Below are 144,179 nucleotides of genomic sequence, written 5' to 3' on the forward strand. Positions count from 1 at the left end.
GTGTCATCAGGCGTCCTCAGACTGCGTTCGTAAGAAATATAGTCCAAGTGAACTCACTTGCAGCTCTTCATTCTGTTTCAGCTCGAGCGCGAGGTGAGCTTGAAGTTTTTCATCGGAAGCTTTGTTACGAACTGCATTTTGCACTTCCCCAGTGTGATTGACCAACATAGTGCTGTTTCCTATTAAAAAAATAAACTTTTGGGACTGGTGAGGGCATGGATTCCAAAAGGCCACAAGGAGTTAGCAACAGTTTCATTGGAACATGCCAGGTAAGGGGTAAAAAGGAAATACATTTGCCATGAGGCTCAACTTGACAATAAGAGCCTTTCTCTGATCATAAGCACTAACTATCACAAACACACCATAGACGCCACCTGTTGTGCGTTAGAAGTAGGCATTGAAGAAGAATTAATGGAAAGGAAGTCTGTCAAGGGCGAATGGCACAAATTTGCATCATTAAAATATGTTGATATGTGGTACTCAATGCCACCATGCAGGACTTAAGTAGGATGAAAAAACTGGGGGGGTCTCTCAAAGGGGCGTGGCCAATGTAATTAAGGGCGTGGCTTAAAAACATCTAAGCTAAAAATCTGTGCTTAGCATAGTGTGCCGTCCGACTTGTATTTTGCTGTTTCTGTCATTGCATCCAGGTATATGATACAAGTAACATCATACCTCCAACAAGTCAAGACTATTGGCTTTGCCCTGTGTCGTGTCCTGAGCCCCACAACACTCGGGAGGCAGGTAAGGATCTTTAATGCTTTATTCGTATGTATTACACTGCACTGTGCCCACACACGTCTGCCCACGCGTCCTCTTGTCCCGCAAATACCCCCTCCCACACCCTTGACTGGATGTGGTGTCCGGTTCCCTCAGTGTCCACCTAGTCTCTTGCAGGGTCCTAGTGCCCTGCCCCCAGTTCACTACATCTCCCCTCTTTGTCACAAAGAAGTGACGAGAAAAGTGAAACACAGAGATGTGTAGATAGAGATAGATGCAAGTCTGCCCTGGTACAGGTCGGTGTGCCTCCCATCATCACATTTCTTCTAGTAATTCGTTTTGGACGTCTGCATGCCCTTCTCGGGCCGGCATCCGTCTGGTGCTCTTCTGCTGGTCCCTCATCATTGTCTCCTTCCTTCTTGTTATGCTCCTGCTCTTCTTGTTCTGCTGTTTCCTTATCCGGGTCTTCCATTTTCTTCTCTTTTAGTTCTTTGAAATGTGAACTGTTCCGTGTTATCTTCTGATGTTCTGACTCTGCCGTGACCATTGGTCCCTTCAGTTTGGTAACTATTAGCGGATCTTTGGAGAACATGCTGTCAGATTTCCTTTGTTGTCGTTGACGCACTATCACCGTGTCTCCTTCCTTTAGATCTGACGAGCTGGCGTGCCGCTTGGCATCTGCATATCTTTTCATTTTTTCTTCCTCCTCTCTGTCTTTTGCTGCAATGCTGCTGTGATCTGGTGCCATTGTTGCTTCTATGTGTGGAAGCCTCGTTCTGCTTGTTCTTCCCAGTACTAACTCTGCTGGGCACCTTCCAGTTGAGTTGTGGGGGGTGTTTCTGTAGTCATGTAGTACTTGGCACAGAGCTTGGCTAAGTGATATCTGTGCTAGCTTCGCCCTTTGAACTGCCTTTTTGATGTTCCCCATGAACCTCTTCACCATTCCATTCGCCTGAGGCCACAACGGAGTTATCTTCTTGTGGTTTATCCCAGATAAACCATGAATCTGCGGAATTCCTCTCCTGAGAATGGAGGACCATTGTCTGTTTTTAGTGTTTCTGGTGAAGCCCAGGCTGCAAATATGTCATCTAGCATCGGTAATGTTGCTGTTGCCGATGTCGATGGGACCTGTCGTACTATTGGAAATCGTGAACATTCATCAATGACCGCCAGCAGGTAGTTGCCTGTTTCTAGTGGTCCAAAGAAGTCAGCTGCTAGTGTTGTCCACACTGCTCGTGGAAGTTCTGACATATTTAGTGGTTCGTGCCTAACCGGTGGTCCTATCACTTGACAGAGGTGGCATGTCGTTATGGTGTCTTCTACCATGCAATCTAGCCCAGGGAACCATACTTTCTCTCCTAGCATTTTTTCCGTTGCTACTACGCCTCGGTGCGACTCATGAGCCAGATTTATCAGTTGCCCCCTGAGTGAGCTTGGTATCACTATTCGTGTCCCTCTCATCAGTATTCCTGTGTCTGTCTCCGACAGTTCTTCGTGTACCTTCTTTAGAGCTAGCACTTCTTCCTTGCATACGCCTGCTCCCCAGGTGCAATTATTGTTAATGTGTCTCCATCTCTGTCTTCTCATTACCTCCATGGCCACTTGCAGTGTGGCATCTTCCTTTGTTTCTCTTGCTAGCTCCGCGAGTGTTATCGGTGCTAGGATGTTTTGTTTAGTATGAAGTTGACGTATTCCTCTGCCATCGATGTTGTTTCTTGTGCTTGTGGTAATGGGTGTCTCGACATGTAGTCTGCCGGGTTGTGCTCTTTCCCCGGCTTGTGCACAATGGTGAAGTCATAGTCCATCAACCTTATGCCCCAGCGTTCAATCCTGGGTGGCATTTTGGCTGACGGGCTGCCATAGATCATCACTAGCGCCTGGTGATCAGTTATAATGGTGAATGACTTCCCGTAGATAAACATATGGTAGTGTTCACATGCCCATACTACTGCTAGGCTCTCCTTTTCTGGTTGCGAGTATGTCTTTTCAATGTCTATTAAGCTTTTGCTTGCATTCGCGACAATTTTCCGTTGTGAATCTCTTCCTGGCAGGTGCTGAGCTAGTATTGCCCCTAGTCCTACTGGACTGGCATCGACTGTCAGTTCAGTGCAGAGCAGGGGGTCAAAGTAGGCCAAATGTTCCACAGTCACCACTGCTTGTCTTATTTCCTCAAATGCCTTGTTGCATTCCTGAGACCAGATGAACTTCTGTCCTTGTTTGGTCAGTTCTCGTAGTGGTGTGCTCACTGTGGCAAGGTCCTGTATGTACCGCGCACAGTAGCTGGCGAGCCCCAGAAATGATCTTACTTCTGCAACATCAGTCGGGGTATTTGCGTTCTTCAGTGTTTCAACTTTGCTGGGGTCTGGCCTCATCCCTTGTTTGGAGAAGATGTGTCAGAAGAACAGTAGTTCCCTTCTCCCCAGCTCGCATTTTTCTCCATTCAGTGTTAGGCCCGCTCGCTCCAGTTGTGTGCACACTTGACGCAAAGCAGTGTCATGTTCTTAGTCTGTTTTCCCAAATACCAAAATGTCATCACTATAGTTTAGACTGTTATGTACCGGCCTTATCACTTACCATATTGTTTCCTGGAATATCTCCGCAGCGGATGAGATTGAAACTCAGTCGCTTGTATCTAAATAGACGCAGGTGTGTGGAGAATGTCGTGATGTACCTGGACTGGTGGTCCAGTTCTAATTGATGGTACCCCTTGCACAAGTCCAGCTTCGAGAATCTGAAGGCTCCAGTTAGGCAGGTGATCATGTCATTTAGGTGTGGCTCCGGGTGACGTTCTCTTGCAATTGCGGTGTTTGGGGTCCTCATGTCCATGCAGATGCAGATTTTTGATGTGTTCTTCTTTGGAACTGCCACAATCAGAGACACCCAAGGTGTTGGCCCTTCGGCAGGTTCAATTATATCTTGCGCTAGTAGGCTAGTTATTTCCTCTTCTACTTGTGGTTGTAGGTGAATTGGTACTCGTCTATGATGTTGTGCCACCGGCTTGATTGCTTCATTGATGTGTAATGTTATCTGTTTTCCTTTCAGCTTACCAAGACCTTTCATTATGGCTGGGTACTCTTGTAGGATGTTCTCAGTTTCCAACATGTGGTATGTCATTGCCAGCAGCCCCATCACCTGTGCCGTCACATTGCTTAGCAGGCATGACTCTGGGATGTCACCCTTGAGCAAACGTATTTCTTCTCGGTAGGACCTGCCTTTGTATGTGAAAGTTTCTGTGAACTTTCCCATATTTTCTACCAGGCTTTTGGAGCCCCATGTGAATACATCTACGGTCGACATTGATAGCTGTGGTTTCACTCTCATTTTCTTGTGTTCTGACATGCACACGATGTTGCATGTCGCTCCACTGTCAAGCACACATTTTGCTTGGTGGTCCCCTACGCCAATGTCCACAGTGGCTGTTTTCTTTATTTGTTGTTTCTCCACTAGATGAACGTGCTCTGTCCCATTGGCTTCTCTTGGGCCTCTGACATTAGATATAGTCTCGCCTCCCTCACAGGTGCTGCCGTTTCTTCTGCTTCGTCAAAGGAACTACGATTAGCCATTTCCATGTGTCGGGCGTACCTGTTGCTAGTTATCCGTGGTCTCATTGTTCTGCCCCTCTCATTTCTAAATTGTCTGGTCATGCACGTACTTGAAAAATGATTGTCCCTATTGCACTTCCTGCACTTCTCGCCTATTGCTGGGCAAGCACCGACGTGCGGGAATTCGTGGCCACATCGGTAGCATGTTTGTGCGCCCTTCTTTGGTGGGACTGGCGCCTGAAATTCTTTCTTTTTGAAGTTCCCAGTGACGCGATGTGCTTGAGCCACTCTCTTCTCCTTTCCTATCTCCATCTGCTTGGCGTGTTCTGTAGTCCGTGCTTCTGTGCAAGCCATCGTCAATATCTTTTCCAGCGTCGTTGGTTCCTTCAGAATGCATGCTCGGAACTCCACTGATTGACAACCTTCGATGATGCACAGTCTTATAGCTTGCTCATTGTCAAATTTGTCAAACTCACAGTATGTGACCAGTTTTCTCAGTCTCGTTGCAAAATCATCTAGGCTCTCTTCTCCTTGCTGGCATGCCGTGTTAAATGTGTATCTTTCAAAATCAACGTTTCGTTGGGGGTCAAATTTCTGTGTGAGACATTGTATCACTCCCTTATAATACTCTGTTTGATCTGCGGGGAATGTTAATGACAGATCTTCTATTTCATCCCCTGCGAGATTGAGAAGCAGGTGCAGTTGCTTGCTATCCGGGACGTCTGTGGCACTCATGTAACGCTCAAATTTTCTGATCCATCTTTCCCACCGGATGCCTGCTTGTGGCTCCGATAGGCTGAACGGTAGTGGCCTGCGGAAGACTGCATGCGTGCTCTGCTTTTCATCATCACTCAGTTTCTTTCTCTGACACTCTTCTATTCTTCTTCCTCTTTATTTTCTTAATTTCTTTGTTTGTCCCTTTATTGTTCTCCTTATCCTGCTTTATTCCACTGTTTTCCTCTTATTTTCAGTCTTTTTTACACTGTTTTCCAGTTTCCCTATATATTTCAACGGACACCTGACTTCAAAATGGCCGCCACTTGGTTCTGCCTTCTGATTGGCTTATTTGCCTGACTTCAAGATGGCCGCCACTCTCGCAATACTTAGTTTAACTAAACGCGCGTATTTTCTCCAGTTTCCTTCAAGCACTCTCGCCTGCTCTTCTGCTTGCTGGCAGATGCCTTCTTTATTTCTCCATGCGCACAGCCTCACAGCGCTCTTACCGCAATTTTCGGCGGCCGGGGTGGGCTCTCACGTCGCTGTTGTCTAGCTGCACGACTCGGACCAGGGTGGGCTCCTGGCTCTGCTTCTTCTTCCGCAGCATCACGCCACTTGCCACGATGCTCCTTGTGTTGGTCAGCGGTCCAGGGCGGGCTCCTGGTTGTGTCGCGTTTTCGGGGACGATATATGATCCACTTCTGCTGCTCTTCTGATCCCGCCTTCGTTCACCAGTTGTCGTGTCCTGAGCCCCACAACACTCGGGAGGCAGGTAAGGATTTTTAATGCTTTATTCATATGTATTACACTGCGCTGGGCCCACCCACGTCTACCCACGTGTCCTTTCGTCCTGCAAATGCTCCCTCCCACACCCTTGACCGGAGGTGGTGTCCGGTTCCCTGAGTGTCCACCTAGTCTCCTGCAGGGTCCTAGTGCCATGGCCCCGGGTCACTACATCCTGTTGACACAACGACATTGTTGCTTCCCCCCGCGTTTCAAAAAGGAAAATCCAGAGAGAAAATGACTCTCTTTAAAGGATTTTCCTTCCCTACAAAGCTCACCTGGCATGACGTCATGCTGTAACCTCCACTAGTGAGAAGTGAAGGCGTGAGCACGCACACATCGATGTGCCTGCTGTCACTGCAGTCCCGAAAACACAAACCGCCTGTGCCAGGGCACAAAACAGAGCCAGATAGAGACCGTTTCAAGGCCCCCTTTAAAAAACTGCCAGTGCTTAGTACCGATGAGACCCAGCCCACTTAAAGCCCTACCACCATGGTAATACGTGAGTGTGTCTATGGGTTTTGTTCCTACTTAGCTTCCTAGAATCGCACTCATGTGGTACCGTCTCTGAGCCTATATGCTTTGACATCAGAGAATGTTATAGCTACAAGCTTGATTGCTCTGCAGATGATAGATCCCGGTGGAGTGCCACATTAGTGGTTGGTATTTCTGTTGATAAAGCATTAACCCAGCCCCAAATGGCAAAGAATAAACTCACCACAAATAAAAATCGCTATCAAAATAGCATCAAATATTTAGAGTGTTTTAGTCACACTGTATAATAGATTTGATTGAGTCATTCATATTTGAAATTGAATGTGCCAGTAAAATAAAATAATGCCACCTATCGGACTTCTTATAACAGGCCCGATATAGGCCTGTCCAGATTCATAGCTAGAGGGTAGACGTTTGTTACATTTTGTAAAATACCTTGGGAAAGGTTTTGGAACAAATATAATGTAAAAAAGCGTTGTAGTTTTTTCCCCCGTTGGCTCCGCCAGAGCTGGACAAAATGTGCACAAATGCGTGCCGTGGTCAATGTTTATAGCTGCATTTTTTATTTTGGTTACTAAACTACATGACGGCTCATCAGAGCTGCTACTGCTGCTGATCTCTAGTTCCTTTTACATCATTAGCCTAGCCTTCTTTCTTTCATTGTCCGTTTGCTGTCACCTATTTCTTTTTCTATTTCTCTCCCCTGTCATCTACTTCCTCTATTACTGCTTCCTGTTTTGGTCGCAGGAAAAAGTAGAATAAGCAGAAAACATACTATTTTATCTTTAAACTCTCAGATTACTTTTCTGTTTTATGTCGTCATGCTTCTTTGTAATTTGTTTTTCTTCAAACTTCCACTTTCTGGTGTTAGCCAAGACCTGTTGATCTTGCTAACATGATAATGTATAACATACTTACTTAAAAGGACTTTCAGCCACCTCTCATCATTAATTGATCTTTTGCTGTCATTCACATTTTGTTTATGCCCACTACAGCATACAGCCTGGGGCCATGGGTAAGCCTACCTTACCCACTGGTTACCTTCACGTTTACTGCATTTTGCTCTTTTACAACGAGCACGTACCCATATCTGTTAGTTATCTTTATTGCTAGTGCTTTTGTTAGATCAAGTCTACAGCACTTGCACTGCATGATGAACTGTTGTATGTAATTTGTGGAGTTTGACTCCTCCTATCACTTTGAATTGGTCTAGTTGGTTGTCTTGCAAGAAATCTTGCTTGCTATTGGTTACTTTGGCTTCTTGTTGCCTCATTTTTTCCAAGTTGTTCGCTCTCCAGAGTACTGCCCCAGGACATGTGGGCTTCCGGTATTTTTTATTTGACTTTCTGTCCAGGAACTATTTTTTAAATTCAAAAGATCGCTTTATCTTTCACATGCTCTCTTTTCTCCCCCTACTCTCTCGGGCTCCCCTGATACAGCTGCTTGCTCCCTCTCCTGGGCTGCAGCTGCCTCCTTCTCCCAACAGTTCCTGGGTCCAGAGTCAACATTTTGTTTAGAGGAATTTTTTTACATTATTTTTGCATTTTGTCCCTCAGAAACGCACCAAGATGCCATCCCTGTCACAACCCAGTGTAAAATGAACTATGTCAACTCCCCCACCAAGCTACAGTCATGGGTCACTCCCACCGTGATCGTATGGGATAAGTACTTTATTATGTAGTTTCATAGCAAATTGATTACTCACCGCGGTTCTCTTGCAAGGAAAATGCATTTCTTTTTCTACACTGTAGCAAATGCATATTATAACTCGCCAATTCAGCAAATGTATTTTAACACTGCCTGTTTGTCTGGGGCGTGTTTTCCAGTCTTTGTTTATTGATGCAGTGAGTCGTTTTCTGTTACAGCAGTCATTTAGTTTTACATTATTCTATTCATACTTATTTCAGCCATATCCCTTTGCTCTTCCCAACAGCACGCATGCTGGGGAGTGAGGTGTTCATACCCATGTGCTCTCCGGAATGTGGCTCCTGAGAAAACAAGTCCCACGAGGAGCCCGGGTCCCTGCCAACCCTCACTCTGGAGGAGATCCGTTCATGGTGGGAAGTACCAACTATCGCACACTTTTGCGCCATTTAGCCTGTCGAACTTTGAGGTAAAGGTGAGACCAATGGTGCAGTTTTGAGCATCAACGAATGGAGGAGGGAGTCTGTAGATGCCTTGAGTGGTTACAAACCTGTGTTTGTGTCCCACCATGTAGAGTGGATGAATCTCGCCCACCTTGTGCTACCTTCGTGGGATAAATTAATGACACAAGTGAGACAAAGAACCTCAATACTTTTTCAGTGGAAGATTTACAAGTTCCAGTATGTGAGTGAAAAGTGGCTTGCAAGTGGCTGTTTCGTACTCTAAGTGCACATTCCTGTTTTGTGGATACAGCCCAGATCAGCTGTTTATTTGAGCACCTTGTGCTTCACTTGATGAAAACACCACCACTTTCCTTGTTGTACATGCTACTTTGGATCGGCCTGGCCTGTCTTCTGAAAACGAACAGCTGTGTTTGTTTGGGACATTTCCATACATGTGGTTCAGGCACATTATATAAACAAAGCTCCTATTGTAGCAGTCCCCCCACACATTTCTTTTCACAGCACTGTCTGTTACTCAGATTGTTGTAGTGTGGGTTGCTTGGCCCTACCTGAAACTAGAATGACATAACGTATATAAAAAGGGCTCTTATTTTAGCACCGTCCTTCCATTTCCGTTTCACAGCACTGTCCATTACTCAGATTGGTGCAGTGTGGGTTGGTTGATCTTACCTGAAACTAGTAGGACATAGCGTAAGCCATGCTTAATAAGCCCTACGTTACATAGTATACAGCATACGGTCTCTGGGAAGTGTACAGGCTATGGTTGTATCACAGCTGATTTTTACACCATTTGTTTAATTTTTCAGCAGCATTCTGCTTTTTTCCACATTTAAAAATGCTTAAATAGTGTAGCTCATTTCACAGGTCTGCATGTGTTGTGTGGCTTTAGTCAGAAGATACAGCTCAGAAAAAGTATACATTAATATATATATATATATATATATATATATATATATATACATATTACCTACTGGCGGTCGCCAGTAGGTAGTTATAGTTAGGACCCTCTTACCATAGGTAAACCGCAACATTCTATTTTGAATAACTTTGGCGCCGGTTGACGAATCCTCGCGAAATTTTCAAAATAGGTGGGGCGCTACGCTCCGCTCCTACCCTGAAAGTCTCGGGGGGATTCGTCAAGCGGGGGCTGAGATAAAAGGGGGGTCCCAAAACGCGTTTTTCCCATGCATTTTTCCATAGGACCTTTAGACACAGCTACAGCCCGAACGGCTGAACAGAGTTAAATGAAATTTGGCAGAGAGGTAGTCCTCAGGTCAAGGAAGTGCCTTTTGTAGGTTTGGTGTAAATCTGTTCAGTAGATTCTGAGAAAATAGCCTTTAAATCAATATATATATCTGAGCCAGCTTACGGTGCGCTTACGGTGCGCTTACCGTGCGCTTACCGTACGCGTACGGTGACGTGCGCGAGCGCGATTCTGATTGGCTGTTCGATCTAAGTAAACATTCGAATCGGTCGAAACCAGGAAGCGGCGGCCGCCATTTTCTCTCTCGCATTCTGAGGGGGGCTGCAAAAACCAAGATAAAAAACATCTACAGGGGGAGTATATTCAGTTCTTAAACACCCAGCATCCATATATGTGTCCCCAAACACCCCCCAAGGCCAAAAAAACAAATTTATTTTTTTTCGAAAAATCGGCGATTACGCTTACCGTACGCGTACGGTAAAACATTTTTAAAAAAAAAAAGTTATCCACACTTTCCCCACCCCGTGTGCAAATGGTGCCCGGAGGGCACCATTTGTGCATGGTATATAATTAGCAATGGAAAGTTCAAATGAATAACGTTCACAACGAAGCGCATAATATGTCCCCCATGTGCGCACGGTGCGCGAAGCGCATCGTGTGTACATGGCCCATCCCGCGTAACGTGGGCACGCGGTGCGCGCAGCGCACTGCGTGACCGCCGTGCGTGCACGGCACTAACTGCGTAAAGTGGGCGCGCGGTGCGCGAAGCGCACCGCGTGCTCACTGTGCGCGCACGGTGCGCGCACGGAATGAACTGCGTTAACTGGGCGCGCACGCCACGAATGGCGTAAAGTAACTTAGCATTTAAAAAACCGTACAAATTCACTGAAAAAACCATAGGTTTCACACACGTTATAGTTAGGAATTAGCATTTAAAAAACCTTGCAAATTCACTGAAAAAACCATAGGTTTCACACAAGTTATAGTTAGCTGTACATTTCACTCGTAAAAAAACAATGAAATTCCCCCGTTATAGTTAGTGCAGGCAACTATAACTCACGCAACCGCAATCCTCTGCTGATGACATATGTGTCTTTATGAAAAAAAAATATTTGTAATATATGTATAGCTAAAATTTAATGGAAGAAGACATGGGCAAATAAGTGTCTAAATACAGTATTAGCATCAGCAGAGGATTGCGGTCGCGTGAGTTATAGTTGCCTGCACTAACTATAACGGGGGAATTGCATTGGTTTTTTACGAGTGAAATGTACAGCTAACTATAACTTGTGTGAAACCTATGGTTTTTTCAGTGAATATATATATATATATATATATATATATATATATATATATAAATATATATATATATACACACATTCACTGGATGATGTCATCAGTGATGTCATTTGAGATGTCATCAGTGATGTCATGAGTGATGTCACTGACCATGTCATGAGTGATGTAATATGTGACGTCATCACCAGTGCATTGCGGGTGCACGAGTTATAGTTAGCTCAACTAACTATAACGGGCGATTTTCTCTGGTTTTATATGAGTCAAATATCCAAGTAACTATAATGTCCCTGAAACCTATGGTAATTTCAGTGAATTTCTTAAGATTTTTTAAATGCAAATTTCTAACTATAACGTGCCTGAAACCTATGGTTTTTTCAGTGAATATATATATATATCCATCCAAATTGCCCCGCAAAACAAGCCTAGACCTTGAAGGGCGGTCGGTGCCAACAGTGCGAGGCTTCTGGTAAAAATCCAAACAAAACCTCCTTCTCACATCAAAGGAGGCACACCGACATTGGTTAGGTTCCAATTCACGTAGTTTTAATTGTGAAACAACACGAAGGTAAGAGGCTCCCAAATCCCAACGTTTCTGCTCTGGGCGAGCCTTGATCACGGGAGGCAGTCTCTGATTTCAAAAGGAGGATTTTTACCCGAAGCCTCGCACTGTTGGCACCGACCGCCCTTCAAGGTCTAGGCTTGTTTTGCAGGGCAATTTGGATGGATTTATTGTTGGAGCCTGACCTGCACGCCCCCTGGGAATGCTTTCACAGTGTGTTGGCGAGTTGGGAGCAGAAGGAGTTTCTCCGTTATTGCAGGTTAGAGTGACTTTCCACAAGTAATGGTGAAATTGAAAAATGAACTGTGTCAGAGACTTACCAGGCATCATGTGCTCAGGGAAATTGTTATTTAAAGAAGTGGTTTGCGCAGCATGTCATTCACACAATTGAAACGACGGCGCAATTCACCTGTGATATGCTGAAATTTCCCCTGTGCGCACTCTGCATGATAATACGGCCCACTTAGATAAGAAGGGAAACCACGTGGGCCCTTTTGAAATCAGAGACTGCCTCCCGTGATCAAGGCTCGCCCAGAGCAGAAACGTTGGGATTTGGGAGCCTCTTACCTTCATGTTGTTTCACAATTAAAACTACGTGAATTGGAACCTAACCAGTGTCGGTGTGCCTCCTTTGATGTGAGAAGGAGATTTTGTTTGGATTTTTACCAGAAGCCTCGCACTGTTGGCACCGACCGCCCTTCAAGGTCTAGGCTTGTTTTGCGGGGCAATTTGGATGGATTTATTGTTGGAGCCTGACCTGCACCCCCCCTGGGAATGCTTTCACAGTGTGTTGGCGAGTTGGGAGGAGAAGGAGTTTCTCCGTTATTGCAGGTTAGAGTGACTTTCCACAAGTAATGGTGAAATTGAAAAACGAACTGTGTCAGAGACTTACCAGGCATCATGTGCTCAGGGAAATTGTTATTTAAAGAAGTGGTTTGCGCAGCATGTCATTCACACAATTGAAACGACGGCGCAATTCACCTGTGATATGCTGAAATTTTCCCTGTGCGCACTCTGCATGATAATACGGCCCACTTAGATAGGAAGGGAAACCACGTGGGCCCTTTTGAAATCAGAGACTGCCTCCCGTGATCAAGGCTCGCCCAGAGCAGAAACGTTGGGATTTGGGAGCCTCTTACCTTCGTGTTGTTTCACAATTAAAACTACGTGAATTGGAACCTAACCAGTGTCGGTATGCCTCCTTTGATGTGAGAAGGAGGTTTTGTTTGGATATATATATATATATATATACATTCACTGAAAAAAGGGACGTTATAGTTAGAAATTAGCATTTAAAAAACCTAAGAAATTAACTGAAAAAACCACAGGTTTCAGGGATTTCACTGGCACAAAACCAGAGAAATTTGTCCGTTATAGTTCGTTTAGCTAACTATAACTTACGCCCCAGCAATGCACTGTTGAAGACATCACATATTACATCACTCATGACATGGTCAGTGACATCACTGCTGACATCTCAAATGACATCACTGATGACATCATCCAGACCCTGAGTGGTTTTTAAAGGTATAAGAAAATCAATTATAGATACGCCAAGGTGTATTGAAGAATGAGTGGGTGTATGAGTTTCTGAATGGATGATTTAGTGGGTGCATGTCTGAGTGTTTAAGTGAGAGATTAAATGTGTCTTAGTGAATGGATGGGTGAATGCCTAATCTGTGTGACTGTCTGTTTCAGTCTGTCAGTTGGTGTGTAAGTGGCTCCATGGGTTGGTAAGTAGCTACATGAGTGTCTATATGGGTTAATGATTGGCTGTCTGTATGGGTGCCTTAGTGTGTGGGTGGGTGGGGGGTGTGTGACCCTCTCCATGGATGTGTGAGTAGGTGATTCCATGCATGTATGAGTTCATGAGTGCATCTGCAAGGGGCTGTATGGGTGAGTGAGTGTGCGTATGGCTATATTGGTGACTGAATGAATGTCTCAGTGGTAAATGTGTGAGTAACTACATATGTGAAAGGCAGTATATGTGAATGTTGGAGTATATAAGTGACTATATGTGAGAGTGGGTGATTGTGAGAGTGGCTGCATGGATGAGTGTGTGCTTGTGTCGGTGATTGTATACGAGAATAAGTATGTGTTAGTATCTGTATGAATAAGTGAGGTGGTGTGTGTGTAACTGTATTGGTGAGTAAATGGCAGTGTTATTGAGTCTTTGGGTGACTGACTAGTTGTGTGAGTATCTCTGTGGATGAGTGGCAGTATGTGAGTGTCTGTATGGGTGTATGAGTGCAGAGGTAGGTACCTTTGACCAAATAGGGACCCTTGATTCTAGTCAGGGTAAGGGGGAAACCCACTCTAGATAAGCCCTGCTCACCCCCTTGGTAGCTTGGCACGAGCAGACAGGCTTATCTTCAAGGCAATGTGTAAAGTATTTGTACCAACACTCACAGTAACACAGTGATAACACCACAAATGGACACCACACAGGTTTAGAAAAATAAAATCTTTTTATCTAACTTGGCAAGACCAACATGACAAAAATCCAGCATACACAATTAAAGCTATTCTTTGAAATATTCTTTGTAAGGTTCTGTTTTGCACAGATGTTACCCCAAAAAATAAATGAACTGGTATACCTATAGGCAAATATGATGGGATCAAAAACAGTCTAAAAAAAATAAGTCACTTGCAGAGACTGTATTTCCTCTCTTTAGTAAATGCTTTGTTAATAGTGCACATCACGCGGCACCGGGGCATGATGCTGGCGGCATTGAACCCTTCAGGGCTTCCCCACAGCTGACTCCGCGGCCAGCGATATTGACAGTATGCCCCCAAATGCTCACAACCATATCAGGTGACAGAAAAGGGGCCCTGGTACCGCAACTCCAGTTATGCCGGTACGGGCCATTATCAGGGCAAGAGCGCGCAACAGTTCCCAGTGGCACCCCAGGTGGTGGGTCGAGTGCGCAACTCTGTGCATTACCTGGGAGACGAGAAACACACCGGCTCACGGCTCCTCAGGACTCTGTCTCATCGGTCCTCTTTCCACTGCACGGGGGTAGCTTCTTCCAGGTGGGAATGCAGCCATGCTCATTTGCCAGGGAAGTTGATGTCTTGCTGGGTGGCTGAGTGTCGGAGGTGTCTCTGTTGCTAGGAGACACCTCGCAGCTGATCACGCTCCAGTCCAGCTTCTTCCACTTTGGCGATTACGATCCTGCAGACGACTCGGGCCAGCGGCGGTGACTGCCTCTCAGGGGATTGTGGCTTCCCCCTTCCTCAGATGGTTACAATCTTGTTGACAACTCGGGCCAGCGGCGGTGACGGCTTCTCAGTTGATTGTGGCTTCCCTCTGTGCACTGACACATGCACAGCATCGTGGACACAATCACGATGCAGGCTTCACAATAGGTACACGCTGTGCCCCGACAAACTCACACAGCGTTTGTAGAGATCTTTGGAAACTTTGCTGTTCCTGAGTTTCCACAACAGGAGGCCAGCTCTCCTCAGGCCCTTGGAGATTTTCCTTTCATGCAGGGGACACAACACACAGCAAAGTCCTCTTCCTTCCTTTGGCAGAACAGTAACTGCTGGTCAGCCCCAGAACAAAGGGCAGTCTTTCTTCTCAGTCTCTTCTGCTCTTCTCCTCAGCAAAGGTTTCTTCTTAAATTGAGGATGATCTCAAATGCAGGGGTTTCAGCTCAAATATTTATATCCCAAATGTCTTTGGTCTCTAGGTGTAAGGGGTCCTGAACCCAGTCCAAACCAGTTCTGGGTGCACTCTGCCAGTGCACAACTTCTTCCTTTGTCAGTGTGGGCTAGGGTCTTCAGACGCACCGCAGGAGGTGGAGCCAATCTTTTGGGGAAGGCAGGCACAGCCCGAGTCAGGGACAGGTGCTACTCCTCCAATCACTCCAAATGCAGATTGACCTATTCAGCCCAGGCCGACTCACCCAGACTCTTGGAGGCCCCCCAGCCCCTGTCACTCCAAAGCCAGACAGTCAATCCACAACCAGGCAGAGGCACACAGAAAGGTTGAACAAGAAAATAGCCACCTTCTAAAAGTGCTATTAACAAACACAGAATTTGTGTTATTAAATTCTAAGTTCAGGAATACCAGACTCCAATTTTCTATCTCACTCCTATGGGAAGATATTCTTGTAAAATGTTACACAGCATTCCCCATTCTGTCCAATGGGCAAGATCGCCTTTCAATAGTGAAAAACTAAATTGCTAGTATTTCACTATCAGGACATGGTACACACACCAGTACATGTCCCACCTTTTACATACACTGCACCCTGCCCAGGGGGGTACCTTGGGCCTACCATAGGGGTGTCCTATATGTAAGAAATGGGAAGGGTAAGGCCTGGCCAGTGGGTACACTGGCCAGGTCAAAATGCAGTTAGCAAACTGCGTGCAGGCACTGCGGTGGCAGGCCTGAGACACCTTTTTAGGGCTACTCATGTGGGTGGCACAATCAGTGCTGCAGGTCCACTAGTAACATTTGATTTACCAGCACTGGCACGGGTAGTGCACTTACTAGGGACCTACTGGTAAACAAATATGCCAATCAGGGAGAACCAATCACAATATCAATTTATACAGGGAGCACTTGCACTTTGACACTGATCAGCGGTGGCCAAGTGCCCAAAGCAACTAAGCCAGAAAAAACTAAATCCAGCACAGCATCAAAAACACAGAAGGTAGAGGCGAAAAGTCAGGGGAAATCACACCAAGGATGCCAGGTCTAACAGAGGTTGTATTGATGAGTGACTGCATGTATGAGTGACTGTATCAGTGCATGAGTGGATGTGTGTAGATCTATGAATCAGTGAGTGAGTATGTACCAACTGGTATTGGTGTGTCTATGGTTTCGAGAATGGTTATATTAGGGTGTGAGGAGGTGCGTCAAATATTAAGTGGATGATGTCATCAGTGATGTCATCTGTGATGTCATTTGAGATGTCATCAGTGATGTCACTAACCATGTTATGAGTGATGTAATATGTGACGTCATCAGCAGTGCATTGTGGGGGCACGAGTTATAGTTAGCTCAACTAACTATAACACACAAATTTCTTTGGTTTTGTATGAGTGAAATGTCCAACTAACTATAACATCCCTGAAACCTGTGGTTTTTCCAATCAATTTCTAAGGTTTTTATAAATGCTAATTCCTAACTATAAATCCAGACCCCCCATGATATAGCGGCATGGATTAGCAAATTTAGCGGCACAAATATGGAAATTTAGTGGCACAAATATGGACATTTAGCGGCAATTTTGCGGCATTTTATTTGGCAGTTTTTCCTACACAGATATCTTCGTTTTTGAGTTATGTAACAACGTGAAGCTATGTATATTTGGTTTATTTACAATGTAGACACTTTGTGGCTACATATAGGACATAAACCTGTTAATGAATAAATGCCCACGAAACCTGTATGCTTGACGTGTTAATCTTGCAGTTCTTCTGAGCAGTCCAAATCTAGCCCAATATTGTGCTGCTGATTATAATGCAAAAACAATAATGCCCGTATAGATTGCTCTGAGAGGGACCGTCGTCTAGCTGACAAAATAATTTTGTAGATGCTGTTGCACCTTTCAGCATCTGCAGAACTGGTCACACTGCAAGCTGTGAAAGGACTGGAATGCGGTCAGCCATCCCACGCCAAAAGAGGTCAGTGTCAATCACCCCAGAAACAGATGCCTGTACTGCTTCTGGGCCTACATGTTCAAAGTAGAGGCAAAGCTCCTGTTCGGGAACTTCACTAAAACCAGGGATGGCAGAATATGCACTCTTGTCCTTAGGCAGGATGCAGAGTCGTGCAGGATTGAACAGGCGCACTTGCTTCAAGAACCCAATGCCTGGTTGGGCCTCCCCCATGTATTTGCCCGCCTTTTCCAGAGAATTTTCAAAAGGTTCATGAAGCTGGGCTGTTATCTTTTTTTCTGTGTCAGAGTTAATTTAGCCCCTGCAGTGGTCTGTAGAAATGGTTGTAGTGACTCCAGAGTGAGGACTGAATTGTTTGTTAGGTCCATGTGAAGGTCCTCCAAATAATCATACACCATCATTGTCACTGGTGTCTGACTCCGGAATAAGTCCATCAGATGTAAAATGTTTTGGCATTTTTCGGCCACAATGTCCAATTGCACTTTAATGCAGTTTCTTTGGTCGCTGTTCAAAATCCTTTGCAGATTTTCAAGGGAATCTGTGGGAGACTTGCTGAGTTGCATCTCAGACTCAACAAACCCAGCATAGGCCTCAAAATGCTTGGAATGGTACTGGAGAGCAGCAAACCAAGAATTCCACTGGGTACTGCAAGGGTCAGGTGCCATCCGTTGTTTCATCCCATGGTTCTCAGCAAGATGGTGCAGGTACCTTCTCTTTCTGCACCGGCCATGTAAAAGATGCGTGAGAAGTACAGAAGGAAAGCATTTAGCTCCACAAAAGGCTTCCTAAATGACTCTCCAATAAGGTTCATTATGTGTGCCAAGCAGGTGATATGTACGGAGTTTGTGTACAGATTTCTCAAAACAGTGTTGTATGCCTTGAGCATGTATGTCGCATTGTCAGTGTTAAAGGAAATAACGTCCTGAAAGGCTATGCTGTACTCTGTGAGCACCTTCATAACTGCTTGCACGACAGTCCCATGGATGCACTGTGAGAGGAACACTGTGTCTGCTAGGTGGGTGTGGATCTTACGGCGACCCTGCGCAGAGACCACTGCAAATAACACATTCAATATACAACGCCCTTCTACATCAGGTGTTTCATCAAATATAACACTGATCTTCTGATCTTGCAAGTGTTCTTTCAGCTCGTTCTTTGCTACTATATATCTCTCTGGGAGATAACATTCTTGAAGCTGATGACTTCCAGGTATTGCTCCACCATTTCGTACTCGCTCATGGAGAAACTTGCGCAACACAGGGTGGTCGGTTTTGCTCAGCGGAATGTTCAGTGCTGTGCAGACATTGACCCACTCACTTATAATTTCCTGGTTTGAGGCACCGGCAGCTGTACTCTTTGTGAAAAGTGAGTTCACAGTCATCTGAAGGGCACGTTTTGGTGAAGAGTGAGGGTCTGGATCATCTGAACAGCGATTCAAGTGTTTTTGGGACCTCACATGCATATCAACTGTGTGTTTCCGGATGTGGTCCACCGCCACATTGCACACACTGCAAAACAGCACCCCACCATCAGCATGCATCACAGCGCTGTACTCTTTGGACCGATCTGCTATGGTTAAATGGGTAGGTAGATGTGATTGGTGCTTCCCAGTCTTCATAGGCTGCAGAAACTTCTCCATCGTGCTTTTGTTGTGGTGGCATGTTGCTCTCTTGGAATCCAAAAATTCTCAGGCTTGTGGTGCACTCACGTAACTCACCTACAAATATATTTGGTGTTACTAGATGTGTTACAAAGGGGAAAAGGACATTGCAATTGTTGGATGGAAAGTTAAGAAAACGAAGCTTAAACGTAATTAAAAATGCATGTAACTCTGAAGCAAAGTTGCATACATTGCGCATTAACATACAGGTAGGCAGAAGTCCTTCGAAGGGAAATGGCACACTTGTGTGGTCCCGCTAGGCAACTTTGAGTCATCTGTGGAGGGCAGTGGGGGTGCGAGGTAAACATAAAAAACATAAGGCAAAAGTGTTTCCCCCAAAAAAACAACCGTGCCCCAAAGTGCATGCAAAGAAAAAATCACATTTGGGCAAAAACGGGAAGAAGGGGAAGGATGAGCCACCTGCAAAGAAAGTGAAACCTAACCGCTCAAAACAAATTTGTACAAGTGTACTTTGTAGGAGCACATAAGCCCGGCATTTACACTCGGGGGCGGGGGCCAACAGTGCTTAACGGGTCGGGTGTCTAGGAAAAACCCCAAGACAGCCCCAAACCAGCCCCAAGAAATACAAAAAACAAAATTACAATTACAATTACATGATCACGCAAAATCCCATCACCAAACCATGCACAGCGCTCCCAACCATCGCAAGTAGGGCTTCACAAATATGGGTGGCGACCTCAAGCTTCTGCGCTTTAGCATATGTGGTATTCATCTCCCTGGAAGTATACAGAAACCAAAACGTACCCGTTCTGTGCAGCAGAAAGCATATATTAGTTGCCAGACGGCCCAATGGCTCTTCAACCAGCAGATTCTTTCCTCCAGGACTCTACAAAAAGAAGAAAAAAGAGTTACAGCAGGCTTGGCTAGCCCTTCCCATGGCACCTGTCCCACATCACTGCCACCTCTCCCACTACGCCGCTTTAAAAGACACAGTACCCCCATGTGCCCCCTGGGCCCGCATGACCAGCTGACCCCAAAAGAATGACACCTGGACCCGCCGCACACCGGACACGCAGCAGGGACAAAACTTACCTGTGCTCTGCACCGGCTCTTCAACCAGCAGATTCTTTCCTCCGGGACTCAACAAAAAGAAGAAAAAGAGTTACAGCAGGCTTGGCTAGCCCTTCCCATGGCACCTGTCCCACATCACTGCCACCTCCTCCACTACGCCGCTTTAAAAACCAGTGCATCCCCATGGGCCCCCTGGGCCTGCATGACCAGCTGGCCCCAAAAGAATGCCCCCCTGGGCCCGCCGCACACCAGGCACGCGGCGGGGACAAAACGTACCTGTGCTCTGCACCGGCTCTTCAACCAGCAGATTCTTTCCTCCGGGGCTCTACAAAAAGAAGAAAAATTAGTTACAACAGGCTTGGCTAGCCCTTCCCATGGCACCTGTCCCACATCACTGCCACCTCCCCCACTACACCGCTTTAAAAACTACAGCACCCCCATGTGCCCCCTGGGCCCGCATGACCAGCTGGCCCCAAAGGAATGACACCTGGACCCGCCGCACACCAGGCAGGAGGTGGTGCCAACATTTAATTATTAACAAAAAATTGCCCCCAGGGCCCGCCGCGTGTCTGTGTGCGGCGGGCCCAAAGAATGCCACCTGGGTCTTCTGCACACCGTTTATGCGGCGGGCCCAACATTTAATTTGTTTTTTTAAAATTGCCCCCGGGGCCCGCCGCGTGCCTGTGTGCGGCAGGCCCAAAGAATTCCACCTGGGCCTGCCGCACACCCGGCACGTGGCGGGCCCAACATTTACATATTTTTAAGAAAATTGCCCCCAGGGCCTGCCGCGTGCCCCTGTGTGGCGGGCCCAAAGAATGCCACCTGGGCCCGCTGCACACCGGGCACGCGGCGGGCCCAACATTTAATTATTTTTAAAAACTTGCCCCCCAGGGCCCACCGCGTGCCCCGTGTGTGACGGGCCCAAAGAATGTCACCTGGGACCATCGCACACCGGGCACGCGGCGGGCCCAACATTTAATTATTTTTAAAAATTGCCCCCAGGGCCCGCCGTGTGCCCCTGTGTGGCTGGCCCAAAGAATGCCACCTGGGCCCGCCGCACACCGGTCACGCGGCGGGCCCAACAACAAGAAGGAAGCACAGGTCAGGAGACCTACCTGGGAACCCCTCAATGCCAGCCAGAAGATGAAGAAGGAAGCAGCAGCAGGGCAGGTGAGGGGTGGAGGGGTGTAAATAAGCACTCCACCTCGCCTGTCTGCTGTGAGGACTCGAGGACCCGTCCTTCTATTGGCTCCATGGCGAGAGCCACTGGGCCAATAGAAGGGGTCGGATTTTGCGGGCAGTTTTGTAAAAATCGCTGCATTTTTACAAAACTGCCGATTTCACAATTATTTTGCAAATCGCGAAATCCTGGAGGGTCTGTATAATGTCCCTGAAACCTTTGGTTTTTTAGTGAATTTCTAAGGCTTTTTTCAATGCTAATTTCTAAATATGCCTACATAGGTAGAACATGTGCAGAAAGATGAAGAAAGGTGCAGAAAGAAGCAAGAGAAGTGCAGAAAGAGGCAACAGAACTCCAGAAAGAGGAAGAAAAGTACAGAAAGAAGCAAGAGAAGTACAGAAAGAAGCAACAGAGGTGCAAAAAGGGGGAACAGGGGTGGAGAAAGTGGCAAGAGGGGTACAGAAAGAAGCAAGAGAGTTGCAGAAAGAAACAAAAGAAGAGCAGAAAGAAAGAGCAGAGGTGCAGAAAGGGTCAAGAGGGGAGCAGAAAGAGGGAAGAGGGGTGCAGAAAGGAGCATGAGTATTGCAGAAAGAAGCAAGAGTAGTGCAGAAAGAAGTAACAGAGGTGAAGAAAGAGGCAAGAGATGTGCATAAAGAAAGAAGAGGGGTGCAGAACGAGGCACGAGGGGTGCAGATAGAAGCAAGAGATGTGCAGCAAGAACCAAAGAAGTGCAGAAAGAAGGGACAGAGGTGCACAACGAGGCAAAAGGGTTCAGAAAGAAACAAAAGAAGTACAGAAAGAAGCAACAGCGGTGCAGAAAGATGCAAGAGGAGTGCAAAAAGTGGGAAAGGGGTACAGAAAGAGGCATGAGGAGTGCAGAAAGAAGCAACAGAGGTGCAGAAAGAGGCATGAGGAGTGAGGAGTGCAAAAAGAGGGAAGAGGGGTGAAGATAGAGGGAAGAGGGGTGGAGAAAGAGGCAAGGGGGTACAGGAAGAAGCAAGAGAGCTGCAGAAAGAAACAAAAGAAGTGCAGAAAGAAGGATCAGAGGTGCACAACGAGGCAAAAGGGTTCAGAAAGAAACAAAAGAAGTACAGAAAGAAGCAACAGCGGTGCAGAAAGATGCAAGAGGAGTGCAAAAAGTGGGAAAGGGGTGCAGAAAGAGGCATGAGGAGTGCAGAAAGAAGGAACAGAGGTGCAGAAAGAAGCAAGAGGGGTGTAGAAAGAGGGAGGTGGGTGTGAAAGAGGTCCAAGGGTTGCAGAAAGAAGCAAGAGGTGCAGAAAGAAACAAAAGAAGTACAGAAAGAAGCAATGGAGGTGCAGAAAGAGGCAAGAGGAGTGCAGAAAGAGGGAAGAGGGGTGCAGAAAGAGGCATGAGGAGTACAGAAAGAAGCAGGAGAAGTGCAGAAAGAAGGAACAGAAGTGCAGAAAGAGGCAAGAGGGGTGCAGAAAGAGGGAAGTGGGTGTGAAAGAGGGCCAAGGGTTGCAGAAAGAAGCAAGAGATGCAGAAAGAAACAAAAGAAGTGCAGAAAGAAGCAAAAGAGGTGCAGAAAGAGGCATGAGGAGTGAGGAGTACAAAAAGAGGGAAGAGGGGTGTAGAAAGAGGCATGAGGAGTGCAGAAAGAAGCAACAGGGGTGAAGAAAGAGGAAAGAGGGGTGGAGAAAGAGGCAAGACAGCTGTAGAAAGAAACAAAAGAAGAGCAGAAAGAAGGAATAGGGGTGCAGAATGAGGCAAGAGGGATGCAGAAATAGACAAGAGGGGTGCAGAAATAAACAAAAGAAGTGCAGAAAGAAACAAAAGAGATGCAGGAAGAGGCAAGAGGAGTGCAGAAAGAGGGAAGAGGGTACAGAAAGAGGCATGAGGGGTGCATAAAGAAGCAAAAGAGGTGCAGAAAGAAGCAGGGGAAGTGCAGAAAGAAGGGACAGAGGTGCAGAAAGGGGGGAGTGGGGTGGAGAAAGAGGCAAGAGGAATACAGTAAAAACAAGAGGGGTGCAGAAAGAAACAAAAGAATTGCAGAAAGAAGGAACAGAGGTACAGAAAGAGGCTAGAGGGGTGCAGAAAGAGGGAAGAGGGTGTGAAAGAGGCCCAAGGGTTGCAGAAAGAAGCGATAGAGGTGCAGAAAGAAGCAAAAGGATTGCAGAAAGAAGCAACAGACGTACAGAAAGAAGGATGAGGTTAGAGAAAGAGGCAAAAGAAGTGGAGATAGAAGCACCAGAGATGCAAAATGGGGGAACAGGGGTGAAGAAGGTTGCAAGAGGGAGGCAGAAAAAAGCAAGAGAGGTGCAGAAAGAATGAACAGAGGTGCAAAAAGATGTAAGAGGGGTGCAGAAAGAGGGAAGAGTTGTGGAGAAAGAAGCTCAAGTGGTGCAGAATGAAACAAGAGAGATGTAGAAAGAAGCAAGAGGAGTGCATTAAGAAGCAACAGAGGTGCGGAAAGAAGCAACAGAGGTACAGAAAGAGGCAAGAGCGGTGTAAAAAAGGGAAGAGGGGTGCAGAAAGAGGCATGAGGGGTGCAGAAAGAAGCAAGAGACATGCAGAAAGAAACAAAAGATGTACAGAAAGAAGGAACAGAGGTGCAGAAAGAGGCAAGAGGGGTGCAGAAAGAGGGAAGTGGGGTATAGAAAGAAACAACAGAGGTGCAGAAACAAGCACGAGAGGTGCAGAAATAAGCAAGAGAAGTGCAGAAAGAAGCAACATAAGTGCAGAAAGACAGATGAGGGGTGAAGAATGAGGCAAGCGAAGTGTAGAAAGAAGCAACAGAGATAAAAAAAGGGGGAAATGGGGTGAAGAAAGAGGAAGAGGGGTTCAGAAATAATCAAGAGAGGTGCAGACAGAAAGAAGCAACAGAGGTGCAGAAAGAGGCAAGAGGAGTGCAGAAAGAGAGAAGAGGGGTGCAGAAAGAGGCAAGAGGGGTGCAGAAAGAGGGAAGTGGGGTGTAGAAAGAAACAACAGAGGTGCAGAAACAAGCACGAGAGGTGCAGAAATAAGCAAGAGAAGTGCAGAAAGAAGCAACATAAGTGCAGAAAGACAGATGAGGGGTGGAGAAAGAGGCAAGCGAAGTGTAGAAAGAAGCAACAGAGATAAAATAAGGAGGAAATGGGGTGAATAAAGAGGAAGAGGGGTTCAGAAAGAATCAAGAGAGGTGCAGACAGAAAGAAGAAACAGAGGTGCAGAAAGAGCCAAGAGGAGTGCAGAAAGAGAGAAGAGGGGTGCAGAAAGAGGCATGAGGGGTGCAGAAAGAAGCAAGAGAAGTGCATAAAGAAGCAACAGAGATGCAGAAAGGGGGAAGAGGGGTAGAAAAAGAGGCAAGAGGGATACAGAAAGAAGCAAGAGAGTTACAGAAAAAACAAAAGAAGTACTGAAAGAAGGAACAGAGGTACAGAAAAAGCAAGAGGGGTGCCAAAAGAGGGAAAAGGGGTGCAGAAAGAGGCACGAGGGGTACAGAAAGAAGCTAGAGACATGCAGAAAGAAACAAAAAAGTACAGAAAGAAGGAACATAGGTACAGAAAGAGGCAAGAGTGGTGTAGAAAGAGGGAAGAGGGGTGTAGAAAGAGGGAAGTGGGTGTGAAAGAGGGCCAAGGGTTGCAGAAAGAAGCAAGAGGTGTGCATTAAGAAGCAACAGAGGTGCGAAAAGAAGCAACAGAGGTACAGAAAGAGGCAAGAGTGGTGCAAAAAAGGGAAGAGGGGTGCAGAAAGAGGCACGAGGGGTGCAGAAAGAAGCAAGAGACGTGCAGAAAGAAACAAAAGATGTACAGAAAGAAGGAACAGAGGTGCAGAAAGAGGCAAGAGGGGTGCAGAAAGAGGGAAGTGGGGTATAGAAAGAAACAACAGAGGTGCAGAAACAAGCACGAGAGGTGCAGAAATAAGCAAGAGAAGTGCAGAAAGAAGCAACATAAGTGCAGAAAGACAGAAGAGGGGTGAAGAAAGAGGCAAGCGAAGTGTAGAAAGAAGCAACAGAGACAAAAAAAGGGGGAAATGGGGTGAAGAAAGAGGAAGAGGGGTTCAGAAAGAATCAAGAGAGGTGCAGACAGAAAGAAGCAACAGAGGTGCAGAAAGAGGCAAGAGGAGTGCAGAAAGAGAGAAGAGGGGTGCAGAAAGAGGCAAGAGGGGTGCAGAAAGAGGGAAGTGGGGTGTAGAAAGAAACAACAGAGGTGCAGAAACAAGCACGAGAGGTGCAGAAATAAGCAAGAGAAGTGCAGAAAGAAGCAACATAAGTGCAGAAAGACAGATGAGGGGTGGAGAAAGAGGCAAGCGAAGTGTAGAAAGAAGCAACAGAGATAAAATAAGGAGGAAATGGGGTGAAGAAAGAGGAAGAGGGGTTCAGAAAGAATCAAGAGAGGTGCAGACAGAAAGAAGAAACAGAGGTGCAGAAAGAGCCAAGAGGAGTGCAGAAAGAGAGAAGAGGGGTGCAGAAAGAGGCATGAGGGGTGCAGAAAGAAGCAAGAGAAGTGCATAAAGAAGCAACAGAGATGCAGAAAGGGGAAGAGGGGTAGAAAAAGAGGCAAGAGGGATACAGAAAGAAGCAAGAGAGTTACAGAAAAAACAAAAGAAGTACTGAAAGAAGGAACAGAGGTACAGTAAAAGCAAGAGGGGTGCCAAAAGAGGGAAAAGGGGTGCAGAAAGAGGCACGAGGGGTGCAGAAAGAAGCTAGAGACATGCAGAAAGAAACAAAAAAGTACAGAAAGAAGGAACATAGGTACAGAAAGAGGCAAGAGTGGTGTAGAAAGAGGGAAGAGGGGTGTAGAAAGAGGGAAGTGGGTGTGAAATAGGGCCAAGGGTTGCAGAAAGAAGCAAGAGGTGCGGAAAGAAACAAAAGAAGTCCAGAAAGAAGCAACAGAGGTGCAGAAAGAGGCATGAGGAGTGCAGAAAGAGGGAAGAGGGGTGCAGAAAGAGGCATGAGGAGTGCAGAAAGAAGCAAAAGAGGTGTAGAAAGAAGCAAGAGAAGTGCAGAAAGAAGGAACAGAGGGGCAGAAAGAAGCAACAGGGGTGAAGAAAGAGGAAAGAGGGGTGGAGAAAGAGGCAAGACAGCAGTAGAAAGAAACAAAAGAAGAGTAGAAAGAAGAAATAGAGGTGCAGAAAGAGGCAAGAGGGATGCAGAAAGAGGCAAAGGGGTACAGAAAGAAACAAAAGAAGTGCAGAAAGAAGGAACAGAAGTGCAGAAATAGACAAGAGGGGTGCAGAAATAAACAAAAGAAGTGCAGAAAGAAGCAACAGAGATGCAGGAAGAGGCAAGAGGTGTGCAGAAAGAGGGAAGAGGGTACAGAAAGAGGCATGAGGGGTGCATAAAAAGCAACAGAGGTGCAGAAAGAAGCAGGGGAAGTGCAGAAAGAAGCAACAGAGATGGAGAAAGGGGGGAGTGGGGTGGAGAAAGAGGCAAGAGGAATACAGCAAAAACAAGAGGGGTGCAGAAAGAAAAAAAAAGATTGGAAAAAGAAGGAACAGAGGTACAGAAAGAGGCAAGTGGGGTGCAGAAAGAGGGAAGTGAGTGTGAAAGAGGCCCAAGGGTTGCAGAAAGAAGCGACAGAGGTGCGGAAAGAAGCAAGAGGATTGCAGAAAGAAGCAACAGACGTACAGAAAGAAGGATGAGGTTAGAGAAAGAGGCAAAAGAAGTGGAGATAGAAGCAACAGAGATGCAAAAGGGGGAAACAGGGGTGAAGAAGGTTGCAAGAGGGAGGCAGAAAAAAGCAAGAGAGGTGCAGAAAGAATGAACAGAGGTGCAAAAAGATGTAAGAGGGGTGCAGAAAGAGGGAAGAGTTATGCAGAAAGAAGCTCAAGTGGTGCAGAATGAAACAAGAGAGGTGTAGAAAGAAGCAAGAGGAGTGCATTAAGTAGCAACAGAGGTGCGGAAAGAAGCAACAGAGGTACAGAAAGAGGCAAGAGTGGTGCAGAAAAAGGGAAGAGGGGTGCAGAAAGAGGCACAAGGGGTGCAGAAAGAAGCAAGAGATGTGCAGAAAGAAACAAAAGATGTACAGAAAGAAGGAACAGAGGTGCAGAAAGAGGCAAGAGGGGTGCAGAAAGAGGGAAGTGGGGTGTAGAAAGTAACAACAGAGGTGCAGAAACAAGCACGAAAGGTGCAGAAATAAACAAGAGAAGTGCAGAAAGAAGCAACATAAGTGCAGAAAGACAGATGAGGGGTGGAGAAAGAGGCAAGCGAAGTGTAGAAAGAAGCAACAGAGATGAAAAAAGGAGTAAGAGGGGTGGAGAAAGAGGCACGAGGGGTACAAAAAGAAGCAAGAGAGGTGCAGAAAGAAACAAAAGAAGTGCAGAAAGAAGCAACAGAGGTGCAGAAAGAGGCAAGTGGAATGCCGAAAGAGGGAAGAGGGGTGCCGAAAGAGGCACAAGGGTTGCAGAAAGAAGGGACAGAGTAGCAGAAAGAAGCAAGAAAAGTGCAGAACGTATCAACAGAGGTGCAGAAAGAGAGATGAAGGGTGGAGAAAGAGGTAAGAGATGTGCAGAAAGAAGCAACAGAAATGCAAAAGGGGGAACAGGGGTGGAGATAGTTGCAAGAGGGGTACAGAAAGAAGCAAGAGAGGAGCAGAAAGAAACAAAAGAAGTGCAGGAAGAAGCAAGAGGGGTGCAGAAATATAGAAGAGGGGTGCAGAAAGAAGCATGAGTGGTTCAGAAAGAAGTAAGAGAGATGTAGAAAGAAGCAAGAGGAGTGCAGAAAGAAGCAACATAGGTACAGAGAGAGGCAAGAGGGGTGCCAAAAGAGGAAATAGGGTTGCAGAAAGAGGCACAAGGGGTGCAGAAAGAAGCAAGAGACATGCAGAAAGAAACAAAAGAAGTACAGAAAGAAGGAACAGAGGTGCAGAAAGAGGGAAGAGGGGTGTAGAAAGAACCACCAGGGGTGCAGAAACAAGCAAGAGAGGTGCAGAAATAAGCAAGAGAAGTGCATAAAAAAGCAGAAGAGGTGCAGAAAGATGGATGAGGGGCGCATAAAGAGGCAAGCAAAGTGCAGAAAGAAGCAACAGGGATTAGAAAAGAGGCAAGAGGGGTCAAGAAAGAGGCACGAGGGGTGCATTAAGAAGCAAGAGAGGTACAGAAAGAAACAAAAGAAGTGGAGAAGGAAGCAACAGAGGTACAGAAAGAGGCAAGAGTGGTGCAAAAAAGGGAAGAGGGGTGCAGAAAGAGGCACGAGGGGTGCAGAAAGAAGCAAGAGACGTGCAGAAAGAAACAAAAGATGTACAGAAAGAAGGAACAGAGGTGCAGAAAGAGGCAAGAGGGGTGCAGAAAGAGGGAAGTGGGGTATAGAAAGAAACAACAGAGGTGCAGAAACAAGCACGAGAGGTGCAGAAATAAGCAAGAGAAGTGCAGAAAGAAGCAACATAAGTGCAGAAAGACAGAAGAGGGGTGAAGAAAGAGGCAAGCGAAGTGTAGAAAGAAGCAACAGAGACAAAAAAAGGGGGAAATGGGGTGAAGAAAGAGGAAGAGGGGTTCAGAAAGAATCAAGAGAGGTGCAGACAGAAAGAAGCAACAGAGGTGCAGAAAGAGGCAAGAGGAGTGCAGAAAGAGAGAAGAGGGGTGCAGAAAGAGGCAAGAGGGGTGCAGAAAGAGGGAAGTGGGGTGTAGAAAGAAACAACAGAGGTGCAGAAACAAGCACGAGAGGTGCAGAAATAAGCAAGAGAAGTGCAGAAAGAAGCAACATAAGTGCAGAAAGACAGATGAGGGGTGGAGAAAGAGGCAAGCGAAGTGTAGAAAGAAGCAACAGAGATAAAATAAGGAGGAAATGGGGTGAAGAAAGAGGAAGAGGGGTTCAGAAAGAATCAAGAGAGGTGCAGACAGAAAGAAGAAACAGAGGTGCAGAAAGAGCCAAGAGGAGTGCAGAAAGAGAGAAGAGGGGTGCAGAAAGAGGCATGAGGGGTGCATAAAGAAGCAACAGAGATGCAGAAAGGGGAAGAGGGGTAGAAAAAGAGGCAAGAGGGATACAGAAAGAAGCAAGAGAGTTACAGAAAAAACAAAAGAAGTACTGAAAGAAGGAACAGAGGTACAGTAAAAGCAAGAGGGGTGCCAAAAGAGGGAAAAGGGGTGCAGAAAGAGGCACGAGGGGTGCAGAAAGAAGCTAGAGACATGCAGAAAGAAACAAAAAAGTACAGAAAGAAGGAACATAGGTACAGAAAGAGGCAAGAGTGGTGTAGAAAGAGGGAAGAGGGGTGTAGAAAGAGGGAAGTGGGTGTGAAATAGGGCCAAGGGTTGCAGAAAGAAGCAAGAGGTGCGGAAAGAAACAAAAGAAGTCCAGAAAGAAGCAACAGAGGTGCAGAAAGAGGCATGAGGAGTGCAGAAAGAGGGAAGAGGGGTGCAGAAAGAGGCATGAGGAGTGCAGAAAGAAGCAAAAGAGGTGTAGAAAGAAGCAAGAGAAGTGCAGAAAGAAGGAACAGAGGGGCAGAAAGAAGCAACAGGGGTGAAGAAAGAGGAAAGAGGGGTGGAGAAAGAGGCAAGACAGCAGTAGAAAGAAACAAAAGAAGAGTAGAAAGAAGAAATAGAGGTGCAGAAAGAGGCAAGAGGGATGCAGAAAGAGGCAAAGGGGTACAGAAAGAAACAAAAGAAGTGCAGAAAGAAGGAACAGAAGTGCAGAAATAGACAAGAGGGGTGCAGAAATAAACAAAAGAAGTGCAGAAAGAAGCAACAGAGATGCAGGAAGAGGCAAGAGGTGTGCAGAAAGAGGGAAGAGGGTACAGAAAGAGGCATGAGGGGTGCATAAAGAAGCAACAGAGGTGCAGAAAGAAGCAGGGGAAGTGCAGAAAGAAGCAACAGAGATGGAGAAAGGGGGGAGTGGGGTGGAGAAAGAGGCAAGAGGAATACAGCAAAAACAAGAGGGGTGCAGAAAGAAAAAAAAAGATTGGAAAAAGAAGGAACAGAGGTACAGAAAGAGGCAAGTGGGGTGCAGAAAGAGGGAAGTGGGTGTGAAAGAGGCCCAAGGGTTGCAGAAAGAAGCGACAGAGGTGCGGAAAGAAGCAAGAGGATTGCAGAAAGAAGCAACAGACGTACAGAAAGAAGGATGAGGTTAGAGAAAGAGGCAAAAGAAGTGGAGATAGAAGCAACAGAGATGCAAAAGGGGGAAACAGGGGTGAAGAAGGTTGCAAGAGGGAGGCAGAAAAAAGCAAGAGAGGTGCAGAAAGAATGAACAGAGGTGCAAAAAGATGTAAGAGGGGTGCAGAAAGAGGGAAGAGTTATGCAGAAAGAAGCTCAAGTGGTGCAGAATGAAACAAGAGAGGTGTAGAAAGAAGCAAGAGGAGTGCATTAAGTAGCAACAGAGGTGCGGAAAGAAGCAACAGAGGTACAGAAAGAGGCAAGAGTGGTGCAGAAAAAGGGAAGAGGGGTGCAGAAAGAGGCACAAGGGGTGCAGAAAGAAGCAAGAGATGTGCAGAAAGAAACAAAAGATGTACAGAAAGAAGGAACAGAGGTGCAGAAAGAGGCAAGAGGGGTGCAGAAAGAGGGAAGTGGGGTGTAGAAAGTAACAACAGAGGTGCAGAAACAAGCACGAAAGGTGCAGAAATAAACAAGAGAAGTGCAGAAAGAAGCAACATAAGTGCAGAAAGACAGATGAGGGGTGGAGAAAGAGGCAAGCGAAGTGTAGAAAGAAGCAACAGAGATGAAAAAAGGAGTAAGAGGGGTGGAGAAAGAGGCACGAGGGGTACAAAAAGAAGCAAGAGAGGTGCAGAAAGAAACAAAAGAAGTGCAGAAAGAAGCAACAGAGGTGCAGAAAGAGGCAAGTGGAATGCCGAAAGAGGGAAGAGGGGTGCCGAAAGAGGCACAAGGGTTGCAGAAAGAAGGGACAGAGTAGCAGAAAGAAGCAAGAAAAGTGCAGAACGTATCAACAGAGGTGCAGAAAGAGAGATGAAGGGTGGAGAAAGAGGTAAGAGATGTGCAGAAAGAAGCAACAGAAATGCAAAAGGGGGAACAGGGGTGGAGATAGTTGCAAGAGGGGTACAGAAAGAAGCAAGAGAGGAGCAGAAAGAAACAAAAGAAGTGCAGGAAGAAGCAAGAGGGGTGCAGAAATATAGAAGAGGGGTGCAGAAAGAAGCATGAGTGGTTCAGAAAGAAGTAAGAGAGATGTAGAAAGAAGCAAGAGGAGTGCAGAAAGAAGCAACATAGGTACAGAGAGAGGCAAGAGGGGTGCCAAAAGAGGAAATAGGGTTGCAGAAAGAGGCACAAGGGGTGCAGAAAGAAGCAAGAGACATGCAGAAAGAAACAAAAGAAGTACAGAAAGAAGGAACAGAGGTGCAGAAAGAGGGAAGAGGGGTGTAGAAAGAACCACGAGGGGTGCAGAAACAAGCAAGAGAGGTGCAGAAATAAGCAAGAGAAGTGCATAAAAAAGCAGAAGAGGTGCAGAAAGATGGATGAGGGGCGCATAAAGAGGCAAGCAAAGTGCAGAAAGAAGCAACAGGGATTAGAAAAGAGGCAAGAGGGGTCAAGAAAGAGGCACGAGGGGTGCATTAAGAAGCAAGAGAGGTACAGAAAGAAACAAAAGAAGTGGAGAAGGAAGCAACAGAGGTACAGAAAGAGGCAAGAGGGGTGCAGAAAGAGGAAAGAGGGGTGTAGAAAGAAGCATGAGGGGTGCAGAAACAAGCAAGAGAGGGGTAGAAATAAGCAAGAGAAGTACAAAAAGAAGCAAAAGAGGTGCAGAAAGATGGATGAGAGGTGGAGAAAGAGGCAAGAGAAGTGCATAAAGAAGCACCAGAGATGCAAAAAGGGAGAAGTGGGGTGGAGAAAGAGGCAAGAGGGATACAGAAAGAAACAAGAGAGTTGCAGAAAAAACAAAAGAAGTACTGAAAGAAGGAACAGAGGTACAGAAAAAGCAAGAGGGGTGCCAAAAGATAGAAGAGGGGTGCAGAAAGAGGCATGAGGGGTACAGAAAGAAGCAAGAGACATGCAGAAAGAAACAAAAAAGTACTAAAAGAAGGAACAAAGGTGCAGAAAGAGGCAAGAATGGAGCAGAAAGAGGGAAAAGGTGGCAGAAAGAGGGACAAGGGTTGCAGAAAGAAGGGACACAGGTGCAGAAAGAAGCAAGAGAAGTGCAGAAAGAAGCAGCAGAGGTGCAGAAAGAGGCAAGAGGGGTGCAGAAAGAGGGAAGAGATGTGCAGAGAGAAGCACATGTGGTGCAGAAAGAAGCAAGAGAGGTGCAGAAAGAACAAGATAAGTGCAGAAAGAAGCAAGAGAGGTGCAGAAGAGGCAACAGGGGTGAAGAAAGAGGGAAGAGGGGTGCAGAAAGAGGCAAGAGGGATGCAGAAAGAGGCAAAGGGGTGCAGAAAGAAACAAAAGAAGTGCAGAAAGAAGGAACAGAAGTGCAGAAATAGACAAGAGGGGTGCAGAAATAAACAAAAGAAGAACAGAAAGAAGAAACAGAGATGCAGGAAGAGGCTAGAGGAGTGCAGAAAGAGGGAAGAGGGTACAGAAAGAGGCATGAGGGGTACATAAAGAAGCAAAAGAAGTGCAGAAAGAAGCAGGGGAAGTGCAGAAAGAAGCAACAGAGATGGTGAAAGGGGGGGAGTGGGGTGGAGAAAGAGGCAAGAGGAATACAGTAAAAACAAGAGGGGTGCAGAAAGAAACAAAAGAATTGCAGAAAGAAGGAACAGAGGTACAGAAAGAGGCAAGAGGGGTGCAGAAAGAGGGAAGTGGGTGTGAAAGAGGCCCAAGGGTTGCAGAAAGAAGCGACAGAGGTGCAGAAAGAAGCAAGAGGATTGCAGAAAGAAGCAACAAAGGTACAGAAAGAAGGATGAGGTTAGAGAAAGAGGCAAAAGAAGTGGAGATAGAAGCAACAGAGATGCAAAAGGGGGGAACAGGGGTGAAGAAGGTTGCAAGAGGGAGGCAGAAAAAAGCAAGAGAGGTGCAGAAAGAATGAACAGAGGTGCAGAAAGATGTAAGAGGGGTGCAGAAAGAGGGAAGAGTTGTGCAGAAAGAAGCTCAAGTGGTGCAGAATGAAACAAGAGAGGTGTATAAAGAAGCAAGAGGAGTGCATGAAGAAGCAACAGAGGTGCGGTAAGAAGCAACAGAGGTGCAGAAAGAGGCAAGAGTGGTGAAAAAAGGAAGAGAGGTGCAGAAAGAGGCACGAGGGGTGCAGAAAGAAGCAAGAGATGTGCAGAAAGAAACAAAAGATGTACAGAAAGAAGGAACAGAGGTGCAGAAAGAGGCAAGAGGGGTACAGAAAGAGGTAAGTGGGGTGTAGAAAGAAACAACAGAGGTGCAGAAAGAAGCACGAGAGGTGCAGAAATAAGCAAGAGAAGTATAGAAAGAAGCAAAAGAGGTGCAGAAAGACAGATGAGGGGCAGAGAAAGAGGCAAGCAAAGTGCAGAAAGAAGCAACAGAGATGAAAAAATGAGTAAGAGGGGTGGAGAAAGAGGCACGAGGGGTACAGAAAGAAGCAAGAGAGGTGCAGAAAGAAACAAAAAAGTACTAAAAGAAGGAACAAAGGTGCAGAAAGAGGCAAGAATGGAGCAGAAAGAGGGAAAAGGTGGCAGAAAGAGGGACAAGGGTTGCAGAAAGAAGAGACACAGGTGCAGAAAGAAGCAAGAGAAGTGCAGAAAGAAGCAGCAGAGGTGCAGAAAGAGACAAGAGGGGTGCAGAAAGAGGGAAGAGATGTGCAGAAAGAATCACATGTGGTGCAGAAAGAAGCAAGAGAGGTGCAGAAAGAACAAGATAAGTGCAGAAAGAAGCAAGAGGGGTGCAGAAGAGGCAACAGGGGTGAAGAAAGAGGGAAGAGGGGTGCAGAAAGAGGCAAGAGGGATGCAGAAAGAGGCAAAGGGGTGCAGAAAGAAACAAAAGAAGTGCAGAAAAAAGGAACAGAAGTGCAGAAATAGACAAGAGGGGTGCAGAAATAAACAAAAGAAGAACAGAAAGAAGAAACAGAGATGCAGGAAGAGGCAAGAGGAGTGCAGAAAGAGGGAAGAGGGTACAGAAAGAGGCATGAGGGGTACATAAAGAAGCAAAAGAGGTACAGAAAGAAGCAGGGGAAGTGCAGAAAGAAGCAACAGAGATGGTGAAAGGGGGGGAGTGGGGTGGAGAAAGAGGCAAGAGGGATATACAGTAAAAACAAGAGGGGTGCAAAAAGAAACAAAAGAATTGCAGAAAGAAGGAACAGAGGTACAGAAAGAGGCAAGAGGGGTGCAGAAAGAGGGAAGTGGGTGTGAAAGAGGCCCAAGGGTTGCAGAAAGAAGCGACAGAGGTGCAGAAAGAAGCAAGAAGATTGCAGAAAGAAGCAACAAAGGTACAGACAGAAGGATGAGGTTAGAGAAAGAGGCAAAAGAAGTGGAGATAGAAGCAACAGAGATGCAAAAGGGGGGAACAGGGGTGAAGAAGGTTGCAAGAGGGAGGCAGAAAAAAGCAAGAGAGGTGCAGAAAGAATGAACAGAGGTGCAGAAAGATGTAACAGAGGTGCAGAAAGATGTAAGAGGAGTGCAGAAAGAAGCAACATAGGTACAGAGAGAGGCAAGAGGGGTGCCAAAAGAGGAAATAGGGGTGCAGAAAGAGGCACAAGGGGTGCGGAAAGAAGCAAGAGACATGCAGAAAGAAACAAAAGAAGTACAGAAAGAAGGAACAGAGGTGCAGAAAGAGGGAAGAGGGGTGTAGAAAGAAGCACAAGGGGTGCAGAAACAAGCAAGAGAGGGGCAGAAATAAGCAAGAGAAGTGCATAAAAAAGCAGAAGAGGTGCAGAAAGATGAATGAGGGGCACAGAAAGAGGCAAGCAAAGTGCAGAAAGAAGCAACAAAGATTAGAAAAGAGGCAAGAGGGGTCGAGAAAGAGGCACGAGGGGTGCATTAAGAAGCAAGAGAGGTGCAGAAAGAAACAAAAGAAGAGGAGAAAGAAGCAACAGAGGTGCAGAAAGAGGCTAGAGGGGTGCAGTAAGAGGAAAGAGGGGTGTAGAAAGAAGCATGAGGGGTGCAGAAACAAGCAAGAGAGGGGCAGAAATAAGCAAGAGAAGTGCAAAAAGAAGCAAAAGAGGTGCAGAAAGATGGATGAGAGGTGGAGAAAGAGGCAAGAGAAGTGCATAAAGAAGCAACCGAGATGCAAAAAGGGAGAAGTGGGGTGGAGAAAGAGGCAAGAGGAATACAGAAAGAAGCAAGAGAGTTGCAGAAAAAACAAAAGAAGTACTGAAAGAAGGAACAGAGGTACAGAAAAAGCAAGAGGGGTGCCAAAAGATGGAAGAGGGGTGCAGAAAGGGGCATGAGGGGTACAGAAAGAAGCAAGAGACATGCAGAAAGAAACAAAAAAGTACTAAAAGAAGGAACAAAGGTGCAGAAAGAGGCAAGAATGGAGCAGAAAGAGGGAAAAGGTGGCAGAAAGAGGGACAAGGGTTGCAGAAAGAAGGGACAGAGGTGCAGAAAGAAGCAAGAGAAGTGCAGAAAGAAGCAGCAGAGGTGCAGAAAGAGGCAAGAGGGGTGCAGAAAGAGGGAAGAGATGTGCAGAAAGAAGCACATGTGGGGCAGAAAGAAGCAAGAGAGGTGCAGAAAGAACAAGATAAGTGCAGAAAGAAGCAAGAGAGGTGCAGAAGAGGCAACAGGGGTGAAGAAAGAGGGAAGAGGGGTGGAGAAAGAGGCAAGAGAGCTGCAGAAAGAAACAAAAGAAGAGCAGAAAGAAGGAATAGAGGAGCAGAAAGAGGCAAGAGGGATGCAGAAAGAAACAAAAGAAGTGCAGAAAGAAGGAACAGAGGTTCCGAAAGAGGCAAAAGAGGTGCAGAAAGAGGCATGCACAAAGAAGCAAGTGAGGTGCAGAAAGAGGCAACAGATGTGCAGAAAGAGGCAACATAGGTGCAGCAAGTAGAAAAGATTTGCAGAAGGGTAAGAGAAGTGCAGAAAAAGAAAGAAAGGTGCAGAAAGAAGCAACAGAAAAAGAGATAGATGCAAGAAAGGTGCAGAAAGAAGCAGAAGTGGCTTGCACACCATTAGTACCAATTCAACACCCATGTGTTGCAATAAGTAACAGGTGGCAATTCTAGGTTTGCAAAGGCCCTTCCACCAGGCTATTTAACTCGTTGCAGCATTTTTGGTAATGTGTGAGCTAGAAACAAGGCTTTTTTTGTTAAAATCTGCAGATTAGGCAGCAGATGATGGATTATATGGCTAATGAAGAAAATATATAATTGTGCTAAATGTCGGTGCAGGCAAATAGTCGCATTATTCCAGTGGCCCTGCTCATACCTCTGACTAGGTCCAGAACTGCTCCTCAGTGATGCCTTCTTTTTTTGTCTCAATGAGTTCATAGTTTAGCTTCTATGGAAATGAGGAAAACTAAACCTGACGTTACCACTCCACAAGACAGACTACCATACCACATAATTACTCTCCATAACACATAATCCCACTCTACATAATTCCTATACACTTAATACCACATACTTTCTATCCACATAATTTCTCTGCACAACATACTACATAAGTCCACTACACACAATGTACAGCCATTCCACTCCCAAAAACATTAGTAAAAAATGTTTACCTTTACAATGCCAATAGCTCAAACTCTTGCAAATGCGAGACTTATTACAATACAAATGCTTCTTTAACTGGTAGTCCATTTACAGAGTGGTGGAGAAAGGGGGCTGGGCCTCCAACCAGCGTTCAGGAATTCTGCTGCGTAGGACTTACCGGAGGTACCAGGGGGGCTTCTTGGCCCCCAAAGTCCCTCAAGAGTAAAGTGAACTTCATCCCCCAATGAGTACTGTGCCAGGAGGTGCGTTTGCCGAGTGGTGGAGAAAGGGGGGCCATGGACTCTGAAGACCTCTTAGCAATCCCAATGTGCGAGACTTAGTGGAGGTCAGAGGACCCTTCCTAGTACCTCCAGTAAGTCCCACACAGCAGCATTGCTAAGTTCTGCGCCTGGACGCCCCTTAGCTGGGGCAGCAGTGCGCATTACAAATGTATGTAACATAACATAACATAACAGTTCTCGTAGCAGGCCACGCCAGTTTCCCCACCACCCTGCAAACGCGCTCCCTGGCACACTGTTGGATGGGGATTAAAGTCCCCTTCACTGCTGGGGTCCTTAGGGGCCAAATATCCTACCTGATACCTCCAGTATGCCTCATATAGTGGGAAGGCTGACAGGTGGACATAGGCCATGCTCCCTTTGTCCACCACTCTGCAAACACACCTCCAGGCGCGCTCTTGGTTGGGGGATGGAGTCCCCTTGCTTCCTAATGGTCCCTGGGGCCAACTAGCCCACCAGGTACCTCCAGTAAGCTGCACACAGTTGGATTACTGAGAGTGGATCAGGGCCACACCCCCTTTTTATATCACTCTGCAAACACACCTCCTGGGGCACTGCTGCTCGGGATGAAGTCCTCTTCAGTCCTGAGGTCCTCAGGACACATGAGCACCTCAACAAACAAGCATTAGAATGGGAAGGAAGAAGTTGCCAGCACTGTAAGGACAAACAACGAGAATATTTTTTTTAGGTTAATTCTTTTTTAATAGGCTAGTTCAGTTGTACATAATTTCTTCTTGGTTACATATAAGATAACAGAAATACTTCTAACACTTTTTTATTATAACTTTACAACAGCAGCCACATTGCTCTACAACATAGTTTAAAGACATTGGTAAAGCTCTGGCTAAACACTTATAGGATCCTTTTAGACTTAGCATCTTTGGCATGGATTCTCCTGACTTTTTGCCTCTTCCTCCAGTATTTTTGATGCTGTGCTGGATTTTTTTTTTGCTGGCTCGGATGCTTTGGGAACTTTGCCACTGATCAGGGTCAGTGTCAAAGTGCAAGTGCTCCCTGTGTTATTACAATGGGTTTTATCTCATTGGCATATTTGATTTACTGGTAAGTCCCTAGTGAAGTGCACTGAGTGTGCCAGGACCTGTAAATCAAATGCAACTAGTGGGCCTGCAGCACTGATTCACTACCCACATGGGTAGCCCTGAAAAGGTATCTTAGACCTGCCACTGTAGTGTCTGCGTGCAGTTTTAAACTGCCATGTCAACCTGGCAAGTGCACCCACCTTCCCTTTTTCTTACATTCAACACACCCCTGTGGTAGGCCCAAGGTACCCACATGAGCAGGGTGCAGTGTATGTGAAAGATAGGACATGGACTGGTCTGTGTGACATGTCCTGATGCTGAAATACTGCCAATTTCACTATTGAAAGGCTATTTTTCCCATGGGATTGAATGGGAGGTACTTTGTAACATCTTTAAAGTATAACTTTCCATTGGGATAAGATAGAGAAATAAAGTTTAGGCTCTCTGAACTCAGAATTTAAAAACACATCTTTCAGTAAATCTTCTTTTTAAATTATGTGTTTGAAAATGCCACTTTTAGAAAGCCTAACTGCAACAAATGATGGACAGGATGCGGAATGATTCAAACAATCTCCCCCAGTCAAGAGATCTGGATTAAATCCATCATTATTTTGACCACCACACCACCCAAATCTGTTGACTGGGGGTGAATGTTTTAATTTGTTCTGCATTCCGTCCATCATTTGTGTGTCTCTTGCTCTATCGCCCTAAGTGTGCCAGGTATGCCCAGACGTGGGTCCCAGGCTCACTGTGCCACTGGATTCAAGCTAGCCTGGCTGCTGAGGGGTGAAACCCCGAAACCATTCCTAGTAGGATTGTTTCTGGTCCAGGAAGGACCTGGTTTAGCAGTTTGGTCTGGCCTGTTCCCACGAGGCCCAAAGTCAAGAATGATTTGCATATGGCTGGGTCTAAAATGGAATGGCATGGTGAGCAAAAGAACAATGGATTTAACCCAGATCTGTTGACTGGAGTGAATGTTTTGATTTCTTTTGCATTCTGTCCATCATTTGCTTGTCTTTTACTTTTAGAAGTAGGCATTTTCCTGTTTAACCATTCTGTGTGCCTCTGCCTGTTTATTGATTGGCTGTCTGGTTTTGGAGTGACAGGGGCTATGGATGTGAATTCACTGTAGAAAGCCATTGTGGGGGTTGAGGTGTGCCTGGCCCTTCCTGGATGGCTCAGAGCTGAGCTGAATGGGGCTTGGCTGCATTTAGAGTAGTTGGAAGAGATTTCCTTTCACCTGAAGAGGGCTTGTCTCCCTTGCACAAAGCTGTCTCCAACCCCTGTGGTCATGCTGCACAAGTGAGGACAGATCTGGTTTGGACTGGGCTTAGAGACCTTTGCACAAAGAGATTAAATGCAAAATGGTATATAAGAAGTAGACCTTAAACCCCATAACTTTAGCTCACTTGTGGACTCAAGAGGAACCTTTACCAAGGAGAAGAGCTAAAGAAGTGAGAGGAGGAGTACTGCCCCTTTGCTGTGTGCTGTGTGGGGATGGCCTGCAGTTGGTGTGTCTGCCAAGGAAAGGACAAAGACTAGAATGTTGCTATGAACCTGCTTGTAGAATCTCCAAGGACCTGAGTGTGCTGGCCTCCTGTTCTGAAGTCTAAGGGACACAAAGACTTTACCCTCAGATCCCCTGAACTCTGCTCCTTAGAGTTCTGACCTGCTAGGAGGTACCTACTCCAGTATTGGGCCTCTGGAGGTTGTTCCTGTTAGTGGGAGCTGGAAGAAATTGATCAGAAGTATTAAAACCTGTCTCCGACACCGTCAGCGATGCCTTGACCTGCACCCAGGTCAGGGGCACCACTCGTTAAGTGAACGACGCACCACCCAGACTGCACCACAGCTCCAACGCCCTTCAATGCCTGTATTTATGGGCATTTCCCAATGCCATCGCTCGCACCGACTCCGTCATTGCCAGTGCCTGCATCCTTTTATTGCGGCTCAGATTACCGCTGAGGGTAACTCCACAAACTCGCTGACTTGACATGGTTACCGGAACCGATGCCTCAACACCGATGCAGCCGCCTGCCTTCCCCTGTCTTGGACCCGACTCGTCACCCATTGCAAGTACAATGCCGCGCCTCCCCCGTTGTAGCAAGGGAGCTGGCCTCGACCTCTGCACCGACCCCTCACCTCCACAATGTTGTGCATCATCATGGACTTTGTTTCCAAGGTACTGTTTGGTTGGGGGTCCGTGTGACTCCATGCCTGACCCCACGCTCCTCGCGGTCGGCAGCGACTTTAGATTTATTGCTGTCATGACGTTGCAATTGCCCCAGGTGGAGCTATTTGTTTTCTACAACTTTTATTTTTGCAATAACTGTTCTAAAGTCATATCTTATTATCTATATGCTGGATTTTTGCCGTTTTGGTTTTGTTGAGTTTATATACAGATACTTTTTTTTCTAAACTGGTGTTGTGGCCTTTTGTGGTGTTATCACCGTATTACTGTGTGTTTTGAGTACAAATACTTTACCTATTGCCCATTGGATAAGCCTATCTGCTCGTGCCAAGCTACGCAGGGGGTGAGCAGGGGTTATCTAAAGTGTGTGTCCCCTATACCCTGACTAGAAGCAAGGATCCCTATATGGACAAAAGTACCTACCTCTTCCAATTAGAGACCCCCATTTCTAACAGGTTCCAAAAGCAAAACCTATTGGCATTGCCAATGCTTGCTTTTACTTTACAATTACTTAGTGTTGCCTTTGTGTTAGAGCCCCAGTTTAAAGAAGGACTGCTCTATCAGATGTGAGCACAGACCACATTCCACGCTTTATCAGCTCTCATCAATGCTGTTGCAAATTCCTTTTGAAGTGCCCTTTGTTTATTTGACTGCTAGTATTTCACAGCACAACAGTTTGCATCCATTTGAAACTGCTCTGTATTAATCTATTCTTATTTTACTAGGCATGCAGTACACAAACTGAAAGCTTCAATATTATACTTGTGAATTCAGAAACTGACAATTCTTCAGAATAACATTTATTCTGAACTCAAGTTCACCAATGGTTCCTTAATAAACTTTGCCCTGGAAGAACATTAGCCTTTCTGTTGTTTTCATTGTAGAACTTGATCCACTTATTTTGTTCTTCCTTTGTTTGTTTGTTTGTTTCTTTCTTTCTTTTTTATTTCTGTTTCTTTCTTTGTTTCATTCTTTGTTTCTTTGTTTTTTGTTTCTTCTCTTTTTCTCTTCTTTTCTTCTTCTCTTCATCTCTTTGTTCCCTCTTTCTTTATTTACTGATTTCTTTCTTGCCTTCATTCTTTCTTTCCTTCTTTCTCAAAAGCAGGAGGCTGGCAGCCAATGGCAAAATAATTGGCTTTTTTAGGTCTGTGTTAGCCAAGACCTTTTGATTTTACTAAAGGTATGTGTATGATGTAGTTACTTATAGGGGTTTTCAGCCCCACTTCATCCACTTTTCTGTGGTTGTGACAGTCACATTTTTTCCCAAACCACTCAAGCATGCATCAAGGGGCAATGAGTCAGCTCACTTCAGCCATTGACTGACTTCCCTTTACAGCATTCTGTCCTTACACAATGAGCACATCCTCACACAAAGTAGTTCTCTTCAGTGCCAGGGATTACTATGGAAATGTGTGCTTTTTTTTAGACCACATTTTTTTTTGCCTTTAGTCAATGTATTTTTTTTTTTAGATTGACAAAAACCCGGCAGCTTCAAAAACTATAAATGTTTGCAAAAACGAAGACAAACTGAACCAAAAAAATTACTGCAAGGGGGACTGAAAACGCCATACTTATTGTATTTGCCAGTGCTTGTTTAGGTATTGCAAGAAGCATTCAAGTTACTTTAAAAAACACACATTTGATTAAATAACGGATATGTTAATTTTTACTGCCCCTTTTTCACCAGTGTAGTCGCTGCTAAAAATGGCTTTTTGTTTTTGTTTCGTCTGATTTGTTCACCAAGTTTTATTAGAGATCTTCCTAGAAAGATGCTGAATGCAGAGGGCATTCCAAGTAACTTCCACATCTGTCTGTCTTAAACGAGGTAACTTTGTTTTTACTCTGATATTTGATCACTGATATTTGAAAGAAAAACACTAGCTTCAGCAAATTCTCATACTGTTCTAATGAGTTAATTCGCTTAGTTGGGAGCTGAACTCAAGCATGGTATTGTCAGAGTCCGAAATGTGATATGTCCTTAAGTAAAGTTCTGTCCTTGGCAAAATAGTCCAGATTTACTGAATTACATTTCAGGGAAACTTTTCTAGGGATGACTGGCATTAAAGTCATCATACTCTTTTATTTTATGTTCTTCGATAAATAAATGATTTCACTGTTTACAGAGTTGGCAATGAAAATAAGATATGTTCCATAAAAAATGAATAGAAGATAGAAAGGAATAAAGAAAATTGAGAGACAAAGTTATGGGTGTTTTATTTGGTATATGAGCTCACGATACTGCTTGATGGAATGGGAGTTTGATTTACAGTGGCTTAAAGTACAATTTCTGGTTGAAATTCACAAATTCTTGGATACAGGATTTGCATAATTGTCCCACTGCAAATTACAGCTGCTACTGTGTGGAATCTTGGAAGTTGACCCACATTTTGCAAAGTGTTAAGTTGAGTATAGGACAGCAAGGAGCACAGTTCCAGGGTTAATGGCCACTGAGAGTACTGGGGAAAACCACAAAGGTATTTATTGGTGGGTATCCACAAACATTTACAAGGACTTTCGCAACTCTGCTAGGACATCTAACTTAAGTTATGTAACGTGTTGGGATAAATGTGCAAATAGATTGTAAAGTGTAAAAAATGCTCATAAATGTTCTCGCCATAGAAATGTTTTTACGGTGGCGAAAGGAAAAAGGGAAAGATGGAAAAGCAAATTAAGTTTGGAGGGATGGTGATTGCTAGATAGGTACAGCTGGACAGATTTAATTTCTGGGGCTCATTCATTGGGATCTTGTCAATGCTCTAGAATGTGAAAACCTACACGCTTTTATTTGCAGAAACTCACAATGTATGGATTTTGAATTTCCGTGGTTAATCAGGCACATTTTATATGTAGATAGGAACAAGTTAGCCTGATCAACATGTCTGTTCATGTTTCTGATCATATCACTTATGATCAGTCATGCCACAAATGAAAATTCCTCTGGTTTCGTGACATCAGTAACTATAAAAAAACGTACACTTGGAAAAACCGAGGTTTACAAGGAAGAAAGAAAGGTGAATCTATGAAACAAAATTGCAAGATCCCATTTGAAATATATATTATACTAAATCATAATCTTAAAAGAGAAACAACATATCACCATCAACCCTGCAACTTGATTTTGAGCTGCAGCGACGCAATACAATACTATTGATTAAACTTGGAAGTGAAAGGCAAGATATAAATCTCATGCATTGAAGTGACACGCCAAATACATGAAACACAGGCTGAATGAAAAGTGACTATAATTCATCTAGAAGAGTTCCAACTCTGACAGATAAAGTTATTGATGAAAACTGAGAAAAAAGTGGCCGCACAGACATATTAGCGCTCCTCCAGTGATTACTTTCCAAGTAAAATGATCCTTTGAAGAGATTGTAATCAAGGAAATGTAAACTATTGGAATCACAATTGAAACTCAGTTGGAGTGCTGAGATGTTTCAGTAGGGCTGGTGGCGAAGTCTCCCAAAGAAATCAGGGGCCTTATGCAGGAGAGACCTACACCGAGGGCATGGACCAAGATGAAGGAGAACTTCCAAGAGATATTCACAAGACGGAGGCTTGAAAAGGCCCCACCAGTGCCGGTGCATGCCACAACCTCGACACCCATGAGAGAGGTGTACCATTCGCTCGGCTGGGTTGATTGGCTCTTCTAGTTCTAGCCCCGGGAATCTGGGCAGAAAGGCCAAGTTGAGGTAATTGCAAACCGAGGCCCTGTCATGGTTTACCTATGTGAGAAACCCTGAATGGCGTAATATTTGGAAACAAAATGTCAGAGTCCAATTTGAAGTTAAAAATAGCATTTTAATCCTACGAGACAGACACATCTGACAAAAAAATGAATTTTGAGTTTAGTTTAGTTTCAAGGTAATAATCTTCAATAGAACATTGGGGTCCCTAATATTGATTCTGATGTATGCTATTAGAGACCCCTGTTGTGGTAATTAGTTTCACTGTGACAGAAGAACTGACATTGCTTGCCCTCAACTCAATGACGGCGCTACCACCTACCCTCTTTTACCCCTCTGAGCCATTGGCAAGGGCATATCGCCATGTGACCACTATAGTATTCTAGGAAAGAGGCTGCACAGTTTTAACATTGCACGTTTGTAATGTATTGCACACAATTCCAATTTCAAGCCAGAAATATGAATTGGGTTGCCCAGAACATCTAGATATGCTTGTTAAGTGTCAAAGCCTGCATGACAACACCAGAACCCAGGAACCTAAGATCAAGAACCTGCCCTTAGACCACACCTCTGCCGCTTGTCCAACCCGTGAAAGGTTTGTCAGCCCCTACTAGGAAGTCTGTGTGGTGCTTGCTTTGTGCAAATATAGGGGCATATTATCAAGGACGGCGTTAAAATCATCGCCGGTTTAGCGGCAGTCAACTGCCGCTAAAGCGGCGATAATGGGCTTGATAATATGCCCTGGAGAATTCCAATAGAAGCCCATGTTCACACCAGAACATGGACTTCTATTGGAATTCTCAAGGGCATATTATCAAGCCCATTATCGCCGCTTTAGCGGCAGTTTGATGCCGCTAAACCGGCGATCATTTTTAACGGGGTCCTTGAGAATATGCGCCATAGTGAGTTATTATATTATGCGTTTAGATCGCTTTTTCTCTTGGAAAATTTGATACACTGCCATGGCTTCATTATACGACGAAATGTTGCAGTAGCTAGACTGTGGACCAGTGACTGGCACAGCAATATTTAAAGGGATTTAGTCAGACTCCATATTAGAGGTACACGTCTCATTTTCAACGACAGGAGACGTTAAAAAAGGGATTAAGCATAACAGGAACTCAAGCCGCTTATGGCCAGATCCCATGAATTCCAGGAATACCTGACAAATTTTCATTATGATCCAGTCTTGAACCAACGTATAAACTGGCATTTTTCGCCCTGGTCAATGGGTGCAAATAATGTTTCTATATTGTTCATCAGTGCCCTGTAAAGTTGCTATTCACCAAGATGTCCTAAATCCAGTGCAAAGTTTCCAAATATCGGTGCTATTTAAACTGAATGGCACAGTATTTCCAAGGGAGGTTTATGTTATATTGTACCTTTTTATTTGATGGTCATTGTTGTTCTTTACTTAACCACACTTCGTGATTGGGAGCCTGCTCTAGTCGAGACAGAATTTCCTGACTTCATGTCAGTGCAGCCCAGCTCCACCGGCAGTATCATGTGGAAGTATTTCATGACTAACCTGTCTGCCAGTTTCTGTAACTCCTGGTGCTCAAAGTCCCAGATGTTTTCTATTGTTCATAAAGTTAAATATCGTAGTAAATCTTGTCTCATCCCACAGGAACTAGACATAGTGTCCTCTCCCCAGGCTTACAATCTTATTTTGCAATCCATGGAGACATGAATAAAGTGGCAGGTGTTGTAAATCAGCCAATAGGACCAGCCTTCAGATTCAGATTATGAAAAGGAAGAAATGTGAAGAATTACTACAGTCAAAACAAGTGATATTTGACCTGGCTTTGCTATTTTTATTCTTTTTTCTGAAATTGAGATTTTGAAGACTTTGTGGATATTTTTCATATTTAAACTCTGGGTATGAAAAATAAACACTGTGATTTCAAGACAGATGCCATTTCTTTATTGCTTCTTAAAATTATGGTTAATGGAAAATACAAGAATGTCATCCTCCAGGGTAAGTTTCCTTTGGCTGCTTCTTACAATGGCTTGCATATGTGCGAGTCCAAAGGAACATTCAATTAAACTGTAGCATTTTTTGAAAGCCATTTATATAAATGAGATTTTGCTGTACTGTTTTCTCACAGTTATTACATTTTTGACAGCTATGAATATTTGCTCTCAGTTGCATCTGTATGTTTATTGCATCGTTCTGTTGACATACAGGAGTATTCAATGATAAAACCAAAGGTTAAAGTAACGTTACATTTAGCCCGTTGCATGCGTGCGTCGGCCAACGACCGTCGTGAGCACTACCTCGCTAGTGCTGCGCACGTGCGTTGGCCGACGCAGCCCGGCCCACTCAATAAAACTCCCGCACCGCGGCGGAATTTTAAGCTAACATTTCAGTGACAATGTAATATTTTGAACTGAAAAAATACACTGGAAATTCACGTTATAGTTATCTTATAGAACTATAACTCATGCAGTAAGGTAGCGATAACTCACATTCCTACCATGCAAAGTTTTCTCATCAATAATTTGATTGCAAATGTTGCAGTAATATTATCAAATATGTCATAGAAAATGTCATGAGTGATGTAATATGTGGGGTAATTAGCAGTGCATGGTGAGGGCTTGAGTTGGCCGGCACTGATCGGAGGTAGAGGGGCAGGAGGGGGGTGGGATGCATGAGGTAGGGGGAAGGATATGGGGGGAAGGATGTGGGGGAAGCACTAAGAAAAAATGAAAATAAAAATGTACCTTTTCACCGCTTCCTCGCCCGTCTCTCCTCCATTGTCCTCCCTCGCTTAAAGTCACCTCAGGAAGCACACCCAGGCTCCCAGTCAGCCAACCACAACGCTGCCTTAGCAGCATTGTGATTGGTCTGAGCACCGTTTTTTGGCGCTCAGACGCTGACTGGAGGCCTGAGCATGTTCTCCATGTACGCTGCAATGCAGCCTGCATGGAGAAGATGCGAAGTGCGCATGACTGTTTTGGGTGGCCTGGGAGGGCCATCCAAGCAGTCATTGCGCACTTTAGGAGGGTGCAACCACTTCTCCCGTCCCCTCACCCAAATCTGTGTGCGGAAGTAGGAGAAAATAAAATGATAATAACATAGGTTGTTCTCATTTTATTTTCTCTATCTTTCACTGCAAAAAAGCAGTGGGGAGATGCTCCTCCGCCTTAGCGGAGGAGCCGCCACTGTACCTTAGGCCCCCCTCTCGAGTCTGTTGAGACTCAAGGGACTTCAATCACCGGGGTCTTTTTTTTTAAATCAAGAGGAAGTGGGCACAGAACCCCCCCAACCCCACCCCAAGCTAAATGTAGCATCCAGGACCCTATCCCCTGAAGTCAAAGCATATATTTTAAGTGGGAGGGGGCTGCTGCCAACTTAAAGAGAGGTGGTGTGCACCCTCCTCCCCGATTCTTAATAGGCCTCCTGGACCCCATCCCTCGGGCTGAATTACTCCATGTACCCCCTCCCCAAAGGGGCTTTTTTAATTAAGGGAAAGTGGGTATTGAGTGTACAGCCTCCCTCCCCAAGTCAAAACTGCCCCTGGGACCCCGCCCTGGGGAATCAATACATATATGTTAAGGAGAGGGCACAGGCCTCCCTCCCTGAGCCTTAAATAGGCCCCAGAGACTCCATCCCTCAGGGCCAAATTCCTTTAAAAGGGGAGGGGGTCATGCAGCCCACCCTCAGGAGACTTAATAGGCCTGTGGACCCCGTTCCCGGGGACGGCATTTAACTTAAAATGGAGGGGGGGGGCTCCCACCTTCTACCTTTCAAGGCCCTGGGGAAACCATTCCCTGGGGCCTCATTCCTTTGAAAAGGGTAGGGGGCACACTGCCCTCCTCCCCAAACCTTAATAGGCCCCAAGGACCCCATCTCCAGGGCCGCAGTAAACATAAAGGGCTAGGGGTATTCAGCCTACTTCCCAAACCTTGGTAGGCCCTGGGGACCCCGCCCGGGCCTAACTTTCTCTTAGATGTGTGCCCTAATGCCTACCTGGCACACTCACCAAACAACAAGCTGGTGGCTATGGGGTAGACCCAGTGCCAGTCACAAACGTATGTTTCCTTGCCCATGATCCTGGGAGCAGTGAAAATACTTTGTCCCATCGCTGGGCTCCCCAGGAGACAGTATTTGAGCCAGCACCTGGGGATGAGACCCCCAGAGCCTTAACAGGCTCTGGGAGGCGGCTGAATAAACCCTCCCTTTAAAGTTTAGTTCTGCCTCGGGATGTAGTCCTTGGGAACTTTTAATGCTTGTAAGGGGGGTCACACGCTCCATCACATTTGTTATGAATTTGGACTAGAGAAATGGGGTCCCTGGGGTCTATTAAGGCTCAACGAGGAGGCCAGGCCCCGCCTCCCCTTAATTAATGTGATGGGTGCCAGGAGATGGGGTCCCCAGAGCCCCCATCTTCTCTGGCAGGGGTGTTCCATGCACCTCCCCCTAAATTAAGGTAGCCTGCCCTGTGTGATGGGGTGCCTGGGGCCCAAAATGTGGTCAGGAGGGAGGTTCCACTCACACCTACCTCCCCCAATTAATTTTTTTGATTTTTATTTGCCCTGCTTCCATGACCAACTATAGACGCCTCTCAACTAAGTATATATCCCTCACAACAACATTCACAGCTCATACCAGAAAAGCACCCAAGGTAGTATTACTCCTGGGTAAATCATGATTATTATCCTGCTCCCTGTCCATTTAGTGCTTTCCCATGTACGTAGGTGAAATGAGGGTTAGGTTAGAGTGATAAATCTCCCTCAAGCACCACCGCCCGACAGTCAAGCGGCAGGAAATACAGTGATGCAGTAATGCAGAATATGCAGGAAATGCAGGCAGTGCAGGAAATACAGGAAACACAGGTAGTCGATGATGGGGTGAAACAAATTGGAGAATTATTGCAGCACGTGGCACACTGCACCACAGTAGCTGCCCTCCCACTGCCCTGCCGTACAACCGCATCCTCCCACCTCCACGAGCAAACTCGTACAGTGATCAACAGACAACAGCAGCAATGTCGTTCATGAGGCTACAACATCGGCCTCAACCGGACTGGCCGTACTGTCCCAGTGGAACTCACCAGCTGTAGAGCAGACCTAAAATGCAGGGCGCAGTTAGGGCAGCAGATGGCAAATGACCGTACTGGTCTTTTGCTGCCAAAGCTACATGCAATCCCAAACAAGTCCTTGTTGTTCGTGAGGCTACTTGAGGCGCCTTTCTCCGTGAACTCCACTCTCCGCGCACTCCCAGCTTCCAGCTCCCACCGAAGTGTGTGGACGGGCGCGAGCATGGCACAATGTCAGGGGGAGGAATTTCAATATACTGAAGATGCTCACATTGAGTGATGCGAACCACTTTTTAAAATAGCAGTTTGAAAATGTAAAAACTGTCCTCCTCAGTGCCTGAGGCGTTGCTAGGGGCAATTCACATGAAGTACACATTTTGCCTATATTTGTAAATGTTAGCAATTGAGGAAAGGATGGAGGCTTCTGGTCACCTCTTTGGAAAATAAACAAATAGAAAATAGCAGTCCTTTGCGAGAATATCATTGACCCAAGAGAAATACTGGAAATTTCATAAATGAGGCCATAGTATCAAGTAAAGTTGAATGAGAGGCTATCCTCCAAACGTGGGAGTGATCTTTGCAATGATAAATATGTATTTATTATTTATAAGCAGAAAGGGAAACCCAAACTCTTTGGGAGGATGTGCCAATATATTTGAAGATAGAAATGAGGCCACGTCACCAAGAAAATCTGTCACAAGGAGCTGGCATGATGTTGGATCCCCTCCAAAGTGAGAAATTCAAGAACAGCATCATCAGTTGAACTTTCTCCATCATAAAAGAAATATGTTTAAAGAGTTGAAAAAGTTTCTAAATAACTTAGTTTTAGAAATGGGGGTCTCTAGTTGGCAGGGATATGCACCTTGTCCAAGTAGGGATCTTCCTTCTAGTCAGGGTAAGGGGACTACACCTCTTGGTAGCTTGGCACGAACAGTCAAGCTTAACTTAGAGGCAATGTGTAAAGCCTTTGCACATAGCCCACAGTAATATAGTGAAAACATTTCAAAAGGACACCACACCAGTTTTATAAATATAGCCAATATTTAACTGTGTAAAACAAGACCCAAACGATACAAATCTAACATACAATAATCAAAAGAAAAATATTGTAAAAATAACCATTAAATACAGTTCCCTAAAGTCAATAGCTCCATCCGGGGCTATTGTGGCGTTGTGAACAAACAAATGCAAAAGTTCAGGCCGACAGTGGTGTTGCGGGCCAGGTAAAGTGTCGGAAAGACCCACAAACAGTACGTTGGAACTGCATGGCGTTGTGGACCTTGCGATGAGCTCAGAAGAGGCGGCATCGGCAGGCATCGGTTCTGGAAGTCGGTGCATGAGTCATTGGGCCCTTGAAGCCACATGCATTGCAGATCAAACTCCGTGAGGTTGAAGTCAGGAGCGACTGTGTTGGCAGGTGTCAGGGCTGTGGTGCAAAAGTGCAGCGGTGTGTGATGCCCTCAGGTCACGGTGCAGGCAGCGGCTTGGTGACAGCATCCAGCGGCATCTGTGAGACCAGGGCTGTAGTGCGAAGTGGGGTGATGCTCGTCTCTGTTCTTGCAATTCACGGTGCAAGCAGCAGTGCCGTCGTTGCTGAAGCTCTGTCAGCGGCAGACGATCTGAAGTCAATAGTGCTGGCCTCAGTAGGCCAAGGCTGCGGTGTGGAAAAGTCTGGTGGGTCGACTAACTTACGAGCGGGGTCCTCAGGCCAACATGTAGGCCACAGCATCGATTTTGGCATGGAGCAGCATTGTTGGGAGTACCAGGGTGGAGATGTGAAGCGAGGCGGCATCGGCCGTCGTCGTCGGTGAGACCACGGTTGCGGTGCGAAGCGGTGTGATGCTCTTTGCGGTGCCAACAGGTCATGGAGCCAGCAGTGGTATCGTTGACGGCGTTTGGTTGCTTTTTCATGTGTTGCAGCACAAAACACACAGTTCCCAGTGCTAGTAGCAGATGAATTTGAAAACTTTGCTGTTCCTGAGACTTCTTGAACATAGTCCAAGCTCTACCTCAAGCCCTTGAAGACACTCAGGAAAATAAGTTGCAGAAAGTCCAGTCCAGGCCTTTCACTGCCCAAGACAGAAGCAGCCACTGAAGTCCAAAACAGCAAAGCACACAGCAAAGTGGTAGTTCCTCCTCACAGCTTCTCCAGCTCTTCTTCTTGGGGAGGTTCCTTATTCCAAATAAATTCTAAAGTTCTGAGGTCAGGTCCCCAATAGTTATTCTGCTTTTTCCTTTGATGGTTTAGGCAAAAAGAGTCTGAGTTCAGTAGAAACTAGTTCTATCCTCTCTAGTCCAGCTTCACTACATAAGGTGGTGACAGCATTGTGCAGAGCCTGAGGAGCGCCTTACATGTAAGAAAAGGGAAGGTTTGGGCCTGGCAAGTGGGTGCACTTGCCAGGTTGACATGGCAGTAAAAACTGTGCACAGACACTGCAGGTCTGAGGCACATTTGAAAGGCTTCCAATCATAGAAAACCAATCATAACACAATTTACAGCCGGAGCACTTGCACTTTAGCACTGAATAGCAGAGAAAAAGTGCGCAGAGACACTAAAGTAGCAAAAACGAAGTCCAAAACAGGGGACCAAAAAGCAAAAATTCAGGGGATAAACCTACCAAAAATGCCAAGTTCAACACTTATGCATGCATTCTCGTGTGGTGCCATACCAAATTAAGGATCCGAAGAGGAGAAAAGATAACACAGAGAGGCATCCATGGAAATTGTAAAGAAGCTATAGATAGAGTCCCATTAAGATTGAAATGGGGGAGGAGCAGGTGAGTGTAGGAATTTATTGGCATTTTTAACTTTTCCATAAGGCCATAGTATATGGTGTAGTAAAGTTCACCAAGGGCATTGGAAATTGAATGTCATCAGTGTATTATCGCACATGTTACGTCATCCACTATCCAGACAAAGAAAACATGGATTCAGGCCTAAGTGTGTAGCCTAAGTGCAGCAGGATTGAATTTGTCAAATTTACCCATTTTGACTGCAAATAACCCTCCTTTTTAATAATAAATAAGTCACCCCCAAAAGTAGGACCTGTAGCCCACTAAGTAGTGTGTATTTAAAATTGGCATATGCTAGAAAAGTATCTGCCCGAAGAGAAGACTTTGGCAGCTGCATAATTTGAATTTTCCGGCTCGGAGCATTTCTCACAAAACCGGCTGATTTAGTGGCACCTCATCTAACAGCTATCCCACTTCGAGAGGACTTCAACCTAGCCCTGCTGGAGGATCTTGACTTCAATTTCATAGACAGAGGGCCTGATATAGACATTGGTGAATGGGTACTCTGACACACATGTGACAGATAACCTATCTACCTTACCAAAAGTGCCTTATAGTCTAATATACTTGTAAAAAGGAGCACCAATCTCTAAATCAGACCCTAAGTCAAAAGGCAAAATCTTGGCATGGAAAAACCCTCTGGTGCATCCTACTTCTGCTGCATCACAGAAGTCCACAAATCACTCTGAGCCTCTGGTCAACTTCAACACGCGACTTTTGGTTTGGTGCTTTACTTCATATCACACTTTTTGGTTTAATACTTTAAATATTGATATCTCTGGCTCCCCTATCAGATTTATATGTCATTTTTCCTATCAAAGTTTTCTCTATTTTTGGAAATTGGTTGTGGGATTTTTATTGTGTTGTATTTTTACTCTTTAACTATTTTGGGACTAAATACACACTTTTCCTTAAATTAATCCTACCTTCCATATGCCAGGTTTGTTTATTGAAATTGTGTGTTGTACCTGCCAAGATTGTGGACTTATTGTTTGAGAGGACTCACATACTATCCAAACAATAATCAATTTTCTTTCATGTATTAATTGTAAGTATTGGCCATCTTGTCCTAGAAACATTCGATTGACGATCCAAGCCATTATGATTATAATTTAGCCAGCTTTTCTGATCAACATGACATTTAGAAAATAGTTTTTAATGCATGCAATTCTACCTATTTTTGATTAATCATACTTTGAAAATTATTTTTGAAGGCTATTTAAATATTTAAATTTAAATTTAAATATTCATGTATTTTGTTAATGCAAATGCTGATCATAATAGCTTCATAGATTGGATTTGTTGTTTGAGACAATGTCAAACCAGTATTATGGAATAAGGTGGGGGCGAGGGAATTTGAGTCTCACTCGCATGTATGATTATGGATTGCTTTTTGCCTAATGAATACATCTTGATGTTATTGCTGTGCTCTAAAATGCAAAAACTGGTGGAATAGCCTGTGGTACCTATGTTATTAGATCCTTACAGTGTTGTTGATCAATTAGCATTAATTGCTTGAGAATTTGTTTTTAACTTCTTGTTCAATTTTTAACAAACCCTTTGGTCTGAGGACAGTACACTGAGGTGCTAAGGCCCTAATGTGCATCACCTTTTGGACCTGATTCAGTGACATTGCTACAAATTGAGTCCCTTGTTCTTCAGGGATTGGGATACCCATGTTGCCAAATATGATGGCATATGTGAGTTAGGATTGTCCAGTCATATCCATCTATATTCTTTCATAAGATATTTTGATCACTCTGAAGGGTTATAATGCGGCTCAAACATGTGTTAGATGTGCAGCATATCTCTACATACTGCACACATAAATTGTAAATGGAATGGAAAAATTGGGCACACTTTGGAAAGTCACAAAAACTTAACATATAACATCCTAAGACAACCTGGTCAGCACCCACAAATCCAACTTTTTAGACACTGACACATATTTAGGAATGCTTCTGCTACACCTAACCTAGCTCCTAACACATTTAGATGTTTCTGCCAGGAACTATTTAGAATGTGAGAAGAAAAGCACAAAGAAGTTATGTGACAATTCCTATTTACTAGAAAAAATAACAAACGTTAAGCCACTGCACCGTTTTGCTAACACTATGAATGATTAATGTATGTATTTTGCTAACATTGATCATATAACATCAAGAACATAGTTGTAAATCAACATTCTACTTGAATGTCATTCACATTTGGTCTATATTACACCATATGTGCTGTACATCTGGCACTCATGTAAACTAGCACCAAATCTTAAACTATGGACAGCTGTTCATGTGCATAGTTAGTTACACCTAACCCTGTAAATTTGCAACTACACTTTGGGTAGTTCACAAATTTTTACCATACCTTTGTGAATCTGTCCCAATATTAGCAAGTCGTGAGTGGTATGAGTCAATCAGGCTACATTAGTCTCAACTAAGGCAACATATCTAAGAATCCCTCATTTCACAGGAGCATATATTAGAAGATTGCAAGAACAGAATACGATTGGAAACTTTAAAAGCTGTAAACAACACGGGCTGGATTCAGAGCTTTACAAATATAAGGAATATTAGTATTTATCCTGGCATTTTTGCAGATGTCTAGGAGAAGGATGACATCAGATATATGGATCCTATTCCAACACGACATGCATCCCCAGTGAGCACTATAAAAACATTCACTTTACATCCTGACAAGCCCACTTAAGGTACTCTTCCAGACTATTCACAAGCAACCATAAGGTTTTATTGACGGAAATATCGGTGTAAATGTCTAAACAGCCTATTTTCCACAACTGAGAGAACTCATATAAAAGGCTGTCTTTGTATGTTATATTTATTGTCGTGAAAAGAATTTTAAATACATCAGATGCCCTTTCTTATGGCTGTCGATGGAAGTTAAATCCATCTATTAAAAGGCAATCACTGATAAATGTAGAAACCATTATTTTGACAAAGCAACATTCTCTCCCACTCTGAGAGTTTTTTTTAGATGTTGTTCCTTTTGCAAGCATGCCACACAATCTAGGGAACCCCACCTAAATCATTCATTTACAGGCAGGTTAAAAATACACTAAAAGTAATTAAATCTAATACTAGTATTAACGTATTGCGAGTTTATTTAATCCATTGCAACTCAATACATTGAGCCATGATACAGTTCAGAAATCATCAATAAATGATCTTATTGCAGTTTACACTGGATATAAACTACATTGTACAGTTACGCCCAACTATAGTCCTCTGTAAACTTATTAAAACTGATGTATTTTAGTTAGTGCTCCTCTTTCCAGAATCTATAAACAGTGTTAGTCACAACCGTCACACCAAAGAATAAATAGGAGAATGTGACCCTCTAACAAGGGTCCTCATTCATAATCTTCTACTATAATTGTGCTAAATCCTAAAAAAACAAATTTGCACTTAAATATATTCCACAATACCATATTAAGACCAATGTGGTGTGAAACCGGGCCCTAATTGCAAAAACTAAATGCAGCATTAATCACACTATGCAAACCCAATTTAATACAAAAGAAAATTGATTGCCTCTGGAGTAGAGAAAAAGAATTGCTTTCTTGTTATGCTGTGCTAAAAATCTTCAAGGCTAGACAAACAAATCTAATTACAGTAGTGCACATTACATTATTCATAGATTATTAAGTCAGTAAACCAAACATCCACTACATTCTGTTTAGTGTCTACAGCACATTGCAGAGAAAGGGGACACAAATATGTGAAATGCTATGCATTTCATAACAGGAATTGACACAAACTTTTTTTCTACATGTCCTTTGGCTTATGTGATCAAAATGAACACGAATCAAAATCAAATTAACTCCTGTCCTAAAGTTAACATCATTTTACTCATGAGGTAATACTATGGAAGAAGTTTGCTATAGGATTTACGCACACAGCTGCATTTTTTCAAAAGCATGCTGGAGAATGTAAAGTAGTACTCCTATAGACCTCGTTAACATACATTTAGATGCATTGGTAAATTAGCTCTGAAACATCTAAAATGGGGATTAAATGGGACTATTCACAGAATGTTGATATACAATTAGTACAAATGGAAAGGGATGTGCTCTCTTTGCTCTTTTACTAATAGTAAGTTGAAAGTTTCATGGTTGATTCCCAAAGGTATGTAAGAGGACATAAAAGAGTACTGCCGTAGCACAAGCTCTTGTATTTACAAATTATTTTGTCAATTCACACAATGTTTATTTTCTCATTAGTGAGTGATTAACTTAAATTATTCTGACCACGCTATCATACACAATCATTAAAAGTATGGACCTTTAAGATAGGTGAAATCATTGGGTCAATCATAAACTTATATAGAAGTGACACTTCAAAATCATTGCTAGTTACTCTATGTTTAAGAGTTTTAAGATGGGTAACTTAAAGAGGAATCTGGACCCATTCCTAGGTACTTTTACTCTGTGCATGTATGAATTTCATCCCAGCAGTGAGCACCAATGCTTTTCCAAGTGATTGCCTTTTATTCAAATGACCTACTTTCTTTTTAATGCTATTCAATTTGAAATTATATCTCTGCTTATATAGATGCAATCTATCCAGCAGAGGTTGTAACCCTTATTTGGTGTAGTCCAAGGTTAATACAGCATCTGCTTAGATTAATTAATTGACACCTCTGTCACACTACATCTGTGAAAAGCATTGAACGTCTTTCAAAACCGTGCTGATATCTGCCCTATATATCTTAAACAGGAAGGATGCAACAACACTCCTTTGTTTCAGATCCTTTGATGTTAAGATATTAGCAAACAGGCCGTTATAATTATCCATGTCCACTGACCCCATGTATTTTTATGTAACTCAAGAATTAGCAAACAAAATCCCACAGATTTCTTCTATTCATGTTACTGAATGTCACAGCATAATCAATAAAACATACACATACATTTCACTTCTTATGCTATACGCCATCATTGCAAATGCTAATATATTGTCAACTGTGACACTCTGCTTCCTCATTCTTGTTTGTGAAAGGCGTAAATATTCCCTTCTCAAATGACATCAACAGTTCTTGGTGCAATATTTTCATAAATATCTTTGCATCTGCATTAGGAAAAACAAGGAATTGGTAGTTGGTTGGTCTGGAATGACCACCTTTTTGTGAAGGACTTGAAGTACAGAACCCCTCGAATTATTTGCGATCGGTGATCTATTGCGGTCAGCCTAATCTTTTGACTTTGACCAGGTATAGGGCGACTAACTACCCACAGCCGGTGCTTTGTGCTTTCTGGAGCTATTTTTTAACTCAATGTTGCTGCGAGCCAGAAAGTACCTCGGTGTGCTCCTACTCCTACCTGCGGTGCCTTTTGATCCTTGGGGCTGCCTTCTTGTGATTACGAGTCTCCCTCCCGCCGTCGCCGGACAAACGCGACCGCCGTGTGGGGGGAGAGTAGTGGAACTACATTTCCCAAGATCCTTGCCACCCCGGAAGTGCCGCATTTTCGCGCCCGAAGGCGCTACAAAACTGACTCCGCCCTCGGCTGAGCGGGGGCTGTTGCTGCAAGCCAGAAAGTACCTCGGTGTGCTCCTATTCCTACCTGCGGTGCCTTTTGATCGTTGGGGCTGCCTTCTTGTGATTACGAGTCTCCCTCCCGCCGTCGCCGGACAAACGCGACCGCCGTGTGGGGGGAGAGTAGTGGAACTACATTTCCCAAGATCCTTGCCACCCCGGAAGTGCCGCATTTTCGCGCCCGAAGGCGCTACAAAACTGACTCCGCCCTCGGCTGAGCGGGGGCTGTTGCTGCGAGCCAGAAAGTACCTCGGTGTGCTCCTACTCCTACCTGCGGTGCCTTTTGATCCTTGGGGCTGCCTTCTTGTGATTACGAGTCTCCCTCCCGCCGTCGCCGGACAAACGCGACCGCCGTGTGGGGGGAGAGTAGTGGAACTACATTTCCCAAGATCCTTGCCACCCCGGAAGTGCCGCATTTTCGCGCCCGAAGGCGCTACAAAACTGACTCCGCCCTCGGCTGAGCGGGGGCTGTTGCTGCGAGCCAGAAAGTACCTCGGTGTGCTCCTACTCCTACCTGCGGTGCCTTTTGATCCTTGGGGCTGCCTTCTTGTGATTACGAGTCTCCCTCCCGCCGTCGCCGGACAAACGCGACCGCCGTGTGGGGGGAGAGTAGTGGAACTACATTTCCCAAGATCCTTGCCACCCCGGAAGTGCCGCATTTTCGCACCCGAAGGCGCTACAAAACTGACTCCGCCCTCGGCTGAGCGGGGGCTGTTGCTGCGAGCCAGAAAGTACCTCGGTGTGCTCCTACTCCTACCTGCGGTGCCTTTTGATCCTTGGGGCTGCCTTCTTGTGATTACGAGTCTCCCTCCCGCTGTCGCCAGACAAACGCGACCGCCGTGTGGGGGGAGAGTAGTGGAACTACATTTCCCAAGATCCTTGCCACCCCGGAAGTGCCGCATTTTCACACCCGAAGGCGCTACAAAACTGACTCCGCCCTCCGCATCGCGGGACGCGCGTGGGCGACGCCGGGCTAAGCCCGTGCAAAGGGCGGGCCGTTGTGTGGCCGTTAGGAGGCCGTAGGAGGTCGGGTTGGGCTACCCCCTTGATTGTACTAAGGACAAGGATATTGCAAGTATAGTAATGCTAATGGATATAGTCAGTCATAATTTATAATCGAGTGTTCAATGGGATAGTTATATAGATCCTACTGAGCCACAGAGATTTTGTCTCCCTTGTAAAAGACATTTACCTTACTGTTGTATTTAGTTTGCTTATATTGTACTGGTGTTGATCCTGCTCTCTTGGTGCTCTCTCTGTGTTGCCAATTATATCAGTAACTGTTATTGTTGTCATGGCAAAGGCAAAAGTAACAATGGACAATTACTTAGTTAAAAGGGTCAGTATAATTAATAGTGAAAGACGTAAGTCGTTAGGGAAGGAGACCTTGGTAGACAATTTTGAGCTATGTACAGATGATAGTATTCATAAGCCAGCTACAGGGGACTCTTTAACTGAAGCTACTCCAGTGGGGAATTTGACTCATTGCACTGTGGGCAATGATGTCGCTAGTCCAAGTCAAGATTTATTGGAGCCCCCAAGTGAGCTTGAATCCCTTCCATCTCCTCCGAAAAGAGCTGTTAGGAAGTGTAGAAAGTCTCATCCTAAGAAGAGTAGTGTGCACCACAAGGTTCCACAAGATCAGTCTCGGAGAATTACCGTGGCTAATGCTAAAACACAGACACTTATCGAGGTTGAGAACTCTACACTCCCGGAAGTTATAGCTAAAATTCTAGATGAAAAACTAGCGCTTATGACTAAGCCTCTCATAGATAAAATTGAAACCCTGACAATAGAGGTATCGAGGCTGGGTGGTCTTCTAGACGAATTAAAACAGTCTATTGTTTTGCCTAAGGCGCCATTGCAACCTGTTTTTACTGTCTCGGAACCCCCCATAGAGGAGGGGACCTTAACTGGTTCTAAGAGATTACTGCAACCTGTTAGTGATGGTATTCGAACTAAAACAGTTACACCTAGTCGCAAGGGACCTACAGTTACTCTACAAAAATCAAACTACGTTAATCTCCCTCCAGCCTGCGAACCATATGTGGTTATTTTGTCTAATGTCCCTTCACCTGACCCCGTAACCTCTAAATCTCCATACGAAACACATGACTCACTTAAGAGGAAATCAGTTGCTTGGTTAAACAAAAATTGCGGTTTTCCTATCAATTTTTCAAATCAAATACTGTCAACCAGACGAGTCGAATGGTTAGGTAACACAAGGGAAACATGTAAGGGGGATTGTGTTATAATAAATTTTAGACATCCCCAACATGTGGCAACCACCCTTTTAAGGGCAGCCTCTCTTGTTTTAGGAGAAAACGCTGTGCGTGTACATTCTTTGGGCTATTTCTACAGATACCTAGATAGACCATTACAAAAAACAACTAGGGGAAGTCTTACTTGTATTAATAACCCATTATCATTTGAAATTCCTATGGAGAATAGATACACAGTGTTGAGCGATCTAGATGAAAATGATTGACTCCCAGAGGTCGGTAAAAATAAAACTGTACTCCCATTAATGGTTGCCCACCCATTAGAGATTTTAAACGGTAGTGAAATCCTTGATTCCAAAGTTAGGGTGGCACCGAGGCTTCCATCTAAGCCATTGGATGGGCAACCACTACCTATAGTTGGGTCTTTTGGAGATAAGTGGGGAGAGCAAGCTGTAGCTGGTCTAGCTATAGCTCCAAGGTTAATTCCAGCATGGGTAAAGCCTTTAGGCGATGAAATCGACACTGACGTTCACCAAGTGGTGGTAGATAGCGTTCCAGTGTTTGATATTGTTAGCAACAACACTGGATTAAGGGAACCTCCTTTAAGGACATTTGTGAATCCTAATGTTAGCCTACTGTCATGGAATATTGCTGGCCTCTTTAGGAACATGTTGGACGTTGCAGTATGTTTATTTTTTGATAGACATTTATTTATTTATTTATTTTATTTATTTTTGCGATTTTTAAAGCGCTACAATTACCCATGGGTGTCTCGGCGCTAGGAGCTATAAATGTTACCAATGTGAGAGTTTGGGCAGTTTTAGAATGGTTTAGGAACAGTCTTTACTTTGGGAAAACAGCCATGTTTTTATCTGCTTTCTAAAGGTAATCAACGTAGGACTGGATTTTATGTTAAGAGGAAGGGAGTTCCACAGTCTTGCAGCTGCAACAGTAAAGCATCTGTCTCCCCAGTTGACTTTCCTTGTTCTGGGTATATGGAGCAGATGAGCAGTGTTGGAGCGAAGCGTTCTGGAGGTTGATAAAGGCTTGAGTGATGTCCTAAGAAATTTTGGTCCCGTGTTGTTTACTGCCTTGTAGACGATACAAAGGGCCTTAAATTTCGTCCGACTCCTGACCGGAAGCCAATGCAACTCGTCCAAGTATCTAGAGACAGAACTAAATTTTGGAATGCCTAGTAGAACTCTAGCTGAGGCGTTTTGTATTGTTTGTAATTTGGAAATGATTTTTTTATTTGCATTGAGGAAGAGGGCGTTGCAATAGTCGATGCGTGAAAACACCAGTGTGGAGATTAATGTTTTTCCTGTGGATGTGGGAAGATATGGGAGAAGTTTCTTTATTTTCCTTAGTATGTTAAATGATGATGAGGCTATGGTGTTCACATGGTGATGAAAAGAAAGTTTGTCATCAAATGTTACTCCCAAGTTTCTTACTTTACTGACTGGTTGGGGTGGGGTCCCCAGTTCTTCCGGCCACCATAAAGGAGACCACAGAGGCTCAATCTTACCGAAAAGCATGACCTCCGTCTTAGATGAATTAAGTTTTAAACAGTTGGAGGCCATCCAACTGCTGATAGCCCGCATGCCATCCTTGAAGTTTGCTGCTATCTGAGAACCGTTTTTGTGTATGGATAGTACCAGCTGGGTGTCGTCGGCATAAGTTGTTAAGTTGATGTTGTAGGCTTTTATTACCCTCGCTAAGTCCGAAACATAGATGTTGAAAAGAGTCGGACTTAGCGAGGAACCCTGCGGAACTCCACAAGGGTGGCTAAAAGAGGGGGAGGTAAAAGTGCCTAACTTAACTGCCTGCTTGCGATCCGCCAGGAATGAAGTGATGAGATCTCTGGCTTTGTGTTTAATACCGATGGCCTCGACACGGCCGATCAAAGTAGAGTGATCGACCGTGTCGAAGGCCGCCGATAGATCTAGCAAAATCAAGACAGCCTGTCCTCCACTATCCATAGCGGTTCTTATTTCATCTGCAGCCTTAATCAAGGCAGTTTCTGTTCCATGTCCTTGTCGGAATCCAAACTGAGTATCATCCAATAAGTTGTTATTTTGGATGTAGTCAGACAGTTGTTTGTTCATGACTGATTCAATGATTTTGGCTGGAAACGGCAGAGATGCAATAGGGCGATAGCTAGATGGTAATGAAGGGTCAAGTGATGGTTTTTTTACAAGTGGTTTGATTATAGTGTTTTTCCAAATGGATGGGTATAGACCTGTTGAAAACATAATGTTACAGATGTGTGTCAGTGGAGTTGTGATAGTGTCTGGAATAGTATTGAATATAGAAGGATGACATGGGTCCAGTGGGGAACCCGATTTGATTGACAGAATTAGTTTATGGATATGGTGCGACTGTATTTTGGTGAATTCCGTGAGTGCTATGGGGTTCACGTTCAGTTGAGTGTTGGATGATTCAGTTAGGTTCAGGTTTGGGGAGAAGTCCTTAAATATGGAAGTGACCTTTTCAGAGAAGAAGTCAGCCAAAGTGTTGCAGAAAGTTTGAGATGTTTCAGTGGGTGGATTAGATGGTTCAGCAAGATGGTTCACGACTTCGAACAGTTTCTTCATGCTACAATTGGCTTGATTTATTTGGGTAGTATAATAAGTGTTTTTCTCTGTAGCTATGTTCTGCTTATAGTTATGGAGTGCTGCTGTGTATGTGGTTTTATCTGAAGCGTTATAGTGTTTGCGCCAATGGCGCTCAAGATTACGGCAATATTGTCGCTGTAGTCTAAGTTGTTCGGTGAACCAAGGGGCCGAAGGGGTCTTCCTGATGTGCTTGACTGTTCTAGATGGAACTAGTGTAGAGAAAGCCTTGTCAAGCGTGGAGGTATATCTCGTGGCTGCCAAGTTGGGATCAGTTTCTGTGTCTATATCCAAAAAGGCCTCAGTGAGAGTCTGTTCAAGCTGAATGTAATCCAAACTTTTCCAGTCTCTAGTGGTTAGGTGGGAATTCAGGGCTGTTCTTTTAGTAGCCGGTGTTGTAGTTTTAATATCAAATAAAATGGCAAAGTGATCAGACCATGTTAAAGGCAATATTTGGTTAATGGTGATGTATGGGTTATTGGTAAAAATACCATCAAGTGTGTGTCCCACATGATATTATTGTCCTTCAGGAAACCTGGATGGTAGAACCCCCCTATAGAGTGGGTTATAAAACTTTTAGCTCCAAAGCGACACCGTCAAACAGGGGAAGAGCGTCTGGGGGTTGGTCATTTGGGTCAAGGTTTCCTTAGAAATAGAGGTTAGCCAGTTGTCTATTTCCTGCCCTGATCTATTAGGATTAAAAATTGTGACTAGTAAGAAAAGTCTTATCTATTTAATAAACATATACAATAGACCATACCCATCTAATAGAGAATCCAAGGTGATAGAAATTTTGGATTCCACCTTGGAGGAATTGGGAGACAATGATCTTTTTTTAATTTGCGGAGATTTTAATTGTAGATACGAACCTATTCAGGTTCTAGATAGATTGTTTGATGAACAAGATGTGGCTAGTGACATAATGCCCCTGGAAGCTTTAAGCTTTGCTAAAAGTACAATAGCTGCCACACAGATCCTACAGATGACTGTGTCACATGATTTAAGATCATGTAACGGCCGCTTCCCCTCAGATACCCCAGCAGCTCCCACTTATTTCAAGGGAAGCCTTAGGTCTCATATTGATTTTGTAATGGCCTCTAGGAATTTATGGAGATCACTAATCGATTTTAAGATCGATTCTAGACTGGAGAGTGATCACTTTCCCCTCCAATTATGGTTAGATTCTGCTCTCTTCTTTCTTAGATTATCTGTAGCAGGTCCATTAAACTCTCCGATTGGAGATACACAAATTTCTAACAATAGGCGTGCCATAAAATGGTCTTATATTGCGGGGAAAAAAGAAGCACTGACCAACATTTATGATAAATTCAGTGAAATCATTGGGTCGACCCAAATGCCTTTCTTAGGCACCCGGGGAGTTCTTAATTTACATTTGAAGTTGGTCGACGCACTATCCCCCCTTTTGAGCAAGGTCTATAAGAAAGAAGCGAATAAAGTTATGGACCATGTAGAGTTAGAAAATCAGTGGTATAACCAAGATTGTAGGGTTGCAAAATCACAGTTGATCTGTGCAGTAAAAAATGGGAGCCAATGTGATATTAAAAATGCAAGACAGGCCTACAAAAATACTTTGAATCAAGCTAAAAAAATATGGGATGCTAATTTATGGGACGATTTATTAACTGCAGCTAAGTTACATGACCAAAGCACGTTCTGGAATTTAATCTCTAAAGGGAATAAGAAGGGTAGATCATCCAAGGACATATTTTTGGACGAATCGACTTGGTGTGATCACTTTTCTAAACTTTATACGATTAGTAAGGATGATCTGTCCCTAGACAATGTAGATATTATTTTAGATAGTAGTACCACATTATTGCATTTTACCTTAGAGGAAACAGACCAGGCACTACTAGCTGTTAAAATAGGTAAAGCCCCTGGTCCTGACAAAATTCCTGGTGACTTACTGAAACACGATGTTAAAGTGTGGGGGCCATATATTAATTTTTTAAGTAATTCGATTGTGGCCGGTACACCAATTCCAGAATCATGGAAAGGGGCAGAAATTATAACAATTTTTAAAAAAGGAGATCGCCATGATCCGAGCAATTACCGTCCTATTAGTTTAATAGATGTTTTACAAAACATTTTTGCCAGACATATTTTAAATAGGATTTTAGATTGGATTGAGGAGACAAAACTATTGTCCAAATACCAAGCAGGTTTTAGATCAAAAATTAGCACAGTAGACCAGGTGTTTAGATTTATGTGTATTTGCTGGAAATATGTCAAGATAAATCATTGTAGTCTTTACGTGGCTTTTGTAGATTTAAGGGCAGCTTTCGACCTTGTTCCCCGTAGGTTGTTGTGGTCCACATTAAAGAAGTTAGATATTCCTGGTGAACTTCTAAACGAACTCATCAAACTCCATACAGGGAACTACGCAAAAATTAGATGGGGAAAAGCTGGAGAACTATCTAAAGCGATCCCCGTAGATAGAGGGGTGCGTCAAGGTTGCGTACTAGCACCGACATTGTTCTCATTGTATGTTAATGATATTCCAACATACTTGAGGAATTGTGCCCATGACTCCCCGAAGCTAGATGGTGAACCAATCACTTCTTTACTTTTCGCCGATGACACTATCCTTATTTCCCAGACCCCGAGAGGCTTGCAAAATTTGGTTAACTCCTTCCAAAACTATTGTGTGGAAAAGGGGTTAGAAATCAACCCAACCAAAACAAAATACATGGCTTTAAACCCAACAAAAACGCCTAGGAAAAACTTGTTCTTAGAGAACCGTATACTGGAACAGGTAGAAAGTTTTAATTACCTGGGTTTGTTGTTGGACAATAAACTGACTTGGCTAGGCCAGCAGAACAAAAGTCTATTGTCCCTCAAACAAAACTCACTTCCTATCCTAAAGGTTGACGGAGCAAGTAGCTCCAAAGCCATCTCACCGGCACTGGAGGTTTTTAAAGCTAAGGCTCAATCAACAGCCCTCTATGGTGCCGAGATATGGGGATACTGTAACTCCACCAAATTCGCGCTGATTGAAAATAAATTTGTGCGGAGTCTACTTAAAGTACCGACTCGTACTCCCGTTGTTCCCTTGTTTTTAGATATTAATCTTAAAAGAACAGAGCACTTAGCTTCATTAAGACCACTATTGTATTGGATAAGAGTATGGTCAACCCCTGAGCTGAGAGATTACAAGGCTGGTTTGATTGAATTAATTAAGCTGGATGTGTATTTGAAAACCTCATGGTTGAAGTATATTTTTACGTCACTCAAGAGATTAGGGCTCCTTAACTTCTGGGAGGAGCCCCACAATTTAACCCAGTCTTCCAAAAAACTCCTTAAAGCTACCTTTTGGTCCCATGTTAATGGTGAAATAATTCTGGGCTCTCGTATAGGCATTTTGTCTCAAAATTTTTTAAATGTAAAAGATTCACCTAACTTTGAGGAATTTATGGATGAGATTGCCCCCCCTTTAGCAAAATCTCTCTACCTACAATTTAGGTATGGGGTGTTATTGATAAACTCCTATACATGTAGGTGGGCTGGGGAAAATGGCTTGGATGGGTGTACTATGTGTTCTCTTGGGGCCAGGGAAGATATTCCCCATATACTCTTTTTTTGCACTGCTTATAAGAAACCGAGGACCTCTTGGATTAAACCGCTTTGTAGAAATATGGGGGTTGAGTCATACAAAGTAGCGGAGCGCATATTAAAATCTAATCCCTCTCAAGTGATGGTATATGGTATAAGTAGATTTTTACTCAACGTATATATCATTAGGAAACGCTCCGGTTATAAATTGTATCTGTAGAAGGAGGAATTAAGGATCATCCTGTTCATAGTTTTAACCTATTAAGTCTACCTCAGTTTTTAGCATTGTTAATTTTATTGACTCTGGCTTTTAGATAATTTAATATGCTTATTTATATTTTATCTGGTATTGCTTAACCATGGAGAAATATTCACCCTCATTAATTGTATGTAAATTGTATGTCATGAGTTATATGTATTGTTGTTCATGTATTTGACTTTTATGGCTATATATAGCCGAAATAAAGTATTGACTGACTGACTGAACTCAAATATTAAAAAGTCATCTCTAGTTATACTTAGAGGAATTTTGTTAATTTTATGTCATTTTATTTCTTAAAATATGGTGTAAGTTTATAAATTAGTTTTGGATTCTTCTTTTGTTTTTTTCACTTTACTTCTGTTTGAGTGCTGCATAAATTCCTTGCACATTGATTATATAGTAAACCTGACTGCTTTGTGCGGAGCTACAGGAGGGTTAAGCACTGATTTTATTTAGTGACTTCAGTTGTTCACCCTGACAAGCATTATAAATATTTGTTCAAATGGGTTCTTACCCCCATAAAACTCCAATTTCTTACATTTATAATATTTTAATAAATATGTTCCCTAAGTATGTCATTTTAAATTCAAATCACAGGGTTTATTGGGGGGATTGGGTTGGCAATTTTGTAAGTAAAAGGTGTAATAATTGATGTTAATTAATTTATGCATTGGTTATTCATTATTATTATTTTGCAATTAATTTCAATTTTTATATTGATTATTATTTAATATATATTTTAACAAAATGTTGTTTATAATGGGCAGAGTGATATTTTGTGGTTTTGATTGTGTTTTCTTTGTGTTAAGAATAATTTTGTATTTATATATATAATAAATTGAAAAAAGAAAATACATTGTGACATTTATTATAGAGAGAATCATTTTAATATCTGTGTGTTTTATGGGAAAGTTTTGGATGTACTGGTCATTTAGTATAATTCAAATTCTAATTAGACTTTAGATAGGTTCAAGGTTTAAATTAACCTTTTTAGGCTTCAAAGACCATAAAAGTATACACAAACAAACATACATTACAATCTAAAAGTTTCTACATAACATATTTGATCAGTGCCAAGGATAAAATCAATACAATCATTTCCAAGGATGCTAAGATCTTCTTAGCATCAAGTACTTGATACATCATGCTACGACATCACTCCTAAAGTTTCATTAATACTTAGATAAAATTTAAAAGGTTGCCTCATTCACAATCATCTATTGTAATTCATAGATTTTTCTAATGATCATAGCAACTTTAATAAAATTGGTCACAGCAGTGGAAATATCAAGTGTAGCCAAAGAGTGTAAAACATTAAAGCCTCAATAAAAGTACATGGTCGTTTTTTCCTCAAACATGGGGCCAAAAATGTTTCTCTCGGCTCTACATAGAGTAGGAAAAACAACATAAAGTGCAGGGTGCTCTGAACTGCCATGTTATCACAAGGGTGAGGTGTGAGTCTGTCGACCCATCCACTCTGTTTTAGGACTGCCACTAGAAAGTGCAATGCGCGTAAGCAAAATCTAGTTAAAAGAACTCAAATCCGGGCATTGGTAGTAAATGTAAGATGAACTTGCTGTTGAACAGCTTACAAACGCAAAGGACCTGACACCTCCCCTTGTGAGCGTAGCTCACATGCCTTAGAATGATATGCCTCTGTTATAGTTGTTTTCGCATTTAAGTTAATACTAGCAGGATTGTCGTACTAGTGCCCCAAACCTATCTCATGGAGTCTGTCTCTCACAAAGCGGAGCCAGGGATCGACAGAGCACTATCTAGTTGAATAAAATCATTGATAACGTCCCTTGTAAATGTTAGATCCTCTGACAGCCACATTTTGGCCCATAAAAGAAGAGGGGAAATATCTAATCGGTCCTGTAAAAAATTCAGCCCCAACTCAAGATGACAAAAGATTGGGGGGGGCACTATTAGGGGTCATCAATAGCCTTTTAATATATTAATTTTCCACAACCTGTAGTTGGCGGCTTTTATGGTGACCTCAAACTCCTGCCCCATAAGATGTGACAGATAAATATTTAGCTTTATATAAGGTGACCAACTCTGTCACCGGTTTGTGACCCAATTTGAGGCAAAATAGCCCCTCCACTACCCTGCTAGTTTGATGGGCCCTGGCGGTGACTAGGGGACCCCAATTCAAAGTATTATTAAAATGATTCCCTCTGTATGTGAAATTAGTCAGCTTATCTTACAGTAAATTTTCTTGCTTTAATAGATTTGGGGCCGCACACCATAATATAAGATTTAATAAAATTGACTTTTAAGTCAAAACCCAAAATGAAATCAGTAAAAGCATTAAGTGACTTTTGAAGGCTGTTTGCTGTCAAAGTCATTAGCACAGTATCATCCGCGTATGATAATAGTGGGACTGGATTGCCATCTATTCGGGGGAAATCAAGATCCTTCTATATTAAAAATGCCTCAAGACCGTTGGTATAAATTAAAAAGAGAAATGGAGCTAAAATGCACCCCTGCCGTACACCTCCTGTAGAAACGATAGACCTCGGCTTTTCCCCCTGGGAACCATACCTTATGGCGACTGTGATGGAGGCATGAAACCTACGTAGAAAGGAGATAAGAGTCTCCTCAACACCCATTGTCCCCATTAGGGCCCACAGCTTCTCACTGTTAACAGTCTCAAAAGAGCTGGACAAGTCCATGAAGGCAGGTTGAGGCACTGCTCTGTAGTGCCCAACCCCCTCCTGAAGCCATATTGCGTCCTTGACAGGGTACTTGTCACCCAGGTTTCAAGTCGTGCGAGAACAACCCTCCCCAAAACCTTAGCAGTGGCATCAATGAAGAAGATTGGCCTATAACAGGCTGGATCGCTCCTATTACCCTTTTTAAATAACGGAACCACGATGGCCTTCTTCCAAGATACTGGGATGGGGTCAATCACCACTGATTTAAAAACATTGGTCTGCAGGGGTGCCCAGATGTTGGGATTGCTTTAAACAAATATAGAAGGACCCCGTCGGGGCCTGGGGCCTTCATACAAATTCCTTTTGCTAGAGCCTCCTCAACCTCGGCCACAGTGAGGGACACACTTAGTTGAGCGGCCAGGGTTAGGTCTGGGGGTGGATCCTTACTTTCCTCATCTAATTGAACACAATTTGGATTAAATATGGTGGACAAGTGGAATTTCCACAAATCCACCATGATCGGAGAGTCCATCTGCCCAACTTAATCTGTAAAAAAATTAATGATATTCCAAAAACTTTTAGAATCTTTAAGGGCACTTGCTCTCTCCAAATCTTCCTAGGCTAATTTCACAATTCTTCCTTTTTTTGAGTAATAGCACTTTTATATGCCTGTCTTGCACTTTTGACTTGGGTTCTATCATGAGGATTTCGCCGAAGGGACACTTTAAAATTCTTATGTGCTCTGGAACACTCTGTGTTAAACCACCACCTCTCTTGAGATTCCTTCATCTGTATGGGTCTAGCAAGTCTTTTCGCTACGTCTGCACAAATGAGTTCAAAGTCTCGAATGATCTCAACTGAGGTAACATTATATTGTAGACATCACATGATAGAGTCCACATTTGCTATAGTTTTTTTTTACCCCAATTTAGTCTTACCCCTTTGTTGCAGTCATATTGAATGGGGCGGCCGTCGCCTTTCCCTTACCAAGGCTAATGTGCTAAGGGAAATGGTTAGGGGATTATAATCCCTGGTTCTAACTTAAAAACGCCAACAAGTGGCAAGTACCTCCTTGATATGAACATAAAATCTATGAAACTCCCCCTATAAGTGGGGCACTGTGCTACAAGGCTGGAGGCCAGATCGTTTACAAGTCCCAGTATATTGTCAATATTAACCCCTTCGCCGCGGCAGGAATTCCGCCGCGGCGCTGGGGGGGTTTGGGGGCAGGTGCGGTGGCGCTGTGCTCGTGACGGAACCACTCCGTCACGAGCCACGGTTGAGCTGTGCTCATGACGGAGTGGTTCCGTCACGTCTCCGCCCACTGCGCTAATCGCCCGCACAGGCGGGGAATTAGCGCCGCATGGGCGGAGCGGCCGCCAACGGCCGCAGCATGACGGAACCACTCCGTCATGAGCACAGCGCAACCGTGGCTCATGACGGAGTGGTTCTGTCATGAGCGGGGAAGGGGTTAATAGAGTTTAAGGTCTTGCCCTGTGGTGTATGAATAAAATGCAACTGAGGCTGGTCCTCTAGGTCCAGTAGCCCACAAACTCGTTTGGTGCTGTGCGTGCAGGTAGTGCAGTTGAAATCCCTCACCCAGAGGATGCATAGAGGCTGCCACCTCCCTGAAATAGTATTGATTTCTGCCTGGAGGGTTTCAATTACATAGCAACTGTTGTGATCAAAGATATTATAGTACCAGTTTACCAGCAATAACTGAATCCGAATTAGGTTAGAAATGAAGATTAGTTAGTACCAGGGTGAGGACGTAATGACAGAGGCTTGTACAGACCCATATTTTACAGAAATTAGTAGCACCAGCACACCTTTAGCCCTCTCTGCCACTGAGGGTGTTGCGTGGATGGTAAATGAACAATAACCGTCCATTACAATGTTGTCCTAGTGCCATGTTTCCTGGAAGCAGATGATATCAAAGCCCCTAATGTACTCTAGCCACTCTTCATTTAACAACTTTGTGCGAATACCAGCAATATTCCAGGAGATAATTTTAAATGGGTGAATAGTGTGTTGTTGATTCATCATGCTCACCAATGTGGAATTAAAAACAGGCCTAGCAGCAATAGTTGCCCGGACAGGCCCCTCGCCTCCAAGATTATCATCAAGAATGGAGGTAGGAGACCAAAAGCACCTTCCAGATTGAGCTATGTTCTTAGTAATGTTAATGAGGTTGGACGGGGTGGTACCAGATGGCTCCACAGGTGATTTTCCACCAATCTCAACAACATATGAAGCTCTCTCTAGATTGGTACATTGTAAGCTAGATCCTTCAGTTACGGCTGCACTTCTAGCGCATACCGGCAGTCAGTCAATTTCACTCAGACCGGAGTGTGCATCAAAGTGGTTGGTATGGATGAATAACGTGGATTTAAGGAGTGGCAATCTATTCTGTCATCTCAATATGAGCAGTTGTTTCGTATAAGTAGTAAGGGGAGTGTTGGTTATTTATGATGGATATGTCACTTAAAGGGGCCAACCCTCTCAGAGTATCACCAACGCGTATTACATCCTCGTCAATTACCCTCTTATTAGTGCAGCTTGGTCCAGTGACCATATCATTTTGTTTTCCTGTTATCTTTATCTTCCCTAAGCCATTCGTTAGGAGGACAAGATGCTCTTCTATGCAAAGTAGACATGCTAAAATAGGTGCCAAAGCCTCCTGTACTACATTACTGAGTCTGTCAGTGGATATGTCCGTTTCATCCTGTGTTACAATTCTTCCTCCCCCAGCAAGAGATTTACACGGGAGGGTTTGTTTGGATCTCTTTACCCTTGGCGAGTGGCCTTTCAGTCTTTGATCAGCTCCTGCCAATTCAGTAGGTTTCCTTTTTCTTCCTGTTTTGAGCTGGGGCCCAGTCTCTACCATGGCTGAGGGGGGGATAGGCTCAGTTCCATTTTGTGTAATACATAGGTCTCTCTAGTCCAGGATTACAACATTTGGCGAAAGTGGGACTTGTAACCTCTGACCGACATGAGTGTCAGCCACGGCTACATAAGAGTCAGAGGGGGCTGAAGCTGTAGGTCAGGGAGTGGGACTGCTGAGTGTCTACGCTCCGCAAATTCTATTTCCATATTGATAGCCCCAACCGCCTTTTGAAGAAAACCATCTAAAGTTGTATCAGTGTGTTTTATAGCTTGCGTTGGTTTTCTTTTTTTTTTTTTTAACCTTAACACATCTTCAACCAATGTTTTCCAGATGTCTTTATCACCAGATTCAGATGGGAAAACAACAGAGGTAGGCCCAGCCCAGCCTCCTCCGGGCTTTGCACGCCCAAGCTCATCCTGCGCTGCGGGAGCCCGCTGTGATTTTATGTGCCTCCGGGTGCTGCCAAAACACGTTGGAGCCTCCCTGGCACAAGGTCTCTAGGGGGCTGTTGTCCCCGTTACAGGCCGCTGGCAGGAAGTTGCTGTATAGGCTCCCGCGCTGCGGGGGCCCCACGGTGATTTTATGTGCCTCAGGGCACTGCGAAAACATACGTTGGCACTCCCCTGGTGCAAGGTCTCTAGGGGAATGTAGTCCCCTGTACAGGCTGCTGGCAGGAACTTGCTGTATGGGCTCCTGGTGCCTTTTTACTGGAGCAGGGAGGAAGTTACAGGATATTTTCTGGGATGCAACTCAGAACTGCAGCTGTTGTTTAAAAATCGTGTTTTTCATCAGCCACTTTTAAAAAAGAAAAAACTATTCCCAACTGGTATCTTTACCGGGCAGCTGGGGGTTTGAATGTGGCTGAATGGCTCTGGGCGTCGCACTGCCGGCTATGTCCACCACTCGGCGTGGCGCAGTCGGCATCAGCCTCACCGCGTCTTTGATTGCTCCTGCAGTCAGCCGGCTTGAGTCCATGGTCCACGGAGTTTAGAGTATTAGTCCCCCGCTGTGGCTCCGAGCACAAAAATAAATCATTCTTGGGGTGCTTTAGTTAGAGTAGTAAATCTTTTCCACCCAGTGTATTCACTTTCTCCAATCTTTGCTGGATTGCAGTTAGAATTGTTAATTCCCCCACCCCATCAATGCATTTTTCTCAATGTTTGTTAGACTGGAGTTAGAATAGCGATTCTGCCCCCCTCCAACATGTATGAACTTTCCTCAAACTGTGTTAGGTTCGAGTTAGAAGAGTAAATGTCACACCACTACAATATTTTCAAATCCTCCAGTGTTTTTTAGAGTTGAGTATGAATAGTAAATCTGATCTCCAATGTATGCACTATTCCTCATGTTTGTTAGGCTTGATTTAGAGCAAAGAATCTGGCCTCCAATATAGGCAATAACCCCACTGTTTGTTAGACTGAAATTAGAATAATTAATGTGCCTCCCTCCAAATGTATGTAATTTCTCTGATTTGTGTTGAATTGGAGGTAAAATAGTACATTTGAACTCTTCTTCAATTATGTGCACTTATTGCAATGTTTTTTAGACTGGAGTTAATATAGTTAATCTCTCCCTTCATGTTTGCAATTCTCCGAAATTTTGTTAGGTTGGAGTTATAATATTAAATCACACTCCTCAAAGTATGAACTTTCACCAATGTTTATTAGACTGGAGCTAGAATAGTCAATCTCATCCACCAAGCATGCATTTTCACCAGTGTTTGTTATAGTGGAGTAGGAATATCAAATCTAACCCATCTCCCAGAATGTTTGTACTTTCTAGAACATTTGTTAGATGAGAGTTAAAATAGTGTATTTGACCCCTTAATGGATTTGTTTCTCATACTGTCTGTTAGATTGAATTTAGAATAGTAAATGTGAGCCCCCTCTCTAATTGTGAGCATTTTTCCTTATGTTTGTAGGATTGATTCATGGCCACGTATTGGTATATCTTTTTCTACTGTTTTGGGGTTAGATTTTGGTTTTATTTTTATTTTTTGCATATTTTCTATTTATATTTCGATTTTGTTTATTTATAAATATGTATTTTCAAAAGTTTTATACTTTTTAATTTTAAACACTGTATTTACTAGAAATAAAATATGTTTAATGTGTTTTGAGTTGACTATTTCAGTGAAGATATTTGCAAGATTGAATTTTAATGGTTTAATTATTGTGTTGTACTTAATTTTGTTATAGAATTAATAATAGTTGTATTTGATCATATTGACTTTAACATATACTATGAATTATTGATATTCAGTTTTATACTGAAAATATATTTATTTAATGTATGCTTATATATTTATAATTATATTTTTTCATTTATTTATATTGTTTTTACGGGTATTTTATGGTTACAGTTTTAGTATTAAATAAAAAACATGTAATATTATGAAATTAGAGTGAATATTTACTGTATAATATGTATTTTTACACATTTATAACATTTATTGGAACACTCTTTTTAGAATTATTATATTGTTAGCCATATGTATATATACTTAGTGATGCAATGCTGTTTTTTGGTGCGCAAAATTTTTGTAGTTAATATTCTTGTGTTTTTCAATGTAAGTATGTGATGTTGATAATTTGTATTGCGACATTGTTTCTGCAATATATTTGTATAGTAATATTTTTGTGGTTGATATTCTGCAATGCAAGCATTTAAATGAGGGAATCTAACCTCTTGTTCTCCTGCAACCAGGTTTCCCTTCTATTGGAGCACAGAAAAATGTCTGATGAGGTTCTGTAAATGAATGGCTTCAGTTCCTTGTGTTCCTATTTGGGAATTTCTACTTTAATGGAAAAGTCATTTTGGAAGCCCTTTGTGTTGCTAACTGTTCCTGTCCATCCCATATGATTTAGCTCTGCTAAATGGTCGCTACTGACTAGGCCTGTACAAAATTTAAATTACTCCAGTGTAATTTTCATAATTTTGTGGATTTCAAGTTACAGTTTTTATGGGAAATTCCTGAAATTACCTATACCACGTTGCTGTAGTCCAATCAGCTACTGATGAGAGCGTGCATGACAGTGTTTTTGGATTTGTATGGGATCCATCTGAATGTTTTTCGGAGTATAAGGAGGGTCTTGAAGCAGGCGTTGATCTGGCAGTTCATTGTGAGCGATGAGCCTAGTATGATGCAGAGGTTTTGTGCGTGGTCCATCGGGGTGGGGGGTTGCACAGGGTGTGTGGCCACCAGATGTCATCCCTTAAGGAGGGGGTGGATCTGAGGACAAGGACTACTATCTTCTCTGAGTAGAGCTTCAAGCAGCTGCTGCTCAACCAGAATGTGATGTTCTTCATTCCTTCCTAGAAGCTATGTCTGGTGATATCAGGTTCCTTGATGAGGGAGAGGATGAGTTGGGTGTCGTCGGCGTAGGACACTATGCTGAGTCCGTTTTTTCTGATGAGTGTTGTGAGTGGGGCCATGATGTTGAAGTGCATGGGGCTGAGGGAGGATCCTTGGGGTACTCCGCATCTGATCTCTGTGGGTTCAGAGAGGAAGGGCAGAATTTCGATTCTTTTAGTACAGCCGGCGGGGAAGGAGCAGATCCAGTCTATGGTAGTTACCTGTATGCCAGTGCCATGGAGTCTGGCAGCTAGTGTGCGGTGGGAGATGGTGTTGAAGGCTGCTGAGAGGTTTAGTAGTATGAAGACTGCTGTGTGGTTTTGGTGGAGAATAGTGTGGATGTCATCTGTGGCAGCTAGGAAGGCGGTCTCTGTGCTGTGGTTGCTGCAGAATCGGGATTGGGAAGTGTTAAGGATCGAATTGGATTCTATGAAGTTTGTGAGCTGGTTGTTGATGATCTTCTCGGTGACTTTGGCGGCGAAGGGGAGGAGAGAGATGGGTCTGTAGTTCTTGAGGTTCGTCGGGTCAGCGGAGGGCTTCTTGAGGAGGGGTTTGACTTCTGCACGTTTCCAGCCTTCAGGGAATGTGCCTGTTTCAAGGGATCAGTTGATGGTGCAAGAGGCAGCCCTGTGGAAGATGTTCAGCGGGCAGGGGTCAATGGGAGCTCCGCAGTGTATGCCCTTCATGGTCTTTGCGATGTATTCTGTGGCAGCAGGGGTCCAGGCATTGCAGGTCATCTGGGTGGCTGGTAGCCGGTGTTGTGTCAGTGCCTTGGCTCTGTTCGGCGAAGTTGTACCTGAGGTCCTGGGAGGGAGGAACATCAGAGGTTTCACTGGGGGGCTTGGTGAATTCTTGTATGATGTTGAAGAGTAAATAACAATTGAAAGGAAATTTTGAATTGCTGCTCTTTCATTTTTCCATGCTGAATTATGAAAATCAATTTTTATTCACAATCAGACTTGCTTACTGGAAAAGTAGCTAATCCTCCAGAGGGGCACATAGATTTTGCAATTGTTCACTGTTGGGACATCCATTTCAATACTACTTTGTGTTTGCCACTTTTATATATTGAGCACTAAGCAATGTGAGCTTGCAATACACACTTTAGGGGTGACTTAGCTAATATGTAAAAGTAGGTTTTCTTGGTGTGGGTCCTATATTTGACATTGCCCTCTTTCACAGCTGTGGTTTTAAATTGCAGCCATGATGTTATCTGGAGCCATAGGGCCTCATTTACTATATTTTGCCGCATGGCAGCACAGCAAGCTTCCTGCCCTGTGTCAGAATAAAAAGTCAGGAATGCCTCGTATCTACAGGATATGGCGCATTCCGGTCCTTCGCCCCATCGCCGGAGCACAAACAGCAGCCGTGCATCAACGCAGACACCCTTGCATGATGGTGCAAGGGTGCATGCGTTACTGGGGTGATTGCTGTTGTGAAGAAAGGGACACCTTCCTGCACAAAAACAATCATTAATGGGGTTTTGCTCCTTCTATGTGTGCTGCAGAATACAGCACACATAGAAAGAGCAAAGAATAAAGATAAATACAAGTATTTCTCCTCGTTGCACCACTCCATGCTTCCCCTGGGGATGCATAGCATTCTGACGCATTCCCAGGTTTACAACACTTTGTAAATCTGGGAATTTGTCAGGTTCCATGAACGTTGATGGGAACACCCATAGCAACACCCATGGAACGGCCCTTTTATGCAGAGTAATACGTGAAAGGGGCCCATATGTACAAGGCCATAAAAAGTCAAGCAAGGTGACTTTTGTAGGCCTTGTAAATAAGCCCCATCGTTTTTAGTCATGCAAGTGAGCGGTATGCACACATACACTGCAGCACACTTTTGCCATTTAACGACCACACTATTAATACATTTCGGGTGCAAAATTACCATAGCCAAGCTGAAAAATGTAATAAACTAAATGGGTGTAACCATAATGAAAGTATATATTCAAAACCATAGCACATACACTGTGGCACTAAATGACAATGTCACAGTACACAGAAATAAAATCACCAAAAATAAAGCCTATAAAAGGTGAAATATCCGGGGAGACAGTGCCGAAGAATAAGAATTGCTATACTACACAGAAGAAGGGGAATTACTACACAAACAGTACTTGAGTGGACTGGAAAGAGTTCAATATTTAAAACATTTTACATTTATGTTACTTTTCTGTGTATAAGTATTTTGAAGACACGCAAACTTTCAAAGAAATGGCATAAGTAGCCCCAACACAATTGAAAGATAATTGATTTCAGCTGTAAATCAGGGACAGTAGTTTCATATTATTACCAACAAATGTCAGAACGTTATTAGAGTGGGAGTAAACTACTTTACTATCAGCATTGAGAGGCTTCATATCAATGGATTGTCCCATTCTAATATGTTTAAACAAACTTTGCGTGACTTCTGCTTGCTAGAAACACATGTTTCCGCAAAGGCACCTCCAAAGGGTTTTTGAGACTATGAACAGAGAAACCTTGAGGTCAGCCGCGGTCGGTAGTAGGAGTACCAGCAGGGCGGTGACATGGGGCGGGGGAGGGGCAGGGTGGGGGGAAGTAAACTATGGATTACGGAGGTTTACAGGTAAGTAAACATATAAATTAATAAAACGAATTTCGTTGCGTGCACTGCATCCCCAAATGCGATGCAGTGCACGCAACAAAATTTATTTTATTAATTTATATGTTAACTTACCTGTAAACTTCCGTAATCCATAGTTTACTACCCCCCACCCTGCCCCTCCCCACGTCACCGCCCTGCAGGTACTCCTACTACCGACCGCGGCTGCTTGAGGTGAATCACGTATGCGCCACTGCTTTCTCTTTCTCTACTATGCCTATGAGGGTGCATGAGCAAGCACCAAGGGCCTTATTTATGATCCCCTTGAACCGCCGGTGCGTCACTTTTAAAATGGGAAAACATGGCGTACTTGTGGCGCAAGGGGCTTGTAAATAAGGCCCCAAGAGTGTTGAATTGCTCTGGAAACAGCTCATTTTTTGCTTTAATAGGGTCACGGTTTGTTTTCTGTGCTAGGGACTCTAAATGAAAGTGTGTACCAGGGTAAACCGACGATGCACTCAACAGGCCCACATATCGAGACATTTACTCGGATATTTTGCACTGCTGTAACGGGGATGTAGGGGGGTGCAGCACTGCAGCAGAGCTCTGACTGGCCGAGGGATGGAGTTACGAAATGCCATTTGGGCAGAGGTAGCACACTCCAATGGGTTTGTCAATGAATGTTAGAGGCTATTGCAGAGACTCCAGTCTGTATACAGACTTGTAACTCATGTAACATTCTGAGGAAACTGAAAATCCTATTGCTGAAGGAAACTCTAAGGGGCAGATTTACAAGCCCCTTGCCTTACTTCTGCGCCACCGTTGCATCACTTTTGTGATGCAGCCGCGGCGTAAATGTTGCGGCCCATTTACAACATGACGCATCTAGGGAGATGCGTTACGTTGTAAAGCCCTGCGTCACATTATACCTGCGTCAGGTATTATGTATGCAGGGTGGGCGTTCCCACGCAAAAAGCCATGTAGAACTGACGCAGTGAAATCTACAAGATTTCAATGCGTCACTCTATGCTTTCACTGCATCAAAATCCCTATGCCTGCTCAGAGCAGGCGTAAGGAATAACGCAGGGCTTTTTGAATGGGACTCACCCATCTATTGTGTCGCATTGCTGGAGTTGCGTCACTTTCATGAGCAACTCCAGCAATGCGTCACTTTTGCGCCAACGGATGCGTCAGAATTACTGACGCATCTGTTAATCCTTGCACCATGGAGCATTGTATTGTAAATACAGCGCATCCATAGTGGCGCTAGGACATTCGGCGGGGACGCAAGGAAACTGAAGATGCGTCAGCTCCTTGTAAATCTGCCCCTAAATATGGAGTAGAATCCACCAGTTGAATTTTCTCCATCACTGTGATATTCATATGAAGAGAATTCAGTCTGTGAATTGAACTCTGTATTTAGTATTCTACAGAAATTGGAGGATTTTCAGTTCCTTTCGAACTTTAAATAATGTTTTCTTTTTCTTTGGTATAATTCTTAATAAAACGCCTTTGCACTATATCCTCCTGAGTCTGTTATCCCTCTGTCACTGGCGCCCTAACCAATGGGTTTATAAAAACACTCCAGAGGCTTAAGTGGTCTCCTGATAAATATTACACTAATTCTGACGAAAAAGAGATATATACCCATAAAATGCGCTTCGCTCAAGCTTTAACTCAACACCTAAACAATATGTGTTATAGAATAAGAAATAGAGTTTATGTTTAGATTTCATCTTCTGACAGGTTCTATGATATCCTAAACCCCATGCAGAATAATTCCAGTTTAGCTCTACACTTTGAAACTCCCAGGTGACAGGAGCTGCTGTTACACACACCCTAGAGATATACAAACACTTCTGCAAGAGAGAAAATTCCTTTCTCTATCTGGCTACTATAAAACCTTCATTCCCTTGAAATAATTATGTTGTTCTACCTCCCAGGGCTGCCTGACATGATATCGTGTTTCTATTTTAAAAAAAAATAACCTAAAAAAATAAATAAAGTCAACAGGCAGAATTGAAACTTACCAAGATTTGCAAGTGTGGACATCTGGCTTAATTTATCACAAAAAAGTTCACTTGGACTGTTTTGTATGTTAGTACGGACCAGTGCCTTCAACATCCTAGCCGCAGGACTTTTACCTGCCCTTTGGTGTCCACTAATGTTAAGCTTGTGCAGTGTACTTTGGTGTGCACACTTTAAAAGACAAGTTGGCCCATTTCCTGTTTACCGTTCTTATTGGCTGTGGTGGATAGTTATTCTGTGCCCATCTGTTGTGAGTGTATAGAATCATATGGATGTGGCCTGCCCTGCTATCCTTTCACACTTACAGCACAAAGGTTCAGAGAGGCTTCTTGGACCTGTAGCAGAATTGGTTATTGCAGGGAACGAAACGGCTTGGATATTATAACGTAACACAGTCTCATTTGGATTGTGGCGCTAAATGAAGGGGTTTTACCCCATATGATGATGATGGTACACCATAATCAAGAGTTCTAAATTGCTCTGCATTTCGTCTTCCAGCGAAAGAAAAATATGGTATAACCTGTGGAACAGCGCACAGGGCCAGATGTCTCGCATGGGTTATGTATTTACTGGTATTCTGTTACTCCTATCCTTTTGCTATGGTAAACTCTGTGGACCACTACAACAATGGCGGGAATGTTTAGTAATACTATTATGAAAACTTCTACCATAACCACTAGCCTTTAATGAGCATGTGGAGACTTTCGTTTAACTCTCGCCTTATTTTTGTTCAAATATCCTTTACTGACATAATGGGCAGCATGAACTTTTACATGACTAAGGGCTTGATGTAGAGTTTGGTAGATAGGGTACTCCATCACAAATGTGACGGAGTACCCTGTCCTCCAAGCTCTTGGCCTGCCCGCCCAATTTAGAGTCAGGTGGGATGTCAGCTTTCCATCAGCACTGCTTGCGTTGGCTTTGTGGACAGAGAGCTTACTCTGAAGGCCCAATGAACTGCTGGCCATCAAGGTAAGGGCATTACTCCACCTGCCCTATTTAGAGCAGATGGTCTGTTGTCCTTTTTTATGTCGAGCATTCAAGACCTATTGTAATTCCTTATGTTGGGTTAAAGCCAACCCCCATTTTTTGATTTATTTGTGTCAGTGTCCTTCAAAAATCCTTGCTTGCCAGTGGTCAGTCCTGCCTCTTTGTCCCTCCTTTCTCTCTTACGTTCCTCCCATGCAGCAGGGACTAAGTACTGTCTCATTCCACTATGGTTCTTTATCTGTTCTCTGGGGGACTCTCTTCTTTCTTGGTTTCCTTCTATGTTAGGGTATGTCTGTGTTCAGCTTCAGTGCCCTAGCTTCTTACATTTAAATATGGCATTCTTCCTCCCACCCTTCTGAACACCACAGTTGTTTTACTGCTGTCTCCCCTGCCCTGCCTCCCACTTGGTTGCTTGTTAGATAATTCTGATAGATAATGTCGACAATTATTATCAGCACTGCTAGCATTTCACCAGCACTGTGCTGGTTTCGTTTTTATTGTGTATTTCCTGGCTCCACTTTCTCTGCTCTTCCTTCCCCCTACCAATCAGTCACAGGGCTCCAGCCACCTCACAGCAGAGCCAGGCCTCAGAGCAGTGGGCACTGCTGTCCATGCCTGCCCTGCTCCTCACAGCTGTCATGGCCGTGGACTGGCTCAGGTTTCTACAGAGAATGGCAAGTTCTTTGTGTCAGAAAAGAGCAAACTACATTTGTGCTGTATTTCTGTTGTAATGCTGGGCGCTCTAATCGCATTGCTCTGAATAAATTTCCTTTAAGCTTTGTGTTATTAACCTGTTAAACTATCCCCTGAGATCGCATTTGCTTGTTTTGTAAAGCGATAAGAAACCCCTGTACTGCGTTTGATTTCAAAGGACGGCTCTTGTCCCTTTGATAGAGAGCATGCACCGAACCCTGAATTGTCCTTCGGATGGTCGTGCTCGGCTGAATGTATTTGTTTTTTTATCTATCCCTCCCCCTCCCCTCTGTTGCTTGTTGCCTCTGTCCTTGCCCCCCTACCAAGCTGTTGCTTATTTCTTTTGTCTGCTTCTGCCCTTATAATTTTATGGAGAGGCATTGACTTAACTCACTTCCAGTCTGTGATGCCTATTTCATCAGAAAATCTTATGAGCTGCTATTTCTGTCAACTCCAATGTCAACTTCTAATAAAAAGAAACAAGCATTGGCATAGACAATAGGTCTTGCCTTTGGGACCTTATAAGTGTTTAGCCATGCAACAGTTGATGTTCTTGCACCAAGGATATTGTGCTGCATAGCTAAATACTTATAAGGTTCCAAAGTCTGTACGTGGCTCCCTTAGCGGAGATCGCGGATGGTTTCGGGATTAGGGTTGTATCCTTTGCTGAAGACACCCAACTGGTGGTCTCCCTGACACAGGAATAGGACTCGGCAGCACCCAACTTCGTGGCATGTTTGCAAGAGCTAGCATCATGGATGGACAATAACTGTCTGAAGTTGAATGGTGGCAAGACCGAGGTACTGATGGTGGGGAGAGCACCATCAGTGTGGTCGTCAGCCTGGTGGCCGCAGAGCCTGGGGCCCACCCCGGTGCATTGTGCCCAGGCTAAAATCCTGGGGATATGGATGGATTCTAATCCCTCTTTGAGTACCAGACCAGACGGGTTGCGGGTTCCTGCTTCGGAGTTTTGAAGGGCCTCCGCAAAACCCTGGATATGCTGCCTATTGCAGCCAGGAAGACCTTAGTCCATGCCCTGGTGACATCTCGCCTCGATTATGGTAACATCTTGTATCTGGGTGTAACAGGAAAATGTATGCGGAGACTCCAGTGTGTGCAGAATGCAGCAGCTCGCCTGGTTCTGATGCGTCCTAGGAGAGCCCCATCGAAGCTGGCTCTTGCTTCCCTCCATTGGTTACCGATCCGTGAACGAGTCTGGTTCAAGGCATTGTGTGTCTGCCACCGCATTATTCATGGGACTGCGCCGGCCTGTCTGCTCGATTTTCTCACTCCTTATGTCCCAACCCGCCGCCTAAGATCTGAGGGGAGAGGGTTGGTATGTGTTCCGGTTGTGAAGAGAGTCAGGATGGGGGATCGTTCCTTTCGTCTTTTGGCAGCACAACTCTGGAATAAACTTCCTCTGAGTCTGCGACTGAAACCCTTGGAGGGCGTTTTTAAGATAAATCTGAAGACTCATTTATTTCCTTCAGGATAATGGTCCGGTAGCTTACCTTAGCGGCTTTCACCGTAGTGCGGGGACACACTGGCTGAGTGTAACCAGGCGCTTTATAAGTGTGCTAATAATAATTAGAATAATAAGAGAAACCTGCGTGAGTCGGAGCAGCCTGCCTCTGTTTAGGAGAAAGGGAGGGGAGATTTCATCCAGCTGGGCGGAGGGGTGAGGGGGGGAGGTGGGAGGTAGACATTGGAAGGATCCCGAGTGCCCAGAGGTGTAGGGGTCAGAAATTCTGCTTGGGTTGGAGGTTAGAGCCTGGGGCCAGTTGGTCATGCGGGTGGGGGGGTGTCTGGTAGCCTGCTTTAAACCGGGTGGTATCGGAGATTAGAGTAGAGAGGTGTCCACGCAGGTGGCGCCTCTTTGACTTAAAATAGGGCAGTTGGCGAAGACCAGCAGCTATCTCAACTTGTGTGTCTAGGTGGTGTTGGATGAGGGTTTAGAGCGTGAAAAAGAAAGCAACTTATGCTGGGTTTGTTTTAACTCTTGCCGTGGCTAAGGCTGGTCAGCTGACACCCCTCTCCCCCATGGAGACCCTCCTTGGATAAACCATCAGCCCACACTCTGCAACGAGGGGTGCTTAAAAGGCTAAGGAATTGGCAGATGTGTGCTGTGTACGTTGCTCATTGTAAAGCGCTTTAAAACCTTCGAGTATAGTTCACTCTATATAACAAGTTGCCTTGACTGGAAACAAAATCGCCCTGGAGCTCAGTGCAGCCCCAGTGTTTACACACCATTTAAATTACAAGGCTCTTAGATGTGCGCGTAGGAAGGCAGCCTTTGAAGTGACATTTGAGACTGCAGGGGAAGCAATAACACAAACAACATCACAGGCACCTGCAGGAACAGCAACCAGAAGACAGTCAACGGCAGCCTGATCTTCCCGTGGAAATTAGGGCCCTACCTGCATTGCTACTTTGAAGTCCATGCGAAAACAACAAGCACGAAAGTGAAAGCTCATTGAGGCACGCAAGGCTTAATGAGCCTTGACAGAAACCCACATGACGGCTGCGCGCATGCACGCTCGCGTGAACGCAAGCGCTAGGCCACCAAAAGCCTGTGGCAGCACTTTGAAAATCCATACACTAAATTTCTTGCAGGGCAGCGCATGCGCTGGCCCAGCGAGACCTAAAAAGGTTCCTGGGTGCATAGAGCTGAAAAATACCTAGATCACGTGAGACCACGACGCTTTTAACTTATCTATGAGCACTGTTGAATGCACGGGTTGTTTATATAATTGACACACGTTATCCACTAAATGTGCTTGCTTCGCTTCTGTTAGTTGTGTTAATCTGCAGGCAGATTGTTAAAAAAACTGTGGTGATCTTTCCACTTGCAATTTACAATAAGACTCAACACATTAAGACATGTTTTCTGTCAGTTGCCTTATGGCTAAGTAACACCTAATTTTCTTAGTGCGTCTCATCAGAATATAGACAGGAGCTGACTACATTATGTGTGTTTGGAGAACAGCCACAAACTCTCTCTAGAAACAAAATGACACTTATTGTAAAACTGTTGGCAGAAAAATTCACAGCGCAGTGACTCAGTGCCTGCTTTTAAGGCGCTGTTTCTGGCGAGCAGTATAAGATCTTGCTGCAAACATCGGCGTTTTACCACCAGTTAAAATGCTAAATCATTTCAAGGACTATAAAAGGAGTATATTGGATGACAGTGACCCACAATCTGCAGTTTTGTGAAGCTCACAGATGCAAGATACAAAGCGCGGTGTAAAATACATAACATTCCAATAATCATTGTGTTATTTTTAAGGACAGTGTTAACATGTAAATTAGTGACTGAAAGCGGCTAGGCTGCTTTATTTTAAGAAACACATGATGCTGGTTTTCCCAAATGACGTCAAAACTGTTTATTTTTTCTCTCAGCGTTTATATCAGGGTATGCAATATTGAAAAACTAGCCAGCCTTATAAACCAAATTATGACATTTTCAACAGATGGATACGAAAACGACGGTGGACTTTAAGATGGGGAAAACTCAGCTGACTGCAGACCGTCTCGTGCTTCTGTGTTGCTGGTAGAGCTGGGGAAAAGTCAGTCGCATGTACAGACCAGTAGCTCAACCACTATGGCTGGGGCATCGTCAATCACACTGACAGGACTGTGGTTATCAAAGGAAGGTAGGACAGGCACATGCCAGTCAGCTGAACAGTAATTCCTGTTAATGACAAAATAACTGGCTCAGAGTTAATAAAATGGAAGCCCAATCTCTGGGACCAACCTTTCTAGGCCTGCTGGCCTGTTACAAACCCCACCCTGTCCAGAAGCCTACTGATGTCCAAATTGGCCAGTCCACCCCTTCACACTCCACTTTGGATTTTTGACATTTAAGGTACCTGACTTACAAGTTTATACTGATTTTAAAATGTGTTTCATTCTTGTAGATTATATATTTTTCGGTCTCATCATTGACTTCAACAGCTCTTCCTGTTGCAAAATAATTGTCATTGCTTGTAAATAATACACAGAACTGCAGGAATCCAACGAGCATCGTCACCTTGTTTTTCACTTCCTCCCATCATTCCAGCACCCACAAAAAATATCTGTGCTTTGACTCGGTGAACGTGATTAATGAATTCATGATAGAATGGCCCTGGTTGCATGTACTGCTAGCAGAAGAGAGTTGAAACTAATTAAAACAGCTTACAATGTTTAAAAATGTCAAGACATTTCACTTTGTTTGTCCATTACTGCATTTTAAAAAAAAACATAAAATAACTTTTAGACTTACTTTCATTTATATGTAGAATAAATTTTGCATATTTTTGTACGGAAACTAAAAACGAACCGAATCATTAGTCTGTATTTTCACGAATGCAACGTTTCTCTGCAGTACTCTCGCTGAATGGCTTACAACATTTCCCTTTCCAGTGCGGCTTCCGGCTCCCTTTGACCTCTGGATCAGTGTCATAGGGGACGTTAAGAGTTGTCTGTTTTCCATGTTATTGGCTTTCCCCCAGGGGTTCAATGTGAAAGTGGAATTAGTTCCTCGTTCCGTACATGGGATGGCATGGTGTACATCAGATAAAACAACATGGGAACAAACCTAACAGCCCTTTAAGGTGTTTAGAGCAAGGTTTGCCATGCTGTCCGATCGATTTGTCATCTTGGTGCACTCTAGGTGTTGTAGTTCTGGTGTGCTTGCTTTGAAGTAACTGGGCACTAGATATCAGGATTTGCCATCCTTTCTGGCCCAAGCCTCACTCAGCCGACCGATCCCTCCTGTATCCACCCAGAAACAGACTGTGCAGCGTGGCCTTCAGGCAGGAGCTTCTCTCAGGGTACAAAGAACTTCCATGCACTTTCTATAGATCATGGCACCCTCTGTCTAATTAGAAGCTGGAGGTCAAGGTATCAGGTAAAGGTCCAGGCCTGATGAGATCTAGTGCTTTGAAACTCTGAATACAGATTTCGTAGCTCTGGTCTTATACGCGGAGGTCCAAGACAAGTAAGTGCCACTGCTTCGGTGAAGATACTGATGGACATATCACAGATCAAAGCAGCTACTTGCTCAGGATCACACTGAGTGTAGCAAGGAAATTGAATCTATTCAAGTGAATCCGGGTCGTCTTACCACATAACAGTTGTGCAGCCTGGATTTTCGGGAGAATTCAGCCGGGTTATTTTGATTTCCTGTACTTGTCTCATTGCAGCAAGTCAGACTCTTGCTTAGTGCATGAGGGTGAACTTTTATATGCAGTCTGTCACACTCAACTCCACTTTAAAACTCTGCTCTACTCTAACAATCTACTGCACTCAACTCTATGCCCTTTCACTATACGATACTATACTCCCTACATTACACAACACCCCTCTACATAGCACAACAGAACACTCAACTCCACACCACTCTACTTCATTCAGCTCCATAACACTACACTCTACTCCACTTTAGAACACTTCACTCAATGCCCCTTCCCACCAATAACGTTTATCCCTACTGAATAGCAACCACACGACTGTAAAACATAGGTAGAACATATTGGCAAAGCCATAGACGAGACCAATTGGCTATGCCAATGCTTGTTCTGTCAGTTACTGTCATGTAAAAATTGGCAGCGATGAAAAGAAAAACTGAAATAATGACCCTCTTGACGCACGGTGGGAAAAAACTCTTGGGTTGAGGGTGGTCTTCAGTTATTTTTGTAACAAAACAATCTCCAACATTGGGAGGTTGTTTTTGAAAGCCAAAACATTTAGTGGCTGGCCATAGAAACTGACGGCAGGCATCCACCAAACCTTTGGTGTCTTCAGAGGAACAGCCATGACTCTGGTTCCTCTGTAGGTATAAAGATGACCACTGAACTGGAAGTGATCTCTAATTTTGGCGACCCTTGCCTATGGGGCTTCTCCCTAACATGCCCATAAACATATCCCTGTTGCCTAGCATGCTTTCTGCCCCCCTGGGGGGTGCAGATAAGGGGCTGTTGCCATATTCTGCTTTCTGGGGGGGAGGCAGAAATACTTTTTTGGGGGTGCGGGCATTACCATGGCCATTCTCGTCAGCCCCCAACCCTACGTATAAAAAAAACAACAACAACATAATCCCTGGTGCCTAGTGGACTTCCTGCCTCCCTGAGGGGCAAGTCAGGGTCTATTGCCCCCATCTGCCTCCTGGGGGAGGCAGAAAGACTGTTGCTAACTTGTTTGGGGGTGGGGGCATTGACATACCCATTCTGGGCACCCCCAGTCCCATGTATAAAAAAATACATTCCCTGGTGCCTAGTGGGCTATTTGCCCCCCTGGGGGGCAGGTAAGGGACTATTGCCCCCATCTGCCTCCCAGGGGGGCAGAAAGGCAGTGATACATTTTTTGAGGTGGGGGCATTGGCAAGCCCATTCTGGGCAGTCTCCACCCCTACGTATAAAAAAAACAATCCCTGGTGCCTAGTGGGCTTTTTGCCCTCCCGGAGGGGAGGGGGGGCAGATCAGGGGCTATTGCCCCCATCTGCCTCATAGGAGAGGCAGAAAGACTGTGGAATTTATTTGGGGGTGGTGGCATTGGCATGCCCATTAAGGGGAGCCCCCACCCCTACATACCATTAAAAAAAATAATCCCTAGTATCTAGTGTGCTTTCTACCCCCTCCGGAGGGGGCTATTGCTCCCATCTGCTCCCCAGGGGGTCAGAAAGACTGATTTTCCCCAAATTATTTTGGCTGGAGCAAAGGCGCTTGCCCACTGGGTTGCTCCCCCCTCCCCGATGTCTAATGGTCGATCCCTGCTGGGTGAACGCCCTCCTGAGGCTATACCCAAGCAGCGATCCACTAGGGAGGGGTACCATTGAAAGGGGAGATTCTCCCCTTTCCAATGAAACCCCTCCTGTCTTTGGACATGCTGGGGGGCTAACATGACATCAGCGCGATGTGCACACTGATTGTCAGTTCAGTGAAACAAAGTAAACAGCCTTGGGAGTTGGGGAAGATGTTTAGGAGGAAAGGAAATCCCTCTGGTGCCCACACAAGAGGGATTTCCTGTGCCATGGCGTTAAACGTGTGGGAGCCGTCCAACGCACATGAGCCCTTTTGCGTTGGACGACTCCCGCGCATCCAACACACCGACAGGGTTAAAACTGCATGTCTCCAGTTCTACTAATTGCCTTTTTGTCGTTTTGGTGTCAAATAAATTCTACTCTATTTTTCTACATTGATGTGGGATTGTTCTTGTGTTGGGTTTTCACATTATTACTGTTTGAAGTGCTGCATAAATGCTTTACACATTGCCTCTGAGTTCAGCCTGATTACTTTGTGCCAAATTACCAGACGGTTGGGCACAGGGTAATTAGGGGTTTGGTTATGGCTTCATCCTGAAAAGGATTGTGGTTCTTTCTTGAGTCGAGTTTTACCCGACCACCCCCCTCACCCACAACCAGTAACCCAATTTCTTAGAGTGCCTGATTCACAAACTGCATTAAGTGGTACATAAAGTAGTATTACAGTAGTAAATGAAATTCAGATACTCACAGCCAGAGATGTCTGCCACTCCTATCATTTTTGTGCAGCATTCTCCACCACGGTGGCAGAGACCTCTGCACACATAAGCGTACAACTTGGCAGTAATGTGGGAAGGGCCAGGGGAGTGGTGGGAAAATGAGTAATAATTACTCAAACATGGTTTTAGATACATGAAATTTAAGGAAGGGCTTGGATAGGACTCTCCCAAAAGAGTAAAACAATTTTGCAATAAAATAAAGTTATCACTGCCCTAAAAAAGTAAAAACATTTGTAACTGTACTCCAGGCTACGCACCACAATTCAGACAGAACCTGCACACATGAAGCTCCTCTGAGACATGCTGAGCGATTAACACATCCTCATATTGTTGTGGGCAGGAGAGACTGTCCCCTTCCAAAGTGTGGCCAAATGAAGTATGCCGAGATTATTCATCTGACACTCAGTAATGGGATTAATGCATGCTTTTCCTTGCCCTTCAGTCAAAGTTACCATGTTTTAAGAAATGAGCAGAAATCAGAACTGAGTGCGAATTTAGCCTTTCCACGTTTCCCAAAAATGGTTGGGTGCTCTGTAGCATTCCAACACAGTGCAGCAATTGAAATAGCTGCTTTGTGACATTGCACTGTCCACTCTCCTACACAGCAATACAGTGTGTGTGCGCACACTGTCCACTCTCCCACGCAGCCGCAAACAGTGAGAGTATGTGTGCACAAAGTCCCTTTCAGCCATTGTTAGTTTAGGATAATCCCTTCAGCCTTTATTTAAAGAAAGTCTCATTCACATTTCGGTCTGCACAAAGGAGCATTTCTTCTTCGACAACCTCCAGTCCATTTCATTGGCATGTGGTACTATGTGCATCCACCTATGGAGAGCTTCCATCGCAGAGCATGCACTATGAATCGGTCTTGTAATGAAGGCCCAATGATATCAGTAATACCTCACCCCTTACCCCGTACACTGGTCCTAAGAAAACTGCTCTTATAGCACAAAATGCATCCATGCAGACGCAATTGCCTCTCCTCCAGTCTGGCTACCATATTTATAAAAGGTACTGTCTGTGACAATAGTTGGTTGCAAAATGACTGAAGGGAAAGAGAAAGGTTGGTTTGCGGAACAGTGGGACCAACATCTGGCAGTATGCTCTTTGCCACCCATGGAATCAAGAGGAGAAGCATTACAAGCACCCTATTAATCCTGCTGCCTCTTGCATGCAAAATAGTCTTATAGCCCCCTGTCCAAGGTTATACCAGTTGTTAAAGACACTTGGCCTGAGTTATAGGCCCAAGCTGCAGGCGAGAGCCTTTAACAAGTAGTATAAACTGAGGCAGAAGGACAATAAGGCTATTAAAATTCTCACCAACTAAGAATAGAATGTTCTGAATTAATAGGGGAGAAACAAATACAAGCATTGGAATTTTGGAGCATAAGGCTTATATTGGCCATTATTAGCCCTGAACCACTTCATTGGAGGTCCCAACATTCTAATGTTCTTTTTTTTTTTTTTGTCCTCCTCTCACCAATAAGTATCTGCAATTCTTGTAATGAAGCCGTCTTACCAAACTGTGCACCCGATGGCCGCTGCATTTGCTTAGGCCTAAACCAGCCCAGCCCCTTTGTTGGTGGCTTGGTATAATCAAAGGACCCAAAGAGAACCAGAGGGAATTATACCAGTCTCAATTCCGAACTCCAAGACATTAGAGTTTGCCAAATGTTCATACCGCTCTCACTTACTCCTCCTTGGTCCAAGCGGGCCATGGCGAACGTGGCTTTAAGCCAGTCCTCAAAAATTGGGGGCCATGGTTCTTTCCACTTCATACAAATCTCTCTCCGAGCCAGCAATACCAGTTATAGCAGTAAACCTCTGTGTATCAGCTGCAAATTCTTCCCCAACACACCGTCATCACCAAATAGTACCAGGGAAGCACTGACCTCAATTTTTACTTTAAAAATGCCCCGTAAAGCCTCCCCCACTCCCTTCCAGTACGCTCTTAGATCAGGGCATTCATAAAATATGTGGATATCATTTGCATTCAGAAAGTTGCATCTTGGGCATTTGGGGGAGGATAGTGTGTAGCAGAGTCAATTAAAGGCAAAAAAATAATTCCTCTTTAAACTGGCCGGTTTGACAAATTTGTAAAGAATCTTCAGTGAAGGTTCATAAAGATCTTCAATATTAGGCTCGAAGGGGGATTGATTCCAAACTACATACTGCGGAGGATAATCCAGATTCAGTTCTTAAGGCCGGCCTTGCCATTTGGTATATGGTTAGATGCAGATGGGGGATCGGATATTATTCAGACTTTGCCCCGATTTGGGACTCCCCGGGGACCACACTCTTTTTGAAGGATAGCCTTGCAATTCCAATAAAAAGGGCGGGTATCAAAACCTGGTCAAAGCTTCTATCTGTAGAAGGACCCCACCCCTGGGAGGTTTTAAGAGCAAAAGTTGGAAGTAGTTTCTCCAGATTCAAATACCTGCAACTAACCTCCTGGTATACAGCAGAAAAAGGGGGATATAAGAGGTAATTGGGAGCAGTCTTTGCAAATAGCACATATCAAAAGAAAAGAAGTTTCTATCTGGAACATTCTAATGTTTTAATTGTGATTATATTTGGTAAAGTGGTCCTTTGGTAAATTGCTCACCATAGTTTCCTTCTCAGGAAGGTTTGTATTTACCAAAACAGTGAGAAAGTTACCATGCATTCAAAGATTTCTCAAATACAAAATGAAATATATAAAAGGGTACTAAAATATTTACATTTGTGAGACTGGAGAAGTAAGTTGTGAAAGATACACAAATCCAGGTAGACCAAGCCATCATTCATTTACCTCCAGATTCCTTTCTTCCCTTACCCCCATAGGAGATACAAGTCAGGCGTGATCGTAGCATCAAATTGCAAAAAAGCAAGACCTTTCCTTAAATTACAGTAGAGTTGATTTAGCCTTGCAAACAGCGTAGGTCAGTTGGGCTTCTCCAGATCTGGCACACCAGCAGTGAGACTGACTTTCAGAAGTACAACAGTAACATAAACAATATGGAGTTACATGAAAGCCCTTCAGGATCAGAACAGAGAAAGAGTTTCATTTTCCTGTGACAATGCCGCAAACATGCTTTTTTGTTTTCAGAAACTCTATATAGACCTGCTTAGATATTGTATGGATATGGGTTTCCCGAGAGAAAGCTTGTCTAAACTTGGTTTGATTTTTAAAGTTAACTGTCATATTATATTTACTACAAATATTGTCTGACAGAAATATTGTATGTATGTATTGCCATTTATGTAGTACAAACCTAACTAGAAAGTAACAGAGCACTGTACATTACATGGGGAGATGGGAGATGATCTACAAGATAGTGTACATCAAGTGGGGATTACAGAAATACAATTGACACAATACATTTCTCGGCAATCTCCCCCAAATCCCAGAGGGGCCTGAGTCACAAGGTTAAACTTACACGTTTGTGTAAGTTTACAGTTTTTTACAATTCTTAGAGCTATTTTACTAGTAGTATCTTTACGACCACAGAGTCTCCGCTCATAAAAAGATGGGACTATCCTATCTTTTTATGTCTGGGGAGATCTCAGTCGTAAAGGTACTACTAGTAAAATTCCTTTGTGAATAACAAACAATCATAAACTTCTAAGTTTAGCTTTCTGAATCTGGCCCACAATGTTGAGTCAAGCACTGAGACAGGGATTCGAATGTGGGTGCCCAGGTTCCAAAGTCAAAGGCTCTAGCCACCAGACCGGATCTACTCCCTCTCCTAAACATTGTTCACAAAAATATCAAGCCATTGGGAATAGATCATTATTAAATGCAATGGAGATAGTTCTGTCAGGCAACATCTTGGCTATGATATTATGCTACCGTTCTTTCTTTTGGAATGTATAACACCTTTCTGTGAATTTGGATCAGGACACTGCTGCATCGCTTCAGGGTGAAGTGAATGAGAGAGCGAGCAGTAACCAAGTCTCCTTAACATCCAGTGTGGGGTTCCCCACAAACAGAGTGTGCCCCTATAAGAGAGCAGTGAACTGGTAAAGACCCTAGGATAGGCCACCATATCCGAACATTTTACAATCTGAACCTACATTGCATAATCCAATTCAAATCTTCTGCTCAGACCCAAACAAAACTTATCGGATGAATAAAAAGTGAATATTGATAAAGTGAAGGGAACTTAGATAAACTCAGGAGTCAGGCCGATCTTGCTCCCAAAAGGGATAAAGGGTGAAGGTGATGCAGGACAGGGACTGTGATTGCAGATGCTGTCTTCAAACTTTGTAATGATGAGCACCTGCTGAACAAAATGTTTTCAAGTCAGCTCAACTCAAACTCTCATATGGGGAAGGGGATTAAATGTAATGAGCGCAGATGATGTTGCAGGGTGGGGATTGTGCTGGGGCAATAGGTAGCATAGGACTAGGGCATTCCTATTGCTTCATGCTTACTTATTTTCTCATTGTCCCCTCCCTCTCCTGTTAAGGTCCATCATGACATTCCATCCTATCACTACCTTGACTGGGATCATGCCTTACCTCTTCTGTCACTGCCCACATCACTGCTTAGAACTCTCACAACAGCCCATCCCTACTCACCTCTCCTTGCCACTGCCCACCTCTGGTCTCTGTAAACATATATCACTACAAACTGCTCCATTACCATGATATTAGTTATGTCATGTTGTAACATTGTGGCCCCCAGCCCCTCATTAGATGAAGTATGACATGGGGGCGGAGTGCTGGCTGGTAACTGAAGTGAGGGCACATGCATCCAGCTTCTCTTTTATGTGGAGGATCACCTGACTGGTGATGCATGTGATGGAAGGGTGTGTGTGTCGGGACAGCCCTTTGAGAGGGGCCTGAAATGACATGTTCCTTGAACACTACAATGGTGCAGAGGCTTTTACAGAGACTTCAGCCAGACAGAGAAAATGGGCTTCTTCTTTTTGATTGTATTATGAAGCACAATTATATGACACTCATCCTGTGTCCAATGTATTTCTGTCACCAAAGCCCTAACAGGTGAATTTGTGAAAAGGATAAAGAGCTTGAATCATTTTGTTTGATTAAAAATAAACTATCCCTGACCAAAGAGTAACACATATAGTTTAGTCCTGAACCCTTCAGGTAGCATTTCCCCAAACTTTTTGCTTTCTCTTCTCAGGTGTTGCTGATTCTCCTATTAGGGCCTTAGGGCCCGGGGCACTTTCCCACTGTAAATGCAGTGCAAAGGTGCGTGCACCCTTCCTACACATGCTAGGAAGTGGTGCTTACATGGGGCTGCAAGTATGCATCCAGCCTGCCATTGCAGGCTGGTGTATGTCCTTGCACCAATGGTGCTCTTAATTACCTGTCTAGACTACCATTGCATGCTGGTGTGTGCTGCACTGATGGTGCTCTTAACGACGTGTCGAGCCTGCCATTTCAGGCTGATGTGTGCAATTCTGCATTTACTCAGGCTGAACTGTTTAAATAACTAGCCATCCTGAGAAGACCTTTCACCTCCACCCAAGTACCCCGAGGGGTGAAACGAGTGGAAGGTGAAAGGCAGGGCAGGTACACATATGTGTCTTCTGCCCAGGTAATGAGGAATACAGCTGACCAGGTAGTGAGGAATACCCTTGCATGTTTTCACTGCCTATGAGGTTTGCTCTTCCCGTAGGCTAACATTAGGAAACGGTTGAAATAAGTTCAGACTGCAATAGTGGGTTGCAGTGGAGCAGTCCAAATTTGTTTCATATCGTTTGATTTGCAGGGACAACCCCTTACCAAGTGGTAAAGGTGGCTTTGTCATAATTTGTGCAGAAATGCTACTACAAGAACCATTAAAGATAATGGGGTAAACCCTGTGTCCCTCAGAACCTGGGTATTGATAATACAATCTACAATGAGTTCTGTTGGGTGAACCAATTGCTTAGAAAACAAAATTCAATAAATAATACACCACAGTGTCTTATACATGAAAATACATTTCAAAGTGATGTCTAATAGGTGCTTTTAGACGCCAAACGATAATTCAAAACACACTGTAAGCACAGATTCAGTTGTTCATTTAAGGTATTTATAATCACTACTTTAGTATATGGTTGTCACTTGTACAAATAATGTAACTTTAGTGAGTCTAGGTCCAAAAAGGTGCTACAGGTTGATTTACAAGACATCAAAATTACAACCACGTATACATAATATGAATCAATGTGAGTCTGTTCTATAATTATATCTCATGTTCTAACAACACCCTTAAATGTTCCTTTTTCTTGGTATGGGGGTGAGGAGACTAAGGAAATGAACTGAACAAAAAGCATCAACGTTTCGACTCAAGGGTATGCGCAATTCAACAAACATCACAACGGGTCTTCCTCAGGACTGATAACAGTAGTGTGGACAGCCTATATAGGATAAAATATTCCAGGGTGCGTGAGATGTGTTAAGTCTGACTTTTGTGCACAATTCAGACAATTAAGGCCAAGATGGGGTGGCCACAAATAATGGTGGACTCGCCAAATAATCTAACGGTGATAAAGAAGGTCCTCTACCACTGTTTTTTCCCCACTGTATTCAGATCTTTATAAACTCTTTATCAATTGCCCACCATTGATTCATTCTTTAAGACTCCAAATGGAGAATGGAATCCTTAAAACCATGGACTAATGATCTATCGCCTAATGCATTTATATAATCTCAACTCACCTGTGGTAAGTTTACCACTGCGCTCATCTTTTAAACTGACAATGTTTCTCTAACATGATGAGGTTAACTTATAAAACCTTCTGTATCTCCTTTAGGTTGCTTTAAAGTGATTCTGGCTGGATGACGATGTTTCACCCCTTAATGAAGCCATAACTTACCCTGTGGGAAGTCTGACCTTGTTCACATTTGGTGAGTCTACCATTATTTGTGGGCACCCCATATTGGTCTTAATTGTATGAATTGTGTACACGAGGCAGACATAACACACCTAACTCGCCCTGGATTATTTAATCCTATATTGGCTGTTCACACTACTGTTATCAGTCCTGAGGAAGATCCGCTGTGATGCTTGTTGAATTGCGCATACCCTTGGGTCGAGATGTATGCGCTTTCTGTTCAGTTTATGTACTTAGTCTCCTGACCTCCATACCAAGAAAAAGGACCATTTAAGGATGTTGTTAGAGCATGAGATATAATTATAGAAGGAAAGACTCACATTGATTCATTAAATGTATATGTGGTTGTAATTTGCATGTCTTGTACATCTACGTGTAGCACCTTTTTGCATCTTATGTCACTTGACTCACTAAAATCACATTATTTATGTTGTTTATTTTTTAATTTATATAAGTCGCAGCCATATACTAAAGTAGTGATTAAAAATATCTTATATCTTCTATGAACAACTGAATCTGTGTTTACTGTGTTTTTTGATTTTTTGTTTGGTGTCTAACATCACCTATTAGACTTCACTTTGACTTTTATTTTTATATATAAGACATTGTGGTGTATCATTTATTGCATTTTGTTTACTAAGCAATTGGTTCACTCAACAGAACTCATTTTAGATTGTATTACTACAGGAAAGTGGGCATTTCTGAGCTCTAATCTCTTTGGGTACCTTGGTGCTTGGCTCCTGTCCACACTGGAGGTTGGGAAGCACATCTGGGCATTCCCCGAGGATAGCTATAAAATATTGGACATTCAATTGTAATAACAGACCTCTGCCATTTGCGGGCTAGGCTGCAGAGATTGTAGGAGGAGGTTTTGACACTTGGCCTTTGAAGCCAGATCGTGCTCCCACTAAAGATTAAGATCTGCATTCCAAGGCCTCATGGCAGACAGGACTGACATTTAGGGGACACGTCTGTAGTTCAAAGGGAGGCCCTTTGAACCAACCCAATACCTCAAAGGCACACCCCAGTATAACTACTGGTGCCATACTTCAGCATTGTGTGAGATACGCCTATGGGGACGTAGGACCAGAGAACCTGGACTATGTAGTGAACATTTTCAGAAGACTCTGTTGTGCACAAGGAGGATTACTGCCATTGAAAGGGACCATGTGCCTTTCCTGAATAGTGGCTGGCCTGGGTTGACTACTTGCTGCTGTGTGGCACCCTAAAGTGTGCTCTCTAATGGCTTGACGAGCTTGCTCCCTGTTCTCTTTAAGGTCTCAGGGACATCAAAGATATCCTAAGAGAGACTTACACAGTCTACCTGTGATACCTGAAGCATGGAGCACTCTCAAGTGCCCACATTGTCGGCTGGATTCCCACTGGTGGCACAACGGTGGCATCAAACTAAGAACTGTATTTGGATACTGGATTGCCTTCTGCGAAGTCCAAAGTCTGGCCCGCATCTAAGGCGTGTGACCCCCTCATCGGGAGCGGCCTTGGAATGCATAAATGTCTTGTGGGTGGTGAGCGGATTAACCAGTTGCGGAACTCAAGTGGCCTGCTTCGTCGATCGTGCCACATCTCACTCATGCAACATGCCGACTGCTTGTCATTGTTGCGGTGTCCAATTCACAGGTTGCAGGGCGTAACCATAGTAGTGACTCATTCTACTTCATGAAGTATTGCTGAACTTGCACCTGTGTGTGACTGTAACTGTCTGGTATGACCAATATCTACATGCACCAGACTTTGCGCCTCATTTCCAGGAATTGGTATAGTAAGGTTGCCAACAAGGGATTTTGTTTGTGGTAGCTTAGTTCAATTTCATAATGGTTAAGTTTTGGAGTGTATTTTAAACAAATTATACACCAACTGTAAATGTTATCAAAAGACTATTTGTAGATAAAAGGTACACACACGGGAATTGTTTTTGTGAATAAAACACAAATCTTTTTATATAAATCAAAGTCAGAAAGGGAGTACAAAAAGAACAATAAATTTCAAGCAATACAGCATGAAAGATGGGTTAACTCAAATCCACATTTCATCAAATAACATCTATTTCCAAGTAATTTTAACAGAGACTAATTTCAAAAATGAAAAGAAATCAACTGTGTTTATCTAATGGTGTGGAATTAGATGATGGAGTCGACTTTTCGGTCTTGGTGGCAGAAGTCCGTTAGACCATCTTCAGGACAGTTAATAATTGCATAATTAAACCCTTCGTGGGTTCAGAGAATCACACGTAGCTTGTTTTTTGTGTTTGTTTGTTGTTGTCAAGGCGTGTTAGTTGATATTATAGCCTAATGGTTGACAAACTTTCTCCTACCAGGAGATTAAACGGGAGAAATCCTCGTTCGTTCTGTTTTCTTGTTCCAGAGCTTTGTAATTTCCAATTGTTGTTTGGGCTCGAAAAAATCTGCCACGGTCGGGAAAGCCTGGCCCAAACGACAATTGGAAATTACAAAGCTCTGGAACAAGAAAACAGAACGAACGAGGATTTCTCCCGTTTAATCTCCTGGTAGGAGAAGGTTTGTCAACCATTAGGCTATAATATCAACTAACACGCCTTGACAACAACAAACAAACACAAAAAACAAGCTACGTGTGATTCTCTGAACCCACAAAGGGTTTAATTATGCAATTACTAACTGTCCTGAAGATGGTCTAACGGACTTCTGCCACCAAGACCGAAACGTCGACTCCATCATCTAATTCCACACCATTAGATAAACACAGTTGATTTCTTTTCATTTTTGAAATTAGTCTCTGTTAAAATTACTTGGAAATAGATGTTATTTGATGAAATGTGGATTTGAGTTAACCCATCTTTCATGCTGTATTGCTTGAAATGTATTGTTCTTTTTGTACTCCCTTTCTGACTTTGATTTATATAAAAAGATTTGTGTTTTATTCACAAAAACAATTCCCGTGTGTGTACCTTTTATCTACAATTAGTCTTTTGATAACATTTACAGTTGGTGTATAATTTGTTTAAAATACACTCCAAAACTTAACCATTAAGAAATTGAACTAAGCTACCACAAACAAAATCCCTTGTTGGCAACCTTACTATACCAATTCATCCGCCTAAGCCCTCAAGGGTTTATTGGGCTTACCCTTTACCTATCATCATTTCCAGGAAGGCACGGAATTTGCAACTCTTTGTTTTGTGCGTGATCTGAGCTGTACGGTATGGCCAATTTCATTGTGCACTGGACAGTATGCCTCATTTCCAAGGAGGTACGAATTTTGCAACTCTTCATAGTGTGTGGCCGGAACGGTCAGGTATGACCCGTATCATCGCACAACGTATATGTGACAGGGTGCCTCCTATTTCCGAGCGCCCCCGCTTCATTCTTAATTCATCCACTGCATTACCCACCTGTGCTTCGCAGACCTGGGCTGGTGCCTGAAAGCCCTTGGGGACTACTTTGGTGTGAATGTCTATTGCCCTTGGCCAGTGTCTTCTCCACATCCTGTGGGTGAACTTCTCGAGTGGTAGCCAAATCCCTTTTGCTGACTGCTTCCTAATTGACCTTGCTGCCTACCCCCACCTGCTTCCTGGAACCCGAACTAAGAGTGACTTCTGCTGCATGTGGCCTAGTGCCCGTGGGAGGACAGGGTGTCTCTCATCTGTGGGGGTAGAACAGTATGGATGAGTTGGAAGGAAGAGGGAGGCTTGCGGCCTTGGAGTCAGCTCTGTTTAACCAATTCACCTGCTGGTTATCAGTTGCACCGCATTACGGTGCTAAGTGCGAATGCTTCATACAGACTAGTCTGATAACAATGGCACCACGTCACGGTGCAGAGTAATTGTGTGTGTGTGTGAGTGACAGTGGGGAACCGCCCGTGATTCATGACACTGAACTGCAGTTTGCCTGATACATAGTTTTCTTGCCAGAATAGCATTACAGGTGACATTGGTCTGCCCTGCATCACCTCAGCCCGCGGTATTGCTAAAAAGTGTTATCATTTGTGGTGTGTACATATTTCTGATATTGTTGTGACCCAAGGTGCACCCTATAACCGTGTGGTATTGAATTAGATGAATTGCTAGAGTAAACCTGAGGTAGACAACATGTTGCACCACATAAGGGTGCTGGGGGGTGTAGATGAGGAACTTTTCCAAGTGTGCATATTTATGATGTTGTTTGAACACGGATGGGCCTAGTACTGCTAGTAATAATTGCAAATGTGATTTATGCCCAGAAATACATGATGTTCATGTTGTGATAATTATTATGTGTGTTGAACACAAACTTTATTTACGTGGAAATTAGGTCTTTTTTGTGATGCTCAAGGCATTTATTGTGAGTGAGTGCTGTACCAATTCTTTACATATTGCCTCTGTGGTAAGTCTGACTGATAGTGTCAAGCTACCCAAGGGTGAGTGCAAATTATACAGTCTGTGTAATCACCCGCCCCTGACATGAGTGGTTGGTTCTGCCTGGCTGGGGCACGGTATCAGCCAATCAGAAAGTGCAAGTTCAAACAATGCCTATAACATGTCATTGGCTCAAGATAAAACCCGATTGCTAACCTATGTGTATTTTTGAAAAAAACAAGAAATAAAGTTTTTGAGCCGATCTCATCATCTGACAAGGTCTCTGTTCCCTTAAATCCTGCCATTTAAAAATTTCACATTAGCTGCATTTTGAAATTCTCACATAACAGGAGCTGGGAATACATTACTGGTAAAGTTATGCATACAGTTCGGCAGGGAAGTAAATGCCTTTCTCTGCATGGCTACTATACAACCTTCATCCTCTTAATCATTAAGGACCTGATTAAGTGACCTTGTAATAAGGTGGATGGGATATCTGTCACGCTTATAATAGAGTACTTTTTGGCTAAATCTAAATCTGGCCCTTATACTTCTTTCCCACCTCTTAGCTGTAACAATGGGTTACGCAAATTTAATCCCTCTGGAGTTTTTACCTTTGACTACCCATGTGTGGACTTTTACTGTGAGCGAGTCTCACAGCCTGCATCTCCCTCAAGGCAAATCCTGTGGAAATGGACTGGAAGAGCTGACTGCTTATTGAAATAAGGTCTCCTGTTGCACAGCTAGCGTAAGAGGCTTTGAGCTGCTTACATGTGAATACAGGAGCAAACACATGTGTGCATGTTTATTGGCTGCGAAATTGAGTCTACCATCTTATGCAGCTCGGTATCTTTGCACAGGTAGCCTGTCACAGAAGGGACCCTTGAAGGATTGGTGCTGACCTGGGGTAGGACGTATATGTAGTGCTTACTGAAAGTCTGTGGTTCTTAACTGAATTACACATTATAGAATAAATCTGCTCAGAAGTACCGTTTCCCCCCAACTCAGGCCTACATAGTCCAGGGAGTTATCAATTCTATGGTAAATATTAATTGAGAGTGTAGATCCACAGTAACGTTCGTGCTAAATACACTCCTTATGGCACTTTGAGAATTTTCAGATTTTCCTGACTTGCCTATAATCACATTTGAATCTTTTGTACCCCCTACTGGGTTAAGATAAACAGTCTCCTGGCCAGCAGAAGGATGAAAGCCTCCCCCACCCCTACACACAATAGAACCATTAACAGTTCTTAGCCTAGTTTCTGGGAAAGGATGGTGTGGAGAGGTAATCTGCATCTGCTAATTAACTCTTCACACTGTATCTGGCCTAGGCAGGCTCATACACACAGAAACAAAGGAAGAGGGTCAGACCAAACATTTTGGTGGGAAGAGCTCAGGTTATTGTGTCAGTTGGCCAGAGTAGAGGCTCACAGGGAAGGTCTTTTCATACACCAATTTAAGTCATCATGTTGAAATGTCCCAGAATGCTGTGCAGTAGGGTTGAAACAATGGTGGATTAATGATGTGGCACCCTTATATTGGGCAGAGGTGCATTCCTTGAACTTTGCAACCCTACTTATACACCCCTGCAGAAGGTAGAAACAATTGAGTAGACACTGGACCTAGGGCCGACAATGGTGAAAGTATGTCTAGCTGGAATGAAAAGCCACCTGACCCGACTGGGAAGATAGACTGAAGGACTTTGATTCCAGCTGGCATCCAGGACTAGGATGGGTCTCTTCAGGGCCAGTGGCACGGTGCAACAGTACAGGGAATGGACCTGCTAAGGGACTTTGGAGGGTTTTCTTAGGACGTTTTGGGACTGGCCACAGGTGCTATAAAAGTGGCCAGAAGGAAGTGGGGCCTGGGGAGTGCAGGGAGGGTGTTCTGCTTTCTGGCTATGGAGGAGCTGTGGAAGATTCTCTAGAAGCAGGAGATAGCACTAGGAGCCCAGGCCGAGGATGGGCTGGTAACAAAGCAGCAAACCAAAGCTCCCTACCAAAATGTAACCCTTAGAGTCCAGAAAGCCAAAAGAAAATGCTCCTGTTGGATAAAGCTTGTGTCCAAGAGCCAAATGAGCCCAAAATTGCTGCAATTGTCCCTACAAAAAACAGCAATAATGCAATTTTGAAGTTTGTGATAAATATCAGTAGATCAATCCTGTGATGGAGCGGGTAGTACAAAATTTTGTATACCTCCCCTATCCTGCATGAAAATTCTAATTGAATAATCTATTAATTATAATATTACTGAACGAGTTTGCATGTTTATTAATCAACATTATTAATATGCAAACTACACGTGGGATTTTCATATTTCATGGATAAAAAACCTTTATGACTAAAATACGTACGCATACTAACCGTAGTATATGTAGTAAATATAATACTGCATGATATATGTTGCTTTTGTATTGTCTCTGTAATGTTGCCAATGAGGGAGACCGAAAAGGGTGAATATATTTGCTATAAATGTTGCTATACGCTAGATAAATACAACCACATAGAGGGATTAGTAAGGGGTTAACATTAGATTTATTATTTCTATGCATTAATTACTCTTTTGTGTTTGTTTCGCTTAAGTTGGCGTTTGGGCCTAAATTCCAAAATGGCCGCCAACGCGACACGACGAAGTGGCCACTGTCCCACGAGGCACGGAGCGAACCGCGCAGCTGCGACAAAACATTCTACAGCCTCATCATGACCTGTGTCCCCGTGTACCCCAAGCAAGGCCACGGTGGGAAGACGGCCAAGACAGAGACAATAGACTTTCACACTAAACCAGAATGGACTGACTTTAAATGAACTTGTGACCTCACCCCTCGAACTGTACTAAAGTCTCCAAAGCTCCCATCGGACGATCGCAACCAGCCAACCAGGACTGTACTAAAATAACAAATTGTATCTTCTTACTTTGATTTTATTATAAAAATACACAGTAGAATAGAGAATCTCAATCAATCGTTCTTGCCGATGACAACGACGACGACGGTGACGCTACGCGAACTCTACTACTTAGGGTGACTGCAGCGTTTTCCTGAATCCTAGATGGTCCGGATGCTGCCCAATTAGCTGATGACGGCGAACCTTTCCTAATTCTATGGGCACTGACAAATGCTTGCACGTCTCTGGTCTTTACCGATCCTTTGAGACTGTAGCGTGATGAGCAAAGAATTTTTAACTTTTAGACGAATGACGACAGATTCGAATATGCAGACCCAATGACTTAGAGGACTTCAGATAGCCAGATTAGGTAAATATGATGTTCTGCGATTTATTTGATATACATTTTCCAAATGTAAACCTAACTCTTTAAGAAATTTTAAATAAACAGATATTGATTAACAAGAAATGAGTTTGTGGTTTATTAAGAAGGGTAAGATCTAAATCTTGAAATGTGTTTTAGCTGGTTCTAGATCACCATCAACCAATCCAACTATTTGGTCCATCGACCACGTGGGAGGAGTGCCTTGATGTTTAGGAATGAGATCTGTAGGTGGAAGGAGCATTGATGTATATTTTGTAAATTAACTTTTCTTTCCCTTTAAGGTATAAGGTGTTCCCCTGACATGTCGAGCTCTTGAACCCCTCTTCCTTCCAGCTGCGTGCAGACCGGTGAATGGTTAGTGTGAGTGTTGGTGTTATGGGCCCCACCAATGACAGCATGTGTGAATAAGTTAGTGTGGCGTCGCGTCTGTAATGCAGGGAGGATACCGGTACGGGTTTGCTTTCCCCCGTGACCAGGGTTTTTGTGCTCCATCACCTGCTTATAGTTATCCTGGGAAAATGCCTGGCATTTACCAGAACATGTGTATTTTGGTTGCTTAATGCACCAAAATCTCCATGTTTTTCGCCAAAAATCCATAATTGGGTGGTGTGTATCCCATTCAACAAAATCCAATGCAGCATGGTGGATTTTATCAACTGCAATAAACATCACATCAATTACTGGGCCAATCGTAATAAGGTCCTAACACAGCAAGTATACAAAAATTAAACAAGCTCTCTTTGGGTGGGGGCACTAAATCCAGGGATTATTACCTAAGGTGGTGGTAAAGTTGACAGAATTGGGAGGTATGGTATTAACCCTGGAACCTGGTTATGAGGTGGGGCAGATTCCAATCCCTACGCAAACAGTAGTTTGCACAGGAATTGGAATTCAGTAATGCAGTAATCTTTTCCTCACCACAATTTTCATTTGCCGAGTTTCCACAGGTCAAACGTTAAAAAAATTAAACAGTGGAGGGGGCGTGACCAAGATGGCGGCGGAGTGAGACGTGTTTCCCTGTCCCTCCGGCGCCGTCCGACTTTAGCATTGAATACCATCCCACCTGGTGCCCATCGGAGCCGAACGCTGCGCCCTGATGTGCTTGCTGGCCACCCTGGCATCGTCGGTGTGATTTTTTTCTTGTGCTGTGAGGCGGTTTGCTGGTTCCTTGGAGCAGTCCGGGCCCGGCCTTGCTGCGGCCCGGCGGCCTTGGTGAATCGAGACCGCCGCAGCGATCCCCTGCCCTGTGGTGCACTGGCTGATTATAGGGCGCCTCTCGGCACAGCGGAGGTGGTGCCTGTGCGGGCTCAGCACCAGCAGCCACTACAGACCGGCGGCGGCGCGAAATCAGCGGTGGGGCCCGCGCTGCGTCCGCCATTTGCCCGCATGGAAGGTCCGGCCCCGCGTCACTCAGTCTAGACGTTCCTCACTGTGGAGCGGCAGTGCTTGATTCCCCGGTGAGCAGAGGTGGCATAGCGGCGAGATCGAGGTGCGAGCGGCCCAGAGATCCTGAGGTGAGGAGTGCAGGGGCAGCAGATTCCAAGTGGCAGTTCTCGGTCCGCGAGTCAGCGGACGGCGTGCTGCGCGGCTGGCAGAGGGGGCGCAGGGCATTTCTGAGGGCCTAGAGCTGGATTTGCTGTTTGGGTCGGCCCTTGCGTCTCCCCTGTTTGGCTGTGTCAGAGAGGCGGTTGCGGTAGTGGGCAACCCCGCGCGCGGTCGTTCTCTGGGCCTGGCGGGGGTCTAGAGCCTGGGAGACCTGCGCTGCTGTCCTTAGAGGACCTACCTTTGGCCCGCGAGTCGGTGGGCGGTGGCTTCCTGCCTTGAGTGGTGTCTGGGGGCCTGACAGTGAGGTCTGCTTGAGCCTGCTGCCCTGAGTGGAGCTCGTTTTGTAAACGTGTGCAGAGGGGAGCGACAGGCGGTTGCGGAGTGGCATCTGCCCCCACAGTGGTGGTACACGGGCTGTGTATTGGCGGTCGGTGTTGTGGTGGGTGGCCCGGCAGGCGAGCGGAGGGGGCCGCTCCATCGAGATTTTCAGCTGGTTGTAGGGTGCCTTGTGCTTTGGGAGCAGTAGGGGCTTTTGGGGCCTTGGTGGGGGCCCGCCTTGGCTGTTCCCTGCGCACGTTGTGGGGTTGTGGCTGGGAGAGTCCTGTGAGCAGAGGCAGGCGTGAAGGCCTCTCCCCCATTCTGGATATATACCCACGCTCTGCATAGGACTTTAACTCATCCCTCTGTGGATTGCCTAGTGGGCCGGTTGGTTCTGCGCATTAGTAGCTTGCTGATTTTCCTTGGCACTGGGTCTGGATTCTGCTGGGGGTGGGCTTTGATCTTGCTCTCTGGGGGGTTGTTCTCACTTCTTGCCACGCCACCAGTTCCTCTACATAGGTTTTTGCCTTGGCCGACATGTCTTCTGCCAGGAACAGGAGAGATAAGCCCCTGAAAGATCTCCTGCAGAAATCAGCAGGTCCATCCACCTCCCAATCGGGCTCGCAATCGCCGCAGCCTGAGGATGATGATCATCCGGCAACCAAAGCTTTTATGATCGAATTATTCTCGGCCATTAAAGAGGATATTCTGGAGCTCCGCTCACAGCTCTCCTCTGACCTGCGGGAGGTACGGCGCGATGTGGACGCCATTGGGGAACGGGTCGCTACCCTTGAGGAGCACGATTTGGGGCGGGAGGACGATTTACACCAGCTCCAGCAAGATGTCATTCGCCTCACGGAGCAAAACCTAGATCTTCAAGCCCACGTTGAGGACTTGGAAAACCGTTCCCGGAGTAACAATATAAGAATCCGGGCGGTGCCATGGAAAGGGGAAGGAGATAGCCTCCGTGAGTATGTCAGTGGGCTTTTTGGACAGATCCTGGGGGTCAGCGAGGAACAGGAAATACAGATGGACCGTGCCCACCGTGTTGACTTGCCGAGAGGTGCTAAAGCTCCCCACCATACATACTGGTGTGTGTCCACGATTTCCAACTTAAGGAGCGAATCCTTCGGAAGGCCCGCGACATCAACTCCGTGCAATTTCGGGGCCATCAACCGGCACTGTTCCAGGACTTAGCAGCATCCACCATTATCAAACACAGAGATTTTAAGGCCAACACTAATCATCTGCGTGAGCAAGGCATCCCCTATTCGTGGGGCCACCCGTTCCGACTTATCTTCAAACATCATGGAAAGCTCCTGCAGATCCGTTCTCTGGCTGTCGCCTATGATGTCCTAGGGTTGGAACGGTCTTTTTCTCAGTCTGGGAACGCTGGTACCCCCCCCGTGTCGGCACAGGCGCTCCGGCGACTGGCAGTGGGTCGGGAAATCCCCTCAGTCTTCGAAGCCCGACATGTCCACTCGTCTCATGGAGAGAGAAGCGGCTGTTACATCGGTTGCACAGGTGACAGATAATACCGGCATCCCTTGAGCTACACACAGATGACATCAGGTGGGCTCTTTCTCGGCGCCGGAGGAGGGACGTACTCTGTTGAGAGTTAGTTCCATCATCTGTCCCTTGTGTGTTGGATTTATACTGTCTCTGGTGCGTTGCGTAACTCAGAATGGCGCCATGTTTCCCTCACCGTTTAATCCACATGACAGACTGTTGTCTCTATACGGGGCTTCTGAGTCCCGTTCGTTCATGTGTTTGTTTTGTATTATGGGTTAGGGGAGGGGGTTTTGTTGGGGTTATGGGGTTGCTTTGGGGCTCCTCATCAGTTCTCAATAAGGCATGGTGGATATATGGTCCGTGGTCACTGCATTCTTATCCGCCTCATACCTCTGGCACTGAGCGACTAGATAATCGCTCCTTCTTCCCTGACTGCTATGGGTAGGGCCTTAAAGGTTGTGAGTCTGAACGTCAGGGGATTGAATAGCCCTGTTAAGCGCTCTGCCATCCTGTCCCTCCTGGAAAACGCGGAGGGTGATGTGTGTCTGCTTCAGGAGACCTATCTCCTCTCTAAGGACACTAAACGGATGAGAGACAAGCGCTTCCCATTACAATTGTGGTCCTCAGCATGGGGTGGCAATCCTCTTTAGCGTGCGCGCACACTGCAAAGTACTCTCCCAGGTAGTTGATATTAAAGGTAGGTTCCTGGCTGTTCGTGTACAATGGGGGGACACGCAGCTGACGATAGGGTCACTATATGCCCCGAACGAACGACGAGAACCCTTCCTGCGTGCGGCCCTCTCTGAGGTTCTGGCTTCTCCGGATGCATCGATCTTGGTGGGTGGAGACTTGAATGTGGTGATGAATCCACGTATGGATAGGTCGGAGCAACGGTCCCATCACACGGGCGCACTATCGCAGGGGGGAAGGCAATGGATGATTGATGGCGGATTGAATGATGTCTGGCGCGTACCACACCCGACTGAGCGAGATTACACCTACTACTCCGCAGCGCACTAAACCTATGCCCGCCTCAACCACTTTTTAGCATCAACCTCTCTTCTGCCCCACTTATCTGCAGCGACTATCACCCCCCATTCACTTTCGGACCATGCCCTGATTTCGGTACAACTCACCTCCCACGGCAAGCGCCGCCACCCCTTGGCTGGCGCCTTCGCGATTCACTGCTCCACTCGGAATCAGTTGTTACTCGAATAAGGGACACTATCACCACTTACCTCGCAGATAATGACCAGGGGAGTACGTCTTTAGCGGCAGTATGGGAAGCCCTGAAGTTAGTGGTGCGGGGGGAGTTCATCGCTCTGGCGGCAGCATTTACGCGAGTACGTAAAGCTATGCGAGCGGAGCCGAAGGAGGAGGTGAGAGCTTTAGAGACCGTGCACAAACGGACGGGGGCCTCTAGGGTTTGGAAGGAGCTGGAAACAAAGCAGTGCATGCTGAAACATTTAGACTTAGATAGAGCTGAGCATGCCCTTCTGCGCCTTCGACATAAATTTTACCTTAGTGGGGATAAGGGGGGGGATGATGTTAGCCCATAGGCTGAGAGCGCGCACACAGAGGTCAGCGATCCAGTCCATTAGGGACTCCCAGGTGGTTGAGCACACCACAGACACCCTTATTGTGGATTCCTTTCGTCACTTCTATCAGAGCTTATATAGTAGAGAGGCGCCAAGCTCGGAAGGGATGGTGGACTACCTCACATCCTACCGCATTACACAACTGTTTAAATCGTCGGCCGACGCTTTGGATCGTGCTATTCACATAGAGGAAGTCATATCAGCGATAGCCCATTTAAAGATTGCCAAATCTCCGGGGCCAGATGGCATCTCAGGTCTGTTTTTTAAAACTTTCTGCGTAGAGCTGGCTCCGCTTTTAACACGTCTTTTCAACTCTTTCCTTGATACTGGAGAAGTAACACCCTCCATGTCAGAGGTAGCGATTACGGTCATCCTTAAGCCTGGGAAAGACCCTAGAGAATGTGGCTCATATCGGCCGATTTCCCTTTTAAACATTGACGCAAAGCTCTTTGTGAGTATCCTAGCGGCGCGACTTAGCCCCCTGATGGATGGTATCATTGATCCGTACCAATCCGGCTTTATCCCAACGCGACAGGGCAGGAATAATACCAAACGAATTCTTCACCTTATAGACCTGGTTCACCGATCTTGAGCCCAGGCCTTTCTCCTTTCCATCGACGCAGAGAAGGCCTTTGATCGGGTGGACTGGGACTATCTGTTTACAGTCTTGCGGGCCTTTGGGCTTTGTGAGAATTTTGTTTGATGGGTTCAATGTCTCTATGCAGCCCCTAAGGCGTCGGTGAGAGTGAATGGGTGTAAATCTCCACTACTTTTTGCACTCTATATGGAGCCTTTTGCCCAACGCATACGCTCGAACCCGGATATAGTGGGAATTAAGTTGGCGCTGACACCCACAAAATTAGTCTTTATGTAGACGATGTTATTCTTTCGCTTACCCAACCTCACTCCACAATGCGGTATCTGGTGACGGAGCTTCTTGAATTTGGTAAGGTGGCAGGGTTTAAAGTGAACTTCTCGAAATCACAAATTCTTAATCTTTCTGTCCCTGACGATGAGGTCCAGGACCTGCAACGAGACTTTGACTTTCAGTGGGTGCACTCCGATATTACATACCTGGGCATCCGGCTGACTTTCTCTATCACTAAAACTGTCTCCCTCAATGATATCTTGTTGGTGGATCAAACTTCCAAATCGCTCTCTGACTGGTCTCGCCTCAATCTGGCCTGGTATGGGAGACTAGCAGCAGTAAAAATGACTGTGCTCCTGCGTATCCTTTACCTGTTTCAGATGCTCCCAGTCCATCCTCCGCCGGGTACCCTTCAGAAATTGCAGGGGCTACTTAATAAATTCCTGTGGAACAACAGGAGACCGAGGCTCGCACTATTGCTTATTACCTCGCCGAAAGCTGTGGGGGGGCTGGGCTTCCTGCTCTTGGGTGCTTATTATTAAGCATCTTGTCTCCGCTATGTCACGGAGTGAAATAGGCCCCTGTCCAGCAAACATTGGAACTTTATGGACCAGACAGTAGCTGGCTGTAATGTCTGGCATGAACTTTGGCTTCCACGCAAGCACAGGGCATGGGGTCTCTATTCGTCGCCGGTGACCTCGCGACTCTCAAAGCGTGGGATCAGTTAGCGGGGCGCAAGGGTTGGACTACGTTTCCCTCCCCTATGACACCTATTGTGGACAACCCTGACTTCCTGTCGGGGTGTGCGTCCCCAGTCTTTCATCGCTGGAGGGAGGAGGGGTGTAAAAGGGTGGGCTCCCTCTTTGACCTGAATGGCTTGATCCCCTTCTTTCAATTGCGCAAAGACTATTTTAATTTGCCGGAGTCCGACGCTTTCCATTACTCGCAGCTGGTGCACTGGGTGACCCAACCTTCTAACTTCGCTTTGATGTCTCGTCCCTTGACCACTTTCGAAAGCTGGTTAGTTTGCAAAAAGGATGACCGTAAGCTCATATCTGAATTGTATGCAATGATCGTGGCGCGTCCTAAGAACCAGCGGTCGTAGGCGCAGGTTCGCTGGGAGACTGAATTCGGGCGCCCTCAGAAGCACAAAGAATGGGAGCATATCTTCTACTGCACCCATCACACTGCCTCTAACACCGCAGGTGCGGAATCTGCCTATAAAGTGGTTGCTTATTGGTACTATACACCGGCGAGTATCAAGTCTTGGGATGGAGCTAAGTCAGGCCTCTGCTGGCGGGGGTGTGGCCTTCCAGGGCCCCTGATACACCTGCTGTGGCACTGCCCGAAACTGGTGCGGTATTGGGCAGCGGTTCTTGATGATCTTGACGAGGCGTTTCAGATTACATTCCCCCGGGAACCTGAGCACACGTTGTTGGGACTCCCTCATCCCAAATCATTTCCTTTACGCTCGCTGAGGGGCAGACAAATTGGTTAGCATTGCTTGCAGCGCGGCAGGTTCTCCTGGTGCAATGGGGTTCCTCGGTCGCACCTGACCCGCGGGATTGGATCCAGAGACTCTGGCACCTCTTAGTAATGGAGCGCCTCTCGCTCAGCATTGATGGGAAAGGGTCAGAATACGCAAAGCTCTGGGGTCCATTCCTGCAGCTCCTCTCCAAGGAAATGAGGGAAGTAACGTGCCCCAATTACTTACAAATTCTCCAGCTCATTCCTTTGGAACCTGCGGGGGCCACAAGTGTAGTTTGAATTATCCTGAGCTGTGACCGCTGGCATCGGGTGAGTTGGTTGGGGAGCCAGAGAATGATGCGGAGGGGGTGGGGGTCTTGGGGGGGTGGAGGGCTTGGGTGTTTGTCTATTTTCTTGTTCCTTTATTTTTATAAAAGTGATACCTGAGCAGTTGCCTTTTAGGTATGCTATGAGCTGAAACGTCTCTTCGCGGGGTCTCCCTCTGGGCTGTAGACCTGTACTCCGTTACGCTCTGCCGGCCGATGGTTGTAGGCAGTTGAGCTGTGTAACTTTGATCATGCACCACGCAATCAAAATGATTGATTCCAAAAATGAAACAGTGGAAAATGTGCAGTAAATTCAGAAACTTGGAATGTGATGCAGGTGACACCGATTCTGCATGTAGCTCCCCATTTTTGGAGGAAGTCCGCAAAATATGGAGTATTTAATGCATCCAGTAAATACCACTCACACCGGTCTGGATATCAGTATGTACTGGAAGCAGCAAAATACTCTGGATGAAGATACTCGGAAAAAATAGGACTTACTGGGGCAATCGGGACCAGACTTGCCTTCTCCTCTGCTACAACTACAACCACTACATCCAGCATCACCGCTACTACTACTAATAATGATATTCACAAGCAAAATAATAGTTTATCGCTCTTAATACCACGCTTTTGGCATTTCTAAGCTCAACTGAACGCTTCTCCTCATATAGACTTGTGAAGGATGATAGGCTGAGTTAGTCATATCGCATCTGAAAACTCTACCTGCAGGCCGTCCCAGAAAACAGCTAGAAGTGCTTTTAATCGTTGCTAAAATAGCTCCCCCATTCACCACCCCTGGTGGCTGTTTTCGACCATACCTTCAGACGTAGCCTACGAGAGTATTTTTAGAAGAAAGTAGCTCAATAGAATGTGTGTTGAACCCATGGACACTGGAATTATGCGGCAATAAAAGGTAAATTATGTTGCTGGGTTGACTAACAAATGTGGCGAGAAAAGGGAAATTATGCAGCATAATGCAGCACGTACAATGTCAGTGGAATTGTCGTCTGTCATTTTAAAGCCCATTTATGCTGCCTGGGAAAACCATTCACCTCATTGGAGCCAGTTTAACACCTGAATGCAGCAATCAGGAGCTTAAAGGGTTCCAGTCTCTCGTTGCCAACAAACTCTGCGGCACTATCTGTGGCACGTTTGATCTTGTTTGATCTCGGAACAATTTTTGTGGCTAAAGTCTACAAAAAAGCAGCTGATGACATATGTGGCCTGTGCGGTAAATCCATAAATACGTGGAATACGTCCTAGCCACAGCACCGCATAGTTTTAGTGGCCCCGTTTATGTCAGGTTGTTCAAAGATCTAACAACTAGGGAGAAGGTTTTCTTCTGTGCGCCTTGCAGAGAAGGTGAGTTTAACAGGCGCCCAGTCTCAGTGAAGCAATTCACTGTTTACTGGTAAACGTCCCTTGCACATTTTGAGCAGACATTAAATAGTTGTTCTAAAGTAATGCACAGAATAATGTTTTCCTACAAATTTCCGCTTTGACCTTTTAGCTGACAACAGTTTTTACTGTAACTCGGCCTGATGCTGGGACTAGTCAACATTTGACCCACTAGTTCTTAGAAAGATATGATTAACATTTTGCCTCAAGGTCTCCGGCTTCTCACGGCGCGTCAGGGGACTCACAAAAGAAGTGGGGGTTGCTGGATCTGATGGCTTGTGTACTCCTCTGTGTACAGAACTGCGCACTGAAGCCCGATTACCGAAAACCTGTGCTTGGGAATAGGAGGACACACGTTGTTCTTTGTTGCATGCGTGGACAGGATGCCTGTTATTTGTGGTGCATTTTCAAATTGAGATGCAACGCGTCATCGTCTGAGTCTTATGACCTGCGTGGGCTCAGTTTAACTTGCAAATTTTTGCAATATGTTGTTTCTAATGTCATATTACTAATAGACGTTGTATATAATGTCCTTACATATGAAAAATATTTCCTCTCTCATTTTGTCTAAATAATAGTTTAGATCATGTGTTTGCTTGTTTCTGAGACAATCAAGTTTCAGTCTAATATTAAATAATGCTCTTTGAGAAAAATCCAATAAAAGTAATACGATATTTGAAATCCAGTATACCACAGAATATCTGCACTGGCAAGGTGCGACGACGGGGAGCGAATTTGTGTGCACAGTTTTCCCTGTTTTTCTAATTAACCCAAGAGCACAGTAATTCAAAGGCAAATAGCATTTGAATCGTTCAGTCACATCTTGCTTATCGCAGTTTATTACATAATTGAAAGATGCAGGTAGGTCTTCTGTACAACGCAACGCCGGAAACTACAGGCTGTGTTCATAGTTCAGGCTTCATTCATGGAGCTCGGAGAAAGCGTGTCTCAGCGGGCAGGGGTTCACCTACATCTCTCGGGCTTGAAGTTGGTGGCTGCAAACTGGAACGCAATTCACTGTCCTTGTTTCAATATAGCAAGTCTTTGTGCCAGTCTGTGGTCCTAGAAGGGACATCCCTACACCAGCTAAGGCCACCGACATTTAGCTAACATGTGGGCCATTGCTGCGAATTTGCGAGTCAATTTCGATAACACAAGTGTGCAGCCTAGAAGGTCCAACAATAGGCTGAGTTCTGTGTTTTGCAGTGTCATTTCACAAAGATCTTTAAATACTTGTGACCAGTATAAGGCGACCACTTGGCATTGCCTTGTCAGGTGTAAAAAATTTGCAGTTGCGTAATTGCAGCATGCACGTTTGACGTCTTGGAATAACGCTTGATTTTTAAGACACTCGCGTGATATATCCTCTGGAGGATCCCACCTAGGGTAACATTTCCGACCGTTTATAGCAGTCGCAAATGGGAAATTGTCCCATTTGCGACTACTAAAAAGGGTTGTGGCATGTACCAAACCTATTCTGCGCGTCAGTAGCCTCTTACCAACTTGTAAAATAGGTTTTGCGAGTTGCTATTTGGAAAGGGTGTGCCAAGGGCGTTCCTTACTAATAGCAAGTCATAGGGGGATATACAATTGTTTTGTGACCACAACATTCACATTTACCATAAATTTCAAATTGGCAGTAAGTCAGTCGCAAATGGGAAGAGATCCCCCAGGGGACCCTTTCTCCTTTGTGATTGGCAGCAAAAATGTTTTTTAAGACCAGGCTGTGGTCCCACAGACCACTGCCTGCTCTTAGAAATGAAACTGAAACGTTTTGTTTTGATTTTTAAATGGATCACATTTTTTTTACAGGAAAACTGGCAGCATAAAAAAAACTGCTTTCTTTAAAAAGCAAGCAGAGACATGGGGGTCTGCTGTCCCCAGCAGGCCACTATCACTGTGTTATTGCCAATTACCAATGGGTCGCAAATTGCTACCTGCCTCATGAATATTGATAAGGCAGGTCATTTGCAGCCCCATTGCGAATTGCAAAATATGGCTGGGACACATTAGTACATTTCCTTTTGTGTCTCGCAAATTGCGAGTCACCAAAGGAAAGGGTTGTACATCTGGCCCCTAGTTTCCACTACTAAAGAAATTACATAGCTGCTCAAATATAATAATGTATTCCAGTTTAGTTCTGATGTGACCAGTCCTGCTGCCAGTGCCAGGAGCGAGGTCGAAGGCAAGAAATGGAGCACAATTAAAGCTGCAGATTAAAAAACTAAATCCAAACGTTGCTTTTACTACTTCTGCTGTTTACCTAGATTGACAGTGATAAGCAGGAAGGAGATATTTATGGTTGCATGTTTAGTGTTTGCACATCTTAGGAAATTATAGAAAAGATGGAGTTTCTGTGCATGGTTCTTTATATTCCGAGGTACAGCACTTTTATTTAAAATCTGACTTGTATTAAATTGATTCTAGTAGCTTTTTCAACAAATATCTAACTGCTTTTTGGGATATTAAATTTTGTACAAGAGTTTCTAATTGTACTTCTCATGTTTGCACTCATGCTATTTCTTTCATATAAAAGATCAATGCAAAAAGGATTTTGGGGGCATATGTATCAAGCGATTTTGTATTCCCAAACGCTGCGATCCGCAAGAAAACAGCGTTTGCGAATACAAAATCGCAAAACACGATGTATGAGCCTTTTTCGCATCGCACAAATAAGGAATCGCTAATTTTGCGATTGCTTAATTTTGCGTAAGCATTTAAGGAATCGCAAATTGCGATTCCTTAAATGCTATGTAACAAGCACCCAAGTTGTGCGATTTCTCCTTAAGAAATCATAAATTACCACCAACTTCAAGTTGGTGGTATTTTTAGAATTCTTTCAAAAATGCACTTTTCGGCATTTTTCTAGGTGCCATGTAGCGCACATTCATGCCCTTATGGCATGTATGTGCGCCATATGCGCACACATGCTCATTTCAGGGGTGCATCAGGGTGTCATCATGACACCCTTGCACCTTTGAAATTATTCTGAATTTGTGATTAGCAAATTGTGAATCGCAATTTGAGAATGACTTCCCATTCATTCCTATGGGCCTCCTGGACCATAGGAATGAATGGGAAGGTATTCCTTAATTGCGATTTTGCAATTTGCTAATCGCATTTAAGGAATATTAAGAATTCGCAAAATATGTGCGAATTTTTAAATACATCCCGTTTTGCAATTCTCAAATAGCGATTCTCAAAAAATCGCTAATTGAGAATCGCAAATACGGTTTTTGATACATATGCCCCTAAGTGGATTGTGTGCAGGTGTGTAACACAGGCCCCTGCAGCCCCTGTGGTGCGGGGGTCCCCAAGCTCCAGAGGGCCCCCTCAGCACAGCACCCTGGCTGCAGAGCTCCTGATTTAGCCAGGAGGCCCCCCCCACGAGCCTTGCAGGGAGGCCCCTCTCATCTTTCGTTACGCCAGTGATTGTGTGAAAGGTGATGGTGTGACTATGTATTATAATAAATCATCTACCCCCTTACGTACATTATAACGCTATTGAAAATCATCTTGGGGTTCCATGACCTAATAGTCCCAGAACTCACGGGTGTCTTGCCATATCTTTATCCACTTCATGCTTTGAATGGTGCCTATATGTGTCCAGCTGTAATTCTTTGTGCTGAATCGGTCACCCATGCCAGGGATATATTGTCTAGCTAACTAACCATGTTGTTTAGCATTAAAGGTGTGCTTGCTGTGTATATAGATGTGTATACAATCTAGTAAACTGTTCTAATATATTTCTATCCACTAGTATTCTGTCACCCCCTAGGTGTATTCAGTTCAACTATGTTAGCGGAAGACCAGGGTTTGCAGACCAATTCTGCTAATTGTTTACACTGGCATTCTCCCTCTCACTGCCTCCTTTTAATGTGGTATTTACTAATATAACAAATTTCCCTTTCTGACTCCTCAGTGTATTCTCTCAGTAGTGTATTTCGCAAATTAGCATTTTAGTGTTTGGTTATTATTGATGCTATATCACTTATATCCTATTCTACTGGGACTACTTTAGTGAGGATGAACATGAGAATACACATGTGTAGCTAGGTTGTTTCCCTTATAGAGGCCTTCAACCCTCCCATGAAGTCCTAACTCCGGCAACTGAGTTTGTGTGTATTGAAAAATATTCTTCCACAATTTGAATTTGAATTTAAAATTATTTATACAGCGCACGTACACCAGCGGTTTCATGGCGCTACAACTGACAGAGGACTGGGCAAGGGAGCTGGAGCTAAGTAAGAAAAAGATGAACTGCTAATGAATTAATTGAAGAATTTAGCAAAGAGATGAGCCTTGAGCTGTTTCCGGAAATGCGGGTACAGGGTTGAAGCTCTAAGCTCGAGAGGCAGGGAGTTCCAGAAGATCGGGGCGAGGGTCGCAAATTTCGAGCCTCCCCATTTCTTTCTCCGGAACCGTGGGACTGTAAGAAGGGATTGGGTAGATGGACGCAGTTCCCTGGATGGAACATAAGGGATAATCTCAGATGAGATGAAAGCCGGTGCCGTGCCCAGTCATGCTTGAAAGGTGATGGAAACAAGCTTAAACTGGACACGAGCACGAACAGGAAGCCAATGTAGGGACTTTAGGAGGGGGGTGATATGGTGGGACTTTGGAGGTTTGAACACCAGGCGCGCCGCCTGGTTTTGGATCTGCTGCAGACGCCGGAGACTATATGCAGGTATACCTGCATATAGGGCGTTGCCATAATCCAGGCGGGATACGACCATGGCCAGGGTGATCAATTTTAAAGCATCAAATGAGAAAAAACGGGACACCTTGCGTATAGTGCGCAGTGAAAGAAAGGAAAAAGAAACCACAGAGCTGACCTGGAAGTGAAGGGTGAGTTGAGAATTGAGCTTAATGCCTAGAGTTTTGACTGAGGTAGAGGGAACAGGTGGGCCAGAAGAGAGGGGACCAGGGGCTGGATGAACCACCCGTCAACACCAGCTCGGTCTTGTCTGGGTTGAGTTTCAGATGGTTGCGGTTCATCCAGTCCCGGATATGAATCATGATGGTTTGGAAATTAAGAACAGAATCGGGGGAAGAGGAAAGATTGAAGACAAGCTGGAGGTCGTCCGCATAATTAAATACGGTGACCTCCATTTGTTGCAGTGAAAAAATAAGAGGGGAAATATAAAGATTAAATAAAAGGGGGGAAAGGGAGGAGCCTTGGGGGACCCCGCACTGAACATTGCGAAAGTCCGCAGTAAAATCACCCAGGCGAACTGCCTGGGTACGGTCCCTCAGGAAGGAGGATAACCAAACCAACGCGGTGCCCCCGATCCCCGCCTCCCTGACACGGGAAAGCAAGATGGAATGATCCACCGTGTCAAAGGCGGCTGAGAGATCGAGGAGGACCAAGGCCTGGGGTTGGTTGGTATCCATTCCCTCCCTGAGGTTATCAAGGACCGAGAGAACTACGGACTCCGTAGAGTGTGCGGGGTGGAACCCGGCCTGGCGGGGGGCGAGAGCCCTGTTCTTCTCCACGAAAGAGCTCAGGGCGCAGGTGACGTGGCGCTCGAGTACTTTCGCCAGGAACGGCAGAAGGGAGATGGGGCGAAAATGAGCAGGAACTGAAGGGTCGGCGCCCGGTTTTTTCAAAATGGGGACAATGACTGCGGTTTTAAGTGGGTTAGGTACCACGCCCTGGGAAAGAGAGCTGTTAAGGAGATGAAGGGGGTGGTCTGAACAGCTGGTGAAGATATGACGAAGAATATGAGCCGGGCAGGGATCTAACGGGGAACCAGATTTGACAAGTGGAATTATGGCAGTCAGAGATTCCTTAGTCAGAGGTGGGAGGGTGGTGAGTTGTCCCTTGGGCGGGGGACACTGGGGATCCACAAAAGTAGGGGAAGGAGGGGGGATGTTAGCTTTGATGGTGACTATTTTCTGAATGAAAAAGTTATTGAGGGAATGACAGAGTTCCTGAGAAGGGGTGGGCTTAAGAGAGGTTCTGTCCGAAAGCGCCAGATTGTGTACAATCGAGAAAATTTCCTTCGATTGGTTTTCGGCTGCAAGGATTTTGGAGGAGAAATAGGTGGTGTTTGCCTCCAGGATATCCTTTTTGTATAGGGTCAGGATGTTAATAAACTCCAATCGTAGAGAGGGGCAGTAGTTTCTCCTCCAGGCCCGCTCCGCTCGACGTACCGCCAATTTAGTGGCTTTGAGATCTTCGTTAAACCACTGATTGGCGTCCTTCTCTCGTTTGGTTGAGACCCGTTTCAAGGGGGCGATGGAGTCACAGCCTGAGGAGAGCCATTGTTCAATGGCCGTGACCTGGGAACGGGTGGATAAACATTGCAGGGAAGGAAGAGAGGTGGTAAGTAGGAAGGATAAACTTTTGGGATCTACTCGTCCCCAGGCACGAACCCAGATGTTTTTGGGGAGTGGGGGCTTGACCAGGGGGTGTATGGAAAGAGCAAAAGAGATCAGGTGATGGTCAGACCATGTACAGGGCGAGATGGTAAGGGACTCTACGGGGCAATTTAGGGACCAAACCTGGTCAAGAATCAGACCTTTGATATGGGTGGGAGAATGAATGTGAGGTATGAAGTTGAGAGAATAAAGGGTATCAGAGAATTCCTTTGAGGATGGGCATTCAGCTGGGTCAGAGGGCCAACAATTAAAATCACCCAAGAGCAGAATGGAAGAGTTATTAACTGTAAAAGTGGCCAGAACTTCCAAAAAGTCAGGGAGAAACAATAAAGGGGATTGAGGGGGGTGATAGATAAGTATGCAGGTGAGAGGGGGCGTGATGGAAGTAGTACGAATAGCTAAATACTCCGTGGTAGCGACATCTGGCAGGGACAGAGTTTGAAAGGGAAGGTCGGTTCGGGCGATGACCGCCACCCTGCCCCCGGCTCTACCTTTTTGACGGTCTGCACGGAGGGCGTAATATGGAGCTGGTAGGGTGGCCAGTAAGGCAGGGAGGGAGTCATCACAAAACCAAGTTTCCGTTAAAAAAAGAAGGTCAGGGGCATGAAGGTCCAGCAGTACCGAAAGTTCGTGGGCATGGGCTACTGCAGACCGGGTGTTCAAATAGTATGCCGCCAAGGTTTTAGAGGTAGCAGGAAGAACATTACCTCTAGAGGGAAGAGGGAGGGCAAGTTGGGGAGGGGGGATGGCAAGAGGAGCAGGCGGAGACAAGCCAAGAGACGAAATACGAGAACAGGTAGAGGCTGGTAGCGACCATGGGCCCCGGAGGCAGCGTAATTGGGCGGGGGAATAGATGGTAAGATGAGCAGAGTGACGTGCCCCTAGCCCCGGACAGTCGCGGACGAGCGCAGACGAGCTTGCCTTAAGCGCGTCTTCGGCGCGCCATCGTCGCGCCCGCTGCGCTCGTCCGCTGCGCTTCCTGCCAAGGCACATCATTTATATTAGATGGTCCGGGCGTTGGAGGGGGCGTGGCCAACAGAGATGGGCGTGTCTCGTGGCTCACCTCGCCGTCGGAAATGGCGACCAGGAGGTAGGTGTTCGTTGCAGCGTTGGATCCGCTGTTTAGGGAAGAGCGAGGAAGTTTAAAGAGATCAAGTGATTTAAAAGTAACAAAGTATCACACCAATTTTAAAAATATAGCTTTCGCGCTCCCGGCTTTCCGCCTCAGGAGTCTCTCATCAGTGTCGCGCTTCTTGTCGGCGCGCGCTATTTATGCATATGGTGAGGGGGCGTGGCCAACAGAGATGGGCGTGTCTCGTGGCTCACCTCGCCGTCGGAAATGGCGACCAGGAGGTAGGTGTTCGTTGCAGCGTTGGATCCGCTGTTTAGGGAAGAGCGAGGAAGTGCAAAGAGATCAAGTGATTTAAAAGTAACAAAGTATCACGCCAATTTTAAAAATATAGCTTTCGCGCTCCCAGCTTTCCCCCTCAGGAGTCTCTCATCAGTGTCGCGCTTCTTGTCGGCGCGCGCTATTTATGCATATGGTGAGGGGGCGTGGCCAACAGAGATGGGCGTGTCTCGTGGCTCACCTCGCCGTCGGAAATGGCGACCAGGAGGTAGGTGTTCGTTGCAGCGTTGGATCCGCTGTTTAGGGAAGAGCGAGGAAGTGCAAAGAGATCAAGTGATTTAAAAGTAACAAAGTATCACACCAATTTTAAAAATATAGCTTTCGCGCTCCCGGCTTTCCGCCTCAGGAGTCTCTCATCAGTGTCCACGGCCTGTCTAATTTCTTTACGGAAAGTTTGGGCTAGTAATTTTTCATAGAGAAATATTTAGAACCTGTGAGGCATACACTTTATCATGCTGTGGGGATGCCCGCAACTGGGAACATACTGGGAGGAGGTAGTTGACCTGCTATGTGAAGTCACAGAGAGACGAATAGAGCCTGACATGGGCACGTGCTTATTGCACTGGTTTCCACATACATCTAAGACGAAGGTCACGAGTAAGTTCTTGGACCTGGGTTTACTGCTGGCAAAGAGAGATATTACAGCGCATTGGAAGTCCAGGCGTGGGCCCAATACTGCCAGGTGGAAGGCATAATTAATCAAATGGGCAATGAGTGAAAGTACGATACGGCTCCAACATGCTAAACGGACTAAAAATGATAAAGCGATGGAGTCAGCTAGGGCGTGGGAGGCCATAGTTACATCCTTACAAGCACCCGAAGCAGGATCGGATGGAGGCTCAGATTCGGACACATAGATGAGTAAACCGGGAACCATAGGCTCAATAGGGATAGCCCCGACACACCCACGTGACACATCAGCTAAAAAGGAATGATTACTGGTTGGGCTGTACAGTCCTGAGGTTATTGGGATGAGTGATCCTGAGGAATTTGTAGTATTAGTTAATTCCGGATGTAAGTAGAATGGACGCACCAGTGGCAGGGGGTGAGCGGGGAGGGAAGGGGGTGCGGGCTGGCTTGATTTGTGTTTAGGAGGTCATCCAATTAATTATAACTGTTTCTCTTTGACTGTTAACAAGAACGATCTGCTTATACGATAGTTGAGTATTGTAGTGATGCGCGGCTAGTCGGAGATAGATTAAGGAATGTATGCATGTGCGCTGTAGTTCAGTAGAGTTGAAGAGCAGTGAGACAAGTGCTCTGGGTAATTATTTAACTGATATATACTGAGTTGTATTGACACTGTACCAATTTTCTTGTTTTGAAAATCACCCAAAAAAATATTTTAAAAAAAAAATACGGTGATGTACTTGCCTTTTTCAACCCAGGCACCCATTAATTGACAATGACTACAAAATCTTTCATCTTGCAAGTAGATGTGATTATGGGCATTCCAACAATGATGAGATAATTTCTCCTAGATCTGTCTTCTAGGTTTTATGTTTCTATTTTTGAACCATTTCAATTATTTTCTCCAGTTTATAGATTCTTGCATCATTGTTGGATAAGGTATTTTCTGTGTCGTTTCCCTATTTTGCTACTCGAGTCTTTTATCCGATTGCTTGTGCAAACTAGACTAACTGTCAAGTTTGTCATGCACAAAAGTCTCAAGTCTTGGCAATCTACAGCCATAGAGCGCGTTACACACTGCACACTGGTCTAAGGCCACATTTTGTAAGGATATTTGTTGTTTACCTTTAGCTGTTAAAGTACAATTACACACTGTGTTCCAACCATTCAGCATTCATTCTGTGCATTTATGCTGTTCTATATTTTATTGTCCTTTAAAGTTATACGACTAAGTTCTACTGGACACAGTGTGTTGGATGTTCGACGTCTCTTTCACTGTCCATTCATCTCTGCCACATCAGTCTACCACATGGTATGCGTGTTGCAGACTTTTTTTGGAAGGGCTGATTCATTCAGATGCCACAGTCCTTTTACTAGCACTTGAGGTAATGCGTTTTGCCATGTGCCACAATAATTGTGCATTGCGCTTGGTTGTCTAACTAGTCATTGCTTATTGTCTTTCTTTGGGCTCCTCCATTTAGTTCTTTATTTAATAGGCTCAAGCAGGGGCTCACTGTCCTGCCAATCCACCTGAGTAATTCTAAGTGGGCTGCTGTCTCCCAGTTGTGAGGGTCTCTATCTTCTTCAGCAGGTCTCTTTACAGATGCCAGTGTGCTTCATTTTCATGAGCAGATGTGAGCACCTAGAGTCCCACACACTAGCGTTCTCCATCTGCGAAGCTGCACACACTATTCCGCCTCTGTTCACACTCTCTAAACCAGCAAACAGTACATGGGTCCCTGCCCACACCAGACCCTCAGCCTGTCTTCAGGCATTCCAATACCCTGATTTAGAGTCATCAAGCTAGTCTGCCATTCAGATGTCAGTGTGCACAGCCAACACAACTGCTGTTCATATGTCGGGCTGCATAGCCAACACACCCCTCCTAGAAATCAACTTCTGGGCACAGCAGCTTCAGTTCATTGCAAGCCATGCATATTTGCACTTGCAGGCATCGTGGCATCCAGTGTACCCTTGGATGGCCTGATTCACGATGTTGGGCTTATGAGTGGCGTTACTTCACACTTTTACTGAATTTGATTGATACATGTGTGGCCCTCTTGGGTTGCGGCTCTCTGGAGTTCGCCAGTTTTTCCTGTTTCTGTAATATGGAATAGAGCAAATAGAATTTACCTCTCCCACTAGACCCTCCTGCATTTAGACCAGAAATGGAGACCTCTGCATGTGGTGGCATCCACTCTTTTGGTGGAGAACTCTGCAGACATGCCCTCACAGCGACTAGCACCTAGAAGCTATTGTAGGGTGGCTGGCTGGCCCATAGAGATACACTGGGAAGCAATATTAAATATTAAGTGTGCTATATCAGGTTAGGGATCAACTATGAACATATTTCAAGGACTATTGTTAATATTTGTTAAAAAAGCCCAAATCAATGGTAAAGTTTTTTTTTTTTTAAAATAAATAGTGAGGTAACAATAAGGTAAAACTTTTAGAAAGTTACCTTTTCCCTGCCTGAAGCTCTTGGAGGCTAATTTTCATTTGCCTTCAACTGTCACCCAGCTGACTTCATACTGATGAATGGTAGATTATGTCATCATCCACATATACCATCCTTCAACGTGCTGTTAAGAACTCCATGATGTCACGTCCGAACTTGCAAAGTCTCAGTGTAATATGTACATACTAACCCATTGCCTGCTCATTCGTCCATAGTTTATATGTTATGACTTTATAAATAATTTAAACACCTAATAGGAATTAAAAAACACATCCTAACACTACACCGGTAGTGTGTTTAAAAAAATATAACACACGTACGATTGGGTTCTCACATCTTCAAAATCACATACATGTACTTCTGAATGCATTTACAACATTTTTTTTTTAGTTCAGAATAAAAGTTTATTAAAGGTAATGAGGTGGAAACATACAATACATATTACTAATCAAAAGAGAAACAATACATTGTGTACAAATTCCGGCGAAGATATAAGAGTATGATAGAAATTTAATAACACAGTAAAAGGATAATCAGGGAGAGCACAATGCATATATAAATGAAAACTAGAAAAAACAGCAATAAAAATCAAGGGGGTTTAAGTACTTCCTGCTGGGATGGGGTTGGTAGGGAGTGTTTTAATGCACATTTATCAAAAAAGGTTGTGACAGGCAGCCATAAATGAATTCGCTTCACGGCCATTTGTAGTGGAAACAGGAGAAATGTATCCAATCTATGATTATGGCATACATCATACCACCAAGCTTTGTAGGAAATTTTCGTAAAATCTTTCCAATTTGTCGTTATCTGCTGAAAAGCAACTGCTATTAGTAAATCAACAATTCTGACATTAATTTAATAGGTATCCCAAATTGGGGAAAGGCTACCCAGGAAAATGTCCTTTACAAAGAATGGGGCATTGGCACCAAAAATTAAATTAATTTGAGACCAAACCTGTTTCCAAAACTTATTTACAAATGAACATGAAAAAAGCATATGAAACAAATCAGCATCAGGAGATGTGCAAGACCAACAAGTATCTTGTACATTGGAGAATCTTTTACTTAAGGTGCGAGGAGAAAGTAAAAGCCTATTGTATGTATAAAACAGAGTTTGTGTTAAACTAGCTGTTCTAGAGGTTTTACGTATCTTAGTCCAAATCTTATTCCACATTGACGGGGACCATACTAGATTAAAATCTCTCTCCCAAGCGATTTCAGTCGTGGATTTTTGTCTAGGCTAACCCTTAGATTGGAGAAGAGTATATAGAATAGAAGCTTTAGGTTTGGTACGTAAAAGAGTGGATAAGTCAGTAGGTACATCAGCGGTAGGAGAGATACAAGAATTACTGGTAAGCCTAGTGTATACATCAAGTACCGAATGCCGAAGAATATGGTATTTAGAAATCATGGCAGCATGCAAGTTATAAGTCTGTCGAAGCAGAGGGAAGGAAATAAATTCATTGTTCAAAAATAATTGATGGACCCAGATCAAACCATGTTGCCTCCAAGACTTGCAGTAGAAGGGTTTATTGTTTATTAATAGGGTCGTATTGTGCCAAATGGTGGGCGCCAAAAAGGACTCAAGAGTATCAGGAGTTAAAGGAAGTAAAGGAGTGAGAAGTTTGGAAGTACATTTAAATATGGGAGAAGATAGCGTTTGAGGTTTACGGGAAAAAGAGAGATATTCTTGAAATGAAAAGGGGGACAGAAACGAACTTTCAACTGACGCCCATAAGGGGCAATCACCTGTGGGGTCAAGCAGCCAATTTGAGTCTTGCCTTAGTAAAAAAGCCTTCTGATAAACAGGAAAGTTGGGAAAATTAACACCTCCCTCAGTTTTAGGGCGTATTAATTTAGAAAGAGACATACGAGCTTTTTTATTGTTCCATAAGAAGGAAGATAATACTGAGTTAATCGATTTGAATAATTTGGGAGAGATGGGGACTGGAATGTTGGAAATGGTATATAAAACCATAGGGGAAAGCATCATTTTTATATTGTCTAAACAGCCCCACCAGGAGAGGTATAGGGGTGCCATTTAGTAGTAAGATCAGCAAGTTTTTTAATACAATTATTCAAACACAAAGTAACTGTGTCTTTAATCGTGGGCGTAAAACTCAATCCCAAGTATTTGATATGAGAAGATTTCCAAGTAAAGTTCGTTGAGGCAAAGTCAACTTTAAAAGTAAATTTAGTCAGAGGTAAGATTTCACACTTATCACTATTTAGTTTGTACCCAGAAACCAGTGAAAAGGATTGAACTTCCTTGAGAAAGGCAGGAACTGATTCACTGGGGTTAGAGATAAAAAGCAAAATATCATCAGCGTAGGCTGCTAGTTTGACATTAGTGGTCGGGATCTGAAAACCATGTATTTGTGTGTTCTGACGAATCTTTGATAAGAAGGGTTTTAGGGCTAAATTAAAAAGAAAAGGAGAGAGGGGGCAGTCTTGTCGCACCCCCCTACCCAGGTCAAAAAAGGGTGAGATGAGACCATTAGCAGAAACCGCAGCATGTGGACTAGAATACAAAAGCTAGATCAGGGCTATAAACTTAGGACTAAAGCCAAACCATTGGAGCGCATAAAATAAATATTGCCATTCAACTCTATCAAAAGCTTTCTCTGCGTCAAGCGCTATAGCAGCGAGAGAGTGTTGTACATGCGGAGCTTTAGATAAAATATTAAAAAACAACCTAGTATTATCATTAATGACTCGCCCTTTCACGAAGCCGGATTGCTCCCTGCCTAAAATATTTGGTAGGATAGTGTCCAAGCGTAAGGCCAGCGCCTTTGAAAAGATCTTATAATCTATATTGACCAATGAAATGGGTCTGTAATTCTTACAATGTTGCAGATCTTTGCCCTCTTTAGGTATTAGACATATATGAGCCTCTGAGAAAGAGCCTGTTGATTCTCCTATAGAGTTAAAAAAATTAATCAGAAGGAGTAATTTAGGTGAGAGGTGGAGGTAAAATTCGACAGTGAATCCGTCATGCCCAGGTGCCTTATCTTTTTTTAAGTGTTGAAGTGCCTCTAAGAGTTCTTGTTGTGTTGTGTCTACTTCTAAGGACGATAAATCAGGAAAAGTTTGCTGAGTTCTATGTATAGTTGAAAAGAATTGTGAAAGCTTATGGCTTGTGAGGTTCGTTTCGGGAGCATATAATGATTTGTAAAAAAGTGCGAATTCATTCAAAATTTCCGTATCATTAAATTTTAAGATAGAATTCCCATCAAAAATAGAATCGGTGTTTAGTTTATTGTGTTTGGTTTTCAAATAGTTGGCCAAAATTTTACCTGTTTTATTTTTCCCACCATAATATTTTGCGCTGGACTTCAGGAGGTAAAAAGAGGCGCTGTCAGTAGACTCTTTATTAAATTGCAGTTTTGCTTTTATAAGGGCATCAAGAACATCTTTTGAGTTGGATGTGTAAAAAGAGTGCTCCAGTCTCTTAATATCCTGAAGCAGGGCACTGAAGCGTTTGCGGGCAATGTTACGCTTCTTGGCCACAAAGCTAATAATAAAATCTCTCGCTGAGGCCTTGAAGGCGTCCCATATAGTTGAAAAAGGTAAGGAGGTAGAATCATTGAAGGAAAAATAGTCATCAAAGAAGGTGGAGAATGAGGAAGGGAATGCGGGATCCAAAAGAAGGGAGTTGTTGAATCTCCATCTTCTGGGCGTGTTAACTTTTGGTAAAATATCTAAATCAATTGAGACGGGGGCTTGATCAGATAACAATATAGGTCCTATTTCAGCATGCAAAAGTGCTTGTGAAATGTTGTGGGAAACAAAAAAATAATCAATACATGTTTGAGAGTGATGCACAGGAGAATAAAAAGTATACTCTCTGGTGGTGGGGTTACACAACCTCCAGGCGTCCAAAAGTTTGTGCTGAGTAATAGCATGAGTGAAGGACTTATGTGGTTTGTTAGGAATGAATGGTACTTTGGAATTTCGATCAACAAAGGGATCAAAAATATGATTGCAATCCCCAGTTAGAATAAAATTATCTTCCATGCAAAGGGCCATCTGCTGGGCAACTGAGGACCAAAAGGAGGAATCGCCCCCAGTAGGACCATATATATTGAAAAAGGAGACAGGAACATCCTTCAGCATCAATTTAACATGGAGCCAACGGCCCTCTGTATCAGATTCCTTTGATAGAAATTTACAACCAAGTGACTTATGACAGAGCATCATAACCCCATTGCGTTTGCCATCACCATTAGAATAAAATATTTCCCCCACCCAACTCCATTTTAGTTTTGACGACTCATTCTCCGTTAGGTGGGTCTCCTGTAAGAATACAATATCAGCATTCATCTTGACTAAGTGGGACATAATTCTTTGTCGCTTGATGGGGGAATTCAGTCCTCTAATATTCCAAGATACTAATCTCATCGGCATAACAGTTCAGGAGTAAAATAAAACAAGGAGAAGGAACAACAGCAAATTGATTCAATGAAATAATCCGAGAGAAAATACAATATATTAAAAAAAAAAGTGGTTGCCAGGGCCAAAGTGTAAGAGAGAAGACAAAGAAATGGTAGAGAAGGAAGATAAACAAATCTATAAGAAAAAGTCAAGAAGCAGGAGGAAATATATCCGGAGCTTTGATTCAAAGGAAAAGGATAAGAAAATAAATATAGGACGGGAAGAGTAAATAACAATAAGAGCTGAGAAGTAACCACCTCAAGAGGAAGATCAGACGGATCAGAAAAAAGAACAGGACAGAGCATGTAAAAAGAAAGGAACTCAACAACAGCCAAAAGAAAAATAAAGAAAACAAATAAGAGAGAAATACACAAGGAGAACAAGAAAACAAAAAGGATGGGTGTACAGAAGAGAAACATACCTACATAAGGAGAAGCCAGGCAAAGACGGGGAAGGGGATGGAACCACATGGAATGGATGACTCACCCAGGGATCAGCAAAGCAGAAGACCGAGAAGACATCATAAAGTAAAGGTAGGGAATCCGTGGCGACAAAACAGAATCAGTATTAGAATATTCCGTACGAAGGAACAATAACAGGAAAATTGAGGAACATTAACAGACGAAATCTCAAAAAGAAAAACACAGCAAGAACATCTTCAGGTACACTATTAATAGGAAAAAAAGAAGAAAAAAAAAACAACAATCAAACTGCCAAACATCAAAAAAGAGAAAACAAGAATTCGGTCAGCATGTCAATGGAAAAAACCATACCAAGCATTCAAAGAGTAGATGCAGGACCAGAAGAGTCCATGACACTCTGTTTGCACGAATTGATAAAGCTTTGTAAATGCACAGGGTCTTCATATGTGGTGGTTTTGTTATTATAGGTGACTTTAAAGAGGCATGGATGAAAAAGTCCATAGCTGGCTCCTATTGAGCGCAAGTGAGCTCACATATTCAAAAAAGCTTTGCGTCTGTTGGCGGTAGCGTTAGCATAGTCTTGAGCAAAATACAGGGATGAGCCAGACCATGTGATTTTAGGAGAAGCTCTGAATGCTGAGAGAACCTTTAACAGATCCGTATACTCAAGAAAGTATAAGATGACTCCTCTAGATCTTGGTGCGGACATAGAGTGTGCTGGAAGACGACCCAGCCGATGCGCACGCTGAATGTTAAGGATCGTTCCCTCCGGCATATGGAACAACTTAGGGAGGAATGACTTGAAAAATGCAAGAGAGTCTGTCCCCTCAAGGCCTTCTCCCAGGCCGTAAATGCGTAGGTTGTTGCGTCTACTGCGATTTTCCAAGTCTTCAACTTGTTTTTGAAGCGTAGAAACTTGAGAGTGTAGATGAGAAACAGTAACACAGGTTTCTTTAAAGGAGGATACATTGTGTTCAACTGACGAGACTCTAGCTTCCAATTGAGACCAATTGTCCGTTAAGACTTGTAGTTTAGAATTAGTTTCCTCCATGAATGGCCGAAGAGCTCTGATTTCCTCCAATAGTAACTCCATTGACACTGGTGAAGCCGATTTAGGCGGCAATGGAGGATCCTTTTTTAAGCGTTTGGTGTTGGATTTCCCTGAAGCTGCAGACAAGGGCTCCATTATTGTATCGTGACTGTGAGGAGAACAGGCCAAAGACTCTTCTAATTTAGAGAATTCAGAAAAAACTTTGAGTTTTTTATAAAAATGTGTTTGGATTTGGAGAGAGAGGGGTGAGGTGCCCTCGTTCTACCCATAAAACACAGTTTTCGTGCTCCGTGCCAATGTTAATATACTAGGAATCACAAACAGCAAATAATGCGTGGAGCGCAAATTAGTGACTCCTAGAAAAACATAGGAGGCTCCTCTAGTCAAGACAGTCAATTACAGCCAGTCATCATGCCATCGTACCATCAGCCCAGAACTGGTATGCCAGAGTTAAAAATAAATATCCAAAAACGAACAAGGGCTCAAAATGGATGTACCGCGGCTTCTACCACCGATGTTGAAAGGAAAAAAACAGTATGTGAGGCAGTACATTGGTCACGTTGAGCTTTCCGAGGACAAACTCCCTTGACAAACAGGCTAATAGAGGAGAAGAGCATTGGCATTAAGATAAAAAAACACCGCAGCCTGAGGACATGCTGGGAGAAAAAGGAATGGCAGCCATGATTATTACAGCATACATTGATGTGAAGAGAACAAAACAAAATCCAAAATGGTTGAAACAGCAGTAAAATGCCATAATTTCCCCTAAAAAAACTGCCAATCCACGTTTTTGAAGTAATGACAGTGGATGTATGAGCATTGGTGAGCAAAAAAGAAACTTCATCATTGTTGTGAGGAGACGCGCTCGCGCGCATATAAATTCAAAATGGCGGCCGCGCTGAAAGGAAAGCCGCTGAAGAACTCACTTTGGTAGAAAAGGCAATTACAGTCCGCATTTGAAATCAGCTGGGGTCCCAGAGCACGCACCGGGTCTTCATATGTCCGTGCGCATCTCCGACGAAGCGAAAGCAGGTCTTGAAGCCCTGAGTCTTAAAGGCAGATCACGGAGCTTCACCCAGGTGCCGCCATTCACTCGGGCGCCAAGCCACGCCCCCCACATTTACAACTTTTGATTTCATTTATACTTAATATAACACAAGGGATACTTTCAAAGCCAGAGACGTGTTTCCCTTTTTGTTTTCTGTCATACCTATTTAATTTAAGTATGTAGCAGAATTCTCGAGTTCCGTTATGTAGGTGGAGACCTCCATAATGGAGGTGAAAACCTACATGGTTGGGCCACAGTTCTTTGCTTACTATGACTGGAAAGCTATGACATACAGGAACAACAAGTAGGCCAATTCTGAGCTATACAAGGAGCATGAAACAGTCCTCCTCCACCATCCTGATACACTTTTGACTACAGAAATCCCCTAAATGACTGAAAATCATGAAAGGAGGGCTACCCCTTTTCCTCAGGAGGAATTGGAGATAATATGAAAGGTGGTCTTCCAGGCATAGCCTCAGTTCTACGGCAGACCTGAAATGCAGCTGAGCAATTCATCATGGACTGAGATATGGCAAACTATTGCAATGTGCTGCAGTACGTAGGTCCCGGGCTCTCCAGGCCATTGGAGTCAAGCTAGCCTCGCTGATGAGGAGCGAAACCCCGAAGTTGGTCCCAGGATGCCTGTTTCCAGTCCAGGGAGGCCTTGCCTTGGAGTTTGGGCCGGACTGCTTCCATGGGGAACAGGGTCAAAACTGATTTGCATATGGCTAGGTTTTAACTGGAATGGCATGGGGAGCAAACAATGATGGATTTAGTCCCAGATGCCTGCACTAGGGTGAATGTTTGACATTGTTCAACATTCTGTCCATCAATTGTTCTTTTTGCATTTGTCACCCTGAATGGGACGAGTATTCCCTTACGTGGGTGCCATGCTCTCCATGCCACTGGACTCAAGCTAGCCTGGCTGATGTTGGGTGAAACCCCGAAACTGATTTCAGGATGCTTGTTTCTGCTCCAGGGAGGACCTGGCCTGGCAGCTCGGGCTGGACTGTTCTCATGGGGAGCAGGGTCAAAACCTATTTGCATATGGCTAGGTTTAAACTGAAATGGCACGGGGAGCCGAAAAATGATGGATTTAGGTCCATGTCTCTGTAGTTGGGTGATTTTTTGACATCGTTAAATATTCTGTCCATCAACTGTTCTTTTTGCAGTACAGTGGGCATGCACGCCTGAAGAAACAGGGAGTGTCACAAGCGCTTAGAGAATTTCCAGCGCTGGATAAAATTGAAGACAAAGGATATGCTGGGGTATCATCCCATTAAGACACACAGTACTCCAAGCTGTGTGCACTGTACTGCACAGCCGACCTACCATATTCATTTGAAAGCCCATGAGCAGGAGAAAAGTGGTGAGTTTTAAATAGTAAATACGTCCATAAAATGCTTTGAAACATTAATAGGGTCGTGTCTCATATTTAAGTTTCTTGTTTCCACCCAGGTTGCAAGTATTCTATGCTGTGAACTAAAATGTCACTTTAATTTATTGTTACTGATGTATATTTCTGCCCTTTTTATTGTTTTAAATTATGTTGCATACTTTAAAGTACATTATGATGGTACAAAGAATATTCCACCATATAATATTTTTTTGCATAATTAAAAAACATGCTACCTTGGGGCCTTAGTATTGACAATGACTAACTTCCAGATGTTAAATGCACCTAAAACACGTAATCTAGGTGATGTTTTTCAAGTCAGACTCTCGTCTTATACATTATGTTTGACATGTGTTTCTTAATTTGCATACATAAAATTGAATTTGTCATGTAATGTCCCTAAACGCTACACAGCAACACATTTCAAAGTAAAACTCATTCAGATTGCATCAATCAAGAAACATTTTTTTCCAATTTAATTATAAATCTGGCCTTTTACCCATCATGAGTGAATTTTAGAGTGACAGTGTCTTAGTTTTCTAGGCATCCCACGTGGGCAGGTGATATTTCAGTTTCTGTATCATATCTATTTTTTTAAAGGGTGAATAAATTATGTGCATGCTTCATATCTTTGATAACCATAGACACACACTGCTAAATGTTGCAGCTTCTTTTCATTAGCTTTCATGGCCAAGGGGAATGTGCTGTCATTCAGTATCACATTTAATACTATTATATTGGGGGAAAAAAATGTATTTACATGATGGAGGGGACATATGCGGGCATATAAAAAAAAATATTTTCCTTTTTTGTTTTCAGTGGGCAGCCGAGGTAAAAACTGGGAACAGCAAGAAAAGAAGGGGGAAGGAGAAGGAGACCTCAGTTCTTAGGTAGGCACATGAGGAAGAGCAAAGCACCACCACAGAGACAGGAGCATCTATAAGCTGGGAGGAAGCACATGCTCCAAGAAACACTCAGCTAGAAACCTAGAGCCTCCGCTTATAGGGTGATGATACAACAGAAGGGGTGGTCACTCTGGACACCACATGCCAAAAGGAGGTAGATGATGGAATTTCTCCTTGTGAAGAAGAACAAACATCTGCGATATCCCAAAAGTAGGCACTTCTTCCATTAGGGCATGAATCTACCCTTCTTCCACTCAAGAGCTCCCAGAGAGAAATGACCTAAAGCTCAAACCTTTCCTCCTCTTCCAAGTTCATGAGCTGAAGGTTAAATCATCCCTTCTTCTCACGAGCTCTCGTGTGCTATCCAGTGACCACTATCTTCCACTACCAATGCTGTTGTGTTTCCCTGTATGTATTCCCCCTCTGCGTCTAAATCTAGCTTCATGTCTCAAGATCCATAGGTGGTATTTGACCCCACCCGTAGCCCCATGGTCTGCCCCACAGGTTTCATATCCCTGAAAGATTGAGACAAGACCGGAGTTACACCTGCATAGGAGGGTAGAGCAAGGATTCAATTGGGTGACTTGTGGACTGAGGTGTAAGTGCAGAAGAGTCCTTCATGGCCGGTATGAGCATCCATGGCTTTGCACTTGTTGTCTGGTTACTTGCTAGCTATAGATTTGACCAAGGGGGAGACTGCTGGCCACACCCTTGAGGTCTTTTTGAAGCAGTGTTTCTGGGTGGGACAAGCAATTTGCTCTTTTTCATCAGCTGTGGAAGCCACTGAGATTGCAACCTGGAGGAGGATAGGATATTCTCCAATATTACACCGAGACCTTTACTTGTGGATGTCAAGACCCGTTCAACATTCTCTTGGTCTCTAGCTGTTAAAAGAAAAGTTTAACATAATTAGTATGTTTGACATTCCAAATAGTATAAATGCCTTATATGGAGATGTTGTTCAGTATTTGAAAACTATAGGTGACTTTTGAGCATAGAGAAATGAAGCATTAAAATTCCGAAAGTGTCAGTTGTAAAGGTGGGGGTATTCACCTTCAGCTAGTAACAATACCACAATGACTAATAGGTCCAGTCAAGTCTCAATAAATGAAACATTTCTCAAACCTTGGTAGCTTGGCAAATGAGCAGTCAGCCTTAACTTAGGAGACAGGTATTTGTGAAGCATTTAATAGCACCAATAGAGTAAGTAAGAAAAAGAAACAACACAATAAAAATCCAACACAAATCGATAAATAATAGAGAATATTTATATCTTTAAAATTACATGAAAATGACAAAAATCCAATTTAGGGAACCGGAGATATGAATAAAAAAAATTAAAAACAAAATTGTGCATTCTAGCGCCAATAAGCTTAAACCGCCACTTGCGGATAACTGGTTGTGCTAGACTGGGACAAAGTCAAAGTTTTAGGCCAACTGCGAAGGAGCGCAGGTCGGATAGGTAGAGGACTAGGTCCCAGTCAAAAGTTTACCTTCTGATTTAGTCCCTCAATGTCAAGTTCTCGGATTCCTCAAATTGGAGTTCGATTTGAAGTTGTTGGCCTACTGCAGCGAGAGGCCTTGTTGAGCCTCTGGAAGTCTTTGTCCTAGGCGTCAATGGCGAGGAGCTCTGGAGCTTTCAGCAGAACAAATCAGTGTGGTCAGGCAGATTCACGGGTCGATGACGGCGACTTGACAACATTGAGCTGGTCTACTATCTGGAGTGATTGATCAAAACTTTGTAGAAAGTTTCCAAACTTTCAGATCTTGTTTATTATTGGTTCCTTTAGGGAGAGAAGTGTCCAGCATCACCAGCTAATAGTTCAGAGACTCTGGGTTGCCTCTTGGGGGCTAGAACTCAATCTCCTAGAAGGCACATGTGCAGTTCAGAAGAATCCAGATGTAACTGGTCAGCTAGGGTATTCCTCTCTTTCTCTGCTTGAGGTGACTTCTTTCAGCACTTTTGTACCTTCTGCTGCTCAGGGAGTCCACTTCTTTTCCTTGGGGTTAGACACAGTCCTTTCTTTGTGGAGCCGTGGGAGGAGTGCAGCAGGTGCAGTCCTCTTGAGTGCAAGCCTTCTGTGGTGCAGTCCAAGGGGCCATCAGGGCAGTACTTCTTCTGATGTTCCAGGCAGTGATCTGAGGAGCTCCTGCAGCACTTTTATCCTCCATTCTGGACTGGCAAGATGGGGACACCCCAACCAATTGGGGCAGAGGTATCTCCCTCTGCTCTGAGCACTTATATATAGAGAAATTCTCTCGATGCAGTGTGTGACTGTGTAACTCAAACAGAAGTGTGGCTAACATCTGACTACACTGCCCTTACAGACCCTTTCCTGGTCTCATTTGGGGACTCCCATCTTAATGGGGATCAAGAAAGTGGTAGCTGGCATGGGTCCTGTGACATCTGTTCTCCTGCCTTTAAAGTTCAGCTTCTCTCCCCAGCCCTCTTCTTCTCCCTGGCTTTTCCAGGAAGCACAACTCTTCCCACCAATTGGCTGTATTTTTACAGCCTCTGGCCTCTTCAGACCTACTCAGGTGGCAGTTTGTAAAAGGGTGACCAATCAAAGAAGGTTGCTACAGGGCTGCTTTGGTAACTTAAGGATAGTATTTTCTAAAATGGATTTTAGGCAATAGTTCAGTCAATCAAGAAATTATGAAGTGTGCTACTCACCTGTGAGGGTCTCAAGATGCTGGGGGGGGGGAGGAGTTTCGCAGCTCCGTTCAGCAGAAGAGCCATGTCTTGAGTGTTTTCCTGAAGATGTCCAGGGAGGGGTTGAATCTGATGTTGATCGAGAGTGTGTTCCAGGTCTTGGCCGCTATGTGGGAGAATGCTCTTCCCCCTGTCCTGACTTTGCTGATGCGCGGGGTTTCGGCGAGGGTGAGGTTGGTGGAGGTTTCTCTTGGGTACGTGGAAGGAGATTTTCTCATAACGGGGTCTGGTGTTGTGGAGGCATTTGTAGGTGTGTATGAGTATCTTGAAAGTGACTCTCTTCTCTACGGGGAGCCAGTGGAGGTTGCACAGGTGTTGGGTGATGTGTTCCTGTCGAGGGATGCCAGAGGGTGTTCTGTATGGTCTGTAGGTTGTGTGTGAGAGACTTGTTGATCCCAGCATAGAGGGCTTTTCTGTAGTCCCGTCTGCTGGTTATGAGGGTGTGGGTGACAGTCTTCCTTGATTCAGGGTGGATCCATTTGAAGGTCTTTCTGAGTATGTAGAGGATGTTGAAGCAGCAGGAGGCGATGGCGTTGACCTGTCGGGTCGTGGAGAGGGAGGAGTCGAGTACGATGCTGAGGTTTTGGGCTAGGTCCCTGGGTGTGGGAGGGCTGCTGAGGGTGGTGGGCCACCAGGTGTTGTCCCATGCAGAGGGGGAAGGTCTGAGGATGAGGACTTCTGCCTTCTCTGAGAGGAGCTTCAGGCAGCTGTTGCTCAGACAGGATGCGACAGCCTTCATTTCTTCCTGGAAGTTGGCTCTGGTGGTCACGGTGTTCTTGGTGAGGGGAGGATTAGCTGGGTGTCGTCGGCGTAAGATACAATGCTGAGTCCGTGGTGTCTGACCATGGTGGTGAGGGGGGCCATGTAGATTTTGAAGAGTGTGGGGCTAAGTGACGATCTTTGGGGTACTCCGCAGTTGATTTCCGTGGGCTCGAAGAGGCAAGGTGGCAGTCTGATCCTTTGGGTTCTGCCGGGGAGAAAGGAGCTGATCCATTTGAGGGCAGTACCCTGTATGCCGGCGATGGGAAGTCTGTTGGTGAGTGTGCTGTGGGAGATGGTGTCAAATGCTGCGGAGAGGTCAAGTAGGATCAAGGCCGTGGTGTGTCCTTGGTTGAGGAGGATGCGGATGTCGTCTGAGGAGGCGAGTAAAGCAGTCTCGGTGCTCTGGTTGCTTCGGAATCTGGATTGGGAGGGGTTGGGGATGGAGTTTTCTTTGATGAATGTAGTTAGCTGGGCATTGACGATCTTCTCTATGACTTTGGCCACAAAAGGGAGGAGAGAGATGGGTCAGTAGTTCTTGAGGTCCGTGGAGTCTGCTGATGGTTTCTTGAGCAGGGGTCTGACTTCTGCCCGTTTCCAGTCATCGGGGAAAGAGATGGTCTTGAAGGTGGTGTTGATGGTTCGTCGAAGTTTGGGAGCGATGGCGGCTCTGTGGTAGATATGTGGTGGGCAGGGGTCCATGAGAGCTCCTGATTGAATGCCTTTAATGGTTGAGGTGGTGTCCTCGGTGGTGGCTGGGGTCCAGCAGGAGATGGTCGGCCGTTGGTGTTGCTAGAGAGAGTGGTGGTTACGGAGTCAGGTTTTTTGGTCGTTGAAATGGTCGCAGAGGCGCTTGATTTTCAGATGGAAGTAGGATCCGAGCTTATAATAAATCCAACTATAGCAAGTTGTGGGATTTATTGTAACAATGATTTTGATTTTTTGAATGACACTGCTAGATAGCTCGAACCAAAAAGTTTAGAGTTTATCAAGTTTAAGAAAGCCTTTCCTTGTTAGCCTATGGGGTTAGCAGCACCGCAAAAGGGAAGAATGATTTTGCCTGTTTTACCTTACCAGGGCATATCAAACATATTTCATACTGTCCATGCTTTTTTATAGCAACGCACCCTTCCCTTGGGGCACCTAGGGCAGACCTTAGGGGTGAATTATAGATAATAAAACTGTAGTCTTGGGCTTTGAAGGTAGTTTTAATTACAAAGTGGGATTTGGACACAGTTCTATTTTAAAGCCAGGCCTGGCTTTAAAATGACACCATACACCACAGAAGTGCAAGCTTAAGTACATTAAGTCCACTGGGGTCTCTAAACCTATAGCCTAACCACATACTAGGGACTTACTGGGAGGTTGTCTTGGCCAATTAGAACTATGCCAATTACCATTTACCATGATATGACAGAACACTGGCCCTGGTTAGCAGAGCCTAGGCACTTTCAGAGTCAGTAACAACCAGCATCAGTCAGAAAATGGGGGTGAGCAGGGCAAAAAAGATGACTTTCATACATATGGAATATGGCCAAATACTTTTTTTTAGTGGAGTTTTATCTGCTCTTCCCATGGATGCTTGCCTTGTGGATAGCCCTCCGTTTTAGTCGCTTAGCCTGTGTCATCGAAGATGGTGAGGGACATGTCTCTCTGGAACTAACTGGTTCTGTTGGGAGTGAACTTGATTTAAGGGACACTGAATGTATGAAAAGGATTATTACAAAAAAGTGTACCTAATCAAGAGAAAACACACACACATAACAACAATACTCTAAACAACGCAAAGTGATTTTCATTCTCAATATATTTAAGTAAACATAATTGTTATTGCAATATAGACCTGACCCAAAAGACTATACATAAGCACATTTAGTGATCAAATAGTGTACAATAACATAAACAATCAACATAAAGATGACATTATGAACATATACTTAAACAAAAAACACTTTAAAAGAATGATGATCCAGGGTTCGTAGCATATAACACCACAATATGTATTATTCAATATTTCAACGGTGGAATTGCATGGATCAATCAGATAGATAACGTCGACGTTTCGACCCTAGGAATACGTGTAGATTTATACGCATCAAAGGCGGGTCTTCATCAGGACAACAAACACCGGTCAGTCTGTAATTACAGAGCATATAGTCAAAAATTAAAAGTTATGTGTGTGTCTAAGTAGTTGTTCTACAGAGATTACGTGGCTACTGCTCACCTGAGGACTAAGAGTCGATTTTTATAAATATATATCCTTGTGTCGCATACGTTGAAAGTAATCAAAATATCACTGCGCCATGACAAAATTTCAAAATTTCCTGCAATAAATAACGCAAATTAACTATCATGTATGATATATTATATAATCATAGTCCGTAAGGTGACTAATGGCCGACACATACCTTACGAAGTTCCTGCGCAGGGCGGACAAGTACCGTCAAGGCGATCAACAATTTCTACAAACAAACGTATTTAAGACTTCATTAGTGGCATAGTACACAAAGAAATTAATTAAATCGCCACCTATTCATAAATTAAATGCACTTTCCAGGTCTGCGCCTGATTATAAGATACCATCCTTAGGCTGGTATCCTATGTGGGCTGATGCATATATCTACAGTGCCCCATGAATGTAAATTAAATAAATACAGTAATGTCATGGTTAATGGCATACTCAAAATGTCAATACGCAACCGAAGTATTCGAAATTGCGTGGCCTCTATATTGTGAAGCTAAACAAACCGAAACGATTCGGTTAAGAAACGTGCATTTAGGCCCTACAACAACCCGTTACAATAGAAAACTCTGAAATAGACTAAGAAAAGCGAGGGGGAAGGGGGGAACAATGCAGCCCACAGTGAATAATACCCGCCGCTGAAAAACATGTAAATGCCCCGTAACTCACTTAGAGCAGAATGAATCCGCTTCCAATCTCCCACCGTCCGGACAAACAAAGAGCCGAACCGGGCGATACAATCAGCTGTTTAAGTAAACGCGCGCGAAAACTCCGAGTCAGCCAAATAGAAAACACGACACGGATCGTGGGCTAAGGCTGAGTCAAGTGTTGTTCGAAAAACGTAAACTGGATGCGACGTCTCCATGGCCCTGGAATCAAGTCAAAAAGGGGTCCAAAAATGACCTGCTAGAAACGTAACCTCCAACTAGAGAATCGGAATAATACATCAAAGAAAGGGAAGGGCATGGATAGAGAGTGGAAAGTTATTCTCATATATGTTTATACATCGCTTCCGCATGAAAAATCTCGGCGCCAGATTTATTTTGGACTGATTCGCAAAGGGTATTTCTCTAGGGAATATATACAATAAAAACATTGACACGTACAATCGTATCATAGATGTTGACATATACTGTTTTCAAAACAGTTTGAGGAATTCGCACGATTGCCCGTAGATCACATTAATGAAAAGCATTAGATCTTCCATGAGTGGGGAATCGAAGGCTTTATCCATCAAGATCCATCCACGCTCACATATCTACATTGATGTATTTAGTCTGGAAACAAATCAAATTGACGAACAATAGGATACAGTTTTGATCACATGTTAAGCTCAACATTGAAAGACAGTTGAATTTAGGCAAAACAGATGTGTGCGGATAAGTTCACAATATACAGTAGAAACTTACAATTTATTCATTTGAATGTAAGTCTCCTCGTGCTCATTGAGCCCATGATCAACAGCCTCAAGGATATGTATCCAACGACATTCCTTGTAGTTGAGGGAACTAGCCACATTACCGCCCCTCTGATGTATAGTGATTTTTTCAATAATCCACCATTCAATTTGTTCCTGAGTGTGACCCATATTGATATAATGTTCCACAAGGGGAGCACCTTGTGTCTTGCATTTTATTCTACTTATGTGTTGTTGGATTCTGTTCTTCACTTTTTGAATCGTTTGTCCTACATAAATCAGGGAACATGGGCATCTGATTGCATAGATGACATTTTGACTATTACAGTTCGTGAATTGATCAAGGCTATATGTTTTACCCCGATGTGTAAAGTTGTTACCAGGCACAGTGTATCGACATACTTTACAATTACTACATCTATGATGACCAGTTACGGGTGGTAGACTGAGTAATGATCTAATGTCTGGTTGTCTGGGTGGCTTTAAATATGAAGACACCACATGGTCTTTGATATTCTTAGCATGCTTAAAAGCAAATAAAGGGGGTGCGGGCATGTTGATCTCCGAACCAACTAAATTCCAATATTTCTTGATCACCCTCTTTATCTCATTGCTGCGGGTGTTAAACGTGGTAACACATACCAACTTATCCATCTCTTGGTTCTTGGGTTGTATCTCCAGCAGGGTTTCCCTGGGTCTATACCAGGCTCTCTTTCTGGCTCTGTTGAGGAGTCCCTTTGGGTAACCTCTCTCCCTTAATTTGACTATGAGAATATCAGACTCCTTAAAATAGTCCTTCCTTCTGCTACAATTACGACGTAGGCGCAGAAATTGTCCGTAAGGGAGATTGTCCCTGAGGTTCCTAGGGTGGTGTGAATGATATTGTAATAAGGTGTTTCTGTCAGTTGGTTTTTTATAGAGATTCATTATTATTTTACCATTCTCCTCCTCTAATGTTAAATCCAAGAACGGAATGGAATCTTTATTGTGAGTTAGGGTAAATTGAATGTCCGTACTGCAAGAGTTGAGCCAAGACAAGAAAGACATCAGTTGGTTCTCAGTTCCAGTCCACAGCATAATGATGTCGTCAATATATCGCTTCCAAGCTGTTATATTGTCGATGTATGGGTTGTGATCTGAGTAGATGTTTTTATCCTCGAAATCATCCATAAACAGATTCGCTAGACTAGGCGCGAATCCAGCGCCCATCGCTACACCTCTGCATTGGAAGTAAAAAGTATTCTGAAAGATGAAATAGTTTTTCGTCGTTGCAATCTGTAATAGTTGCACCAAAAATTCCGTAGGGATCCAGTGTGGTTTAGGACGAGTATCCAGTATATTGCTGATGACTTCAATTGCTTCTTTCTGTGGGATGCTCGTATAAAGTGAACACACATCCAGTGTGACGAATAGTTGTGTTGATTTATCAAATGGTTGATTCTCAAATAACTGTATAGTGTGCATCGTATCGCGAAGATAAGATCTTGTTTCCTGCACAAACGGCTGTAAAAAACTATCCAGATATTGATTCAGGGGTTCCAATATTGATCCACATCCGGATATGATTGGTCTTCCCGGTGGTTTTTGTAAGTTCTTATGAATCTTAGGGATGGTGTAGATTGTGGGAATCCTCGGATTATCTCTATTGAGGAACTTGCATTCCGGTTCCGAAAGAAAACCTTCTTCAATCCCTTGATTTGTAAGATCTCTGATCATTTTGGCGATCTCCTTAGTAGGGTCACACGGGCTCAAAGCATAGCTGGTCGTACAACTGATTTGTTGGTTAATCTCATTGACGTAGTCTTCAGTGTTTTGTATCACAACCGCTCCCCCTTTGTCAGCGGTCTTAATCACAATAGACTTGTTTTCATTCAAAGAATAGAGGGCAAGTCTTTCTTCTTTCGAGATGTTATGTCTAACATATTTTGTGTTGTTCAACAAGTTCATTATATCGCTTATAACGATTTTTTCATAAGCGATGATTTTTTCACTCATTAAATATGCTGCTGGTGTAAACGTGGATACTGCACGGAAATTCGTTGCCGCTGTCTTCTTGTCGTAGTCGCCTTTTTTCAGAAAATAATGTTTCAAACGAATTTTTCTGAAGAATTGTTGTAATTCCAACTTGATATTGAATGAATTAGGCAAAGAGGTAGGCACGAAAGACAATCCTCGTGACAAAACATCATGTTCAGCCTTGCTCAATGGGTATTTCGAGATATTCAATATTGGGTCTTTCTGGTTGATGGAAAGAGGTGGTCTCATTGGCAAGTCATCAGATGTCCTATCGTTAGATGTAGAAGTTACCACCGATATGTTTGTCGTCTGGTTCGAATTTCGCCATGATTCTGCGGAGGCTGTGTTTGAAAACGAACTCTCGTGTTGCCACGTTGGTTGCCCTTCCCTTGATTCCATCTCAGTGGTCTCCTCCAGTTCTGGTCCCGATTGGTCCAGATAGGTTCCCCTAAAAACGACGATGTAGTGGAAGGGCCAAAGCCGTCCTGGTATGTAGAATGTGACTGATACGCAGTTCCCTGCTGGTAGCTGGACTCCTGTGGTTGAAAACGTGGGCCTGGAGGGTAAGAATGCAGATCCGAGCTTGTACTGGGCTGTTCTGGATCGTTGTCTGATCCACTGCCAAAGGAAGAATTTGAGAATGTGGCAAATCTTCTTGTGTTTTGTCTACCACGGTACGAGAAATATCCTTGTGCGTCCTGGATATAGTAATCGTCGCAAATATAGGGATAAGTGGTCTTTTTATCGTATGCCCTGATGTCCTTGGCCAATTTCTCCAGTTTTTTGTTCAAAGTCGTGATATTAAATTCAGCTGTGGCCTTTTCAGCTCTTTCAAGAGCCTCCTTTGCGTTCTTCAATCCTCTATCTTCCAAGATCTCTTTTTTAAGGTCTGCTATTTCTTGTGTCAATTTCTTAGTGTATTCCAGTGCAGTTTCCACACCCAACACCATCCAGTGTCGTGAACAGTTGTTTGCTACGAAACTGAAGCCTTCACGGAATTTGGGCAAATCGATAAAAATTGCTGGTTCATTACGTATTTGAAGTCCCTTTGGTATAATATTTGCTTGCAGGTATTTTGTTAGTAAATGGCCATGCAGGCGTGTACGTATGAGTTTCTTCTCCAATCTTTCCAACCTTGAAAGTTTATCATTTAATGTGGTGTCAATTGGAGTCAGGCCAGTACCTAGATAATCAAATTCTGCTTGCTCTTGTATTAATTTATTAATGTAGTCCTCACTATAGGACAGGGTATCTTTTTCGGACATACTCTATTATTTTGAAGAGGAATCAATAAATGACAGAGAACCCTCGCAGGTAAAAACCTGCACTAGATAACCATTAGATTTAATGGGGTAACCCAGTAACCCTCAGAACCTGGGTACGTATATAAAAAGGAAAAAATTGGTTCTGTTGGGAGTGAACTTGATTTAAGGGACACTGAATGTATGAAAAGGATTATTATAAAAAAGTGTACCTAATCAAGAGAAAACACACACACATAACAACAATACTCTAAACAACGCAAAGTGATTTTCATTCTCAATATATTTAAGTAAACATAATTGTTATTGCAATATAGACCTGACCCAAAAGACAATACATAAGCACATTTAGTGATCAAATAGTGTACAATAACATAAACAATCAACATAAAGATGACATTATGAACATATACTTAAACAAAAAACACTTTAAAAGAATGATGATCCAGGGTTCGTAGCATATAACACCACAATATGTATTATTCAATATTTCAACGGTGGAATTGCATGGATCAATCAGATAGATAACGTCGACGTTTCGACCCTAGGAATACGTGTAGATTTATACGCATCAAAGGCGGGTCTTCATCAGGACAACAAACACCGGTCAGTCTGTAATTACAGAGCATATAGTCAAAAACTAAAAGTTATGTGTGTGTCTAAGTAGTTGTTCTACAGAGATTACGTGGCTACTGCTCACCTGAGGACTAAGAGTCGATTTTTATAAATATATATCCTTGTGTCGCATACGTTGAAAGTAATCAAAATATCACTGCGCCATGACAAAATTTCAAAATTTCCTGCAATAAATAACGCAAATTAACTATCATGTATGATATATTATATAATCATAGTCCGTAAGGTGACTAATGGCCGACACATACCTTACGAAGTTCCTGCGCAGGGCGGACAAGTACCGTCAAGGCGATCAACAATTTCTACAAACAAACGTATTTAAGACTTCATTAGTGGCATAGTACACAAAGAAATTAATTAAATCGCCACCTATTCATAAATTAAATGCACTTTCCAGGTCTGCGCCTGATTATAAGATACCATCCTTAGGCTGGTATCCTATGTGGGCTGATGCATATATCTACAGTGCCCCATGAATGTAAATTAAATAAATACAGTAATGTCACGGTTAATGGCATACTCAAAATGTCAATACGCAACCAAAGTATTCGAAATTGCGTGGCCTCTATATTGTGAAGCTAAACAAACCGAAACGATTCGGTTAAGAAACGTGCATTTAGGCCCTACAACAACCCGTTACAATAGAAAACTCTGAAATAGACTAAGAAAAGCGAGGGGGAAGGGGGGAACAATGCAGCCCACAGTGAATAATACCCGCCGCTGAAAAACATGTAAATGCCCCGTAACTCACTTAGAGCAGAATGAATCCGCTTCCAATCTCTCACCGTCCGGACAAACAAAGAGCCGAACCGGGCGATACAATCAGCTGTTTAAGTAAACGCGCGCGAAAACTCCGAGTCAGCCAAATAGAAAACACGACACGGATCGTGGGCTAAGGCTGAGTCAAGTGTTGTTCGAAAAACGTAAACTGGATGCGACGTCTCCATGGCCCTGGAATCAAGTCAAAAAGGGGTCCAAAAATGACCTGCTAGAAACGTAACCTCCAACTAGAGAATCGGAATAATACATCAAAGAAAGGGAAGGGCATGGATAGAGAGTGGAAAGTTATTCTCATATATGTTTATACATCGCTTCCGCATGAAAAATCTCGGCGCCAGATTTATTTTGGACTGATTCGCAAAGGGTATTTCTCTAGGGAATATATACAATAAAAACATTGACACGTACAATCGTATCATAGATGTTGACATATACTGTTTTCAA

Source organism: Triturus cristatus, chromosome 4_1, assembly GCF_964204655.1.
Source record: "Triturus cristatus chromosome 4_1, aTriCri1.1, whole genome shotgun sequence".
Classification (NCBI taxonomy): Eukaryota; Metazoa; Chordata; class Amphibia; order Caudata; family Salamandridae; genus Triturus; species Triturus cristatus.